This window comes from Dermacentor andersoni, chromosome 5, assembly GCF_023375885.2.
Source record: "Dermacentor andersoni chromosome 5, qqDerAnde1_hic_scaffold, whole genome shotgun sequence".
NCBI classification, from domain to species: Eukaryota; Metazoa; Arthropoda; class Arachnida; order Ixodida; family Ixodidae; genus Dermacentor; species Dermacentor andersoni.
This window is the reverse complement of record NC_092818.1, coordinates 19441756-19585934: the sequence shown is the minus strand read 5'-3', so window position 1 is coordinate 19585934 and position 144179 is coordinate 19441756. Positions and strand designations below refer to the sequence as shown.

At 47.4% G+C, this 144179-nt stretch overlaps 2 protein-coding genes and 1 pseudogene across 2 annotated transcripts; 2 read left to right on the top strand and 1 right to left on the bottom strand.

Annotated features, from left to right (window-relative positions):
- The first annotated feature begins 25691 nt into the window (after positions 1 to 25691).
- On the top strand, positions 25692 to 73131 carry LOC140218435 (uncharacterized; annotated as a pseudogene).
- An 86-nt stretch (positions 73132 to 73217) lies between these two features.
- On the top strand, positions 73218 to 105422 carry LOC126529857 (cytochrome P450 3A8-like). Its single transcript, XM_072288139.1, has 11 exons — positions 73218 to 73314; positions 74627 to 74743; positions 76615 to 76703; positions 79492 to 79637; positions 79755 to 79870; positions 81896 to 82040; positions 83142 to 83275; positions 100646 to 100737; positions 102598 to 102768; positions 103345 to 103516; positions 105048 to 105422. The coding sequence occupies exons 1-11, from the start codon at positions 73246 to 73248 to the stop codon at positions 105129 to 105131; spliced, it is 1335 nt and encodes a 444-aa protein (XP_072144240.1). The 5' UTR covers positions 73218 to 73245; the 3' UTR covers positions 105132 to 105422.
- Positions 105423 to 112065: 6643 nt separating this feature from the next.
- LOC126529854 (disintegrin and metalloproteinase domain-containing protein 10-like) lies at positions 112066 to 141572 on the bottom strand. Its single transcript, XM_055070205.2, has 11 exons — positions 141551 to 141572; positions 140500 to 140647; positions 128489 to 128607; positions 126461 to 126717; positions 124169 to 124561; positions 121215 to 121407; positions 120180 to 120364; positions 118565 to 118745; positions 117588 to 117729; positions 114487 to 114585; positions 112066 to 112360 (listed from the first exon to the last, which is right to left on the bottom strand). The coding sequence occupies exons 1-11, from the start codon at positions 141570 to 141572 to the stop codon at positions 112162 to 112164; spliced, it is 1938 nt and encodes a 645-aa protein (XP_054926180.1). The 3' UTR covers positions 112066 to 112161.
- Positions 141573 to 144179: the final 2607 nt, after the last annotated feature.

Below are 144179 nucleotides of genomic sequence, written 5' to 3'. Positions count from 1 at the left end.
ATGCTGATGGCCTCCAAATAAGACCTATCAAACACGTCATTTGTGACATTACATCTGTGTTAGCTTATATCTATAACTTATGCATAACATCAGGTATTTTTCCTGAAAAAATGAAAATTGCAAAAGTAATTGTGTTATATAAGAAAGGTGACAAGCTTGATTTAAGAAATTGCCTTCTGATATCTATTCGCCCGCAGTTTTCTGAAGGTCTTGAAAAAATCATTTTTAACCAATTAACATCTTTCAGCAATAAAGATAAACTAATAACAGACGCTCAATACGGTTTTCAACGAGGTAAATCAACAGAAATAGCACGTGTAGCACAGAAAGAATATGTACTGCACAACCTCGAAAATAAGTTACTTGTAATTGGTCTATTCATACACTTCACAAAAGCGTTCTACTGCATAAATCATGACCTTCTAATACTTAAGCTTGAAATATATGGCATCAGGGGACTTTCTCTTCAGTCACTAGCATCCTACCTTAGCAATCAACAGCAATATGTGTCTATATACACTAGCATATCATCTACACGACAAATACAAACAGGTGTCCCTCAGGGAAGTATCCGTAGTCCATTTCTGTTTAATATCTACATAAACGACATAGTTCTTATCCATCGAGAAGCAAAATTCATAAACTACGCAGATGATACGAGTGGACTTTTATCAAAAAACTCTTATACAGGCCTCATTGGTACAGCGAACAACCCCTTAACCCATCTCGCAAAATGGAGCCAGGACAACTTTTTAAAAGTAAACTCGAAAAAAACACAAGAAGTAATCTATAAAACAAGAGCTACATGTACTCCATTGACCCACAATATATTTTACAACTCTGAGAAAATAGAGGTTGTTGACATGGTAAAAGTACTTGGCGTATACTTTACCGACAGATTGCAATGGGCCGCTCACCTGGATTTCGTACTCCAGAAACTGAGCCGCATAACAGGTATATTACATCGAAATCGCTACCTTCTACCAACGTCAACTAAATTGACCATTTATAATGCACTATTTGTCTCGCACGTAAATTATTGCCATCTTGTATGGGGCAAGACATCAGCTTCCAATCACTCTAACATACTACTGATGCAAAAAAATAATACGCGCTATCGCAAATGTGCCATACAAGTCGCACACTAAGGGTCTTTTCACCAAGCACAACAAAACAAAAAGTCGTCATCTCAACAAACAAACACTCGTACGCACCTACTACTTTCAGGTAAAAAATAGAAGCAACTTAATAATAAACATAGCAAACTCAAAAGAAAATATACCCACATATGAGATGCGCAGCCATGAAAAATCGCTCATACCCTTTTCGAGAATAAATTATGGCCATCAAATGGTCGCAAATACCTTGCCACAGCTACTAAATTCTTACCTAGAAGCCGACATTGACATCCATGCCTTGACACCATCGGAGCTCATTTATCTGGCGAAAACTACGATTTAAATCACCATGGTTCAGTAAAACCACACGTATTCAGAGTGAAAGAAATGTAATTACTCTAATTGATGTAACCCACTGTCCTATATTTTTTTCATTTCTGAAAGTGTTCTTTGCCACCAGTCTTCCAATATGTAAAGGGGGCCAGGGACCACTCCAGCTGCCAACAAGCAGCTTTTACCTTGGCCCCCTCCATTTGCTTGTAAATGGGCCCAAATAAAATGAAATGAAAAATGAAAAATATGGCTGTGACTGAGATGCAGACTTTCAAGCCAAATAATTGACGCTGCTGAGGCATAGTTTGCAATTGGGCGCGGCGGGAGAACCTTACATTTACTTCGGCTCCGTTATGAACTTGTCCTTCAACACGGCAGCCTGAAATTTGCCATGCTAGGATGTCTGTGAATATAATGGTGGCACATAAACCACCCGAACGCCCACAGAGCACCAAATCGTATGTCTGCCATTCTACCAGGCCTTCAGTGCGACAGCTTCGAGGCTCTCAAGGCAAGGCTAAGGAATTTCTGCGGCGCAGCCGTACTGTACGCTGAGCCCTCGAAGTGACTAGGACAATTTATCAGGATGTGTTGCGCACCGAAACGATGACAATTGAAAGGATCGCAACGGCGCAGCAAAGAATTTTCTAACTTTCTCCCGTCAAGAAGGCCTGAGCATGGAAATTGTCAGTGCTAAAGCATACGGATACGTGATGCCATCCACCACAGAAAGACATTGATGACTCCAACGTACTCTGCACAGCGTTTCACTGAGGTTTTACCTTCGACGTGGCCGCTAAAGAAACCAGAAATAAAGCTATGAAGTTGCTGCAAAGCTTATGAGAAGAAAAAAACGCGCGGAGATTGAAAGAGTGACCACGCAGATCGAAGAGTTGCTCTAATCACCATCCGCCAATATATGTTCGCTACAGCATATTCATTCAGCTTTACAGTAAAAAGAGTAAGTTCTTGCCAACACAGATGCGCTGATTTTGTATGCGCTACATATCAACCTATCAGGGAGCGATGTAGAAGAATCTAAGAAATTACAGCTGTAGATTTTTTATGCAAGAGGTGGGTTGCAAATATGATGAGGAAAATGCCGAGCAATTCAGCAGCTGTTTCTAGAAGTCCCTTCATGAGCATGAACAGCCACGAAACGCCGGCGAACGTTACTAAAACCAGAGGAAGCACTCCTAGGAAAATCAGGACGGGTCCATCAGATGAGGCGACTTCAGCGCACGGAATCAGAAAGGATGGTACTGGTTTGAGCTAGTTTGTTACAATTAGTGATCAATGTTATTTGCGCACCACTTCGAACGAGGACTACGGAACGACAGACACAAGCGCAAACTTTCAACTGGTTTGAATGACAGGAAGTCAAGTAGTTTACGACTCGTATATACATACATTAATCTGACGTAACATGATATACATAATAAAATATGCATGTTCAATAAACAAGACAGATTTGCACACGTGCATTCGCACTCCCAAGAAAAATTCTATATACTACTTGTGTTACCCAAGGCAGAGATGTCGATGGCCTGCACATCTACCGCTCCGCTTTCGCAAAATCCGTTAAGATAACTAAGTTCTTTTTATGATAGTCTCAATGAAGCCACACTGACGCACTTTTTCCCAAGGCGATGAATTTTTTCCGCGGCGATTATCTCACGTATCGTCTGATTGATTTGCTTAGCTACAACCTCGCAGTCGCTGAACAACAGCTTGCGACCACAATCCCGACAGTGTAAACTCAGGTGCCCTTGCACCGTCCTGTATACATTATTGTTACGTTCCCGAAGCCTACCATTCAGGCGTCTGCCCGTTTGACCAATGTATTTTTTGCCGCAGTCAAGCGGAATCTCGTACGCAACATTTTCTGCACAATCTACGTGCAGGAAGCAATAAAACGACGGACACCGACCAAAAGAAGTACTAACGGAAGCCGAAACGTCTTTTAGAGGGAACCCTCCCTCCTTTTAGAGGAAACCCTCGCCCCGTCATACACGCGCTCCTTACGTCTCGTTCTGTAGTATATATAAGCTTCCGTGTACATTCCTTCATCCCATTGTGAACAAGGCTTCCGTAGGGAAGCCGAAACGTCTTTCAGATTTAATTCTTTTTAGTACTTCTTTTCGCCGGTGTCTGCCGTTTTATTGCTTCCTGCTTCATCCCGACCAGACGGGCTTCCGTCGAACCCTCGACTTAATCTACGTGCAGGTTCCTGTGGTTCTTTGTAAATGTCACCTTGCTTGTACTGCTTTGCCGCTTTTCTTTACATAGTGACGCTAACGTGTGGGGTGCTGTATAAACCATTTTTACCCTGACATCGCAAAATTCCTTTTGGACGATGTGACACGTTATGAAAATACGGTATTAAAGCCGTCCCTCGAGCCCGACTCATCTCGGTCTCAGATCGCCTCGGTTCGGTAAGTCGCCCACAAGCCGTCTGATAGCTAGCAACAAAGATTCCGCAACAGATACGACATCCCCTGGGTGCCTTGCCTGCTGGAGCCGTCCGACCTGGGCCTCAAAGCGACTTTCCACTACGTGGTGCCAATACTTCCCCGGGAGCCTTTAAGCATGTACTTGCTATCCCCCTTTCCTCCGCATCGAATGGCTCATACAATAGGACAGCAGAGGCTTATTTCCTCGTGGCTCGTATTTCCAACAAGCATGTGAATATGGGAATGATAGCTTTAAGTGCAAGAAAACGATAGATCTAGCTTCAGTTAATCCGGTATTTAAGATCAAAGAACTCAGGCATGACATAAAGAACTCCAGTACCTCAGCTGCATCACATGAACGGTGAACAACCTTTCATCAAGATGGGGCCAGCAGCGGCACCTCTTGCGCCCCGTGAACTGCAGGTATTTATTAACGAAATTGAATGGGGCGCCAACTCAGCTCAAGCAAATACTTTTATTTTTCAATGCTGAATGAATCTCAGATACTAGCTTTAATTTTTCATTTGGCAGTCAGTGACTATAGCATAGTCTGCGGCCTTATTGCTCTAGGCGAGTATGTTGACTTGCACGATCAGCATTTTGTGAGTTTACGCGTTCGTTTCTTCGCGGGTTCACAACATAACTTCTCTTTTACTGCAAATCAGATACCACCTCCGGATTCATCTCCGAAGTGACCTGCAGTGGACGCTGCTTGGTGAGCATGTGGGGTGCTATGAGTGCTATCGGTCTCGGACAACTCGTCAAACTGCCGTCGTCCTTCACAGCGGCTTCCCATAGGGACGTGATTGAGCAACACATGATTCTATACGTTCTAGACGGGCCACTTTAAGATCGTTGTTTGATTGCATGGTCGCAGCCCTATAAAGACGCCGAGGGTCGTTAAGGCGATGCTGGAGGGACGCGGGGTGCCGGTGTTAAATAGGACGCCAAAGGTCGCTGATCTCAATATAATAGAGTACGTTTGGGGAGCCATGAAAGCAAACCTAGCATGAAATCAGACATCTACCCCTTCGTAACAATGCTTGAAGAATGGCAAAGTATTCGACGAGTGGAAAAAGTCGTATGTGGTCGTCATTCCCAAGACAGGAATATCCGCAGACATGCAGAACATGTGGCCGATATCTCACACCTCGTGTGTCGGTAAAGTTATGGAGCACGCTTGTATAAATAGGATCAACGACCATCTGCAGGCCATGAACGCATATGTCAGCTCTATCATAGGCTTCAGACCAGGACTGTCGTCCTACAACGCCATGATTCAAATGAAGGAGCAAGTGATTGACGTACCAGCGTGGGGGGTTCGCGCCATACTCGAGTTCGACTTAAAGAAGGCCTTTGACAGGGCTAAATACTCGACCATCCTAGAGTGATACAAGTAATAATAATCGGGCCAGACTCATGACTCCTGCGATAGAAAGGATGTTCCACATCCGCCACCAAGGTTTGTCAGTGGTGGCGCTGGCTAACACTCGCAAGGTTAGTTCTTGTAGTAACACATAAATACCCAAAAAAGTGGATGGGAAAATGGCGCGGTGATAGCTCAGTTGGTTGGAGCATCGCACGCGTAATGCGAAGACGTGGGATCGTTCCCCACCTGCAGCAAGTTGTTTTTTCATTCACTCTCCTTGCCATTAATTTATCATTCATTTAACTCAATTAGTAAGTATAAGTAACATCCCCTCTGTTGTCCCTGGTGTCTTTGTTGGCTTCTTATGATAACTTACTCCAGAGTATGTTTTGGTTGGTGGTACCACAAAACCTGTTTATGTGAAAATTTATCCCTAGCTTTTCGCAATGTAGCATTTAGACTATAACGAAGAGATTTGAACTTTGTGAAACCATCTGAATCTCGACTTATAAAAATGTTTGGCACGTCTAATTTTTTTTGTGAGCAGTCTGATCCCAAGTTTGCGAGATTTCTTCGGTTTTTGTATAGCTTTGTAAGCAAATGCATATCTGTATACCGAAACAAATCCCTGCAGGAAGAAGGTAAATGCTTAATGTCCTGACTCATAACTGTAAACTGAGTTCCAGCTACGTCTCCTTATTGCATTATAACTCAAGACGATAAGGCAGACATCACTCAAGACGATAAGGATAGGCCCCTTACCTCCTACGACATATTAGCACACTACAACAAACAAAGATAAATACACCCACAACCCCACAAAAAGCTAGATAGATCACAAGAAGTACAATGCATTTGTCTACAAACAATAACCTTTCTAAGCCCAGTGCACCTCAAGCGCATCTACCCCAGGCAATTCCCCGACGCTCGGTGTAGCCTATGTAAACATGAATACGCAGACATAGAACGCATCCTCTGGAAAGGCACATACGCTACAAAGCTCTTTAATCAAAGAAGCCCGGACTTCCTTGAAAAAGATTCCCAATTCCTGGACGTTTAAATAGTATGCACTCCAGGACACGAGTCCCTCCGTGGAAATCAGCGGGCGCACGCTGTAACCCGAGCTCATGCCTCCCGGGCGCCACAAGAGAGGATACGGCCGCATCAATGGAGCCCATAGCTTTACAATACAACGCCAAACTGCCGCACCACAGATGGAACCGACGACAATACCCACCTCCACACAAGGCCCTCTCACAGGAAGACGCCGTAACATGGCGACAATTACAAACCGATACGTCCCCCATTTAAGCAGACTACACGCAATACACTCTACACTACACTCATACAAATGTCCCCTCTGTAATGACTACGCCTCCCTCTATCACACCACATGGGCGTGCCCCAACGTGAAGGCAGTCCCGCAAATACCCAACCCCACACCCGAGCAGTGGGAGGCCGTGCTGACTAGTTGGGACCCTCGTAATTAACAGCAACTGGTGCGGCGGGCCCGGGAGACAGCAAGAGCCCCAGGAGCCCTGGACTAAGGGCGCCTCCCGCACAAGCAGGAAGACACCTGCTTGTCCTTTCTTTTTTTCAATACATATCTTTCCTCCTCCTCCTCCTCTTCCTCCTTGAGAAGCGTTGGCGCGGCGTTCTGGCTAGCTCAGAATTCCAAGACCAAGTATGTGCCATCCCGAAGGGCCGAGAACCAGTTGAAAGGATAAGCCTCACCGCGAGCACCCGGGATGCCTAGGCCAGGCCGGCAATCTGCAGGTTCTCAATAAAGTTTTGGCCAGCCCAGTCCATATGGGCAGGGACCACGCGGACAAGAGATAGACGAAGAAGTGGTACATTGTCTACCTAAACTGTGGCCTGTATACTAGCCAGAGCGTTTGCCATTGACCTTTCAACTGTAAATAGTCGTATATAGGCTTCTACATTGAGCTTCCTCTTTGTAACAATATTGTCGCGTGGTAGTGACGTTAAAGAACACAGTAGCAGTACTGTGAAAGACAAAACTAGCTTTTATTGGGCGAACCTGTGCCCACAAAACAGGCTACACTTAAAGCACAACGATAGCGGCGAACACAGTCGGCGATCGTCGAAAATCTGATCAGCGGGTCAAGCCCGTCGGCTTTTATAGAGCAGTCGTCGAATGTTCCAGACTAATCGTTCGGACCCGCGTGCCTTCCACAAAGTTCTACACTATTCGCGTCAGGTGATGAAACCAGATAACATAAGGTTCGGCGACGACAGACAGCGGATAGAAGCATCGATAACTTTCCAGAAACTTCGGATACATGCAGGCGCGTCCCATGCTGTGCGATTACATTTGTTAGGCGGCGAAACGTGGTTGCCCGATAAAGATAAGTACACGTGTCAATACAAACACGGCAACTGCCGACGACATTTGGCAAGCCGTCAAAGACGAATAGGACTACCTGTGTCAAATAGCTGGTTATATAGACTGACTCTCCTTGACCTCTTTGACTCTCTTCCTCGTCGCATGGCAAGCGTTGTAACTCTGAACGGAGCAATGACACGCTACTGACTTTAGCTCCTTAGCCTAAGCAAATATTTTGCTGGTATATTTATTTTAGTTTATTTATCTAGAAAATATATGCCACGTTTTTGGTACAAGTCTTTGGGCTTGTTAAATAAGGCGTGTTAATAGACCACACGTGATGGAAGTCTATCGCGCTTTGAAATCACCGAAGGACGGCACCGCCGCCACGGCAGTGGTCGCGTTCCAATAGAAACACACATCGGGCAGCTACAGGTGCGGTGCGTGTATCAAGCACATGGTTCTGGCAAGAGCTGCTTGCCATTGATAAATAGTTGTGGCAAACTCGGCAACCTCCCGTTGCATCGACCGCTGGAGGAAGCGCTCCTTCACCGGAGCTACCGATGAGACAGTGGTAAAAAGCTTATTGCTTGACCACCGCTAATTACGTTTGCGCATGCCATGTAGTACGCACGGCTAGCACGGAGATGCGGTTCGGCCAACGCTCGCACGCTCCGTTTACTTTCTGGGTCACCTTGTACTTCGAAGTCTACAGCGGAAATATAGACCACCAAACGGTGTCAGCAAAGGTAAAAATGATTAATTTCTTACTTCACTTCCACCCTAATGTTTCCGTACCGTATGATCGCCAAAACTTGCATCATGCAGTACAACCAGCCTTGTGCCGGCAAGAACGTATTTGCCTTACGTACAGCTAAGCAAAGCGGTGTGACAGCTCCGCAAGACGACGGATCAAGCATTGCTTCAGTGGTCCCTCGAACTTAAGGTGCGTAGAGATATTTTAACGGTGAGAAATGCGCATATCGCTACGTATTTTTCTGCGCAGAAATAAGCATTTCATTTGCAGCGACCGATAACTCGTGTTGTTGGCAAAATTTATCAGCACGCTACCAGAGCGCTGTAAAAAAAAACCACAAAAAGACATGCACGCGTGTGCAAGTGCCAGGTAACGAAGGCCACAGCGGCACAGCGCGATAATTGGAGCGCAATTCGAACGAAAGCGTCAACTGTGTGCAGTCAGTGCAAGCGCTGTGCGGAGAGCATAAGAACGGCTTGCCAAACGAACGCGGTCATGTTGGATTTGTTACAGACTGTCGAGGACGTGGCTTCATATTATTTGGGCTAATGCTAGGGTTTACTAAGGTGTTATGTTGGAAAACTCAACAATACATAACTTCATATTAAGCACTGGCACACTAATTAAATAACAGGAAGCAAATTAACGAAAGTTTCACTTAATATACTATTGAACAGGCTTTGTAAGTTTGCCTCTGCAAACAGGAGACATTCCCCGACAACAGACATCTCGTCCCCATTGGCTCTACGGACATCTTACTGCCCTGGCCCAGTCCAGCTGGTAGTGCATGCTCAGAAATTACTATGATGTTCCAGTCTGCTCCGGTAGGGGGCACCAAGAGCGTCGACATGGCTGCGCTCACGTGCTCCAATGAGCCGTGACGGGAGTTGTACGCACTTTACTAGCAAAACATCTGCTTACTTCAAAACTTAACCTTAATTCTAGAGCTAAAGTTTCAATGCCCAATTTTTGTAAAAATATATCGCCGTCATGGCAAGGACGGGATACTTACGTGGTCGATGCTGAAGTAAAAGGAACACGACAATGAACATTAAGTATAACTTCAGTTGTATTATATATATCAATGCTTCGCTGCCATCACATTTTTGCCAAAAGGTCATTTCTAACTTTAGAAAAAATGATCGCCTACCGAGCGAAATACTACAATGCCCTTCGGTGAGTTGATAATACGTGGCTTATAATAACTGCCAATTATTTTGCTGACATTTACGCGCAGTTGCAGGGGCCTAGTCTATTTTTCACACGCCTACAAGGAGCGCCTGTACATGCGCTTTTGTATGTCCTGTACATTAAACCACCACATGGATCATTACATTCAACTTAAGTAGCAGGAAAAGATGTAAAGAGAAGCGTCTAGTAGACGAGTGTGTAGGAGTGCTGAGAGCCACGCACTCAATTTACCATCATGATCTCTATTTTAGGTAAACTCATCCGAGCAATCACATCGTTTCTAACAAGGATTGCGTTTCAAGGGCATCAGAGTGGTGCCGGTGGCTTAACATTTATGGCTTTCTGATATTAAGGCACGACTTTTGTTTCGGAACGCAGGGGTAACATTTCCACCAAATCAAAATGTGGCAAGTCTCGTTTCCTTAGATTCACATTCAGGTAAACAACCCCAGTGGATGAAATTATTCCCGAGCCCTTAACCACGTCGTCCTTCATGCCCTCAGGGACATAATTTTGTAGCACGAAAATACCGAAAAAGAAAGATTAGCTACGACAAACTGAGCAGAAAAAAAGATGGCGTCACACTCAACCTGTGCTGTTAAGCACACAGCTCGCTTTATATACATATATTGTGCACACCCTCTCGACAGAGCGGGCGGAAAAGACCAAGTCATATTTTATGCGACAGACCTAGCAAATTTATTTGCGCATAACATAACGAAACAGATGTTTCAATAACATAAGCTTGACCACTGATGTCAATGTAATGCGCCTCTACCAGTTCCTGACCGCAGGAAAATGTGCCTCACAGCAGAACAATTTGCACTGCGCAGAAAGATGCTTCGCTTGTATGCTTTCTTAAATTGTTTGGAGTGTTCGCTCATTCGGTTGTTCACACAGCGGCCGGTGCGCCCGACGTAGGTTTCTTTTTTTCATCTTAGCGCCGCCTGGTAGACAATTTCTGTGGAGCACTGCACGTAACATTTTGCGTGCTTGACTTTGCACATTTGCACATCCCATTCGGTGACTCGGGCGCATAGGCGAGCCAGTTTGTTTGTCCCGGAAAACACAACAGGTACTGCGTACCTGTTCCCCTATTTCTTGAGGCTCTGGCTGACTTCGTGATGATGATGCGAACCTGCCTCGTCCACTTTGGGATTATTGCTACGCTTGAACATCTACAGCAACGTTTCTGCCGCCGAGTTGACAACAGAAGGCGCAAATCCGGGAATTTAGGGACTTTCATGTTTGAAATTAGATTGAAGCGCTTGACAGGACAGGACTCTGAACTGAATTTGTTGATGTAAGGAAAAACATTTGTGAAGATGTTACAGTATTCTCGCGCATGCGCAGCAAATCGAGATGAGACACTCATGGCACACAGATTATTTTTAGACACGAAGATCATGTAACTCGTGAAATAGTTTACGCATGCCATATAAGAAAAAGGAGTGAGAAAGAGAGAGAGAGAGCAACTTTATTGAAAATGCCTGCAGAATCGCTTAGGCTCCCTCCACGCAGGGAGGACAAGCTTTTACCGCGACGCGGCCACTACGTCAGTGTCGTGCGTTGTGCTCCACGAGGTCTTGGTAGTGATTGCGTCAGTCAGACAACCATTACGCTGCACGATAGAGAGTATGCGTATCTGGATAGACAACAATTACGATATAATTTTGAGGGGTATGAAGTCTTCGCGCTGGTGCCATGAGTGTCTAATCGTGCTTTGCTACGCATGCACTAGAATACTGCAACATTTTAGAAATGTTTTTGTCCAACAATAAATTCAGTTGAGAGTTGAGTGCCGTCCTATCTACTCTCATATGTGTGTTCACGTCTTATGTGCACTTCGATCTAATTTCAAATATGAACGTTAACCAACTAGCCCAACTGGCCATCTTATTCTTCGCCATCTTAGTGGTAGGGAAACATCTGTTTTCTCGCGTCCCAGGAGTAGCGCCACCAGACATGCTGACCTAAAAACGCGATGTTTAAATCTACGAACTCATTATCTACCGATTACTAACTGGAAGCTCATGTCTAAAAAATAGGCCATTGCTGCGGAGTTTAAAAATATTCAAAGCCTTGCTTATTTCTTCATGGCTAGTTAAAGCATGCTGTTCGTCTTCTCCATCTCTAAAAACATTTAAAACATGTGTGTCTTTAAGGCAGTCGTCAATGGTTATATCCATTTCAGAAAGAAATAATTTTGCCTAATCAGACAGTGCGTCAACGGGAACGCTGTTATATGTTTTCACGTAAGCCAGCACCGACGATTATTCAGAAACATACCGCGATATATTTAGAGGCAGTGTTAAAATTTTGAAAATGTCGAGTACCAGTACTGTCATACAGGGCAGCATAAAAATAGCAAAAAAATTTGTTGCGCGCGCAAAGTATTACACGGAGAAAATGTTAAATACAGGCGATGTGGCCAGGCTCAGGATATATTGTGCCTTTTCTCCGATGACGCACGGTATGAACTTTTGAAGATATCCGTACAATATGGGGTGAGCAGAATTAACCCGTGTGTTCACATGCGATAGGCGATGACTGTGATCGCTGTTAATTGTAATTTGAGCATTGTTTATTGAATAAATGGGTGGATTTTGGGTGCCAGAAAACCAGATTTCATTAAGAGGCACACCGTAGTCCAGGTCTTCAGATTAATTTTGACCATCTGGCGCTCATTAACGAGTAGCCAATGCACGTACATGAGCGTTCTTGGAATCCGCCCCTGTCTGAACGCAGCCACCCTTACGGGAATTGAACCCGCGACGTCGGGCTCAGCAACGCAACGTCATAGACACTGAGTTACCAGGAAGTGTGAGCACTGCTCGCAATTAAGTTCATCGAATAAAGAGTCTTAACTGGCAGTTTTGGCAGTGATTGATTCTTCCCAGCCACTACAACGTGGCAATACTAGTAAGCTTTTCGGCAAGAATATGGGAGTGTCCGTTATGCGGGCTGCAACCAATTCTATTTTGTTTTTTCAATTCACATTGTTCATATGGTCAGGGTTCCCTAGTGCATTTTTGTCTTGGTGTACGGCATCTTGCATCAATTGGTGACAACCAATCACGAACCCTTGCTACGTTGCAAAACTTTTTAATATTACCCGGGTGTTGTTTATATATCCTCAAAACATATATATTCCCAGTCCTCCTATCCTTCTATCATATATATCAATCATCTTCTGTGCACATGTATATATCCTAAAAGCTACCGTTAAAATCTATCGATAAAAGTCTTCAGTCATTAGCAATAAATATTGTCTAAGATTCCTCATTACGACATTATTGTCTACATACCGTAAGTGGCTCCAGATCTGGTGCTCACAAGCTTAACATTTAGAATACTGTCAAGCATGCAAGGAATTCCGCTAGAAAAATTATCTTTATGAGAATTTAGGAATTCGGCTTAAACTGTGCTATAGGCTTTTTTATTGATTTCCTGGGACAATTTTTAGCGAGAGCTCAAAGTAAATACTTGAAAAAACCAGTACCTAAGCATAGCCAAGGAAGTAGTGCCCGCAACAAGAATGACGGATAACCGCAGCTTTTTAAAACATGTGCATGAGCCAATAAGAAAACCAGCAAAGGTGGTACCTGCAGGTTTATAGACTTACTTTCTTTGACCGTCGAGAGGGAACTCACTAATGGGGGAAAAACGGCAATCTGTCACACAACTATACGTTGTTAAACAATCAAATATTCTGTTTTCACAACACATCACAACATTCTGCAAATATTCGTTTCATACAACACAAATTTTCACACACAAGCTAACCAATGAGCACACTGTCGGTGTTGCAAATTTTTGACAGATATCACCGGGGGTAGGCGAGGTTGTAGTTTCCTCCTTCCTCCTTCCTCCGCCTGTTGTTTTATTTGGCGCCTTCCTCGTAATCATGTATAACCAACTCGCCCACCAGCACGTGCTCAGAGGTTGTAGTGACAGCTCGGTTGCTTTTACAATGCTTACTTGCATGTCGGGTAATAATTTCAATCCCATGCCTGCGGCTTAGAAGGCGACATGAGTTTATGGTAGTCGGCCCTTTGCTCTGTTACACATTAGATACGTGTTTGAGTGCTGCAAAGTACAAGAATTTTCGATAACTTACAGCTCTACTGCTCGACTTGGGGCTTCAGTGCACAATTGGCCATTTGAGTGGCAAAGTTAAAAAGAAAGAGAACATTGTAAAACAAAGTACAAAATATGGACTTGGTGCCCGGTAAAATCAGCCATGTGAAGATGCGCAAGTTCAAGGAAGCTTCATGAACTCAAAATTGTCATCCACTCAACAGCAGCACGCTGGTACAAAGAAAACCTATAAATGTTTCTTTTGTGTCATAGAACAGTGCGGAAAACCGTGGAATGGCTTTACTAGTGAACGAATTCGTTCGTCGCCTTGGATCGAGTACGGCACCGATGCGTTCCCGGTGTGGTGGTTTTGTGATCCGAACTAGGTCGGAGGTAAGCGTATCGCAGGGCGAGGCTCAATTATCCAAGAACTGGAAGCGCGGTTACGCTGCACATGACAAATTAGCCTTGCGGAAACTCAAAAGATGAAAGAGTTGCGAAAGGTAAAATTGTGTTCTATCAAATAGTAGAAAAAAAGCTGCCAAGGAATTTCCCACAGCTTTCTATAAAGAAAGCTTTCTGAGAAATCCATCCACATTTATATTGTAGCTTCGACTTATTGCCGAGTCCATGCCACGTTTTTCTTTGTAATGTCCTCTAAGCTCCTTTTGTTGGCGGCAACGAAATATCTGATTGACGGTTGAAACCCGAATGACCTATCTTGAACCTCCACCCTTTCTGCAGAGCCCTCAGCTATATATTTGATGCATTAGTCACCACATTTCGAAAACCTGGATGAAGTTGCTAAATATCCTACAGGAGAGGATTTTACGATGTAATTACAATGCTTAAACTTCAAGCGCAGTAGCTTATTGGTGACATGTCTACAAAGAGTAAGCATTCATTCAAAAAGCAAATCAAAACGTTTGCATCGGAGCTTGCTTACATGATCAGCTTGCTCGCCTGTGCCTGTATCTTCAACGTAACTATAGGTGGTTTTTTCGAACGCTTAGTGTTTCTTTGGAAATTTAATCGGTAATTAATTATATATCACCAGTAGTAACTATCTCCCCTTCTCATGAACATTTGTTCACGCGCCAGTACTCACCACGGCTGCCATATATTATTGCAAGGGCGGTGACGAATTTATTTTTCACGATGTTCTTGGACATGGCAAATCGGTGGGTGCAACATTCGAGTGGATGACAATTTCATTCGGATAGCAGTTATGTGGACACTCCAAGCGCATTTCTGCTGTCGGCGTCGGCGTCGCAGCAAGGTTCTTTATAAAGTCGAAGGGCGATAGCACCGTCGCCGTGCACTATACGCTGTATGTGGGAGCGAAAGCGTGCAATGTGAGCCGACGACAGCGGCTCAGTCTTGCCCACGCGAAAGGGACGAATGCGATGAGTCTTCTATCGAGCACAGTGAAAGGTTTTTTTTGTTTCTTGAGTTGGGAGTGGTGAATTGTTGGGTAAAGTGCAGCGCAGTAACTGTCCCTCATTAGAAGGTATCCCGCGCGCGCGAGTCACCCAACGTTGCGAGGCGCAGGGGGGAGGAGAGGGAGGCGAGCAGCGTTCTCTCTCCGGCGGCAACTGCGCATGTGGCGGCAGTGCACGGCCTCGCAGCCGTATCTTGACAGCGATATGCGGTGGAGACATAGTCTAGGTACGTCGGCGGCTCTGCGCCTGTTGTGTGTCCTCGGTGCTCGCTTTGCGTTGAAGTGACAGACAGCACGAATGTGCTTTCGCTCGCTGCTGCTGCCGCGTTTCCGCACGCCATAGTTTTGACAGCGAGTGTCCGCAGTCACCGAATGTGACGTGTTCATGTTGGGGGAATCGCGGTGCCTTCCCCTGCCTCGTCCCCCAGCTAGCGGGTTGTTTTTAGCTCGATATCCGGGAACCGCTCCCGTAACGGCAACATGGCGGACACGGCTGGCGGGCCTGAGCGCTAGCCGTGTAAAATGCAGAAAGCATTTCACACGGTAGTTGTCCATATAGACAACTCCCGTCTGTCTCAGGCACAGAGAGACAGCGCTGTTTCTGTGTGTTGGTTCTTTTCTACGTCCTTGATCAGTCGTGCTTGCACATTGTATAATTGTTAATTTGGTTAGTAGGTGAATGTTTACAAATTTATACAGCCCATAAAACTACTATCCTTACTTCGTATCGCTATCTACTAATTTTCTATAGCAAACGGGGCTTCGTCTTCGGGGCGAAACTGCGACTTTTTTCATTAGCTGTATTGGGACTTCATGAGGTCCTGCAGCCGTGTTATTAGGGACATTTTCTTCTGCCTACCTCCAGTAAAATTTTCTATCCTAAGTTTTGATCCCTCAGGTTTCTCTATTGTTATTGTTCCTGTTTGAGTCTCAACTACGCTTTCTTTTGCGCCGAAGTTATGTCTAATAATGTCTCGGCGTTAGTATCTATCACAAATTTTAAGGTTAAACGTTGATCGCTGCGAAGGCAATCGTTTTCATGTTCATCTATCGTCACTTGGCCTAGTCGTTCGTAGACCGTTTTTGATACTACGGAATAGTCGATACATGACCGCATGTGTCCGCTTTGCCACGTTTTCTGTCCATGACACTTATTCTGTCTTTTTACTACTGTATCGTTACGTTCATCGTACAGATCTCCCAATAGGGAAGCGTTGTAATCAGTACATCCGTCTAAATCCTCCCAGTGCGCGCATTCATATCTAGTAGTTATAGCACCTAGCTCGATTTTTTCAACTCACCAATATCGCTTCTAATGTCATCAATCATTGTTTTTATTTTGATGTCTGTTATCACTACCAGTCCATGGGTAAGCTAATCCAAGACACGTTTTCTTTTTACTTTCCGTGTGCCGCTAATTTCTAAAGGCTCCTTACATGACGCTTTTACCCTTTACCATTTCATACCTTACATAAGTTTCGATAAAGGTTTGAAGACCAGTAATGATATTTCGCAAGCTTCTTTATTTGTTAGAAAGTGCCAGAGTAAGGAGGCTGAGAATTTTATTCGCAGTAAAATAAAAACGAAAAAAGCAAGCAGTTCACAACTACGTAATGCTGCACCTAAAACAATTATATAGGAATTTGTTAAACGCCATCTGTCGGTGTAGCAGTGGTCTGAACGGCACCAGATAGTAGATTTTACTACGAAGCAGCAAGCGCTCCGTTTCGCTGCCTTTTTATTGAGCACCGACGCTAGCACCATATGCGTGACGTGCTGGTGCCTACATACCGTCGTCTCTAGAAAACACGCAACACATGGAGCTGCACTCGGGGCTCTACACAAGTTTAGCATCATTTCTTTATTGCGATACTAATTCTATGGACACTCACGGCACATATCTGCCGTCACCGTCGCCGTCGCCGTGAAGCTCCGTATTAAGTCCACGGGCGATAATATCGTCGCCGCGCACCGTAGGCTTCATGTGCGAGAGAAAGCTTGCGAGTGTGAGCCGTCGAATGCGGCTCCATCTCGCGTGCGCGGTCGCGTAAGGCGAGCTAGAACATGGCCTCCGAGATTCACCACGGCGCACGCGGGGGTAAATCTCGGAGGCCATGGCCAGAAGCCCGCTCTCGCCTGTCGCGCCAGAGGCTCGGGGTTGAGGTGAGGGAGGGGGGGGCGTTGTTCACCGGCGGCTGCTTCTTACGGCGTCGCCGTGCGGGCGCCATAATTTCAAAGCGATCAGCGACATGGCCAAAGTGCGCGCCCGCGTGGGCCTCATCTTCAAAGCGATCTGCGAGTTTGCAGTATGCGCGTAGTGCCAGTAGCTTCCTATGCGCTGTGCTTTCGACGTTTCGTTCAAGTTGAAGCGAGAAATGCAGGAAAGTCAATTCTCTCGCCGCTGCTTCCGCATTTCCTCACTCCAGCGCTTTGACAGAATGTTTCCGCGGACATCGAGCGAGATGTGTTCATGCATGTTTACCTGTGCGCGCGCGACAACGTGCCCATCAGTGAGCGAATATTTGTAAGTTTGCACAACCGATAACGCTACTATCCTTACTGCTTATAGCTGTCTACTAGTTTGCTATCGTAATCGATGCTTCACCTTTCAGGGGAAACTGGAACTTCTTTACATATTGTGCAGTCCGAGGACCAAGCAGGTGGGCGTACAAGATACAAGAGAGCATAGGGTTCAACAAAATTCTAAGACAAATTCAAATGGCGTGCTTATGACTCAACCAAACCTTCACGCTCTTACAGCACCATCTGAAGCAGGTTGTCCTACTTTTGACAAATTGCCGCAGAACTCAGCTGGCCTCCCAGGTGGCGTAGAGAGTATTGTTGTCTTGCCTGTTTGGCCTACGCGTCCATCTTGCGCCTTGGTTCCCGGAGCCCCCGGAACCATTTTGCTGCTACTGCCGTCTTCGTCAGATGGCTCTGGTCAGTGGCGTAGCCATCAATCTAATTCGGGGGGGGGGGGGGGGGGGTTCTCCATTGACAGCCACCGCTCCTCCCCCTCCTTCAGCTCTCTTGGTCTCTCTCTTTCTATATACGTTGTGCGTGCGTGCGTGCGTGTGTGTGTGTGTGTGTGTGTGTGTGTGTGTGTGTGTGTGTGTGTGTGTGTGTGTGTGTGTGTGTGTGTGTGTGTGTGTGTGTGTGTGTGTGTGTGTGTGTGTGTGTGTGCGTGTGCGTGTGTGCGTGCCGTACACCACGCAGATACAAACTTCTAGCACTCTCCGGACAAGAATTCTTTAAGAGCGAGATGCACGTTTTTGCGTTGCCGAAACAGCTTTGCCTAACTTCTCCCAAACGTTTTCATTGCTAATTCGTGCAGCCACACCACATCAAGTTATGCTATTATCCTTATGCTCTTTTTAAAAGGGATGCTAGTGCTAAAAGCTCAAATTTCATTTACGAATTGATGCATTTATATTATTCATGTCGATGTCCTAGCTGGTACGTGACTTGGAAAAATGAACAGTGCGAAAACCGGGCAAAAAAAAAAAAAGCACCAAGAGAGCGCGTATCGTGCGCCTCTTGTCGGAAGGCCAGACTTGTTGCAGCCCAGGTAACAGCGGAGATAATCGTTTTTCAGCCACAGCTTCTAGTACGGCAACGTACGGAAGAGGGTGGGCACTATTTTGCAAGTCGCCTATCACTCCATTGCGCTTTCGGAGTTGTGGGGTTGCTATATTGTTCTAGATTTAGGAATACGGGAACGAAGGTATGCCCTAGAACTTCGATAGTATAATCTGATGCAACTTTCCCTCAGTTTCGGTGACATGATGTCCGACTTGTCTGAAGAGATGTTTGAAAGTAACTTTTTTTCATGGTGTTGTAGTCATCACGCGAGGCATATTGGTATTTCCTCACACACGGGAATTGATGAGTCACACAATCCAAAGCAGGGATGCTTCCTGTTTAGAAGCCTTTGTGAAGATTATGGCATCCATAGTTTGCAATAACATAAGAGCCAGTAGCTCCGACAGATTTGAAAGTGTCGTATCTTCTGACGCCCGTCTTGACGAGACGTTTAGTTACGATGGGTTCTCTGCAGCAAGCAGCGCGTGTTACAACGGGGTAAGTGAGCATCAGTTTGGCGATTGGCGACGGCCGTCTGGTGTTTAGTGATCGGGTGGTGTCGAGACGCTCTCCCTATGTCTAGAATTATCCGCGAAATTCGTTCTTGGCGCCTTTTATGCGAGTCCCTCCCCTTCCTCATGTACATCACTCCACTCCCCTTCGTACAATTCTCTTCGTTTAGTCACTGACGCACTCCTCAACATTCACCAAATTCTTAAACGGTGCGGCGGCCCCTAACATTCCTGTATTTTTGCTTCAGCGTGGACTTCGAGGCCATTCACCCACCTGCCCTGCCGCCTGTTCGTTGTGGCGGTTTCTTGGCTTCTTTGGCCGTGCTCAGGTGAGCTTTCTCTAGGTCTTTGTTTCTTGCCCTGCTGCTGGCCCTGTTTTCGTCCGTAACAGCATGTAAACTTTAGCCTAACAGCAAGCTCTTCTTAACATACTGAAAATCAGAGACAAAAAAAAGAAGAAAAAATAATACGCGGGCATCACGCACTGTGGGAATCGACGTTAGCGAAGCTTTCTGTACTGTTTCTAGTAATTGGCGATAATTAGCGGTTAAGTTGACGGCCAATGTTTGATTTCTTCAACGTTTAGTGCAACACCAGAATGGTAGTGGTGTTTGATGTAAAACGTTACCTTGCGTGCACCCCTCCGTAGAACACAGAACACATAAGGGGAGGTGTCCGCTTGAGGCGTTGTTGTGCGCCATACTACAGAACCCCTGAGAGGGTTGAGCATATTCATTCCCTGACATGACACATCGCATTGTGGCGAAAATATCAAAATTTTATAGAATTATTTGGCTGTGCGTGCCAAAAGCCAGGGCTTAAAGTCTCCCTACAGTGGAGGGGGAGCCTTCTACGGGTGGCCGCTAGTGTAGTGCGCGCAAACTCACACAGGCTCGTACACATACACACACATATATAATATATATTACTATATATTATTCGAACAATTAGAGAATGTGAACAGCGCCGAAAATGGCAATACAGTTAATAAAATCACTTCTAGCCCTTGTCGCAAGGGTGCCGTTGTGCTACAGCTGACCTTCCGATGGATGCTGAGCCACTCCTTAAAAAATCGAAGGGAGCCCGGGCCTCCCTTGACTTTCAATACTGGCCAAAACAACACGCGGATTATGAGGCGCGTGTTGAGGACTCCGGATTAATCTTGAAACTATGGTATTCCTTAACGTGTCCCTAAATATAAGTGCACGAGCGTTTTTTTTTTTTATTGCGCCCACATCGAAATGCGGCTTCCGCAGTCGGGATCAAACCCGCAACCTCGAGCAATGCCGTAGCCGCAATGCTACCGCGGTTGGCACAATATTGTTGATTTTACGTGTGAACGCTTCCTTGTTTTGCCTAGATCCCATGGTGCGCTGTATTGCGGCTCTCGTTCTGCACGCTTTGCGTAAGTTGACCACTTGAAAAATTTCTATAACTTAAATTTATCCCGTTTGCGCGCAACCGCTGTCGTGCCAAAGCAGCTTTTCCTTGCCTTTTTCCGCCACCTTTTCCCCATCCGCGCCCCCTTTGTATGCAAACTTCGAGCGAAGAGTGGCAAGGCTCGTTTCGCGACTGCGTCGGTTCTACTCTATTCTCTGCCTCCTGTCCCACCTGCTCTCTACCATTCTATGTAGCTTACTCCTGGACTAGCGCGTTAGTAGAAAGGTAGGAGCTGCAATTTCTACAATGCTTTTGCGGGTGGCCAGGCATAACTACAACTATCAAAATGCTAATGTGGCGGCACCCAGGGAGCTCCAAATGGCTTTATGCACATTTGACATGGTGCAAAATATAATAAACGAGTTTCTCGCGTTGCCTTTCTTCTCTGCCGCCCTCTTCTCGTGTATACACACGTTCTGAACCACCCCCTCAAGCGGTGCGCCAGACAGCAACAGCAGCAGCAGCAGTAGCAGCAGCAGCAGTCGGAACGAACTTTCGTTTTGTCAAAAATCGGTTTTCCATTCTTCATTCATGACCTACAATGAACTGGCAGGTGTTTTCCACTGCCATCTTTAAATGGGTTAGAGTACACCAGTAAACGGATTGTATAACATCTTCCGGTTTGCCCCACATAGGAGATTCCACAGGTCAGCGGAAACTCGTGCACCACCTCTGTGCTATATAGAACATAGGTGACTGTGTTTTATGCCAGATCTATCACTCTTGGGTTTATCTGCGTTAGAAAGGGCGCATAAACGCGACAGCTTGTAGGGCGCCGAAAAAAAACACATGGAGACCAAATTTCCCGGCCACACTGTTCATCCTATGCAAAACCTTGTGGACATGTGGCATTTCGTCAAACTTGCGCTTCTCTCTCTTTTCTCCTAACTCAACCCTAGTGTTGGTGGTATGGTAGCGTATGGCCTTCTGCACTTTGCTAAGTGCAAACAGCGCAGTGAACATGCAGAATAGCGACTAATCGCAACGGTTTAGCTTGCCGAGATGGCCCAATCGAAACGCGCCAAGCGTCTAAAGACGCTGTGTTGCCTGCGATAAATTCATAAAGGCTTTATGCGTCACTTGTAGATGCATGCATCAATGTCGTAATGGCTTCAGTAGCGGGCATCTGTGGTATAAGCCTCGTGCTCGAATTCTGCAGTTGGACCATTTTAATAATTTAAATATTAATTACCCAGTACATTGTTGAAAATGACCCACTGAACACCGTCGAAGAGTTCCCTTGCGACGCCACCAGCATGAAGAAAACATTGGAAATGCGAAACCGACAATTGAACTTCCGTACGATCTCATGCAAAATACGTCAAAATTGAATCACTAGGCACCGACGACCTACGCGAAACCATCTGGGCGGTCAGGTGGGAGGAGCCTCAGAAGTTGTTCTCTTCATCACACCATCAAGTGGCTTCTATTGCCGACTTCGTACGGGAGAAGATCCAACAGTCACTCGGAGTACCTCAATCACAGCAGCCTAAAGCAGAAGCGATGACGTAGGCCGCCGTAGCCCACCATCACGTATACCCTCCGCGCCCACGCCAGGGCCCGGTAACGGTGGCGGGCGCAGTTCTGTCGCTCGCCACCGCCACCGCCAGGACGCCACCCGGCGCCCAAGCCGAAATTGCGAGATATAACACCTTTCAATAGGACCTGTCTATCTGTCGGTGCAGAAATCGTACATGACGCAGGAGGTTGACCTTGACCTGAACCTAGATTACTCGTACACTAGGTGCCCAAAGTGCCTACGCTCAGAACTGAACCATCGGTACACAGACTCAACGTCTACTGCGCGACGTTAATTTCGCAGACATCTTCACTAGGGCACTCAAAATGGCTGGACCTCCCCTTGTGATTGTCGGGGACTTGAATACCCCATGCAGGTTGTGGGGATACAAGAAAGAAGAGGCCAAAGGACGCAAGTTAGGAGGACCTATGTCCACACTGGAAATCACCTTGCATACAGAGGCAGCCTACCCCACCAACATTGGAATCTCAGTCACCAGAAACACGCGTACCGACTTGACCATAACCAAAGATACACGACACGTTGAATTGGCCAACATGAATGACACATTAGGACATAGCCACTGCATCATCAAGACTGTAGTGCATACAAAATCCCTAAAACAACCACTCACACAGGCGAAACCCCCCAACTGGCATGCTTTTTGCATGTCCCCTTTCCCAAACCTCTTCTTACAGGAGTTTTCGTCCTGGGCGTGGGACATTACCGCCACCGTACGCTCTTATGAGAAACACATCAACACAACAGAAGACATGCCGGCAGTGGTCAACTACCTTCTCCACATCTGGAAGACACGCAGGGATCTCACAAAACGATGGTAAAGAGAGAAACATAATCGTACCATTAGCAAACGAATTCAGGACATTACACAAGAAGCGGCAGGGTACGCCTCGCACTTGGCAGACTCTAATTGGGTCGACAGATGAATATGGCCGCACGAGAAATGTCGCAGAAAAATACGTCGCGCCTTTTCCGTAGTCTGATTCACCCCACACAAGCACGGGGGAAAACACAACAGCAACTCCACAGAGCCCTTCAAAACTTCTAAGGGAACACAACACAGCTATCGGAGACACTTAGGGACAAGTATCCCTGCCAACAGCAGGACCCGCGTGGCCCAAACTACCTTTATGTGGGAGAGCGAATCCGGAACTGGATGCACCATTCCAGCTGCATGACCCCAAAGCGGCTCTTTCAGAAAGGAAGACAGGGACAGCTCCTGGTAGGGACCCCATCACCGTTAATATTTTCGCAAACCTACCAAGTTCTGTATCCATACACCTCCTCAAATACATCACCTCCATCTGGCAAGGGCAAACTACCCCTCTAATAGAGTGGGAAATTGCCCTTGTCACCTTCATCCCAAAATCAGGCAAACCCATCAACACGGACAATCTCAGTACTGTATCATTGACTTCATGCGTGGGGAAACTCACGGAGACAGTGGTATCGGATCGGCTTTCGGAGTACATGGAAAACAAGGTCTTCGCGGCCACAATATTTTGCTTCAGGCCACACAAATTGGCACCGGATGTCCTATTGTACTTGCACAGCACAGGGAGGTCCTGGAACCCATAGTCATACCTCACAATCACCCCATTGTACTTGCTCTCGATCTCAAAGCTGCTTTTAACAATGTGAACCCCAATGTCATATTGGAACACCTGAGTCTCCCAAACTGTGGCCCCAATACCTTCAATTAAATTACGCTTTCTTACGGGCAGATCAGCACCGATTCGTTTAGAAACCGAAGAATATGGACACAGTCACGTGACCACAAGGCGCACAACACAAGGCATGGTACTGTCGCCCCTGCTATTCACATAGCGATGATGCACTTCCCCCCTCGATTGGCGAACGTTAGAGGCGCACAGTATACATTGTACGCCAGTGACATCACCACCTGGGCAACCCAGGGAAAGCTGCACTATATGGAGGAAACCCTGCAGGTAGCGGCTGGCGTGGCTGGCATGCTGCACGCTGTGGCCTCTAGTGTGCACCCACCAAATCGGAGTTTGTCAACATTAGGACATCGGCTAAACACAAAAATTTCCTATCCCTATCTGCCGGACCTATCAAAAAGGCACCGGAGATCAAATTCCAGGATAATACATCCATCAGCAATTCTGGGCGGACACAACGCTGGACAAACTCCCCAAGATTGGAGACAAGGTGGGCCGTACGATGCGCCACGTCTCCAACAAGAATGGGAGCTTAAGGGGCAAAGATGCCTTACGATTGGCACGTGCTCTCGTCATTCGAAGAACAGTTTACTCGGTGCCCTACGTGCACCTGCACTAACAGGAAAATGAACACATAAACTTCCGAATGCGGAAACTGATAAAGAGCACTTGACCTTCCTATAGCCACCTCGAACACTCGCCTTACGGCACAAGGGATAGTCAGCACCTACTAGGAAATCAAGGAAGCTCACCTTACAAATCAGTACACACGATTAGCCCAAACATGCTGTTGTCAGGCACTGCTAGACAGGCTACATCTACAACATGACGTACAGGTACAGGAGAGTGTGGGCGTACCTGAACTATGACACCGGGCTCCCTTAGTTCACCCTCTCCCCTCAGAAATGGATAGAGAAGTACATGACGGCCGACGAGCGGCGCGGATGCATTCCCTCGAGCGCCATTATGGCGGACAAGACGGCGTATAATACGTTGACACTGCTGGCCCAAACCGCAGGGGGTGGTACATGGCTGCAATAGTTCACGAACCAGGACATGTGGACCGGCTCACCTTCAGAGCTCCTGGACCAACACAAGTGGAGAAAGTGGCCATTGCCCTGGCTGCTTCTAATACTTCTTCTAAACATGTCATTACGGACTCGCGAGGGTCGTGCTATAACTATGCGACCGGATAGATCACACCTCTGGCAGAAAGAATATTCCGATGGAGCATGAAAAAAGGAGATCCTTTGAAAAAAACATACTGTCTGGACTCGTACCCAGGGTCTAAGGGGTATGAGACCGCGAATGCGGCGTCCTGAGTACTCATCTCCCGGTTACCTCCCACAGGCTCCATGTACCAGGAAGAGGGCCAACTCCTCACCAGATTTGGCAAATTCCATAATACTATAAAGATAGTCGTCACCGATATCCTATGCTGGATAAGGGGCTCGGCAGGGCGAACGAATGCATGTTCCTGATACCGTTCACAAACAGGATGTTAAGCGCGGCTATTATGAAACCCTTCGACCCCATGGGACAGGAACGACGACGAAGAAGAAGCGCTCGTCCCTAGTCAGAGATCGGCTCCGTGATTGCTAGCCAATTACGCAGTGCTAATTACCTCGAACCAAAGTTTTGCTTGTATTAATGTGTCCGTGAAGGCGAGTGGCATCGACCGATACTAGCTGACCCCAGAGGTGCGTTTTTCTTTGCCAAATTTCGTGACTACATCTACTGCCGCCGTGCGAAAGATTGCTAGCCTTAGGCGTGTTCCGCGGACACTCGGCCCAACACCGTCGAACCGACAGCGCCCTCTCAAACAACAATGATCGTGGACAACCACATGTGCGTTCAAGTTCAAGGAAAAGAGATATCACCCGAGGAATACCACAGCGACGCCGGATGGACGCTCGCGGGGGAACGCATGTCGAGGCTGCGCCAGCGGACCCCCGCCAGCGGCAAGCCCGACGGACCCGGCGGGAGTCAAACAAGCACGAGGTCGAAATTCTACAAGAACGTCAGAGCCTCGGCGATCAAGGCAGCACGCATGCCAGCCATGCCACTAGAAGAAAGCAAGATAGTTGTTAGACCCAGAGGGGGACTGGACATCGTCAAGACCGGCACCACCACCGTCGCTGCGGCCATACTCGCTGCGGCCAAGATCACGAGCGAGGAAAGCGCCGCGGACACCATCTGTCCCAACACACAACAGAACATCATGGTCCTAAGTACACCGAACGAAGACAACGCGGCAAGGTACGCTAAAATCCAGGAAATATCTATTCAAGGCAAACCCTACGAGGTCAGCGCATATCGCACGGCACCTCACGACACCGTAGAGGGCGTCATCAGAGGCATCCCCATCGACGCTAGCGCCGAAGAGCTCGACAGAAACATCGTCAACGAGAGGAACCCGCTAGCAGTGGCCGCAAAATGGATTGGAAGCACGACCACTGTGATTGTGGTGTTCCAGGGGCCCAAGGTACCGAACTTCGTCCGATACGGAGTCACCCTGATACCGTGCCCCCTCTACAAGAAACAAATCGACGTCTGCCAGCAGTGCGGCCGAGTGGGACACCGCAAGGACGTGTGCCCGACCCCCACAATCAAGACGTGCCTGGCCTGCGGACTCGCGAACCCTACAGAAGACCCTCGCTGTACCCCAAAATGTCAGTTGTGCGGAGACGAACACCCGACCGGAGACCGAACGTGCAAGGCGAAATACAAGATCCCCTACGTAGTGCGCAAGCGACAATGGGAGCGCCGACAGGCCGAACACCAGCTGCTGTCGGAGAGCGATTTCCCGCCACTCGACAAGCCGGCAGATGCGCGAAAGTCAAGGACCCCATCGGAAAACCGCGCGCCCAAATCCGGAGACAGCAGCTGCTGCAAGAGAAGCCTCAGCAGGAAAACATCACCATCACGTGAGCGAGTGAGCTGGGTCGACGCAGCGAAAGGAAACAATATATGGAACGCGCAGAAAATCACCGAAACCACGAAGAAATAAGATATGAATAAGGTGCGGGAGGCAAATGAGATCCTAAGACAAGAAAACGCGGCGTTGTGAGCGACCATCAACAACCTCACGAAACAGATCGCCGAGATCCGTCAGTTGCTGCTATGCAACAACGAGCCTCTAGAGAGACCCACGCGAAGCACAAGCAAGACCGAGGAAACGAAAACGAACATCCAGGAGAAAGCCATAGAGGAACCGGCACCGAAGAAGCGAGGCGTCGAGGCCACGCGCACGCAAACAGGAAACGATCGCATCGAAAGCCTCGAAGCGATATTCGAAGCGACATTCAGCAAGCTCGAACAGCTAATCACGACAAACATCGCAGCAGTGACAGCACTGAAACAAACAATGGAGACCTACCAAGCCGTGAACAGGAACAGAGTCGCCTGCATCGAAAGGACCCTACAGCCGATGGTAAGCCACCCGACGTTTGCGCCCCTCTTCACGCAACATCCACCCAACCAGGGAGCCCCGTACACGCCAACGCAATCATGGCCGCCAACGCAACACCAGCAGCAGCAGGTGTAACCGCGTGGCAGTGGAACTGTCGCGGATTCGGAAGGAAGAAGGCAGTCATCCAACAGCACATCGTAGATGCCGCGCGCAAGCCAGACGTTATACTACTACAATAAACACTAACCGACAACCGTCCCTCCCCGGCTACAGAGTGCACAAGGGACCGCCCGACGGCAGAGGCCTGTGCACCCTGGTCAGGAAGGGACTTACGTTCGTCGAACATGAGCTGCAAAGCAATATCAAGATCGAGCACACACTCACCGAAATCATCCCGGGCAAAAAGTGAAAAGGAAGCATATTTCTGCCCAACGTCTACAGCAACCCATCTCAGAGAAAACAGAGATTCAAGACATTACTGCACAGAGCCAGCACCGCAGCGGGCCGCAACACGCTGATTGCGTGCGGAGACTTCAACGCGATGAACCCTGCCTGGGGCTACAACAAGTACACAGCAAAGGGCCGCGACCTGTACCAAGACGCCACGGAACTCGACTACACCCTCATCACGGACCCGACACATCCGACGAGAATTGGTAACTCCGTGTCCCGGGACACCACTCCGGACCTCACGTTCGTCAAGAAAGACATCCGGGGCGCGATCACCTGGAGAAACAAGGGGATCGACCTAGGCAGCGACCACACCATCGTGGAATCGGCATACCAGAACACAACGACACCAGCATCAAAACGCACAGATGGATAGACTGGGATGCCTTTCGAGACGCCAGAAGCCAGAAGAGCGACGGTGACGACGAGATCGAAGACATCGACTCGTGGACGGCCGCAATCACCAAGAGCGTACGCGACGCGATCAAAGAGATTGAAACGGGCGCGGAGATCGACAAAGTAGACAGCCGGCTTGCGCATCTCATCGAGGCCAAACAGACGATACTCAATCGCTAGAAGAAACAGCGGCTTAACCGCAGATTGAGAAAGAAGGTGGCGGAGCTGAACCGAGCGATCGAGAATCACTGCCGCGCTCTCTGCACGCAACAGTGGAACGAGATCTGCAACGCGGCAGACGGGCAGATGCATAGCGGGAAGACGTGGAACCTACTGCGGCACCTGCTCGACGAAGCCAAGACCAAGTCGCACCAAAGGGACAGACTCGCCAGGCTCGTACATCGGGCGGTCTCAGCACACGGCGTCGACGAAGTCACCAGGCGCATTAACGACAAATACCTGCCGACTACACCTACCGAACAACACGCGCCGTACAGCGGCCTGCCTAACGCGAAGCTCGATCGTGACATCGACGTCGAGGAGGTACGCGCGGCCCTGCACGACCTCAACAGCTGGTGGGCAGCCGGCCCGGACCTCGTCACGAACAAGGCGCTCAAGAACCTCGATGACGGCTCGATTGAAAAGCTCGCAAAATACTACAAGTGCTGGAGAGCGGGCGCGCTGCCAAAGCTGTGGAAGACAGCCAAGACCATCCTGATCCCCAAGCCGGGGAAACCGCCGGACACGGATAACCTCCGGCCCATCTCGCTCACCTCCTGCGTGGGCAAGGTGCTGGAGCACGTCCTGCTTAACAGGTGACAAGACTACCTGGAACGAGAAGGGCTGTACCCGGCCACTTTGATCGGCTTCAGACAGCACCTCAGCACGCAGGACGCGATGCTGCAGCTCAAACACCAAATCATCGATGATGGCGGCAGCACCCGCGACAACAAAGCCATCCTAGGGCTCGACCTGCAGAGCGCCTTCGATAAGGTGAAACACTCGGCGATTCTGTCCCAAGTCTCCAAGCTCAACATGGGAGAAAGCTCCTACAACTACATCAAGGACTTCCTCACGGACAGGACCGTCGAGCTACGAGCAGGCGACCTACAGACGAAAGAAAAGAAGAAGCTCGGGAGCACCGGCACACCGCAGGGATCGGTCATTTCGCCGATGCTGTTCAACCTGGTAATGATCGGAGTGGCCGAAAAGCTCGGGCGCATCGAAGACGTCAGGCACACCATCTACGCGGACGATATCACGATATGGGTGACCGGTGGCCGAGACGCCCACATCGAGGGCGCGCTGCAAGCCGCCGTCGACGCAATAGAAGACCAGCTGGAAGGCACCGGACTGAGATGTTCGCCGAGCAAATCGGAGCTTCTCATACTCCCACCTACCAAAAACAGCAGAGGCAAGACCAGACAACGCGAAAACGAAAAAATCAGAATCGAGGTATGCATGTATGGAAGGCATTTCAATTTGGTAAGTGACTACCATGCCTTGTGTTGCCTGGCGGACATAAAGGATCCTTCAGATTGCCTAGCACAATGTAGTCTAAGACTCAAGGAATCCGGCATCACCGTGGTGTATAAGTCTGGAAGGATGCATTCTGACGCCGACTGCCTCTCGCGCGCTCCTGTTGACCTCCCACCGCAAGGCGAACTAGACGACGACGGCTTCCGAGGAACAATAATCGCAGACGATTTCGCCGAGCAACAGCGAGCAGACCCGGAGTTACGAAGCCTTGTGGAGTACTTAGAACACAAGACCAACAATGTCCCTAGAGTCTTTCGGCGTCGACTATCATCGCGTTCTTTACACAACGACGTCTTCGTAAAAAAGAACTCCCCAGTCCGCACCAACTACCACCTCGTCGTGCCCTCAGCACTCCGCCCAGATGTCCTGCACGACGACAGCACAACCGGGCACCTCAGGTATTCCCGCACGCTTGCAAGAATACAAGAGAACTGCTATTGACCACGCCTGACCGCCAACTTCGCCCATTATGCAAAGACATGCCGTGGCTGCCAGCGACGCAAGACACCACCGACAAAGCCAGTAGGATTACTACAGCTGATCGAGCCTCCTTGCCGACCATTTTAGCAAATAGGAACGGATTGGCTCGGACCCTTCCCGACGTCAACATACTGAAGTAAGTGAATCGTCGTGGCGATGGACTATCTCACCCTCTTCGCTGAAAAGAAAGCTGTGCGAAGCTTCGAAATTCTTGGTCGAAAACATCCTGCTGCGACATGGTGCCCCAAAAGTCCTCATCGCCGACACAGGAACGGCCTTTACATCACAGCTCATACAAGCCATTCTACAATACAGCCGGACAAGCCGCAAGAGGACAACTGCCTACCATGGTCTTATGGAGCGGCTTAACAAGACCCCCGCTGACATGCTAGCAATGTAGGTGGATGCAGAGGACAATGCGTGGGATGCCGTCACGCTGTACGTAACTTCGCTTATAACACAGTAGTGCAAGAGACAACGCAGTTCACACAATTCAAGCTAGTTTACGGAAGGAACCCGACGACGATTTTCGACGCCATGCGGCCGAACTTCACCGACGAAGAGAATGCCGATGTTGCCGCCTATCTCTAGTGCACCGAAAAAGCCCGACAGCTTGCCCACCTGAGCATAAAGAACCAGCAGAGGACCGACAGCCGGCACTACAATGTTCGACGACGCTACACTCTGGAATGCTTACACGCTTAAGGATGTTTTCTTGTCGTCCTAACACCCTTACCGCTAGGGCCTTACGAAAATTTATGGAGGTCGACAACGGAGTTCTAACTCGACGTGCAATTTTATAATATGCAGTTGAAAACTATGTAATTCTTCTGGCCGCCTTGAACGCACAGAAATATCGGACAGGTGAGTTTCATATCTCTCCCTGTGAAATTCTCTTGTCCGATATTTCAGTGCGCCCAATGCCGTCAGAATGATTATATAGTTCTCAACTACGTTTTTAGTTATTTCTGGTTAGACCTCCGTTGTCGGCATCTATAGATTGTTCTAAGGCCCTAAGGGTGAGGGTGTTACCAGTGCGACAAAAATTAGCCCTAATTGGGTATACGCGTTTTTACCGTGTATACATGGAATACTAGCTCGGTGACCGTGTTTGGGTATGGATTCCGATACGCTGACGAGGACTCAGCGAGAAACTGTTATCATGCTATTTCGGACTTTACGAAATCATCTGACGTATTCGCGCACTGGAGTGTGAGGTCAATGCCAGACGGCATTTTGCAATCACAGCGGCACCGCGCGCGAGCTGAAGTAGTCAGCGTGGTACGTCTTAAGCCTTTCTGCGCCCGCTGACGAACTCAGGGACTTTTTTTCTTTGTCGCCCTTCTTTCTTTATTAGGCGAGGTTTCATTTTCACTTTCGTATCTGTAAGGTCGGGACGGTGCTTTTTAAAAGGCGGGGGGGGGGGGGGGGGGGGCATTGACACGTGTACTTATTTATCTTTTTCTCGGGGTTTGCATTTCACCTATACTAACAATTTTGTAGCAATTGCTACGATTCGGTGGATGTCTCATGTCCACTTTATTAACTACTTCTCTCCTCCTTGCGGGTTTCCACAGTACTATTAGGTTTCTTCGAGTTGTTGTTAAGTTTGACTTTGCCCTGCCTGCTGCTGCCCGCCTGGTTAGCTAAGATGATATAGCGGCTGCGCCGTAAAGGTGGTGGTCCCGGGTTCAAATCGCGGACAAGGACAAAATTTTTCTTAAACTGCGAGGCTTTTGTTTCGAAGAGACCGTGTGGGTTTCCTTTGTAGCAATTGCTATGATTGGGTGGATGTCTCATTTCTACTTTATTATTTCTCTCCACCTTGCGGGCTTCCGCAGAACTATTACGTCAAAATGTCTTTAGTTGGCGTTTCTGCCGACGTGAGGATGCTAACTGTTATAGGATTATTTAGCAATTAGATGCCTTCATCTGAGTTTAAAATGTGCACTCTAGCGTCACAATTTCAGAAATCATGGCAATTTTTACTTACCTTCACTGAGCGATTCCTTTTCTGAAAAATAAAGAATACACGCTGATTATTAGGTATCCACATCACAAACCAGGAGGGCTACTCGCTTGGTCTCGCTTTCACTGAAAACAGCGGGGGGCGTATTGCTTTGCTATTCAGCCACAATATACAGGATTTTTTTTTTTTTTGAGAATGCATATCTTTCATAAAAAGGTTATCAGCGCAGCGGACGTGCCGTGCTTGCGGAGAAGTTGCTAGGTGAGGTGGGCTTATTTTGCCAGTAATAACGTGAGCTTCTGAAGGCGAATTAACACAAATGTATTAATTACTTGTTTTATTAGTGCCTTAGGGATATTTCTTTAAATGGCGAATGTGAAGGCAGTCTTCACTTTATTTCCTAAAGGACCCTCGTGTGAGGGTATTACATAAGAGGGGGGACACATATAGATTAAGAACAGAATGCAGAAAAGAAATTGAACTAATTATGCAAACAAAAATTATTATGGTGATTCACATTTTAATGCACCGCCATTTTTTTTTATCTTGAAAGTCACACGGAAACTGAGATATTTATCAATAAATTCCAATGGTAAATCCCGGCACTATCGAAACCGAGCGCCGTGGGAGCGCAAGAAAAAAGAAAGGCGCCGCCACTATCATATTAGGCCGAAACGCCACATGACGATAAGCGGGAGGAAGCTTAAAACCGAATGTCTCGGCCAGTCGCTGCAACTACTGATACGGCACGCTTTCCCGGGCACGTATGTGCGGCACTGTGAAACACAACCTAAATAGCACAAGGCCTGTTCGCTCCCACCCATAACGTCATGCTACTGGCGCGACTGCTTGATGGGTAGGGTATGCTCCCGAGTAAAGGCCAGAATACATGGAGCGAACTTTCACGACGAAGTTCGGGCGGCAGAAAATCTGCCGCGGCGCGACGCCGTATGTTCGTCGGGCTGCGCTACATGGAGCGAAGACAGGCCGGCCGCCGCCGGCGAGTCGCTGCGTTGTTATCAGTGTGGCTAGACGAGGCAAATGCGCTGTACTGGAATACATGACAAAAAAAAACACTTTAACGACAATTATTATCGCTTTTCAATTACGGAACACTCTAAAAACGCTTAAAATTTTGTTTAGAAATGATTTCTAGTCTTTTTTATGTGTTTGAGACATTCATGTGCCGATGTAGTTTAAGAAAAGCGGCGATGCTATGCGTTCTGGCAACACTGGGCGGGTAAACAACTTTTGGCTCCTCCGACTCCGCGGCTCTGTTCTGTGGCTCAACGCGCGCGCGGCCGAAGCAAGCAGACCTCAAAGTAGCGCACGTGAGCTTGTCTAACCTTGGCTGTTATTAACTTGTTAAATTCCAGCCGCGCCGCTTTGGATGCCATGAATACGAAAAGTGGGAGACCGGCGTGAACGATAGAGCGGGATCGGGATACACGGACAAGCGGGAAAGCCTAGCCGGAAGTCAGGGCGGATAGTGAGACCTGATTGGCTCGCTTTGGGGCGCCGCTCGTTTGCCGCTTCCGGTATCGTCGCCGCCCGACGAACTTTTCTGCGCCGGCTGGATCGGCGGCGAACGACGTTTTCTCCGCCGCCGCGCGTCGCGCGTACGCCGCCGGGCGTCGAACGCCGACTATTCGTCGCATATTCGCTCCATGTATTCTGGCCTTAATAAGGCTGCGGTGATTTTGGTGTGACCGCTTCCGTCAAGCCAGCCTTCGCAATGAAAATTTCAAGCCAGTAGCGTGACGTCATGGATCCGAATGAACGGGTCCTGTGCTGTCTAGGTGGCGTTGCAATCTGTAGGGTCCTCACCCCGCAATTTACAGGGCGTTGCCTTCTGACGCGCAGCGGGATGCGCTCCGTCTCGATATTATCTGAATTGAGCTTTGGAATTTGAGGAATATCTCCAGTGAGGTGCGATTATCAAGATTTCTGAAAGGTGGGTGTGCATAATATGCCACGGCATCCAAATTTTCCATTTAGCAACTGCTCTAAGGCATTAATAGAACGTGAATTAACGAATCTTTGTTATTAGTCTTCTCAAGATCATGCTATTAGCGGCAACGTATGTCCTCATCGCCTAGAAGCTCGTCTGCAAGGACGCCATGTTAGCTGCCCCCATAACATTTTCATAAAAATCTGTATGGTTAGAAAAAACGCCCTGTATATTTGTTAACATCCGCGCTTCTATTACCCCTTAAACCGTTTATCGCAACGACAGTGTTCCTTCAATTCCCACGAGAACGACTAAATGTGCACAACGCTCCGGCGTACCTCTGAAATTTGTCTCAACATAGCTAAGTCTCGAGACGAAAATTCACGGACGATTACGACACTCCCTAATGCAAAATTTAAGCGCAGCTCTATACATGTTTTCATTTCGCGATATATTGGCTGGCGCGTGCAATCCGTCTTGTGCGGCACATTGTAAACGGATCAAAGTGTGGCGCGACTGCCTTGCTAACGGGAGATCGCGAGAGGCAGCGCGTGGGTGAGGCGTCGGTGCGATTTACAACCGCCTTAGAAGCATTTTGGTGCCAGCTAGTTGGTACGGGTTATTCATTTTAAATAGCGCCAAAAAACGTACGGACAAGGAAGAGCACAAGACCAGCGCCGCCACAGACAGACCTCCGGTCATGCAGCGCTCTGTTTTCATATATGGTATCGGTGGACGCGCTCGCCGCATAGGATCGGTGAACAGACGCCGGCGCCGGCGCGCTACTCTGGCACCATCTCATAGAAGTTGTCGTCGCAGAGTCCGTGTTTAGCGGCACTAATGTTGAATTCCAATGGCAGATCCAGATCAAGTTTTTCTGCTCTGTATGGAGCAATCCTATTCCAATGGCAGAATGGGAGCGTGAGCTGTGTGTTCCAATGGCAGATTGGGACCAGCCGGTGATCCCGGATTGCTCCGTGGAGCAAAAATATTTGCTCCGCCGAAATCGGCAGATTTGACCGGAAGTCCTCGTGACGTATTTCCTTCACCCACCTCTGCTTCCTGTCACGGTCTCCTGTTTCCGGTCGTGGGTAGCTATCGACGACATGGGAAACGTGGACGCAGCTTCGCGTCGTGCGATTTTGTTCGTGCTCCTAGACAACTCCAACTCGGACTACAATTTCCAAGTCGAGTGATGATTCTTCTGACACGGACAGTGAAATGGGGTGGTGGGTTGCGCTTCCAAGCGCTTGTTCCTTTCTCTATTCTAGCGCCCTCTCACTTGATTTTCCTGCACTAAGTGCCCCCGTGGGAGCGCACGCATTCCCTTCGCAGACATAAGTTTTTCTTCTAGCGCTTTGGCCAAAACCTCCTTCTCCGCTTTCCTTCTCACGCTCTATTCGCTATCGCCGTCTTTCATCCCCCGCTCTGCTCCGCGTTTGCTGTTTCCTCCTTCGCTGTGCTCGTCCGCTCGGTTACGCCGAGGCATGCCGACGAGGGACGCCAATGCTGAATGCAGGAGCGAGCGCCTAAGAGCTGCGCTCTAACATTACGGCATAAACCATCCTTGACAATTATCTTAGTCAATGGGAAGCACTTCTCCCCTGCACATGGCGCCAAGCCCGAACTCACTCACGTCCTCCAAGAGAAGCGCTTGCTCGAGGGCGGCCACATTCGCGGGTCGCGACACCCTGATGACGTATGTTTGGAACCAGAGGCGGCCGCACAAACTACTGGCCGCACCAATATCGTCTCCGACGAAAATGCTTTTGCAAGTGCGCGTATGCCTCCCGTAAGTAGCGATTCTACAAGCACCGCTGCTTAATAGCGACCTGTTCAGCAGCCGCTGGCTTGGTGTGCCACTGTTCGTCGGCAGCACATCCATCTTGACAATCACAGTAACATACTGACGATTGTACATTGTGCTATGTTTTCCCGCTGGCTGCCGTGCAACGCCTAACCAGTTACAAGTTTATCACTCGTAGCAAATACGACGCACTTTCTCTGAACTTTCTCGAATGTCGTCGCCGATTCGATAGCGAAATAATACTGGGTTAATCAGATTCCGTCCGCGACGTGAATAAGGGTGATCATTTTGTAAAGTACACGACCACCAGCGATTCTGCTAGAAGGTGCTGAGAGTCATGAATAAATAGCCGACGTGTGTGGCCCACAGATTAGGTTTTGGCGATTGACAACTGTACTCACTGCTATCGTCGTTTGTGTGTTTGCTTTTCTGTGCAAAGATTCAACCACAAAACAGTTAATTCCTTAACTGGTGTTTCTCGCGGTTCTAATTTTTACCGTGATGACAGCGTGACAAATGGTGGAAATGCTTTTGCGTTTATTTTTCGGAAGAACCCACAGAGCAGTGAACAAATTCCGAAGCATGAAGAATTTCTGTTGGAGGCCACGATAATCAAGAAGATGCTGAAAATGTGCACTAGACAATTTAGTGGCCGCTTGATGCATGACTCTGCGAACATTTAAGCACTAAGCTCCAATGACCTGCCGGATACACTAAAACATGTTCCGCACAAAGAACTACGAAGCTGTTTCCAGTGCCTCAGCAGCAGGTTATTCAGTTTCTGACGTTGTCCCCTAACATATTCAGCAGTCTCTAGGAGCTCTAGAACGGCAACCGGAACCACTTCTGCCCCAGCCGGAAGGGGTGACTTACGCCGCCGCTGTCGCCCGCTTCCCGTTCCCCACCCGTGCCCGCATCAGGGCCCTGTAACGCCGTAAGTTAGTCGCCAGCTGAACCCGCAGCCACCACACCCACCAATCGCCTCGTGCAACTTTCAAAGCAAGAGGGACGTTTGGTGCCCCACCCACCACCGCGCGATCTGCTACAACTACGGATACGTTGGTTACACCTTCCGCTGAGTAATGCAAGTCCTGAAATTGAATGCTTCGTTTATGAGGCATTAATGGGGCCAATTTTTCAGTATGGAGAAATCATATGCGATGCCTATACGAAAAGGAATTGTTTAAGAATTGATACTATACAACGGCTCCATGTAAGTTTATACATAATAAATACTGGCATTTCCACTCTACGACTGAGCTTATAACCACGTCCACCTTCTCCGGCTTAAAAAAGAAGGACTGTGTATGAAAAGCTAGAACCTTTGTTTCGTATAATTTAAAGGCAACTAAAAGTATGCTAAATCAAAGTATATTGAAATAAAATCTGGGTAATTAGAGGCGCTACCAGAGCATCTATATTCGTCCTTCCGGATCTCGCAATGCTTTCTTTAAGTATACTTTTTTTTTATTTTGCCTGCAATCAGTGAATGGAACAGGTTTCCCAAGGCCATTGTTTCGTCTCTATATATAAAGTCAGTTTTAAAGAATCTAAATGACAAAGTGTTCCACAACACTGTATAGTGGCATGGCATCATAGTTTTCTTTGCCTTTGTAAATTGCTATTTGCTTCTTCAATAAATATTTCTTTTTCTCGTGCAGATGTTGTTTATGCCTTGCTCTTTGGGTTATGTGAGTGCCTTAAGCTTCAGAGTGCTTACCAGCATAAATACATAATAAAGGTCGCAGTTTCGCCCGAAATGAGTATCATCGATTGCGATAGCAAATTAGTAGGCAGTTCTACGGAGTAAAAAAATTAAATTTATTGGTCGTAAAAGCTTGCGAACGTTCGCTTATTAACTAAATTACTAAGCCCCGTAACACCCGTGCATAAGTGCGCATAAACACATAAATACAAACACGGAAACTCTCTGTCAGAATGCTGGAGTCGGGAAGCGTGGCAGCAGCTTCGAGTGAATTGACCTTTGTGCTGTCTGTCGCTTCAACGCGAGCTAAACGTAGAAAGTACAGCGCGTACGAAACTGCCGGCATTCGGCGTGGCGTACTTCGTCCACATCGCAGATCACTTGGAAGTGAAGCCCGCGCGCACTTTGGCCATGTCGTAGACCGCGTTAAAGATACGGCGGCTGCGCCGTGATCACCAGCCTCCGAGGCAGAACGCCTCCCCCTGCGTCTTACGCTTCTCCCCCCCCCCCTCCCCCCTCTCCATGCTTTGCGCGCGCGAGACTGCGTCGCGATCGTCGGCTGACCCTAGCAGGCTTTCACTCGCACATAGAGCGTATGGCGCACGGCGAAGATAGCATCGTGTTTGGACTACATACCAAACATCACGGCGACGGTGGAAATGCGCTTCGAGTGTTCATGTAACTGCTATCGCCATAAAATGAAAAATTCAGAGTGACACGTTCTCTACGCGGAACGCTCCATTTGCTCGCATTCGGAGTCTGTCTTTCCCTAAGCAAAACAATCTGGAACAATGTAGTTACTGAAGTTCAGAGTCAAACGTTCCCTAGGCTGAACACTCAGGAACACTGTAGTTAGTCGCGTTCAGAGTTGGGCGTTCCCTCCGGAGCGATGTAGTTATTAGCATTGGAGCCAAACGTACCCTACGCGGAACACTCAAGAACAGTTTAGTTACTCGCATTCGATGTCAGAGGTTGCCTACACGGAACACTCAAAAACTGTGGGCTACGCGCATTCGGAGCCAGTCGTTCCCTACGCGGAACACTCAAGAACAATTCCTTTACTCGAATTTGATGTCAGACGTTGCCTACGCGGAACACTCAAGAACAAAGGGTTACTCGCATTCGGAGCCAGACACTTTTACGCGGAACACTCGAGAACAATTTAGTTACTCGTATTCGATGTCAGACACTACGGGGAACATTCAAAAACAAAGGATTACTCGCATTCGGAAAGAGATGTTCCCTCCGTGAGACACTCACCACTACCCTTAATGCCTTGCACGCTGCAAAACATTTGATATACGGGTCTTCTTTATTTGCCTCACACCGTCGCTATCGCCTAAACGTGCGCTGTGAATAGAAGCTGCTTTTCTCCTGTTTCACACATATGAATGAGCCTAGCTTAGTCACCATGGATACAGACCTGAACGATCCACTGATTGCAAGCGCTGTTGTACTTTTCGCAGCGTCGCCAGGCGCTAGAAGCGTCGCCAAGTGACAGTGCTAGAAGATTCCTGGTGCATATAATGCCGGCTTGGTGCGAATGTGCGAGTCGGCCTGTCCTCGATATGACCGGATCAAACAATTTCAAGGCTACAAAGGTTTAAGCAAACAGTTTCCTAAACAGTAATTGACCGTGGTTAGAGAAAGTAATTGCTTAGTCTGTTTGGAAACGCGGGACCGATGTCGTTTACTGTTTTATCATAAGCTCAGCAAAAAACTTCGCACTCACCGCTCATGGTGGTTTCGTTTCGTTTTCCTTCACTGACGGTACATACCCACTGCCCGGGGGTCGGACAAAGTTCGGATGATATTAGGAAAGAAGTTAAATAATCACCCAAATCAACCAAACGTTATGAAAAAAAGGCATTAATATAAAGTACGCTTTATTTCGTTTTATTTATATTCGGCATCCCACAGTGACTGCGCGGTATACCGGGTGTCCCTCGTACTTGAGCAAAATGTTTAAATATGCAAGTGCCACGTACCTGGACAGAACGAAGGTAATGTTGTTTGTCACTGCCTAGAGCAAGTGAGCTGTGCTTTATATTTGGCCTATTTACCTAATCAGTTATAGTGATTTATTATACTCATCAAATAATATATTCCCAGCAATAGTGTCAATGAGAAAATTGCTGACCATCCTTCAAAATTCTCGATCCAGCTTTATGTAGCTCAGTGCATGCTACATAAGCTTTTCCTAGCCAGAAAGGAAACCTGTAAAATACAGAAAAGTGCCTCTCAACTTGTTCTAGGCTTTCCACCAGACACAGTTCATATATTAAACTAAATTTGGTTTTCAAGGTAACAGAAAATGGGCAACGTTCGACGCACACATGAACCGCACACTTGGTAGCTTGGTAATACAATTCTTTCATGCAATAGAAAATATTTCGGTTACGGGGAAAGTCAGACTTTAGGTGGATAAATATGTATGTGTGGATGTTCTGCGTGGATTTCGATATTTATTTACGTGGGTGTCCGTGATAGTATACCAAAACTTGAACATGCAGTGGACGCCTTCTTTGTCTCCGATGTAGTGCAAGGACATTAGGAGAGGATTTGGATACTCGAGAAAGGAGTACCTATGACTAGGTTGTTGTAAAATTTAGTTGCGTATACCATTTGTTGACCTTTCCCAAGGAGGCAAAATTGTATTCGACTTGTTCCTTTCACTTGAAGCGCCAATAACGGCGCATTTGACTCGGCAAAAAACTTTGCACTTAACGCTCATGGTGGTTTCACTGCGTTTTCTTTCACTGACGGTACATACCTACCGCGCGGGGTCGGCCGCGCTGTTGGTGTGTTAGAAGGGTAATCGTACACATCCTACATTGAGGATGTGCTAGCTAGCTTTGTGCAAACGTGTCAACGCCACCATGACCCAAATCTACCGCATACGACATATTATTAAAGGCACAAACACCGTCGCCTTTAGCGCACTCGCCACGAAAAATCCTGCCAAGACGTAAGAACTTGCCAGCGCCTAGGCGAACTTCAATCGCTACGGCTATGCACGGATAACACAGACCTTCGTTTGCCTTCAGCAGTAGAAGTGCACACGATCGTACGTGACATCGTGCGGGAGGAATTTCACAGGCGGTGCTCTTTCTCTGTGCCAGAACTTGGCGTCGCCCCTTCTCCGACCGACTTACGCGAGATAATCAAGCAAGAGATCGCCTCTGCGTCGCGTCTAACGTGCTCCGACGGCCCCTGCGCTCGACAGGTTCCAACATACGCCGACGTCGCGGCGTTCCCTCCGGCCACCGCGGCCCCTATACAAACGTACCACTATGTCCCTGTGGATTCGTTGTCGCCACCAGTGCGTGCACAGTCCTACCTCTCCGCTTCGCTTCGTGATGGGCCCATTTGCTACTACTGTGGCTACGCGGCCATATTTTCCGGTTCTCTCGACGGCGTCAACAAGATGAGCAACGTGGTTATACATCTGAAGAGCGAACAGGCGTCCGTCCAGCAACTGGCTACCAGAGAATCTATACCACTCTTCATTTCACCGATCCCCCTCTCCTTCGTACCCTACCAACACGCCTCTGAATTCTCGAGAATCTCGCCGCAGGTCGCCTTCCCCACGTCGTCGTTCCGTATCACCTCTCCGACCGGCTTCTCATGTCTCCAACGCTCACTCGGAAAACTCTCCAATGCACTTTTAGGGGGCGAAACTGCATCCGCCGGACAGCCTAGGATTCCTCCAGAGCGACCGTCGAACTTGTGGTCAGTGGTTGCGGAAGGTGCGCCCGTCGAAGCACTCATTGACACAGGTGCCGCCATTTCGATTATTCCATCAGACTTTTGTTCCCGCCTCCAGAAAGTGATGACGCCCTATTGCGGCCCGTCTATTCGGGCAGCGACCGACGCCGTTCTTCGTCCCATCGCGCATTGTACAGTTCGAGTATTCATTGACGAAATTCTTCATCACATTGTTTTTTCTGTGTTTCCCGAGGGTTCCCACGAAGTTATTTTAAGAGTGGATTTCTTGTCTTCAGCGTCCGCTGCTATCCCTTGTCGTGAAGGACTCGTACACCTGAATGCCACCGGTTACTCTCTTCCTGATTATGAAGAACGCATGCGCCTCGTCATCTCATCCGGTTACGTTCTTTGGCCATCAAGAGAAGAAACTATAAGTGTAATTTCCGGTGAATTACGAGATGGCGACGTTCTCATTCTTCCCTACAGAATTCTTATTACTCCTGGCCTTGTTAGCTTCTCTCATGGCTCTGCATTCCTCAGCGCGTTAAACCAAACTACCGAACCTCGACTACTACCCGGTGAATCAAGTGTCGCTTGCGCTGTTGGTATACAGTCTAATGCAGTTGTTGCCTTTTCGACTGTGCTACCAGACTCAACGTCGTCGCTACTCACTGGCTCTTCTACACAACTCTCGGCAACCATAAGCCTTGATCTGACCCCTGCCCAGATTCGCGATCTGCTCGCACTATTAGAATTAGAGTTCCTTGTTCGACATCACTGCGCCAGCTCTCGTATGACGGCTAATGCAACTGATCGCATGCACACTGACAGCTCGAGCAATTTTCACCGGCGGCCATATTGTGTGTCACATAAGGAGCGCGAAATCAAGGAAAATGTACCGGACATGCTTCGACGGAATATAGCACGACCTTCCTCCAGTTGTTCTAGTGCAGGAGAAAGACTGTTCAATGCGTTTTTGTGTCGGTTACCGTGCCCTGAACAAAATCACGTGCAACGAGGTTTACCCTTTGCCCCAGATCGACGATGCACTAGATTCTTTACAGTGTGTCGATTATTTTTCTAATACTGATCTTAGATCCGCCTACTGGCAAATACCGGTGTCTGAGTCCGGCAAGGAGAAAACCGCTTTTGCCACCCTAGAGGGGCTATACGAGTTTATTGTGAGGCCTTTTGCGCTCTGCAATGCGGCTGCCAGCTTCGAACGCATTATAGATAATGTCCTGCGCGGTTTATAATTGAAGACCTGCCTTTGCTATCTCATCTACATCGTAGTGTTTTCAACCACCTTCCCAGAACACCTGCAGCGTCTTGAACAAGTGCTAACCTGCATCGCGAACGCTGGCGTACAGCTCAACACGAAAAAATGTACATAAACGCGCCCTTCCTTAGGTCCGCCGATTGTGAAAGTGCCTTTTTGAAGCTCAAGCATGCCCTGACGTCCGACCCTGTACTGTGCCACTTTGACCAAAGTGCGGCTACTATCATTCACACTGACTGCAGCAGTCATGGTCTCCTGCAACGTGACACCACCTTGCGTGGGCGAGTCGTTGCTTATGCCAGTCGGACGCTGACCGTTGCTGAAAAAAATTACACCATCTCCGAACAAGAGAGACACTGTTATTTGGGCAATGCAAAAGTTTCGGCCATACCTCCACGGCCGTCACTTTACAGTCGTCACCAACCATAACGCACTATGTTGGCTATGGTCGCTAAAGAACCTATCGGGTCGCCTTGGTCGCTGGGTAATCCGTTTACAGGATTATAATTTCGATGCTACCTACAGGTCTGCCAAGATGTACCAAGACACAGATGTACTATCTCGTTGCCCTTTGCAGAACAATAATGACTCAGCATTGCCTAATCGTACTGATGTACAGCTCGAGCCCACTTCATCACCCCTGTCCGTCTCAACGCTCGATTGGCTGAAACCTAATCACGAATCTGTCCTTGTTTCCCGCCGACGTGCCGACCCATAGTGCCACACTATGCTCGATCGCATACAAAGCTCTGTTTCACCTCCGTATGCCCGACTTCGTCGACAACTTCAACAATACAAGCTTCACGATGGCGCTTTGCATCGCTATATTTATTACGCCGATGGCAACAAATGGGTACCCGTCATACCATGTTCTCTACAACGTGAGGTGCTTGAAGCCTTTCATGATGATCCGACGGCAGGTCACCTCGGATGCCACAAGACATACGACCGAATGCGAAGTTGGTGCTCTTGGCCTGGCCTCTCTTCTGCCGTAGCCATGGACGTCGCATCATGCGCTCTTTGTCAACGCCGCAAACGAGCTACGACTCCTCCTTCTGGTCTTTTGCAACCTCTGCCTTGTCCTGCTTCGCCTTTCGAGGTCATCGGAATAGACCTGTACGGTCCTCTTCACGAGACTTCCAATGGCGATCGCTGGATTGTTACGGCCGTAGACCATCTCACACGCTACGCCGAGACGGCGCGTATACTATCTGCGAGTGCCGCTGAAGTCGCCGATTTCTTTCTGCGCAACATCCGCTTACGTCACGAACCTCCGCGCGTTCTCCTCAGCGACCACGGCAAAGCCTTCCTCTCGCCTCTTCTTCCCGATGTTCTGCACACTTCAAACACCGTTTGCAAGACCACTTCGAGATACCACCTGCAGACCAACGGCCTGACTGAGCGTTTTCATTGTACTCTATTAGATATGATTGCAATGTATATGAACCCCGACCATACCAACTGAGATGCAATCGTGCCGTTTGTGACATTTGCTTACAATACGGCTGCACAACACACCACCGCATTTTCCTCATTTTTTCCTCGTCTATGGCCGCTCACCTAGTTTCGTCCTGGACGTCTCGTTCTTTACGGCTCCCGTGTCCTCTGCAACACCTTTCTCCGAACAATTTTTGTCTCGCCTTGAAGACGGCCATCATTGAGGCCGCATTAACGCCTACATCAGTCAGGATGTGCAGAAACGTCCCTACGACTCGACTCACCATGTTGTCACTTTTTCCGCTGGTGACGAAGTTCTTCTATGTACTCCTGTGCGCGTTCCCGGTTTATGGGGACAATTCGTTTTCCACTTCAGACCCGAAATCACAGTATCCATGAGGTGTTAGAACGTAGCAGGGGCAGGACACAAGCCGAAACGCAAGACCTTAAATTCGTATAGGCCATCTGGCGTCACGAAACAGTTTTTCCACGGTTTCTCGGGTCTACTTCGATTTGCCAATATCCGCTTTTTAAGTCTATTGAATAGAAGTAACGTGCCTGTCGAAGCCGGTTGAGTGAATCGTCTATACGGGGAAGCGGCTACACATCTTTCTTTGCCACCTGATTTACCTTTCGGTAGTCCACACAGAAACGCAAGCTGCCGTCTTTTTTCTTAACCAGAACTACAGTAGATGCCCAGGGACTCGTTGATGGTTGGATCACGTCATCTTCAAGCATTTTTGTCCCTTGTTGTTGTATGACTTCACGTTCTCTGGGAGCCACACGCAATGGATTTTGGTGAATTGGTCTTGCCGTATCTTCTGTAATTATTCGGTGCTTCGTTAGAGGCGCCCGACCGACGCTGGACATCGACGCAAAGCAGTCGTTGAACTTGGCCAATAGCGTACGAAGCCGCTCTCGTTCGCGCTGCGACGAAGCAGTGCTAACGTCAAGTACAGAAGCTGGATCTTCACAAGGGGCTTCTTCGAGTAGGGAACAGCAGCCACGAACATCCGCAACGCCGTCAAAATAAGCCCCAGCCGTTCCCTTGGGAAGGTGCCGTCGCTCTGTGTTAAAATTTGTTAGCAACAGGTTCGTGCGCCCGTCGGTGACATTCAGGATTCCTCGTGCGACCGAGATACCGTGAGTAAAGAACAACGTGGTTATTTGGTCGGCAACTCCTTCGCAACGAAACGATATGTCACATGCTACCATAACAAGAGCCCATGATCGAGGGGGGGTGAAGACGTCGTCTTTTGTTAGACGAAAGGAGTTGTGTTGCGGCGATAAGCAATGGACTAAACCGGAGCTCTTATAAAACGTCACCATGAGGTCCGGGATGTTAATTACGGCGCCATATTCTTTTAAGAAGTCCATTCCAATAATCAAATCTTTGCAGCATACAGGAAGGACGATGAAAGCGGCCTCCAAAGAAGAATCCCCGATGTTAACTCTAGCAGTACATCTTCCAGTAGGCATCAGTAATTGGCCGCCAGCCGTCCTTATGTCACGTCCCGTCCATGGTATCTTTACTTTCTTCAGGCGAAGGACGAGTTCCTGACTCCTTATAGAGAAGTCGGCACCAGGGTCGACTAATGCTGTCACCGGCTGCCTATCCATGAAAAAAACAATATCGGTGCTCACAATTTCTTCAGTCTTTATCGGCTTCACGTCGTTCTGCAGCGAGAATGTTGAGGGCTTATTAGTGTCTTGCGGCGGGCCTGCAACCTTGCCCCCAGAGGTCGCCGCCTTCAGTTTCCCTGACGGGGGCTGGGCGACCTTCGTCCTCGGAGGTCCGCAGAAGTACGTCCAGTAGACGAAGCCATCTGACCAGGAGGGGTTGGAGAGCGCGACCGACGGCCGAAATCGGATCGATCATTGCTCATGGATTCATAACTCGGGTGCGCTATTGGAGGTTCCTGAAAAACAGCGTCGTCGCGGCGTAGCACGGCGTCGTCATTTGCACGTCAACCATAGGACCACGGACGATGAGGTCAGAATGATGTGTCGCGATGCCAGCAATGACTCGAAATGTGGCCGGCGTCTCCGCAGTGAAAACAGAGTGGGCGCCTATCGACGGTGCGCCATACGTCGGTTCTCCGAAATTGCGGCCGTCCCGTAATGTCGTTTTGCGGTGGTGACCAAGATGTGGCGAAGGACGGCTGGCGGTATGACTGAAGCGGCATAACGGCTGCGCGCTTCGAAGCCTCCTCTTGCGGCGGTGACCAAGGAGCGGCTGTCGGAGGCTGGTCGTACGGCGATGTGATTGCAATTGGACATCGGACAGCGGCGGCGCAGCTCAGGGGTCGCTGGTGGTCTTGAAGATCGGTTACCGGGAACGCCTGCCGGATTTCATCACGCACCACTTCGGCGATGGACGCTACGAGTCTATCTAGTGTCGGTGTCAGAATCTTTTGAATTTCCTCTCTGATGAGCTCTCTGACCAACTCACGCAAGGAGTTCTGATACTCGGCATTCAATGCGGCGGCATTGATTGTAGTGCTGGTGGACAGTCGATCGTAGTGCCTGAATCTTTGATGAAGAGCCCACTCAATAGCCGTAGCCTCTTTCATAAAGTCAGCGACAGTGACTGGCGGATTGCGCACAAGCCCCGCGAACAACTGCTTTTTTACACCTCGCATGAGGCAGCGTAACTTCCTATCTTCGGTCATGTTCGGGTCGGCTCTACGAAAGAGGCGGGCCATGTCCTCGGCGAACATTGTGACGAACTCATTAGGTTGTGGCACCAGTAGCTCCATCATTTGCTGGGCGCGGTCCCGTCGGAAGGAACTCGCAAAAGCACCCGTGATCTGCCGAAAGTCATGCCTGCTCATGAGGCTACCTTCGCGGTTCTCGAACCAAGTACGGCCACTGTCGTCAAGGGCGAAATAGACGTGGGAGAGCTTTTGCTGCTCAGTCCACTGATTAATCTGTGCTACGCGTTCATACTTGTCAAGCCAGTCTTCAACGTCTTCGAAGATTGCACCGCGATAGCGATCGGGAACCATCGGATGCAGAACGGTTACCTGTTGTGGACTGGGAAACCGGCTGCTTTGGGGTGCTTCTGGTGGACTGGTTTCGCCCATTGCGAGATGTGTGCAGCTCCTGGAGGAAGGGGGTCGAAGAGCGGAGAACTACGGGGCAAGGCCTAGTAGTCGAAGACTAAAGCGATGCATGTGTGTCGTAACTGTTGACTGCGTCCAGGCTAGATGAATGACTCCCGGAAGGACTCCGACACATCAGACGCGGTCAGTACCCAGCAGCTCCACCAGTGTCACGGTGCAACGTGGACAGAACACAGGGAGACGTTCTTCAAGAACAGGACAATCTGTTGAAAAACCAACAGAGCAGAGACACGTCTTCTTCCTCATCGCCCAATCTCACTGAACCACTAGACAGAGTCCGTTAGTGCTCCCATCGTCGTCGTCGTCGCCTACATGGAATACACGCGTCAATATAAAAACAAATTCCCCTGTCATAGTAGTCGGTATAGCACGAAAGATAACCCTGTGTTCACAGAAGCTGTTGCATGTTTGATTCGTAAACTAACGGTCCACTGCAGCAAACAAAAAGCGCACGATTTGCGGGCCGGGGACCATGTTGCACGTCTGCGTTACGCGCGGCGTCCTGTTGGCAGCGGCGTCCTTCAGCTGAGTCACTTTGGCAAAGGTACGAGGATTTTCATCCGGCCCCGTAGTGTCTTCGGCAGGCAGTTAAGTTGCGACGCGCTCAGCTTCATGAATGCGAGTAGCCGAGTTCCCAGTGACCGCTGCGGACCAAACCGCCGGACCAAATCGAGATTGGCCCGTCCACGTCGTTGCCGTTCTGCGCCGCTTAGCGCAGCAGTTTCCTTAGTACCATCGCAAGCGAAGCAGTAGGCGACGAGTCAGCACTGCAGATGCATGTTGAAGCTGTGCTGCGTAGGCAACGAGGCGTCACAGGCCAATCGGACATGAAATACAAACCATGTGCGGAAACTTCGTCGTAAACTCAGCAAGCGATCCGCACGACCCACACAAAGCTACACCGCGTTGGAACCTCCGCTGCGCTGAGAATAACGAAACGCTCACTGTCAGCACTCGTTGCACGTCTCCTAGATGGCGGTGCCATCCCTGTTAACAGATACCATGTTTTACGCGTTCGCGTGGATGGCCCATCCTTTACAGGACGTTGATGGTGGACCCGTATATCAAACAATTTCGTATTAAAAACGTTACAGTGACGTTTTACTTAAGCACCTTAAGCAACTACAACACCTATCCCATAATTTGATTGGATACAGGCATCACTTATCTACTCAAGACATTCTGCTGCAGCTCCACGAATGAATCACAAAGCAAACAAGCACCGCTCAACCTAAAGCCATTGTTGCTATTGACCCCAAGAAAGCTATTGAACCTGTTAACCATGATTCTATGCTGCAAGAACTCGAAGCTACTGGCCGCGGGACCAATGTTTATCATTAGTTCACTTCAGTTCAGTTTATTATTCTTTAAGTACAATGAATTGGTAAGAGGCAATATACAGACGAGGGTCCCAAAGTCAAAGACTGCAGCGGGACCCTCGGTTAATAATAACAATATAGAGATGTAGATTATATCAGGAACTTCTTAAGGATTACACCTACCCTCTATGTGTAAGCGACACCACTTTACAAGAGGGGAGCCCACCCTGTAGTCTGGCCCATCTGCAGAGAGGTATCCTGCAGGGTTCAGTGGTCTCACTCATAATCTTTAATCTTGCTATGTGCGTGGTCTATAGAGCTCTACGAGACATTGCCGCCATGAAATTGTGATATACGCAGATGTTGCCAAAAACTCTGAGTTGCTACTGGCCCACCAGAAAAGATGGCAATCGCCCACCGTACTAATTGTAAATGACGGCCCATGGATTTCGCAACGGAACTGTATTAAAATAATCGGTCTCTATATTCATAAAGATGTGGGTCCTGCTGCGATAGTGTAGCACCTGCTCAGGCAAGGAGAATAGGTGCTACGCATGATGCGTAGTCTCCAACCGAACCAATGCAGTGAAGGAGGCTCATATGCTTGAACAACGAAACTTTCTAATTATATCGCGCCGGCAGTGCCACCTGTCCTATACCAATCTCCGTAAGCAAGATATCAATCGCCTTGGTACGCTCATCCATAAGGCGACAAAGCTGGCCATTGGTATTCCGTTTAATGCCAGCACTAAGCTCCTCTTTGACATGAGTTGCCATAGCACGGTGGCGAAACTAGACAGTATTTATCCCCGTCACCAAGAACTACGTTTACAGCACACATATCAAGGCACGCACATCATTCATAGCATCGGTCATCATCCAGAAGCTTCGCCTATTTTGGACACGCGCACGTTACCCAAAAAAACACTAACTCCTAACCATAGTTCCACTACTACACCACATGAATCCAGAAAGAGACAAGCAAAGGCGATGCCAGTGAGTTGCATACTTCAAGAGGTGCACGGCAAGACACCCCGACGGCTTTTACTTTTACGGTAATGCTAGCTTTGGGGTACGGGGCTCCGCTATAGCGGTCGTAAATAACAACCTCCCAACTATAAAGACGGAGGTACTCCCAGAGACAGATCCGACCTTAGTGGAGCTCACAGTGATCGCTCTCGCGATCAAACATATGCCCCCTAGCAATTCGGCCGACCCAAGAATCATATTTACCGACTCCATGGTGGTTTCCAGGACATTGTTGCCCAACGATCTCCTGGCCCATGTTTCTGCACTTATGCAAAAGTACCTACTGGGTCCTTTAAAAATCATCTGGATATCTGGTCATGACAGGATGCCAGCAACTGAACGAGCTAATCAGCTCGCCTGCAAGACTTTGAACCAGGCGCCCGACATTCCGCGACCAGCGCAGACTAGAAGGTGGGCTCCCCTGCTTGTGCGGACTTGTCAAGAGGCAAGATGCAAGTTCCCCAAGCTCAGCAAAGCCCTGTCCGATGAACACGGTGTTCTCATTCGTCAGACCCAGACTTAAAAACACTCCCTACGCCAGCGCGAATGCACCTCCTCCTCGGCCTCTCACCAGAAGAGACTGCCCCCCCCCCCCCCCCTTGCGGCAAACGCGCAAACACATCCCATATCCTCTGGTCTTGTGGACCACCCCCCCTCCACTGGCTGTACCTACAAATATTTCACTTAAACACCACGCCGACAGAAGCCACCAGTGCCAAAGACCAACGGTAGCTTGCGGCGTTTATCAGTGTTGCACTGAAAAGTGCCGCAACCAAGGCTCTGAACTGAGGGCCTTTTCACCACACCACCCAACGTGAAATAAAGCTCTTTTTTTCCCTCTCGTGCGATATGTGAGGAGAGAAAAACTGTGCTCTGTGTCGACCGCCTCACTGCGCGAGGCTTCTCGGAAAGTGAGTTCTCGAGCGGTCGCATGAGCACGTTCTTTACCCGGCAGTGACGCATGGCCAGTGGTACAGAGCAAGTGACGAGTGTTTGTGGGAGATGTGTGCTGTTAATTTGGACGCACGCAAAAGAATACAGTCCACAGCTTTTGGAATACCACGTCCTGTCATGAAATCCCTGCTTGCCGCTCGCGAATCGGTGATTATGTAATAGGTTTCCCCTGGGAGAGTCAAGATGTGTTAGATGACGAGGGTAACCGCCAGGATCTCGCCCGAGTCGGTAAATGAAAACTGAGCGGATATAGAGACAGCACTCAGGACTTCGTGGGTGCCGTCGGCCATCACCGCTGTATGCCCTTTTACTGTACAAGCCGTGTCCGTGTAGCTCTGTTCTCCTGAAGTTCGCCAAGAGGGCGAGCGAGGTATTGCACCCATGCCCGCCATCGAGAGAAATTGTGCTCGGAATTGATGTTACGCGGTATGGGATGTACCCGAAGTATCCTATTGATCCTGGCTGGTATGGGAGTCCCTTGCATGTCCGGGGTTTCGGGGTGAAGCGGGTGGCCAAGGCGGGTGAGCAGTTGTCTACCCGTCGAAATGGGGAGAAGACGCTGGCCCTGGCTAAGCAATTAGACCTCGAGCAGGTTGACGCTGATTCAACCCGAGCGTGACATTGGTGGCTTTGCGGATTAGCGTGTCCAGGTGGTCGCATTGTACCCGCGTTAGCCGGAGAAAAGAGAGAGGATTACTTAAGGGGCAAAAAACGCATGCGTCTACTAATCGAAGCATGTCCCTTTCGTTAAATGGAAGCTGAAGAGTCTGTCGAATTCAATAAGACGCTCATATACGGATGCGGGAACCTTATAAACCATGTAGGTAAAATTTGGGGGTTTTTTTCAATTAGGAGCGACGGAATCGTCGGTTGAAATTGCGCTGTAGCTCCGCCCCCCGTCGACTGCCGCGCGCTGCTGCTGACGCTGACGATGCGAGCGGAGACCGGAAACCGCGGTGTTGTAACGTCAACTCTAGTGTTTCGTTCCTTCGCAGCGTCCGCGACCGTGCCTGACCGCGCTTGTTTCTGCATGCGTGCCATCGTAATCTGCTTCGATCGACCCTGCATTCCTTTGTTGGTGCGTCTGCGTGTATGTAGAGTGGTATTCAACGTGCGTGGTAGTCAACGTGAGTGGTAATTAACGTGAGTGGTAGTCAACGTGGTAGTCAACAGATGACGGTCACTACACGTACTGCATGAACCGGGAAGCTTTTCACGCGTTTAAACCGCCTTTGTACACTGCCGACAGCTTTGGACAGCGCACAAATGCCGACGATCGCATCCCCGCTTACGTCCCACGAGGAGGCATGCAGGAACACAACACTACAGTTGTTTGACCGGAAACGAGCTCACTAGATCTGCGAAAGATCGGCGAGATCACTAGATCACTTTGCAAAAAACATACTCACCAAAGAGCATTTCCAACACGAGGAGATCCCAAGACTTTGCTTTCGTTCGCGTCGAAAGCACTGCTCGCACCAGCATCGTTTGCTTCTTCGAGAGGCCGGCTCTTCGCAATCGGCTCGTACATGTAGGGAGTAACGCCGAACTCCTCAGAAAAACGCAGTCTCTCTAAATTTTCCATTACCGTCTCAGAAAAACAGCACCAAACTACCTGGCACCGCGCTTCATGTGTAGCGGCAGCGGTCGGTTACTAGTGTTGACGTCACGAGGCGCCCGACCAATCACAGGGGGAAACGAGACGCGCGACCTGGGGGTGTCCGCTGCTGCACTTTTCGTCGAAATAAAATATATTTGCGCTTTCTTTCGCTCAATTTCAATACGATATTCGAATTCGGAGGGTTGAAAACCATTATGTACAGATGTTCACTCATTTTTTCTGGAAAACCTTTCAGCTTCCCTTTAAGTCCGGAGCGTCGATTGCTAACGCGACGGAGATGCGGTACGTTTCTGGTGTTTCTGGTATTTGTGAGAAATAAACACCTTGGTACAACGCAAATTTACCAAGCGGACAACTAGTGCAGGGCGTGCAGAAGGAGAGCCGCATTAAAGTACACCGTACGGTTTAGGCGACACTACGGAAGCTTTCATACGTCAAATCAACACTTTTATGCCCGCCGCGGTAGCTTTGGGGCCGTGGCATTCGTTGAGGTAAAGGGTTTAATCCCGACCGCGGGAGCCACATTTCAGTGGGAGCGAAATAAAAAAAAAAGCGCTCGTGCACTTAGATTCAGTGACACGTGAAAGAACGCCACGATCTCAAAATTCATCCGCAGTCCGCCACTATGGCGTGCCTCATAATCCCAAGATTATGAGGCACGAAACGAGCGCCATAGTGGCACGCCATAGTCAGCCACTATGGCGTGCCTCATAATCTAATTGTTATTTTGGAAAGTAAACCTCCAAAATTTAATTAAAGGTTAACACTTCTGCTACAATGCGATATGCCGTGTGAAGCAATGAATATGGTCAACCTTCTTGGAGGTTATGAAGTATGACGCACAACAACGCCTCAAACAAATGCTCCGTCTGCGTTCTGTGTACAACACAAGACAAACAGCAGTGGTGCACACAACGTAACGTTCGACATCCACTCACCACTTTCGCGTTGGAATAATTAAGCATTCGCCGTTAACAACGCTGTCAATTATCGTCGTCAATCAAAGGAAATAGCACCGAAAGCTTCGGTTGCGTCGATTTCCACAGTGCATGGGATCGCCATAATTTTTTCTTGATCATGTGCATTTATAGCGGTGCTCAGGAAAATAAGCTTCAGTTAGTTGAGCGCTGCGTCTGTTCATTTTCTTGTCCCCATCTAATACGCTGAAAAATCCTGAATAATAGACAACTTACTATCCAAACTATTAACCTTGGTGTTTCTTGGCCTTGCCTCAACAATATTGAACCACACTGAACGCACTCTTTTTGAGTGCTTTGTTATATTTGTAGCAGTAAGGTTCTTCCGCTATCACAAAATCTTCAGACGTTTCCAGGCCTCCATGTAAAAGCTTAATTGAAGGTTTTACCTTCCAATACAAATTCTCCGTATACCATTTCGTAGCACTGAGGAAACGCAATCAACACGGCTTTTAGCATTGCCTTGTTTTCCGGCCCTCATTTTTGGTCACGGCGCATCGCTCTTTTTCACTTTCTTCTCCGCCACCTCAGAATTAATGTATTCGAGAAATTATTTCTCTTTGCCTCTGACGGCTCGGTACAAGGATTTATTCCTGCCGTCTTAATAGCGAACTTTAAACTTCTGCACCAATTGTGATAAACAGTTCAGGGATAATTTATCTCCTTGCCATTAAAATATGTTCTAAATTTGAACACACGAACATGAAGAAAATTATAGCTGTCATATTGAAGAATTAGGTGTGTCAGTTTAGGAAATCTGTCATTTCAAAAACAATGAAGATATACTAATTATTTACGATTGGATACCTTCTAGAGGGTTTATAGTGCAAGATAAGATCAGTCGCGTATTTTTTATGTCATTTTGTGTAAAGATACCATCACTCTAAAGACGAAGTTAATGTTTTTTTGTTTTGTAGTCAATAAATGTCGGACATCAGATAATTCTTCGTGTTCGAAAATATTGAGGCATTTCAAATGTACAACATTTTGTTCGTGAAAAAAAAATGTTGTCCAGAAACAACCTTGTAAGCAGATTTTGGCGAAGCAGTGTAGAAGCGACAGTTTTCCTAAAGGTTTTGTTCGGCCAAAAAGTGCAAACTGAGAAAAGCAGCTCGAACATTTCAAAACACGCTGTCTTATCTTCATACCAAAAATTATCGCAAGACCAATTCGAACCTGCTATGCGGCAATTGCTTCAAGTCGTCTTTGCTTTTTACAGCGAAGCTGTATATGGCTAACGAATCCGTCCGCCCGTCGGTTTGCTATACAGCGAAAACTCCTCCGTCGCAATCCCATGCCCATGCGCAAAAAAAAAAAAGAAAAGGGCAACAGAGGCGCCAGATTGACTGCGCCAGTGACCTAGTGTGCCAGCCTAGTGACGACGTTCTTCTCCGTTGCTGCCGAGCGCGCGCAGCAGTTTCTCTCCGGCTCCGAAATCGGTAGGCCACACGTCATATGTACTCCTGAGGAGCAGGCAGCTTTCGCAGAAGCGGGAAGCGTTCTTACAATTGCTAGAAGGTACAGCGGGGCGTGGCGCTTTTGACGGCGCTCGACGTTTCTGCGCAGGCGCGAGTAAGTGTGGGTGCGAGAGAGAATATCTGGGGGCCTTTGCTCCTAGAATAAGTGAGTCTGCCTAGGCACAGCGGAGGAGGTTTCTTAACGCGTGTTATATGCGTTTGCCCCCTAGGCATGCCAAGATTGTGGAGTGCGGTCCGGTTTGTTTACGCTCCGCCGCTGGCTGCCCGCGCGGTGAGGCTGTGGCCACGGACGCCCTATTTGGTTGTCGCTGTGTCTGAACGGGCAAGGTTTTGACTGGTGTTCTGTGAGTCGTGGGTCGCTTTTTATTCGCGACGATAGATTGCATTTTTACAAGCACTGCTCCTGGAGGGCACATGTAACCGACAAACGGAGGCCTCAGGAGAGCACCTGAGGATGTAATAAAGTAGGCGGCGCAGGATCTCCGCGGCACCCAAGTGGTAGCGAGGGGATCAAAGCTGGAAGCAGGACGGCCCGTGAGTTGGGGCCGTGGAGGCCGAAGCGTGCCAGGGGGTGCTCGCTTAAAGAATTACTTGTACGGTATCGCGGACAGCCGATCTTATACACCCCTGGCACGCACAGGCCTCTGCGAGCCCCAACCTACGGAGCAGTCCGGGTTCTAGCTTTGATGTCCCCGTTGCCGCTTTGGTGTCCTGGGGGCGCCACCAATACTGCAAAATAATGACGCGTTGTTTTCATTCGTAAAAAACACGATTGAATAAATATGATTGCGTCGAGCCGCCAACTTGCGATGCTAAGTTCAGCACTACCGCGCCCCGTGACTTCTGCCGGCACGCCTAAGGACAAGCGCATACAACACGCGCTAAGAAACACCTCCGTAGTGCCTAGGCAGAGTCGTATATTCAAGGAGCAAAAGTCCCCACATTTCCTCTCTCGCACCCGCTCTTACTCGCGCATGCGCGCAAACGTCCGTCGTCTCCGCTAGCAATTGGAAATACGCAACCGGGAAAGAGCTCGTCTACGCCGTGCCGATGCTGCAGCCCGGGCACAAGAACGGGCACGTGCAGCCGAGCGCAAGCAGCAACTGCGTACCCAGTATCCGGCAGCCTACCGAGCCGTCGTTTAATGAACCGTCAGGATTAACCCAGTGATAAACATCGGGGCCGCACGTTTCAACTTCGCTGGTTGACCATCCGTGCGGAGTGCTTGCGGGGTTTCTTTTTTTTTTTTTCAGTTTTAGAACATTGCAGCGCCCTTGTCTGCCCTCGTAGACGAGGGTGGTACAGCCACAATTGTGCGTTCCTTTTTTTTAGTTTTTACTTTGCGGTCTGCTGTACTCTAGATCGAAGGTCTCCCATGATTTTAAAAACCGCAGAAAATAAACTTTCTAAGGCCAGCATTTACTCTAAGGCAAGCATTTACTCGGCCGCGTCTTGAATACAGCATTCATCGGCGCTCTCAACGGCGAGCATGCGTCACTTTCAGTAGAAGAAAATTTACTTTCTACGGTGCAGATCGCACCCAAACTTTCTAATGAGATTTTTCATACGTGTATTAATCCAGAATAAATAAAATTAGAAAGTGTGTTTTTCTGGCGAAAATCACGGTTCAAGCCCCGCCACACCGTAAGTCTTCAAATCACTGCAACATTATTCTTGCCACAACTTTTCCATAGCAGTGGCAGTTCCGACGCCATCTTGGCACAACCGTGTCATTTCCAAATTTTTGATTTCATGTATGGGGGTTTTGGCGCAAGGGGCAGATGTGGCCAAAGAGCTCCATGCACATGGTGGTGGGTTTCAAGCAATCGTTTATGAAATGGAGAGGTATATTTTACATGGTGGATGTAGCTGTAATTGCGTAAATTGCGTAAATATGTGAATTGTTGGAAATTGCGTAAAATATCTAAGTTTGAAAACAATAACCATGACCAGAGGTTTGAACCATGGCCATAAATTATTTGTTACGCAAGGATGATTTATTTATTTATTTATTTATTTATTTATTTATTTATTTATTTATGTTACCCTCAGGGTACAGAGTAGATTCCAGAGGGGAAGGGCAATTCACAACAATGAAAAAGAACACAAAGCACGTTTCATACATGAATATATAACAGTAGAGGAAAAATGATTTAGAATCCTAACAATTGTCTTGCAGCTTTATAAGACCGTTGATGAACAATAATATTAGGCAGAAAACAAAAACAGGATACTAAAATCAGTTAATCGACAAAACACAAATGCGGTAAATAGGTAATCAGCGTTGTAAGGACATATTGAAATTGAATGGAATCAGTGATGCGTGTCAATGATGCGGGTGGAGAATTCCATTCTTCACAAGTTCTTGGAAAATACGATTGTGCACATGTTTCGGCGTTGCAATGGGCCACTGAGACTTTTTGTAGGTGATTTCGGCGATGAGAAATAAAGGGGGCTCGTTGAACCCATCGGGAGCGAAGATTAGAGTAATCGTAGAAAATCCTATGGCGCAGACGAATGCGGGTGTGCTTTCGGCATGTAGCTAGTGGGATAAGATTTAAAGACGTCTTCATTTAGGTGACACTAGCCGAACGATGATAGTCAGCCAAGATAAAAAGAGCTGCACGATTCTGCAGCTTCCAGCTTGAGTGCTAGTGTGACCTAAATGCCCCTTCAAAGATAAACTTACAACCTTTCACGAAATTACGTCACATTAGAGACACAGCAAAAGAAAATTCCCTCCCCCCAGCCCGAAACTGAACCGGGCTCAGGCTGTTACTTTCAGGCTTTTACAGACGAGATCGTACCTCACCCCGAGAGCGCTTAGTTGGATAGACCCGAACTTTCCGCAATCGTGCTCCAAATGCGGTCACGCGTGCTGTTCCTTCGACCATATGCTCTGGCTGTGCCCGTACAACGCGGGCTCCGACTTTCATAACAAGTCCAAGTGGGACGTCTTGCTGAAGAACTCGGATTTCCCAAACCAACTACAGGCCGTCCAGAGGGCCCGCGACGTCGCGGAGAGTCACCATCTCCCTGTCCCGTCGTGGGCGGAGCCACCAACTTGATCAGGGAGCCTTCGGTTCCCCCCAATCAAGTTCCTCAGGACACTCTAATAAAGTTCTTGTCACTGTCACTGTCACCAGTTTTATTTCAGGCACAGCAATGGTTGATGCCAGAGGCATTTCGGTTATCTTGAAAGTAAATTGAATTTCAAGTTAAGAAAATACAGCTTATCAGTGCAGCACCAATGTGTTTAAATATTCATTTTTTCCTAAAACTATTAACGATTGCAGTGAGCCCCCCAACAAAGTGATGGCAGCGTCTAGTATTGAAAATGCTGTTGGTAGCCATATTCTTTCAATGTTCTTTTATTTATTTCTGAACTACTGTGTGAGCTGTTTTTTTTTTAATTTTTGCTTCTCTCGAAATTATTGTACTCTTTCTTAGTTTGTCTTACGCTCTTGCGCATTTAAGTGCTTAACCAATGTTCCATTTACTGATATATCCTTTTGATATTGAACATTTTCCATTGTTACCCCCTGTATTTTAACCCCCTAAAATAACGCGGCACCGGCGATGTAGGTATACCGAATAAATAAATTAGTCTATCAATTTCCCGTTCATTTCGTTATGACTGATGTTTTGTTGCGAGTTTGCCCTTTTGTCCTTGTAGCCACGAAGGTTTCATGCATGGTGCCGAGCCAGGTGCCGGGAGAAAGAACGATTCCGAGCGACGGTTAAGATATGAGAAAAAGGATTATATTCAGAAAAACGCACATGATTCAGTTTTACAAACACGGCTCCAGCTATCAGAGCATACTACATGTTAGAGTCCTTGCATGCCCGAGCGTCGTTCACAGCAGTCCAGATCCGCTTTTTATGCCGTTTATTTCCCTCTTTCCCTCGTCGAGGGAATTCACCGGCCAATCACAAACGCCGAACCCCCCACTTGTCTTCAACGTGGCGCACCTGTCCGCAACGTAGCACCCCTGCTTCCAACGAGGCACAATACGAGGCAACCGCGCGGCAAACCGTGAACCGGCGGTCAACGCCTCTCCCCGGCAGCTCTTGACAATGACTTTGTCATAAATCAGTGGCTTCTTCGTGTTGCTCAGGAGCGGGCGACGTTGTTGTCTTGAAGTGAGCTGTCTTTTCTGGGCGCTCGAAAAGTCGAGGATCTGGACCATGACTGCCTGTCGGTAAGACTCAAGTGACGCTGATTGGGGCTGCCTTTAGTGAACGATGAGGCGTGATCAGCGTCCGTGAGAGCCTTATGTCTGCGAGTGAAGCATCCTTTGTTCTGAGGGATCGTCACGTGCAACACCCTGCGTCGTACTTTCATTCTAACCTAATTCTTGGATCACCATGTTTTTCGAGTTTATTGGAGAGACGAAGAGAGAAGCTCTTTATTAGAAAGCAGAGATTTTGGCCAGCATAAATCTATACAACCGCTGATATGTTACTCTGAATAGGGAGGGGCAAGGAAAATAAAGCCGTTTATTTGAAAATTGCTTAAAGCAGTATATCATCATGGGGCTTTCCAGACCACAAGCGCATCCGTCAGCCTCGCTAATCCCCCTTTTTCATTTTCCTGTGCTGCCCTTTCTCGCACGCCGCTGGAAACGTTTTCGAAAGGTGCTGGTGCTTTCGCCGGTTGATTTGTTTACCTGCGCCAACGTTGAGTGCGCGTCAATTGTGTGTTTCGTGGATCGCGAATTATTATTAATGGCTTCTCCGGGGCTGAATGTCCTTCCTGGAAACCATGAAGCACTCAATAACTTCTGGATGAACAGGCCTGAGTGCGCTGTTGTGCTAACAGTGCGGCCGAGCAATTCACGCTGAGTTCCGTCTACCGACGAAGCTGGCTTGGGAGTTTGTTGTTGCCGATTTCTGCACTTGGAGGTCGCTTTTTGTATTCTTTCTACACATGTTTTAGAGATTTCGCGTATTCAAAAAGTCTTCGAGTGCAGCCTTCTGCGTCGGATTTAACAAAGCGGTGCGTTTGTTTACATCGACATCTACAGACGCAGATCGCTGTTAGCATCAAATACTGTGGAAAAAGGTCGCTTATATGAAATAATGTCAAAACGTAACAAAACATACATATGTCCGCACACGTTCCGTGTTGCTCCACCCCGAAACGAGTCAATATGAGCGGCCGAACCACTTAAACAACGGCAACTGTGATCGAAATAACATATTACGTGCTGTTAATTTATTTCTGATTCTCTCTTTTCTTTAACTCCATAATACTTACAGTTTGCGCGTGCCATAAGACATTATTAGGGAAAAATGTGCTCGCATAAATTAAGTGCTCATTTAGAGGCCGCGTTGTTCCTTCGCGAAAACGCGGATAACATCACTGACACCGTTGGTATATAGATGAGTGAGACGGTCGTTTGTGCTGCTGCATACCGAAGCAGAGGTAAACAGTACATCTGTGGAATTGAGAAATGTGTCAGCATAACAACACGTACAGACCCACCCATCTACGCCGCGAATGCGACCGCGGCAGCCTACGGGTACGCTGACGTACAGATGCTGGCACAGCGCCGTGTCGCCGCTTGCCGCTTATTGTGTAGGCGCCGTGCGAAGTGAAGTGTAGTTGATTTCTCATCGCTAAGGACAGAACTGAACTACAAAAGCAGATTCATTCGTTCTAACTGCCTACATTTCAGTTCAAGTCCGCCGGTAGCTGGTGCACGAGCAGGACGGCACCAGGCTTAAACTTCGCTGAACAGGATCAACATTGCCTCAAACTTCCTGTGCACGACTTGAGAGGGTTGAAGCTTGTGTATTTTACCTTCGTAGGCACATTCTGACTCATTTCGAGCACTATTAATCACATATGCAAACGAAATGCGTCACGATACCACGTTGTCAGCTCGATAGCCGATCGCAAAGGGTTCGGTCGAACGATATGGTCGGCACACGGATTTTATCGGTGGCGTTGACAAGTCCGTCGCAGTGCGACAACTAGCGCTGCGTCGTTGTCGGCCTGGTATGATAAAATGCTTTCAGTGACGCACTGTACTGAATAGTTGGTCAATCACTGACGTGAGCGTCTTGTCGATCCCACATTGACCCAGTGTTACCGCGCGCTTCAGACGAGCACATGAAGTCAGGCACGCGCTGCCACCACCAGCAAGTGAGGAACGTCGCCGCAAGAATATTTCGTCAGAACGTGATGTTTTTAAGTGCCGCCCAAGTGTAACTCGCGAGTTTTTCGTTAACTTTGCTAGCCACCAATGAAAGGCGGCAACTGCCTGGCTCACGGTGTAGCCCGACCACTCGGACGAAGTCCTGGCCGCTTTCTGTTTTAAAGTGAAGTTGCAGTCTTACGCTACGCACGTTTTTGGTATCGTAATGACGTCCAGCTACCAGTTGAGTTTCAACGCGGTACCTGGCAGGAGTGCTTATAGTGGCGTGCGTTCGAGCGCTTACCTATTTTTTTTTTTTTCGGGGACTTTCCGGCGCCCGGCGACGCGCGTTACCTTTCAAAACGTTTCGCGACTAATCCGCTAGGGCAGGGCGCAGGCGCCGTCGCGCCATGGACAAGGCGGATTAAGCGCCAAGTGCGCTGTTTCTACGGCTGCATTGACACTGTGGTGGCTACAGCAAGGGCGATCCAAATAGGTCGCGAAGCTTCGGGCGAAAAGCGGTTCAGTGCAAATTGCCACGACATCAGCAATGGTGGTTATAGGAGCAGCGATTGAAGCGCGACTATTTTTGGATGGAACACACAAAGGGAAAAAAATATGCGTTTTTTTTTTTTAATTCAAGCGAGGCACAGACACATTCATTCAACGAAAATAAAACTCCTGGTCAATTTTATACATTTGTTACGAGTAAGGAAAATAGGCGCTTATTTAATTTTAATATTATTAATAAATACTTTTCTTTCAGCGCCCATCGTTGCAGGTGGCGTTGACGCCAGTGGGGGGAAACTCCCCGGTTTTGGTGGCAGAGGTAATTGGCGCGATCTCTGTATTGGACGAACCCGAAAATCCGTTTCCCTTGAATGGCCTCGTAGATCGTCCCGCGCACGCGCGCCGATCCTGGTGGCCGAGCCCTTCCCCCCCAAACTCCTCTCCAATCACCCTCCTTCGTTACCCTTTCGCAACTCCCTCACCTTTCACTGTCTCCGCGCGCACGCCGTGCGGCCCCGCTGGCCCGGCGCCAGCTCAGCCCGCTGCATGACGTTTCATGTTTCGTTATCTGCTGTTATCGCGAAGCGTGCGCTGCTGTGCTGGCTGTGCGTTCACCGGCGTGGATAATTTCGTCAGTTTCGTGGCCCTCGGTAGCTGAGTGCTTGTGCTCCGCGATGTTTCGCCCATTTTACGACTCGTACCGCTCTTGCTTCGTGCAGTGGTGCACAAATACCTCAAAAACAAGCCCTGCAAGGTTGTTCAGGGTGCCTAAAGACAACAGGTGAGCGCTGACACCCAAGGACATCAGAAGGTGCATGTACACAAACACAGCCCTGTCCATTTGTGTGCGCCATGAGGCTCCGGGCGTCGTTGCGCCTTGATTATGCTACACTTGCCTCTTCCTGGTAGAGAAAGCTGACAAATAGATGTTCCTCCTCATTGTCACTTGGTCTATGACGTGTTTTTCCGTGCCAAGTCTCATTCTGCAGCTTCAGTAACTTGCCCAGCTTTCCATACCGCCCTCAATGCTTTTTCTTTGTGTCACGTTCTACCAACGTACTAACAGCTGAAAAATTTCTGTTCGTGTTTGTGTACTATGTCTGTAACCGCCGATGGGAAAACCGCGGGAACAACCTTCATGTGTAGGCATGATACGCTTTTTTTTTCTTCTGCACAGCATGAGCATTGCAAGTGTCCTACATGCAGATTTTTGCAGTTCGTGTTTATTATACAAACGGTGCCCAGTTGATACGACTTAGCGCCTTAACTGACGTAATCTTATTGCTAAGCATTGCATTCGTGTCGAAAGAAAAGTCGTGTTGTTGGCTTATTTTACCTGGTCTTTGATTGAGGAATAAGCCTTTCTGCGAGTGTTTTCTATGTGCTGCTGCAAAATCCGACTACCTTCTGTTCCCCTTGCCACCGTTACTCAAGTTGTGGCCAAGTGCACAATAATTAGATAATGTGTATTTCAGTCTTTAGTACAATGTTATTTTTGCTCTGCCATGTCTTTTTCAATTTGTTCAGCAGTAATGAACATGTCACGCATTTCATATGCTTTCGCGCAGGTTTATAGGTAAGCTCCTTTTTTTGGTATGGCTCTCAAAAAAACAATGTTAGCATTTATTCTATTTTTTAGGTATTTTGCGTGTGCTTGTTTTTGCCATTACCAGTGAATTTTCCCTTTTTATAGTTGTCATGATTATGTCATACATGTCGTCCACTTTTGTGCAATATCTTAGAGTATACATCAGAAGCTCGTCTACATATCGGTCTTGAGGACGTTATATAAAAATCTAGTTTTTTTATGTGTGTCTACATGAAACGGCCTTCGCGTTTTCTAGCGCTTTCTTTTGTTATTTCACCGTCTGTGAACTTTTGTGTTTAGTACTCTTGTATATGTCATGCACCTTTCACTTTTGCTCGTTTTTTGAGCGTGTATCACACCACGTTATAAGAAAAATCTGTTTAAGGAAACGAAGTCAATAAAGCGAGACCAAAGATCTGTTGTGTTGGAAGTGGATTTTTTTTTATGTCCCGGCACATGCTGGTAAAATATAAGTATGGGCAAGACTGCGTGCGTGCCAACGCATAGCCCACGGCGCACCACGCGCCAGCTCGCAAGCAATGCCAATGCGCGGCGTAGCGCGCGCATTGCTTGCGAGCTGGCGCGTGGTGCGCCGTAGCACGCGCGCGATAAAAAAAAAAGAAAACGCGCCTCCTACAGGTAAAAATTTAAAAAAAAGTAAGCGGCGCGCGTGGCATGGGGGAAAGGGGAATGTGGGCGGAGCGGGCCGGCAAAATAAGAAAAAAAGAAAACAGAAACCGTTTGGGAGAGGAGGCGCCGCGCGGCTGCTCTAAAACCCCTTGATAATTTGAAAGTAGCGACACTCCTCCTCACGGCGCTTTCCTCCTCGATTCTCCTCGCCCGCCGGCTGCGCACGGCGCGCTTTTCCTCCTGGGCTCCCGCGGACGGGCCGCAGTATTCTATGGAGGCGTGTTATTTTGGGCCAGTTGCGCGCCCCACTGGAGTTGAAAATTTTGAGAAATGCTAGTAGCAGCATCGATAATGCTGGAGGCAACGTGTATGAGGAGGTTGGTTTTTTCTTAGAGCCGTATGAACGGGGCATACCGATGTAAAGGGAGCTTTGGGGCGAGTTCTATACTCCAGACAATTTTTCTGCCACATGATCGGATGCTTTACTTCGTGCGTCTGATCTGGTATTGCTTGTGACACATCCCTTTGTGTGTGGCTTATTAAGCGAATGCCTTAGACCTCTGTTTCAAGGTCCCGTTGTGAGCTACAGAAAATATCACGTGACCGAAGGAAGGCGGGCAGCGAACCAAAGCATGTGGAGCCGCGCATAGATGATTAATGATTAGCAAAGTAATGATTTATTAGTGATTGGATTAAGATGAATTCGAGTGTATTAAGGAGGGTTAAGGTGGATTAAAGTTGATGAAAGTGGATTAAGATGCATAAAGGAGGACAAGGTAGGATTAAGTTCGATGAAGGTGGATTAGCGTGGATGAAGGTGCGTTGAGATGCATTAAGGAAGATTATAGTGGATTAGGGTGGATTAAAGTGCATGAAGGATGAGGGTGGATTAAGGTGCATTAAGGAGGATTATGGTGGGCTAAAGTGAATGAAGGAGGATTAGGGTGTCTAAGGTAGATGAATGTGGATTTAGGTGAATTGAGGACGATTATAGTGGATAAAAGTGAATGAGGAAGCAGTAGGGTTGATTAAGGAGGGTTAGAGTAGAAAAAGGTCGATGAAGGTGGATTAGGGTGCATTAAGAAGGACTTTCGTGGATTATGGTGGATTAAAGTGAATGAAGGTGGATTAAGGTCGATGAATGTGGATTCGGTGGATTAATGTCAGTTAGGAGCATTAAGGTAGACTAATCGGTCTTAGTATGATGATAAATACTCAATGAACCCTAATTCACCTTAGTCCACCCTAATCCACCTTAATGCTCCTTAATCCACCTTAATACAACCTAATCAACCTACATCGCCCCTAATGCACCTTAGCTTACCATATATGGTCTTAAACCTCCTTTATCAACACTAATCCATCCTAATCCGCCGTTATCATCCACCATCCACCTTAATCCTTATTCATGCACCTTAATCCAACTTAATCCTGCTTAATAGTCCCAATCTACCTTAATACACCCCAATCCACCTCTATCAAACCTAATCCAGCTCCATGATCCCTAATCCACCTTAATCTACCCTAATCCGTCATAATCGATCTTAATCCTCCTATAGCAACCCTTATTCACCTTAAAAATCATTTGCTTAAAATCATGTAATGTTAATATCATTAATCGACCTTAATATTACTTTATCCACCTTAATCCTCCCTAATCCTAGTTCGTGCATCCTAATCGGTCTTAATACCCTTTCATCAACCCTTCACCTAAACCCACCATAATCCGCCTTAATCCTCCTCCAGCCACCTTAATCTTTATTCATGCATCTTAATCCTTCTTAAGGCACTCTAATCCACCTTAATCTTCTTTACACTCTAATCAACATTATTCCTCCCTAATCCACATTATGTCAATCACTAATGATTCATTAATTAACTTGGGTAATCATTCTCTTATACAGGGGTGGACATGATTTGGGTCACCTCTGGCCTTCCTTGGGTCACGTGATACTTCCAGTTTATAACGCGACCTTGAAACATAGAGATCTAAAGGCTTTCGCCTTAAAATTTACAAAAAAAAACTCAATGTTGACTAGCTAACGCTCATCACCTGCAATGCCACGGGTATACTTGCCACTAATTTTTTCAAGGCGCAAAGCAGAATCTATAATGCTGCACTTCCGACTGAATAACAACAGTTAGCGACGTGCGAGGGGAATATTAAGCATACTGAGGACAACCGCAACAAAAACGCTGGTGAGCAGGCCGGAAGAACGAAAAAAAAAATACAGCATTACGGGATGCTTTGCTACGAGCTATAAGAAACACACAGCAGCTCGCAAACAACGCTGTTCTTTGTCGGAACAAAGTTCTTTCGGCCAATGTCATGCAGCCACTTATTCCTGCGCAAGCCGCCACGCTTTCCTTCACGCTTTCAGAAAACGGCATAACCACCTTCTTGCGGCAGTTATATGAGCAACAGCCCGGCATAGCGCTAGCCCATAGAGCAGGAAACACGGCGTACAATGTTCGCTACGCCGAGCTAAAGCGCCGAGCCAGCCGTGCTCAGGAGGAAAATGGCGCGAACGAAAAAGAAAAACACAAGCAAAACTCAATATCCGCGCGTTTCCAAGGGCAACGGCAGGGAGACCAATCGTCGCGCAGAAAAACGGGGAGAAAACTGGTTACCGCGGGGGTAACGCGCCAAGGGCGAGGAGGAGGCGAGGAGGTCGCGCGGCGGCGGCAAAGTTCAAAGAGTGTCGCTACTTTCAAATTATCAAGGGACTTTAGGCTGCTCTTCCTGTTGCCATGAAAACGTAAACAATCGTGTGCGCCGCCATTTTGCTTCTGCGTCGTCCATTGGTTAGCGCCATGGTTAGGGCCTAACTGAAGGGGACCTTGGCGCTAGCGTCGAAAGAGCGTCTGCTCGAAAACAACCAATGGCAGCCATGCGGAGATTCCCCCCCTCCCCTGTTGACGCCGCTATCACTCGCAATGCAATGCAGGTCTTAAAATGTGCAGAAAAGCGCGGTCGTAAAGTTCACCTGTTAAAATACGTCCGCCTAATACGTTGTACTGTTTTGCTTGTCGACGTTTGTCTGAATTTGGGGACGCGGGTAGCTTCATCGTTTCTTAACGGATTCAATCAAAAGTAGAGAGTTACGACCGCCATATAATTGCTTAGTTGTTTTCGTGCGACTGCGCTGGCCGACGCGCTTGGTGTCCGACGATAGGACCAGCACTTTACACCTAAAGCTTTCGTCGGCCTCCAAATAAAGCATTTTTCGTGCAGGGGTGCGATTTCGACAACCGTACGGCTGGCCTTTTCCTGCATCGCTTTCCGCGGTGAAAGCTCAAAACGCCCATCAAGTCGAATGGTGGGGCATTCGAATATATAGCTCTAATGGCAGGCCAGCAAAACAAATTTCGGCCTTCGAAAACAAAATGACGTCACTTCTCTTTTTAACGGATATGGCGTCACATTATTTTTTCTTCCGCCGGAAGTGTTCCCTCCTCATACAGATGACGCTCAGCCTCATGAACCGCCGATGAACCCCCATGTTTTGAACGTATGGGCTTCTATGGAAGCTTCGCTACCAGGTATTTGCCTTGGCTACAGTGTCAATGCCGCCGCATAAACAGCGCGACGTACACGGAGGTAGCTCGGAGGAAAAAAAGGTTTCCCGCGCGGGGCAACTCACAGGGACGACAGAAGCGGTCAGCTACTGGTGCGGGTGAAGGCTTTGGGTAGCAGTCATTTCCCCACCTCGCCCGCCCCCCCCCCCCCCCCCCCCTGTTATTTTTTTTTCTTCACTGAGCTGCCTGCGTGGCCACCTATCTGCCGCGGCAGTGTGGAGAGGGCAAGTCGGCCTTCCCCCACTCGATTCCTGCGCCTCGTTCTCCAGAAAGCCTTATCCTGCATGGCTGCTTCTTCTCCCACCCTTTACACCTCAGTCCCCCTTTTCTTGTTCCCTAATTGTTGGTCGTTTCTTCAGGGGAAGGGAGGAGGCACTTGGTGTAAAGCACATGGCTGACTGGGGCTCCTAGTTTCACTTTTACCGGCATATTATCTATACTTTTCGTTCTTTCGAACTATTATAGTTTGCTTAAGAAGCGTGCGTCGGCGCTTACCATTAAGACGCACTTCCAAGCTGCACGCCTTCCAACATGAAATGTGAATGAGCACGAAACTCTTGTAAAGTTTACAATAGCTCCGAAAGCCCGCTATGAAGGAAGGTGAAAACCAGCGAAAAGCACTACGTCTACTTGCAAGACGAAAGGACGACGCTGGAACTAACAACTGAATTCTTATTACGGGAAATATATATAACAAATACATAACCTTCTTCATTCCTCCGGCACAGGCTCGAAAGCCATTACAAACGGAACAGTTAGGGTTCTCGCGTTTGATTTGTGACCGTCGTTTGGCGCAAGTTGCATGAATAATTGTGTATGTACAAACTACGCAGCCCAATAGATGTACCGATAAAAATAAAATTCAGCATCATTACCTACGAGTTTCCCTTTGCCATTTGATATTTAATCATTTACCGGGCCCTTGTAACGTTGCTTTTGAGCATTATTTTTTTTTCTGTCTTTTAGCATAATATTTATCTAGATGATGCCTCAACTGCTATGACAGTGAGGACAACCAACGTGCGATGGTGGTTTCTGGCAGTGGATGCAATAAGATGAGCCGAAATTATGGGCTTTTTTCTGCCAAAACCACTTGGTGATTATGAGGCATGCCGTAGTGGAGGACTCCGTAAATTTTGACCACCTGGGGGTCCGTAACGTGCACCTAAATCTAAGTGCACGGGTGTTTTCGCGCTTCTCCCCCATTCAAATGCGGCCGCCGTGGCCGGGATTCGATCCCGCGACCTCGTGCTGAGCAGCCCAACACCATAGCCACCGAGCGAGCAACCATGGTGGGTATGAGGTGAGCTGTTCACTGCGATTGGTTGCACTGCGCTTTCTGATAGTTGACCGCTTAAAGAACGAATGTGCGAAGTTTTACAGTCTTCACTGAAAGTAAGCACAATAAATATTGACGCAGGACAAACGATGGAAGCACTGACGACCACTTCAAGCCTATTTCTCTTGAGCACGCATATCCTCTTGCCCTGGACCGAGCGCCACTAAGCCCAACATTTTTCTTTCTCTGTTTACTTCTATATTCGCTGTGAAATCGAGGGTTTGACGAAAACTTGTCTGGTCGGGAATGATTATGATAAAGATCTGCGGACACCGACCACTAAACTAAAACCTAAAAGCCAAAAAAAGAAATCTGACTCTTCGGCTGCAGTACGGGAGCCTTGATCTCAATGGCTACATGTGAAGTTATTATGAAATATTTAGTTTCTAAAAACGTGCGTGAGCACTCGGAAGTATGTCGTCATTGCGATTGAGCGTCTGCGCAGTATAGTGACTGCGCAATGATTCCTGATGGAGGCGTGCCATTCGCTTGCTCTCACCGCGTTATCCCGGTCAATGACATGGCCATACGTTTCAGCATGCTAAGCGATAGCATTTGCCGAATAATTTCTTTTCATGACTTCATAGCAACGCTGCTTAAGGTCTTCTGTCTAAGCAGGCTGTATGCGCCACATTTTTTTTAGATACATATTCCATGCAAACTTTACCAGTGACCACTGAGACTCGTTTCTGCTCGTTATACGACTCGTTTCTTTTAGAGCAAGTCGTTCTTTTTTTTTAGTTTTAATACTGGTGTCATTTAGCCATATTTGGCCCTTGCGCCACAAAACACCACATTCATCATCATTCAGAGTTTTAATTCCGTGGTCGGTGTCTGCTTTTCTTTACCACTCTGTCTGAAATGAAATTTAAGCGACGTGACTTCGCAAGCTGCACATACTTCATCATAATTACAAGTAACCAGCTGAAATCACGGAGTCCTTATTTCTCACTGACCCGCGCGCAGCGTCGTGGTAACGTCGGTGTTCTTAATCGGCCTCCAAACGACGCCACTAAAAATCCCGGCCACCGACGCTTTTGGCACACTCATTGGTAGTGCTTCTTTATAGAAACATTTAAGTTTGTTTCCTTGGCGTGAACTTAATAATTCTTATTTTCTATTGCATTTAAGACCGCAAAAAATGTTGCTTAACATAGAAATGATGTAGTTAAAATAATCTCGCAGAAACTCTTTCAAGGCAATTCCTGACGCTCTCAGAACGCATCTTGTATGAACACCTTTGTTAATGAACCTGCCAATGAACTTCATGGCCCAGGTTGGGAATCTCGAAATCACAAATATCCAGTTACCCAAATGGGAACTTGAGGAACCAATTGGACTCACCACTTTGCTTCGCCAATCCAACTGGACAATTAAATTGGTTTATACAAATCAAATAGGTTTTCACTTAAACCATTAGAAATCCAAGTGGAGTCAAATGGTAGCACTTGAAAAACCGAAGGAGGTGCAAAGTTCAATATATTCAAAATGCCAGCTTCATTTTATGATGCCTCATTGCTACCGATGCGAGATCTGGGTTGCCTGCACGTTGCTTCATTCCATTCATTTATTTAGAAATTGCATCATGTTGCAACCGTGCTTGAAAGAACAGCGTCGCAATCAAGCATGGCACACGCGTACGTGCTGCCGCCCATGTCCTCACATTTTGCAGTTGCACTTCATTACAACTGCGCTGCATATCAGGCTACACAAGCACAAATCCAGTTCTCAGTTCGAGTGATCGCTGCGGTCATAGACACCAGGGTGCTATGCTTGAAGAAATCAAGAAAACTAACAAAACACGCAAATTAGTTTCATGCGTCTTGTAGGGCACTTTTCCTTCGTATCACACCCCCCGTAGAGTGCCTACGCCGCCCAGAATACGTGCTTTTCAAACTTTCTGTACAGGTGGCTTTGCATCACTGAAGCTGTGTGCGTGTGTGTGTGTGTGTGTGTGCGTGCGCGCGCGCATTTATTGGCGGATATGTGCAAAATTCTGCATTATCTCGCACTAATGAACAGTATCTGTACTACGCATTCGCAATAATTACGAAAGTGAATAAACAACACGATTTAAATAAAGACGGAAGCGTAAATTGGTGTATTTTCGACAGAATTGTCGTGCTTGTGTTCCGCAAGCGTAAATAGCAAAGGTGGGATGTCTCCGTGTCTCCACGCCTTTAGTGGTTTTCATATTCTTGCGTGTCGAAAGACATACATTGACACGTGTCGCCAAGATGATGCAAGGGCGCAATGGCTACACATAAACAGGGTGCCCCCACTCCGCACCCTCGCCACTGAAAGCTCTGCGTCCATCCGGGGTCGTTTACTCAGTCGACCTTGATTGTTGAAATGATTATTGGAATGGCCTTGAAATGATTATCCTTGCAGACCACTCAGTCATATAACCACGGTACGGAACACGCGACTGGGAGCGTGTTTTGGAGATCGCCGTGGAATGCTTGCGTTCACCGATCCAGCGTGCAGGTGACAGTAGTTCTATATGAGACCGAGAAAGGTTATCCTGACGCAAACTTGCGTCAACCTCGTCGTAGACGTCAACACACGCCCCCCTCTCTCGTTTCTTCCTCGCCTCTCGGCGCCAAGATCGCTGTCTCGCTTTTCGGCAGTGGCGATACAAGAAAACCCGTTTTGAAGCGGTGCGCCGTGTGCTGTTGGCAGTTGTGCGGAACACGCGCATAGCGAGAGTAGCATCTTCCTCGCTTCGGCTGTGCTCGCTTCCGAATCGAGTGCCCAGGTGCGCGAGCTGCTGACTCGCGCCTACACTCGACCTCACACCCCAAAGGACGCTACGATGGAACTGGTTGCTCTGCCGGCCTGGCTGTTGCTTGCGGCAACCGCCGTCATTCTGCTTTATCTGTAAGTCACTTCCGGCTCTGCCTTCGCCCTTATGCCGCTGTTGTCGTGTTTGTGGTTGTGATTGTTGATTTCGTCACTTCAGTTGCTTTCTTATTAATCTTGTTGCACAGATTTGCACACTCTACACGTTGCACTGATGCATTGGGGGCGATAATATTGGTGATGCAGCTCCTCTCTTTACAATCATACTATCGTCCAGCAATTTGTGTTGCGTATGCTTGCACTGAATGTTTCGTATGCATTTTAACGAGGATGTTCGCTTCTTATAAAATGAGGAATGAGTGACGCCAATTAATGCACATTGTGCACAAAAACAGATTAAATGTTCAATTCAAAGATGTCTGAAGTGCTGCTCGCCCATACACGTGAAACTTCTACGTGACTTGTCAGGTATGCGGCAAGGAACCGAAATTACTGGAAGAAACAGAATATCGCTCAAGAAGCCTTTTCCTTGGTTATCGGCCCAACGATTCGAATATTTTTCAAGGTGAGCTGGATGTCATTCATACTTTCCTATAGGCGAGTGCGTGCTTCCGTACGAGTTCCTGATGCTGCGGTGCCGTGCCAGTCACTCCTGATAGTTTTGGCGGAAAGTGATTTCTTTAAAATGCATTTGCACAGCAATAGCGCAGATGTGGCGAAATGGTGCACTGATTGCTTGTAATACATTGACCGTCTACACAGCAGTTACACTGAAAGAGACTGCGTACTGTATACTGGCCGTTTCACTTGAACCAAACCTTAAAGATATGCTAATTTTACGTAGCTGGACAGAACCATGATAATGGTGTCTGCTGTCACTTGGAGATACTCAGACTATTTTTTTTTGCGCTTCGCCTAATTAGATAACAGTCTTAATTAATCAACTTATCAATTATATTTAGTTTAAAAGTGTGAATGTGAAAATTGTGGAACGACATGAGAAACTCCCGATGCAGCTTTTGTTGCTCAATACGTGCTACATAAAAGTGCTTTTCCGAGCGTGAAAGCCGTCCGCGAATGAACACAACCGCGAATACTCGCCTCGAGCAGCCAGTCGCGCGCCAATTTTAACAATAAAATTCAAACAGCGCTAGACTACAAGACCCGAAAGAGGAGGAGACAAACACAGCGCTGATCCTCTTTCGGGTCCTGTCGTCTAGCGCAGTTTGAATTTTATTGTTACCATGGGACACCAACTCCTTTTTTTTTTTTTTAATTATGGGGTTTTACGTGCCAAAACCACTTTCTGATTATGAGGCACGCCGTAGTGGAGGACTCCGGAAATTTCGACCACCTGGGGTTCTCTAACGTGCACCTAAACCACGGGTGTTTTCGCCCCCATCGAAATGCGGCCGCCGTGGCCGGGATTCGATCCCGCGACCTCGTGCTCAGTAGCCTAACACCATAGCCACTGAGAAACTGCGGCGGGTCACCAACTCCTGTTTCGGGTCCTGTCGTCTAGCGCTGTTTGAATTTTATTGTTACCATAGAACACCAACTCGCCCAATCCGCTGCCCTTCTGCAGCCAATATTAAGTTGATTCGCAGGGAACGTTTGCGACATCGTTGTATGTTTCGAGGGCAGCGTAATCGAGAACCTCAACAGAAGGAAATGCTGCAGGTTAACCTGTGAACTGTGACCGCCGCATAAAAAAAAAACATAAGGACACAGGCACCAAACGCACGATATGATATCCTACAGTCGTATGTGATCGTGTGGGTATTAGCCGATATAGAGGTGTTATCGTAAACGGAAGATTTCGATTTTATATACGGCTGGTGGTTACGCTAGCTTAGGGGTTGGATGTTAGGAAAAGTGTCTTAGCAAAATTTTCAAAACTTGTTAATTGAAATGGATGAAACAGATCCACTTGTACTCGCAACTACTGTTCCGTCACTTGCCCCCTCTCCCCTTTCCCCTACCCCTTTTGATCTTGCTGCAGCCTCTCCACGACATAGATGATCAGCGCTACAAGAAGTTTGGCAGAGTTTTCGGGTAAGTGCTATAATTTCTTTTAATATCTTGCCTTATATGTGTAAGGAAGAACCGACATCTCGCTTGCGTCTTGCCTCTTGACATCTGCAGGACCTACGAAGGAGGGAAACCGACTCTGATGGTTGGTGAGCCAGAACTCGTGAAGCAGATGCTTGTCAAAGACTTTCCACTGCTTTGCAACAGACGGGTAAGCTAAAACAAATGCGTATACATGCCCAAATAAGAAAAAAAAAATATGTCACCACAGACGGTTCGTAATTCCGCGTAAATCACCAATTACGTGGCACTTAGGCACCTAAACGCGGCCAGTGCATAGGTGTACACGCTTGATAGCAACAAAAAAAGGAGTGATATGGAATGTTAGTGAGGTTTCCGGGCACAGAAATATGATACACACGAAAGAGCTCTAAAGGAAAGAAAGAAGATGGCACCACACTATCCCCCATTGTACTTCAAACTAAAATAAAAACAGAGCAGATATAAGGACAGCTCCTCTTCAGTCGCGTGTTATGAGGGATTGTTCTTAAACAGGTGTAAGTTGCACATACTTAATCTAAGGCGCTGTAGACATTATCGAAAAAGAAATTCAAGGTACCAGGATGATGCGTTGCTTGTTTTCTAATTAGTCCTCATAGTTACAGAGCAATGAAACTTAGGTTTCGTTTACAGTTAGTCATATCGTGTCTTTCATTACAGAGCAATGAAATTTAGGATTCGTTTACAGTCAGTCATATCGTGTCTTTCATTACAGAAAAATTGAATCACCAGCCCAAAAGACATGCACGAGTTAAGTACTGGCTGCAGGCATTACAAGAAAGGAAACTCTATTGTTTCGTCATCGCTGGTGGAACATACCGTCAGACATGCCGGTCTCCTTGGCAAAATAGCGAAATAGAGAGTTCAGTATGCCAGGGCTTAACTTATTGACAGTCCGATGTCACTTGTTTATTACCATGCCTCCCCCACTAGACGGAATTGGTGAAAGAAAACGTGTACCTCGTGAACCAAAGGATTAAAACCGACATATTTCCATTTACACCAAGCTATATGCATGCGCGCTATTTTTGAATCATGCTTTGGTTAATTCTCTTCATTTACACCATAATGGTAGAAGCTGAACGCCTATTCGTCGCAGGAGTACAGCGCCTTTATATGCAAGACCGATCGCCAAGAAATAAAACGCTGACATATATGTTTTTTTATATCCTCTCTTCACTTTGAGGAAATTGACAAGTCATTCGACGCAGGAATTTTCTTTTTTATATACATACAGCATGTGCGAATGTTTCATACAGCCTGCCTGCCATCATAAGCAGTGCTAATGTCTGCCTGCGATTAGGGGCACAGCTTGTTGATTGCAGCGTCCCTTCAAACGGATGCCACACTATTTTTGCCAAATGTTAATGCTCTCGTATTATACGCTAGCCGCAGTGCAACCGTAATTACTGTAGGTATTGTTGCGCTTCCTCGTACTTCATCTGCACCCTTAATTACCACAGCCGCTGCAATTTTTCGACCCGATTCTGGACAACATGATGACCATTGCTCCCGTGGAACGATGGAGAAAGATAAGACCTTCAGCAAGTCCGGCATTCACCACTGGAAAACTCCGCAGGGTAAGAAAGGTGTATGTGCGAGCACGCGAGTAAGCACTCTGTCGCAGCAACCCCACTCACCCCCACCGCTTGTTTTTTCGCTACCCAACCTCCTTCTTCATTTGCAACCGAAGCGCTGGTGCGTTTGATTTGGCTCTTGCAGACACATTAAAACATTTGAAAGAAACTGTAAGTTAGTTTAGACTTAGTAAGTATTCTTTCAAAGCTTCATTTACGTTCATTTCGCGGTTACAGGTCGATTATGAGAAGAGAACATGATGGTAGTAAAAGTTACATTTGTCTTTAATTTCGTTACGAAACTCCAACGCTGGTATGTCAGTGTGGCATCACGCATTTCAAAAATATTTGCTCATATACGAGGCGCTGAGGCGCGGTAAAGTTCTCCAGGCTTGCAAAGTTCAGTCTTTGGGTCTTTCAGAATACAATGTAGTCATTTTTATTGATAAAAAAAAGAAATCAACTTGTTTGGAGCAGACGCCGTCAAAATCGACGATATCACAGCGAGCAGGTATATGGAAAAACGAAGGTAGCGTCCACCTCCTTCCATTCGTTTGTATTATTATTAGTAGCATTAATTGGTACAGCTCAAGTTGTTTTTCTTTTTAGTGTCTTTCTATAGAGCGAACTCCCACAGCCAGTGAAATATGGCGGAAAGGCACGCGTAAGCAAGTTTTTACCAAGACGGCGCGACAGTGGTGTTTTTGTGGAAACTGCCATAATGAATTTAGACTTCTCACTGCCCCAGACAAATAAAGAGGTGACGAGAGGAAATTGGATAGGCATGCTAATCAGAATGGCATCTGCCTTGTCATTCAGAAGAGGGGTCGGCGAAATAGAGTGCTCAAAGGAACAGCAAGGCACATTCGCCAGATGCGCGTGCACCCAGGAAAGGAAATTATACGGCACCACATCACATCGAATTCGCCGTGCTGTGATATACCAACCCCTTTCCCATCACGTGGACGCCACCTATTCCCATTTTAAGTAAAACATTGTCACAAAGTGCGCTAACAATTTCCCCATATCTATGCCGAAACAGCAGATCCCAATATGTCTTTGAGACACACGCCCGAAGCTTGGCTGTACGTTGCGGGCGCATTACTTTGGCCGTACTTCAGCATTTTTATTTTCTTTTGTGTCATGCTTGTCTTAGGAACGCACGTAGCTATAGCGCACGCTCGTATGCTAGCAGGTTTCCGCGCGCCTGGGCAGTGTCGCAGCAGGGCTGCGCAATTGCGCCCGTTGAACAAGTGTGTGGGCCTAGCCACCTATATTTACTGGTGCGGGGTGACTTCGGTCCGTATGCCGTGAACATTGCGAGAAACAGAAGCGAGGTATATGCGTATCTTACATATATAGCAAAAAACACGAGCGTTGGCTATCACTGGGCGCTCGTGTCACGTGCTTCCTCGGCACTGACTTTCTCGTTGTCGCTGCATCGGTCCTAATACTATCCCGTGCGAACACTCTACAAGGGGTTCGATGAGGTCACGAGTTTCATTAAAATTTGTTTGGCCGCCGCTCGGGAGCTCCCGTGAAGCCATCACGCTTCACTCTCGAAGTTTTCTTATGTATGTTTTTTTAATATTATCAGTATTATTTGCATCGGCTACGAGTTAAAGGCCACTTGTCCCTCCCTGTGTCCGTTCTTTCTTGTCAAAATACGTACAGGCCTTGAGGGGTGAGCGATCTCTATGGCTGGTGGTATTGCGGTAATAACAACAGTGGATAACATGCTTTCTGCTCGCACCTACCCTTTGAAGCGAAAAGAAAGGGCAAACTGTACCCACTTCGATGGTTGTGTATGATTTCGTTTCCAACGTTCAAAAAACAATATCTTCTATGGCTAACGCAAACCGAATGCGTTCCAGATGAATGAACTAATCCAAGCGTGTGCCGAGATAACGCCGGAGCACCTCAAGAACGCTGCTCAGCAGAAAAAAGACATTGATGTCAAGCAGTAAGTGTTTCTTGAAGTTCAAATATCGCTTAAGTTTTGAAAATTGCTCTCTCTATTGGGTCCCCTGTTACGTGAAACCTAGTGGTTGCTTACTAGCTGCAACCATGTAAAGCAATATGTAGAAGGTGCCATGTTGGTAAGTTAATCGTGAGTGCCACAAAACAAAAATGGAACTGGTGGACACGCAATGGCAGCAAATGTTGCACAACTGCCCACATGTATCGGGCATACCGAAAGCGCACAAGCCTACAGAACATGTTTTACGTTTTACTGCAGCGCGTTCTGGATACCTAACTAGACGTCCACTTGTCATTACTAGCGTATCAGCTAATTAGTCCCGGTTGAGTCATGTACTCACTTGCCTTGTGAAGATTGTCATTTCCAACTTCGTTATTTTGTGGACCTTTCGAATGAAAGAGCGATAGCGTCACTTTTCCGAGAACGCAATGCCAAAAAGCAAACCTACAAGCAAAACAAAAATAATAATTACGTTTCCTTACTTACGTTTGTTTTGTTTTTGTTTTTCGGGGAAGCTGGAGGGCAACAGCATTGGAGTGCAACTCTTGAATACTCTGTTTCTTTTCATCTGTAAAATTACAAGACTTTCTTTAACGAAAGCGGGAACTGAGAACATCAGCTGAGGGTTGCTACTGCAAAGCTTCAGAACGTGACGTCACGCACATGCGGTGGAGCTGCCGTCGCACTAAACGCAAGCAAAGAGAAGCCTACCGACTTTATTGGCGGCAATATTCTATAAGGCAAGATGAATAGACGTGGCCCAGTTTTAAACGTCTCCTTCGCAAGAAGTGTAACTGTAAGGGACAAGCAGTGAAGAAGAAAATTGTCGAAACACTCGCCTGGCTATAGTTCTGTCAGTACAATTTCTATTTGTTAGGACATGATGCTTCCCTGCAACAATGTTTCGAAGATATGCTTCTGTTAGTACAATGTCTATTGACAACCATGACCCTTACCTATAACAATGTTTCGAAAATATGGCTCTGTTAGTACAATGTCTATTTACGACCATGATGCTTACCTATAAGAATGCTTCAAAACTACCCCTAATTTAGTCGGACCCGAAGACAGCTCAAGGACATTAGCACTTTTCAAGTCAGTTCTTATAACCAACTGGTATGCTATTGTGTGGTGCAACACGAAGCGGGACAAGGCACACATGAAAACAAGAACAAGCGTTTTCCCCTATGTCCCGTTTCCTGCTTCGAACGACTGCACCACTCAACCTCATGGAAAACCGACTAGCCCAAACTATAATCCTTCTAAAGTGTGTTACTACCGTAAAAAACATTTTCCCTTTCTTTTATATACTATGGTTGGGTACTGAAAGCAATATTTCCACGTACGCGTAGAAAGCAATCGGCTCTTCAGGTCTCCTGTCGTAAAAGGACGCTCTTTTATCTTCCTCTCTCTTTCTCTCGCTCATTTCCTTATTTTATTTATTTATTTTTTAGCCTTGACACAACAACGAAGATGTAACGTCATGTGGTATGTCGACGTGTTAATTCCACATCCCGAATTTTCACTTCGTATCACACTATTCGAAACTCACCTCAGTGGCGCTCTTAGTCGCCTGCGACAACGGTCTAGACCAACTTGGTGTGAATTTTCACGATACCTGACGGAATAAATATGAGTAATACCCCTCACACAGGGGCAAACTAAAGTCATTTGAAGATAACACGTTTCTTCTACGCAGAAAGACCCCTTATCAGGAGTTTCGCCGCTGACACCTGGTACAGTGTCGTCTCCTTTACATGTCTTGAGTAACACTCTAAAGCACATGCGCTGCTTCTTTAAACTGAGACAGACAAAATGCGAAAAAAATACGGTGTATATTGTGAAATCGCGTTACTGCTAACTATAATCTTGCTTTAGCGCGCATTTAGGCGTAAGTTCTTGCGGAAGCGTCGGCGCTGTCCCTCATAACCGAGTAGACGAACACAGCGAGAGATGAAAGCGAACGCAGAGTGCAGCGGGAGGTCAAAGACGGCGATCGTGAAGAGAGCGCGAGGAGTAAAGTGGAGGAGGAGGGAATCAGGAAAGCGTGAGAAGAAAAGCGTCGCACGTGCCTCGCAAGACGGGCTTTGCGGCGACGATGGCTACGAGATGGCACGGGAGTAGCGCGCGTCGTCTGTATAAAAACAAAGCGCTGCGTGAGCGGAGGTCTGTCTGCGGCGGCTGCTATGAATCGCACCCATCCGTCACCCACGCGCTGCACCTCGCGATCTCCCGACTAGTGAAGCAGTCGCACCACATTTCGCTCCGTTTGCAATGTGCCGCACCAGACCGATTGTCCGCGCCAGTCAATCTATACGAAATGAAAGCGCTCAAATTTCCCATTAGAGAATATCGTAATCATCGGTTAATGATTTACAAGCACTAAAATCATTAACAAGGCACCAAATGAGGTTTCTGAAGTTTTGTGTTGTTGAAGAGCTGCGCAATAGGCTACCCTTTTAGGTCCATGAAGAAGTTCAGATATCTCCCCTTCTGCAAGGGACCTTCACGGAAAAGGAGATATCCCTGTTTTGTATCACTTTGTGTGAACCCTTTTACGGTAGGTGGCCCTCGTCAAAAGGTATTTGGAGTACCCGTGTGTGAGCGGTATAAAGCACTATCACACAGTTTCACATGCATCCGACTTTATATGCGGAAATAATATTTCACGTAACCACGTCAGAGGTTATTTGAACGAAAAATATTTAATGCAGTCTCCACTATATGTACAAAAGATTTCAAGGGGTTAAAATGTTGTGTTGTCCTGCAGGTTTTATGGTCACTATGCTCTGGATGTCATCGCGAAATGCGCTTTCGGCACGAAGTTGGACTCTCACACCGACGCCACTAACGAATTTGTGACGAAAGCAAGGAAAGCATTCTCTAGCGGAGTTACCCTGCCTCTGCTGATGCTGTGTATGAATATAATTCCGTTTTTAATATTTTTAAAGACGACTTTGTCGTTTTTAAAACCATAACCGCCAAATGAATCTCGTAAAGTTTAATCATATGTGTACGTACGTGTCGTTGCAGTTCTCTTCCCTGGCTTAATGAAGGCTTTGAAAGTGAAGGCATTAAACTCGGAAATTTTTCAATACTTCAAGGACGTTTCCGTGAACATCATCCAAAAGAGAAAGGATGAGCATCACGTAAGCAAGACCTGCTTGTAAATTTCGATGCTCAAATCACTTTGAACAACGAAAGTATTGTAGGCAGGACTGGGCAAAGGTACTTCGTAATTGTGTTATGATAAGTTACAAGATACTCAGGAAACAAGTATTTTAGTTACAGATACGAGATACTACCACAATTATTGTATCCGATACGATACTTTCCATTTGTACCTTAAGACACTTCGATACATACGTATATTTCTTAATACAGATCTATATGATGTAGCAGCAAACGCGTATTCACAAAAATGCATGCTTGGAAATTTCTTAACTCTGACCAGCCTTGTTTGATTTTAATGAAATGTATATTAGTATCTCAAAACTTTTGTCTTTCTTGCTCAAAGTACAATACTTTTATGGCGAAACAGTTTATTGGGGTTGATTTGCCTGCTTAACATGAAACCTCTTTATACGGTGCGCTGTCGGCGGTTTTTGCTTGTCGCTTTTGTAGTTGATGCGAGTCGCTGGTCTGCTTGCCGAGAGGCTAGGGGGTCGCCATCTAATTACAAGAACGTGAATAAGAAGTCTCTGCACGATGGCACAAGCACAGCTGTGGAGTTTTACCTTGTCCGTAAACGTATTACCATTTACGCAATACTGTATAACCGGACAGGTGTACAGCAGCAACAACGCTGGTAGCGACATTTCTTATGACACATCGTGTATACAGAGAGCACATAAAGCGGAAGTGACCTTTCATGTATTACTTGTCCGCTGGCGTAAAGCGTTCGTTAGCGACATATCCACTAACGTGCAAACCTTTTACGATTTTCTTCGACAAGAAAACTTGTGTAGCCCAAAAAGATTTTAAATGACGTAGTTCAAAAAATGGATTTTGGTGCTTGCGAGCAACAATCACGTACACAGAATAGCCGTCTTATGCGCAAGTCTCCCGACAGCCGCGCCATCCGTGCTTTGGTTGAAAGAGCCGAACTTACATCCACGAAATCCTTCAAATCGCTGATTTGTGAAAGCCACTGAACGCAAGGCAACCCCATTCTTGCCCTCTTCAGACTTCATAACTTCGATAAAAGAAACATCGATAACGACACTACAGCGGCATCAGAATTTGCAAGCAAGACGCCGCACGCATTGGCGTACGCAGCACAGTAGTGTGGCTGCAAGCAGTTGTCGTGGTACTCTCGCAACTAAAAACAAAAAAATATAAGAAAACGAAAGGTCGGCTCCGCGCATTCGTTCGCGCGCCTGTTTTGGTCGAGACGGCGCGAGTGCCACCACGTGACCCTGCTTCACGAATCGGGACGCGCACACCTCATCCGCTGCCCTCACTGGAGGGCTCTGGCGGAAAGATAAAATGATGTCGCTGCCTTTAGATTTATTTGGGTGGCTTAGTGGCCGCTGTGTAAGCTTCAAAAGCGGAGTTCTACCAACTTTTATAGTTTTTCACGGTGAAGTTGCGATAGCCAGTATCTTGTATCCTAAGATAAACGATACATTCATTCATGTATCGGAAATACAGATACGGATACCTACCTATCTTGCCAGATCTATCATGATACGTATACAAAATGCGCACAGAGTATCGACGATAGTATCTAAGGTACACGTATCTTCGATACTGCCCATCACTTATTCTAGGACAACTTAAATGTTTTTCAAAACCTGTAACGGACTCCGCAAGCTATATGGGATGGAAATGGATAGGATAAATTAACAGCACGTGGTCAGCGAGACAACGTTGGTCGCAAGTATGGTTAACAGAATCGTCTGTGTGCGTAAACGCAGACCGCGGAACAAGACATGTGGCGTGCGTGTTTATCTGTGCGTGCTATAAATATCGATGCCAAACGGCCAGTTTCACGCAAGTAAATAGTATTGCAACACGCTTTAGTTTTTGCAGGACATTTGCAGATGTTGGAAAACCGATGAACGTGCCGATACCATATAGCTTGCGACCAGGTACATTTTCAGCGCTATTATAGCGCTTCAACTGAAATCACGCCCCGTTTTAGTATTTATTTATTTTATTTATTTATTTAGCGCCAGGAAGACTTTCTGCAACTCATGGTGGATGCTCAGGAGGGCGCCCTTCACGAAACTGCCGAGTCTACACCCGGTAAGGAGGCCGCAGAAATCTTCAATCCAAATTCTGAGGCCAAGAACGACATCACTTTCATTTCTAAGGGTAAGTACAGCAGGAGGAAGCGTGGCCCACAATTTTTGCCAAATGTGCGAAATGTTACGGAGTTACAAGCCATTTCATTTTTGTTTGCTTCCGGGGGTATGAGCCATTGATGAGTCACTGCTTGTAGCCTCTGCCTCAAGGGGGTATGAGCCATCGCTATGCCCCGCACCGCTGCCGGGATCATTCATTCATTCACAAAACTTTATTAGTGTCCTGAAGCCCGGTCTTCTCAGACCGAGGCGGGCCGCGTCCACGTCGGCACCGCCAGGCCGAGCCTTATGGCGTCATCGTGGACCCTCTGGACAGCGGTCCACCATAAAATCGAATCTATAAAATCGAAGATGCTAATCATGGGCAAGCGGCAGGTCAATATCCAGCTTCTGGTCAACAACATCCCGGTCCCAAGGGTGGACAAGATCAGTATACTGGGTATGTGGATACAACAAAATGGGACAAACACCGAAACGAGAAACAGACTAGAAGCCCCGACCAACCAAACTTGCAGGCTTCTCAAGAGGATAGCAAACAAAAATGCGGGGATGAAGGAGGCGAACCTACTTAGGCTTGTCCACTCTTTCATCATTAGCCGAATCACCTACGCTATCCCGTACTTGAAGACAACTAAAGCAGAGAGAGACAAGGTAGACATCCTCATCAGGAAAGGTGTCAAAACAGCCCTAGGTTTAGCACCGTGCACATCAACCGAGACGATCCTCAGCCTAGGAGTGTCAAACACCCTAGAGGAAATGTGCGAGGCGAAACTCATGGCACAATATGTCAGATTAACTAGCAGCAAAACGAGCAGATCCATCCTTAGGAAACTGGGCTACCAGAGCCCAGAATCGCGAGAGGGGATAACCACCATCCCCAAAGAAATTACCAACAGGTTAAGAATACCCCTCCTCCCAAGAAACATGCACCCCATACACAACGAGAAACGCAGGAGAAGCAGAGTCCAAAGACTCAAAAGCTCCCTCCTCCAAAAACAAGGGGTAGTGTACACCGATGCGGCAGAGTACCCAGAAGGGCATTACGCTGCAGTAGCAGCGAGCGACAAAGGCGAGCTAATCTCGAGCTGTAGCGTGAGATACTCTTCACCAGAGGAGGCAGAGATGGCGGCGAGTGCCCTGACAATCACAAACCCATCAACCAGAATAATTATCACCGATTCTAAAACTGCAATTAATGCCTATGACACCTTCAAGGTGTCCAAAGAGGCCGGCAAAATTCTCCAGGTACGCAAGGAGAACGTACCCAACGACCTAATTAGAATAATTTGGGCGCCCGCCCATAGGGGACTCACAGGGAACGAGATCGCCAACGAGGTCGCCCGAGGACTCACACACCGGGCCCAAGCCCAGGCAGACTACTCCCTGTCTAAAAAGCGAGAGCTAACTACATACAGAGAAATTCTAGAACAATATAGAATGGGCAGGAGAACCCTCCCTACCCCCCATAGATCTCTCACAAAGAAGGAAGAAGTAATCTGGCAAAAACTGCAGACGTGTACCTTCCCAAACCCGTATATCCTACACAAATGGCATCCTGAGGTGCACTCTCCAAAATGCAAAAACTGTGAAGGCATAGCGACCCTAAATCACATGCTCTGGGCTTGTCCAGCACTAAACAGTCTATATGGAAATAAAGAGTCATGGGAATCCTCCCTCCATAGCCAGGAAGAATAAGCCCAAAAACTAGTCATCGGTCAAGCCCAGGAACTAATTCCGGCCGATGTCTAGGGGGGAGGTAGACGGTGAAAGGGAGAGCTGCGTCTCGCCCCGATCACCCTTACTTCCTGATGGGTGCAAATAAAGTGCTTTCTCTCTCTCTCTTTATCGGGCTCCGTGTCGAAAAATATCCCTTGTCGGTGAAGGCATCAACGGGGCCCCGATACCGATATCGCGTTCCTCTCTTAAAGGCGAAGCTTAAGCGCACTATAAGTTTTTTCCGGTGCCGGATTTCCTCATGGCGGTTCAGTGCACTTGAAATGCAAAACCAATGAAAAAAGTGCTGAATAGTAGTTAATTTATTTTTTGATTGCGTTCTTCTACGTAAACGTTTGTCATCCATCGACTGTATTCGTGCCCGTACTGGAGTGATTGTGCACTTTCTTGGACGAAAATGCTCCGAAATAAATATGCTTTGCCAGCCTTCATAGAGCAATGGATGCATAAAATAAGAGAGGAATCAGTAGTTTGCTATTGTCATGAAAACGAGCCCCTTTTTTCATTCTGTTTTACCATGGCTGCTCCGTCTATATATATATATATATATATATATATATATATATATATATATATATATATATATATATATATATATATATATATATATATATATATACACCAGGGTTCTACTAGGACACCTAAATACCCAAGAAAAGTGGATGAGCAAACAGCATCGCGGTAGCTCCATTGGTAGAGCATCGCACGCGAAATGCGAAGGTTGTGGGTTCGGTTCCCACCTGCGGCAAGTTGTTTTTTCATCCACTTTGATTTCCATTAATGCATCGTTTCTTTACTTCATTTATTAAGCACAAGTAATTTCCCCTATGTTGTCCTCGGTGTCAGTGTCGTTTGTTGGCTTCTCATGATATGACTTTTTATATATGTCGGAGCGGTTTTTTTTTTTCTCGAAGTTCAGCACGCAGGACCCGAAGTAAGATATGCACGAACTTTTTGGAAGGCGTGTTTAATTAACGTTTGTGGCTGGTGGACCAGCCTTCATCAGAGTACAGTACATCATAGTATACATGAACATTTTATACACAGCCTTAAAACACCATATTAGGAGTAGAGGCCGCACCATCTGAGCTGAATAAAACTTACACAGCGCATCATAAATCATTCTCAATCACAGGCATATTGGAATACAGAATAAAATGAAATGCAGATGTGTTCAGGATACAAGGTACAAACAGCGTTCTCAGGTAAATGCGAGCTGTTACCGTGATTCTGCGTAGGGAATACAAAACTACGTACAATGCACATGCACAGGCGTGATGACAGCACATGGCATCTCTAAGTGCAACCTCGAATTATCTAGAATAGAGGCGTTAAGCATGTGACTCCAAGCCACATACGTTAAAAAACCACATGCGCAATATGAAAACAAAAATAATACACAAGAAGCAAAAATAAATAAAATTACAAAAATATATATTGTTCTGTAGTGACCAAGGAAAGACGACGACGCAGGAAGCCAGGGCAGGAATGAATGTGCTTTATTCGAGAGCGCCTCTGCTTTTATAGCATTGACGGTCCTACGTCACAGGCATGTGCTGAACTGATAACTGATACCAAATTCTTGCCTTCTTAGTGAACAAAAAGTCATTTTAATTATTACCTGCTCTTCTTCCTGAAGTCTTCTGTAGTGTATGTCTCAGGAGGGTTTCGCACACGGGTGCTTCGACGCAATACAACTGGTGATGTCTGGTTGCCTGTAAGGGTAGGCTCCTCCCCTGCTGTGCAGTTAGAGGCGGTCTCGATGCGCCTTGGACACCCTCTTTCTGCAACTGCTGGTGGTTCTTGTGGTGGTCTTGGTAACAGGGCTCGGGGGGTCTGCTCGTGGGCGGAGTCCCTTGGCTGTAATGAGGTCACCCGAGTAGGATCTCTCCTTGGACAAAGTTGCACAGCGCTTCCACGCTGCGGGGATCTGGAAAAGACCTCTTGAGAAGACAAGTCTTAAGAAGCGCACCTTGGCTCTTCCAATCCTCCTAGACCGATCCCTCCATCATTCACATGACCGGTTAGTGCGGTCGCATTATTGGTGGCTTCAGTCAATATACTGGTTTTTCTTTGCCGCAGGTGATCAACATGAGTCAATTGCAGTCGCCCTTGAACCTTACTCATGTACGTGACTAGGCTTACAACTTGTTCAACAGTACCTTCTTGCCACGATACAGGCTCACCACGTCTGGTTTTCACGTAGACTTCATCACTCACGGAGAATAGGAAGGACTCTGCGGATCCTCTTTGGTCGTTCCGATGTTCCGTGTTTCGTCTCAGGCGCTCCGCCATGTCTCCTGCAAAACTTGGTTTGAGAAGAGACAATGTGATTCGCGGCAAGCGCTTGAGAAAAACTTCAGCAGGCGCCCGCAAAGTCACCGAGTGCGGGGTGTTCCTATAGAAGAAAAAAGATTTTTTCAGGCGGCCCTGTACTGTACTTTTCACTCCAGCATTTTCATCCCTGAGAACCTGTTTTAGGAGAGCTTCTCTTGTCATTCGTACGAGCCTTTCTGCGGCTCCATTCGAAGCTGCATGATACGGAGGTGTCCTTGTGTGTTTGATACCCCGGTGCCTCATGAACTCGACAAATTCGTCCGAGGTGAATTGCGCGCCGTTGTCAGTAACAATTTCTTCGGGGTAGCCGTAGGCTGCGAACACTGTGTCCGGTTTTCCCAAGGTTCTAGCGGCTATCGTCGATGACATGACGAACACTTCAATCCATTTACAATACGCGTCTACCAGAACTAACAGATTTACACTGTCTTTTACAGCGTAATCAGCGTGAATCCTTTCCCATACTTTTGTTGGATACCTCCATGGTTGCAGAGGCCCTGCCGACTTTGCATGACAAGTGCTTTGACAAACTTGACACTTGTGAACAGTTTCTTCTAAGTCTTTGTCGAGGGAAGGCCACCACACGTATGCCCGTGCCAGCATTTTCATACGAGTCATCCCTGGGTGAGCTTCGTGCAACAACGAGAGCACAAGTGCTTGCAGGGTTTTTGGCACGATCACCCGATTGTTCAAAGTCACGCACCCTTTCTCTGCAGACAGTTCATCTCTGCGTATGAAAAATGGTCGCATCTCTTCAAAGTATTGCCCTGGCCATCCCAAAAGAACGTAGCTTAAAACGCATTTTAAAATGGGGTCTCGCTTCGTCTCTCGAGCGACTACCTTAGCTGTTAGCGGGGTTGCGTCAAAAACAGCCAAACACTCCGGCTCGTTGCTGCCTGAAGCTGTCGAGAGTGGTAGCCGTGACAGCGCGTCTGCGACTTCCATCTTCTTGCCGTTCCTGAACTTGAGATCGTACTGATACGCTGTTAGCGCCAGTGCCCATCTCTGCATTCGTGCAGCTGCTCAAGATGGCAGCGGTTTATCACACCCAAGAAGCCCGATAAGCGGCTAATGGTCGGTGTATAGGCTTAATTTGCGCCCATACAAGTAACGATGAAACCGTCGCAAACCAAACATGAGCGCGAGCGCCTCTTTTTCCCCTTGAGCACAGTTCCGATCGGTGCTTGTTAAAGTGCGAGACGCGAATGCGATAGGCTGTTCCGTTCCGTCTGGCATTTCGTGGAAAATCACAGCTCCCAAGCCGTAAGCGGAAGAATCGCAGCTAAGTCCGAGTGGCTTTGTGACGTCGTAGAAGGCTAATACTTCACTGTTCAAAATCATTTCCTTAGTTGTTTCGAAAGCCTTCTTCCACTGCTGCGTCCATTTCCACTTGTGATCTTTTTGAAGAAGCTCATCAAGAGGGGCTACCACAGTTGCCAAATTCCGCAGAGACTTGCTATAGAAGTTTAGAAGACCCAAGTAAGCCCTCAGTTCTGTGATGTTGCTGGGCTCTGGGGCATCTCGTACTGCTTTTATCTTTTCAGCCGTGGGATATGTGCCCTCTTTCGAAACCTTGTGGCCTAAGTAGACAACTGAATCACGAAAAGAAACTTGCATTTTTCCTCTTTCAGCATTATGTCGTGCTCGCTAAATCTCTTGAGAACTCTTGTGGTAGTTTTGTAGCAATCTTCTGCACTGTTGCCCGTGAGGATGTCGTCTATATAGCACCTGACGTTGGGAATTCCTTGTAGAACTGTATCCATCATCGCCTGAAATATAGCTGGTGCGCTTTCAATTCAAAATGGAAGCCTTTGAAATTCGTACAAGCCTTGATGTGTATTTATCGTGAGCAGTGGCTTACAGTCTTCACTGAGAGGCACTTGCTGGTACGCAGAGGACAAGTCCAGCACACAAAATACCCTACCGCCGGCTAGCATCGAGTATAAATCCTCAGGTAGCGGGAGCGGGTAACAATCGGTCTTTAGCACTTGATTGATTGTTACTTTGTAGTCACCGCAAATTCTGATTCCGCAACCGCGCTTTGGAACCGGTACGATGGGAGTCGCCCACTTGCTGGTGGTAACTTTTCTTAAGATGCCCTGACTTTCCAACTTCCGAAGTTCTTCGCCGACTGCTTCTTTAGTAGCGAAAGGCATAGACCTGGCTTTGCAAAATGCAGGCGTACAATTTGGTTCTATGGCTATTTTGGCTTCGAAATTACAAACTACTCCCGGTGTTGTGCGGAAAACTTCCGGAAATATTTCGCGCAGAAAATTGACATCAGTGTTTTCTGTAATAGCACTGACGCTTTTCCAGTCAAGTTGCAAACTTTCTAGCCAATCCCGGCCTAGAAATGTAGGCATAGCCTTAGCCTGGTGCTCTACTATATGCAATGGAAGCTCAGCTCTGCAGCCGTTATGCTCAACGGTTACGGTCGCCTTTCCTCGCAGCTTTACAGGCTCACCTGTATACGTCTTCAAAACTGACCTTGTTGGCTTGCATTCAGTCCGCGGAAACGATTCTTTGAAAACACTTTCAGGCATCAACGTGACAGCTGCATCCGTATCCAAAAGCATAGAAACTGGCTTCCCTTCAATCTGCACGGAAACTTTCTATCCTCACTTTCCATCTATTGCGTATAGTACGACATGAAATGTCTGGGAATCCTCCGCTTCTTCGTCCGTCGCTTCAGCATAGTTCGCTGGACTACTTTTTCGCTCTGGGCACATCGTTTGTAGGTGCCCAGTCTTCGCACATGAGCGGCACTTCGCGTTGCGGTACCAGCACCTGTCTGAACCGTGCCCTTTTCTGCAGCGATAACAAATGTTCTGCTTGTGCCCATTTTCTTTTTTACGCCCCGACGGCCTGGCTGTTGTTTCCACTTTCCCTCGAACCACATTTACGTCGGTCGAGCGTTCGGCCTGGCACTGCAGCTCCTTTGTTTGCCTTTCAGCAAGTTCTTTTTCGAGTGCAATCTTGCACGCCTTTTCAAAGTTTAAGTCTCCCGTTGCGAACAAAATCGTTTGAGTCTCTTGGTCGCGCAATCCTGCCACTAGTCGATTCCTTAAGACATCATTTAGAAACACCTTGAACTCGCAATTACGCGCCAGATGTTTAAGCTCCGTCATGAAGTCTTTGACGCATTCTCCTTCCTGCTGCGTGTGCTTGTTGAACTTGCAACGCTCGGCTATTACTGCATACACATGGCTGAAGTGTTGTTCTAGTACCCTCTCTATTTCTGAGAAGGTCTTGTCAGTAGGACTGTCAGGAACTAAACTTTTCTACAGCTCCCCGTACACTGCGCTGCCTACTACGTTCAAGGACAACGTCAACTTCTTTGTCTCCGGAACCTCGTTAAGTGCCACAAAATTTTCAAACCTCTCGAAATACGACTTGATATCGTCGTTTCTTGGGTTAAACTTTCGCATGCTTCCAAAACGTTGCGAAGCTACAGGGATTGCCATTTTGAAACGCTTGCCTTCTGACGGTGGCTCGGCAGTTCATCCCGCTGCAACAGCTGCGCCGGTAATTGGTTCAGAATCGTAGCGTCATCCCATCTTCGTCGCCAATCGTTCTGTCGTGGCCAAGGAAAGACGACAACGCAGGAAGCCAGGGCAGGAACGAATGTGCTTTATTCGACAGCGCCTCTGCTTTTACAGCATTGACGGTCCTACGTCATAGGCATGTGCTGAACTGATAACTGAAACCATATACAGATATATATATATATATATATATATATATATATATATATATATATATATATATATATATATATATATATATATATATATATATATTGCTTTAAAGGCAGGCCAGTTAGTTTTTCTTTGCTTTCACATATTCCCAAGGAGACAGTTTTAAATTTATGTATCACGTAGGATTCGAGAAGTTTTCGCACTCATGGCTGCTGCCAAATGCAGATTCGAGTATCGTTACTTTGAGATTGTTAAATGAGTGACCCGGCATGTTAACATGTTTCTAGAGTGGTACGTTTGGTTGGGATTTGGCATGCGATCTGTGATTGTTAAAACAGGTCTTGAAAGGTGTTTCAGCCTAGCCTTTGTATTGCATGTGGTAGGTACCGCAGTCGAGCAAGTACACAAGTATGAACATGAATTGGTTGGCTGTGCGCGTGGCAGTCAATGTAGATGTTCATCATCATCATCATCATCATCATCATCATCATCATCATCATCATCATCATCATCATCATCATCAGCCTGGTTACGCCCCCTGCAGGGCAAAGGCCTCTCCCATACTTCTCAAACAACCCCGGTCATGTACTAATTGTGGCCATGTTGTCCCTGCATGGCCGCAATTAGTACATGACCGGGGTTGTTGGAGAAGTATGGGAGAGGCCTTTGCCCTGCAGTGGGCGTAACCAGGCTGATGATGATGATGATGTCCCTGCAAACCTCTTAATCTCATCCGCCCACCTTACTTTCTGCCGCCCTCTGCTACGCTTTCCTTCCCTTGGAATCCATTCCGTAACTCTTAATGACCATCGGTTATCTTCCCTCCTCATTACGTGTCCTGCCCATGCCCATTTCTTTTTCTTGATTTCAATTAAGATATCATCAACTCGCGTTTGTTCCCTCACCCAATCGGCTCTTTTCTTATCCCTTAACGTTACACCTATCATTCTTCTTTCCATAGCTCGTTGCGTCGTCCTCAATTTGAGTAGAACTCTTTTCGTAAGCCTCCAGGTTTCTGCCCCGTACGTGAGTACTGGTAAGACACAGCTGTTATAAACTTTTCTCTTGAGGGATAATGGCAACCTGCTGTTCATGATCTGAGAATGCCTGCCAAACGCACCCCAGCCCATTCTTATTCTTCTGATTATTTCCGTCTCATGATCCGGATCCGCAGTCACTACCTGTCCTAAGTAGATGTATTCCCTTACCACTTCCAGTGCCTCACTACCTATTGTAAACTGCTGTTCCCTTCCGAGACTGTTAAACATTACTTTAGTTTTCTGCAGATTAATTTTTAGACCCACCCTTCGGCTTTGCCTCTCCAGGTCAGTGAGCATGCATTGCAGTTGGTCCCCTCAGTTACTAAGCAAGACAATATCATCAGCGAATCGCAAGTTACTAAGGTATTCTCCATTAACTCTTATCCCCAATTCTTCCCAATCCAGGTCTCTGAATACCTCCTGTAAACACGCTGTGAATAGCATCGGAGAGATCGTATCTCCCTGCCTGACGCCTTTCTTTATTGGGATTTTGCTGCTTTCTTTATGGAGGACTACGGTGGATGTGGAGCCGCTATAGATATCTTTCAGTATTTTTACATACGGCTCGTCTACACCCTGATTCCGCAATGCCTCCATGACTGCTGAGGTTTCGACTAAATCAAACGCTTTCTCGTAATCAATGAAAGCTATATATAAAGGTTGGTTATATTCCGCACATTTTTCTATCACCTGATTGATAGTGTGAATATGGTCTATTGTTGAGTAGCCTTTACGGAATCCTGCCTGGTCCTTTGGTTGACGGAAGTCTAAGGTGTTCCTGATTCTATTTGCAATTACCTTAGTAAATACTTTGTAGGCAACGGACAGTAAACTGATCGGTCTATAATTTTTCAAGTCTTTCGCGTCCCCTTTCTTATGGATTAGGATTATGTTAGCGTTTTTCCAAGATTCCGGTACGCTCGATGTCCTGAGGCATTGCGTATACAGGGTGGCCAGTTTCTCTAGAACAATCTGCCCACCATCCTTCAACAAATCTGCTGTTACGTGATCCTCCCCAGCTGCCTTCCCCCTTTGCATAGCTCCCAAGGCTTTCTTTACTTCTTCCGGTGTTACCTGTGGGATTTCGAATTCCTCTAGACTATTCTCTCTTCCATTATCGTCGTGGGTGCCACTGGTACTGTACAAATCTCTATAGAACTCCTCAGCAACTTGAACTATCTCATCCATATTAGTAATGATATTGCCGGCTTTGTCTCTTAACGCATACATCTGATTCTTGCCAATTCCTAGTTTCTTCTTCACTGCTTTTAGGCTTCCTCCGTTCCTGAGAGCATGTTCAATTCTATCCATATTATACTTCCTTATGTCAGCTGTCTTACGCTTGTTGATTAACTTCGAAAGTTCTGCCAGTTCTATTCTAGCTGTAGGGTTAGAGGCTCTCATAGATTGGCGTTTCTTGATCAGATCTTTCGTCTCCTGCGATAGCTTACTGGTATCCTGTCTAACGGAGTTACCACCCACTTCTATTGCACACTCCTTAATGATGCCCACAAGACTGCCGTTCATTGCTTCAACACTAAGGTCCTCTTTCTGAGTTAAAGCCGAATACCTGTTCTGTAGCTTGATCTGGAATCTAGATGTTATATGACAGCAGACTTTGTAACGCGGTTTATTGCAGTGGCTGCAACCGGTCTAGGTTATAAATGGCAATTTATACATATATATATATATATATATATATATATATATATATATATATATATATATATATACAAATCTAGTACGTCAGTCATTACTATATAAATATCTAAGCGTTAATCTTAGACCGAGCTTTTCCTGGGCGTTTCACGTCACAACCATACGCTAAAGCGCTTCTGAATCTATTCGCTATATTCGTCGCAACTTGCGTAACTGCCCGTCTGAAATCCGTAAATTAGCATTCCTATCACCTGCACGCCCCCAGCTTGAGTTCGCGTCCCCTATATGGTCTCCCTACCATGAATACTTAATCCACATATCAGAAGCCATGCAAAACCGGGCGGGTCGAATCACTTCCCGCAATCACAACCACCAACCAAGCATTACTCAAATAAAACTCGACCTTTACCTTCAATCACCAAGTAACCAACGTGACATAGATCTCCTGTCCTCACTCCATAGATACGTTCACCAAATGCAGCCATGAAACTTGCCACTGGAACGCGCGTCTTGCAGATCACGGCGACTTAATAATGATTTAAGCCTCACTCGCAGTTATGGGAACAGTGGCGTATCTAACTTCTCGCCTTTACCACAAAGCAATTAGGTTGTGGAATTCGCTTCCTGACAGCACTGTCGCGCAAAGGAGCGAAGATAAATTCAGACAATTACTGAACTAGCAGTTTTAATCATAACAAACATATTCATCTGCACATATTTCATGTCTTATAATAGGTGCCATATATGTGCGATGTCTCTTTCTTTTTTCAATGCGCCGTTCCGTATGCCGAGTTGAATTGTCTCTTTCTCTGGGCATTATTATTCATTCGCATTTTTTTTTCAATTGTTGTTTCAATTTTGTTATTTGTGTTATGTGCTTGCGCTGGGTGCGTTATGTTGCGCGAGGGATGCGCCGCTTTTTATGTTACCGTCAACTGCACTCTTCATTTCTTTCCTGACAACTCTTTGTATTGCCTTACCGTTTTTATTTGTAACACAGTTCTTCAAGCGCGTTATCATTGTAAACATTATTAGCTCTCACATTTTTAGCTCTCATTTATCGGTTTTCTGTTGTCATTTGCTGAGCGACGCCTCCCTTACTCAAGATCCCGTTGGGTCCTGTAAGGTGCTCTGAAATAAATAAATAAATAAATAAATAAATAAATAAATAAATAAATAAATAAAAGGTTCACTTTCATGATACCGTTTTTGTTTGCGACACTCTTATTTGTAATTAAGTAATCGTCGGCAACAGTGACTTTAGCATACGCCGGATCAAGATGGTTGAACTTCATTGACAGCAAACGAAGTGTTTTGGTAGTTTTCCTTGCGGGTGGCCTCCTGCATTTCCATTTTCCTGCACATTTATTCATACCACACGCGACGGTATCAAACTTAGAGAAGCCCGCGAATCCTTCCTTATCTATAAGTTTGATACCGTCGCGTGTGGTATGAATGAATGTGCAGGAAAATTGAGTTGCCTGTCTTTGTAGCCCGTCACTTGTCCCTCCTTCTACTAGTACGTCGCTATTCCCCTTTTTCTGTGTCTGTGTTTGCTTGATAACATAGCACATATTGAGCACATTGAGCACGTTTTGCTGTCACGTGGCGATTGGTTTTTTACAATTCATCTCGATGCGTTTGTATGCTTTGTATTTTAGATTATATGTTTGCAATCGCCATCGGTCTATACACGTGTCAGCTATCCTTTGAACGATTCGGATGCATTTTGTTCGCCCATTTTATTCGTTTTTTATGTAAGCGTATCTTCTCTATCAAAATTTGAACAAAATTCAGATTCAAGCAACGTGACTCTCAGTTTATCAAATGAGTGGTCAGGAAGATGCACCTGTCTTGAGATTGGCAGGTTGGGCAACGTGTTAGCGTGGGATTTATTATTGTTAAAGCGGTGTCTGAAAGGCCCTTCTGTTTGTCCGATGTACCGTTTTTTGCAGAGTGTACATTCAAGCATGTATATTACGTTTTTTTTGTGTCGCAGTCGAAATCGCCTTTGCTTCTTAAACAAAAGTTTGAAGACGTACTAGTAACCTGTTGCGATGTGACCATGTAGGGGCATACTTTACATCGCGGTTTTCGACAAGGATGGCATCTGATGGCATCAGGGCAATCAGTCTTAGATGATGATGCTAGTATATCTCGAATATTTCTAGCTTTACGGTATACTGCTTTAGGCGGATCAGAGAATATGTTTTTGAGGCGTTCACTTTGCATTAGAATATTGTGGTGTTTCTTTAATACATGCGAAACACTTGAGACTGACGCAGTGTGGGTTAGGACAAGATTTGTCTGGGGTGAGGGAGTCGGTTTGTTCTTAATGCAAAGAAGCGTCCTTCGGTCATGCACGTCTGCGCGTTTTATTGCATCGTCAATTAATTGTGATGGGTAATTTTGTTTGGCTAAAGCGTTTTTTAGGGTACCGCAATTCTTTTCAAACTCTGATTGCTCAGAACAAATTCTTTTGAAACGTAAGGCTTGGCTATAAGGAATGCTAGTCTTGCAATGTTTAACGTGACTGCTATCGAAGTGCAAATATTGACATCTATCTGTCGGCTTTTTGTATAGGGCAGTAGATAGTTTATCATTTAGCACTGAAACGCTGACGTCAAGGAAGTTAATAGTAGATGCAGAATACGTGTGAGAAAATGAAATGGATGGATGGGCATTGTTAAAGTCAGATATGAAAGAAAGCAGTTCCTGTTCCCCATGAGGCCAAATCAGAAAAACATCGTCAATGTAACGTTTGTAATAAAAAGGTTTTAACGTCCTGGTTAGCAAAAATTTATCTTCTAGCTGACCCATAAATATATTGGCGTAGTTTGGGCCAATTCGCGTACCCATAGACGTCCCACTAACTTGCACAAAGTGCTGTCCTTCAAATTCGATTTATTTAGTTCTAAAATAAGGGCTAGCAAAGTTGCCAATGTGTCGCTATCGATGAGTTTCTCGGGTGATACACATTCGTAGCAATTGACGACTGCCATGATGCCATCAGAATGTGGAATGTTAGTATACAAAGATGCTACATCAAGTGTAACCAAAGAGAACCTTGAGGAATAATGAGATCGATTATATCCGACAGGAAGTGGGTAGTGTCTCTTACGTAAGAGGCAAACGTAGCTGGGATATTACTAATCAGGGAATCTACGTAGCTGGACAAATTTTCTGTGACTGTACCTATACCAGAAATGATGGGACGACCTGGGTTGTTTATCGTATGTATTTTAGGTAAAAGGTAAAAACGACCAGCAACAGGACTTAGTGGAATTAGAGAATGAACCGCATTGTGAGGCACCTTTTTCTTCTTGACGAGATCTAGCACTGTGCCTTTGATCAGAGATCTATATTGCTCAGTGGGGTCATGATCAAGGCGTTTATAAAACGTCGCGTCTGCTAGCTGTCTGTGGGCCTCTGCGGTGCAATCGAACTTGTTCATTATGACAACGGCACCACCTTTGTCAGCAGGCTTAATGACGATGTCATTGCGAGATGACAGAGTATTTAGTGCTTTCATTTCATTGGTGGAGAAGTTACGGCGAAAGGGTGTTTCGTTTTGATACAGTTGCAGAACGTCTCGTTGTACTGCTTTGATATACATGTCCAAAAATCTATCGCGCTGTGTAGGAGGGACCCAGTGCTTGCCAGATGGTAACGCTTATTTTGAATCGCTGGAATTGGAGCGGTCATGGAAGCATTCGCGCAAGCGTAAGTTACGGGCGAAATTACCTAAATCTTTCAGTAGTTGAAATTCATTATGTCCACCTGTTGCTGGACAAAAATTAAGACCACGACGTAGAACACTGCACTCCTCAGCTGTTAGCAGAATGCCCGAAATATTAACAATATTATTCTGCTCCTGATGGGCAAGCCTACTAACAGAGGATGACGAAGAAGTGCCGGAGTGTACTTCTAGAGGTTTGGTTTGAAAAGGGGCAGAGTTGAATACCTTGTCCTGGCTTCCAGAAGGGCACACAACACCGTCACTTTACGTACACAATTTCTATGCATAACTGGCTCAGAGCGGAGCGAGGCAAACTCAACGCTCTCATCCGCAAAGTGGTCAAGAGGGCTCTCGGGCTACCCATCAGGACCCATACCGAGGATCTCCTTAGGCTGGGGGTGCATAACATTGCCGAGGAGATTGCCGAAGCCCAAGAACGCGCGCAACTCACTCGCTTGAGCACCACAGCGGCAGGTAGACACATCCTCGAAGAGCTGGGTTACCAACCTGCGGGATTCCCGATGGTCAGTACCCCGATCCCCAGGTGCATTCGAGACAAGTTCGAAGTGGCCCCTGTGCCCCGAAACGTCCATCTCGTCCTTAACGAGGGCAGACGCAAGGCCAGAGCAGCAGCCATCCTCAAACAGATCAAGCAACGAGACATTAGAGCAGGCTTCGTCGACGCCGCGGAGTACAGCGATGGGAAGACCTTTGCCATCGTTGTGGTCGACTCCAGCGGCAAGATTTTCAACTGCGCCTCCATTCGCACTTCAGACCCCGGTGTCGCCGAGCAAGCCGCCATCGCCCTCGCCCTGCTAGACGGTCGTGGATCCGAGATATATAGCGATTCCAAAACAGCAGTTAGGGCTTTTCAGAAGGGTTGCATCGCCAAGCAAGCTGCTCGTCTTCTTAGCAGCTCGAGTCGAGATGCTCTCACGCATCATTCAATCCACTGGTTTCCAGCTCACGTAGGGTCGGTCGAGGGTGCTCCCCCGAACCTCAATGAGTCTGCTCACGAGGCTGCGCGTGACCTCACCGACCGCGCTTCCTCTACAAGAAGCACCGACTCCCCTCCTCCCTACGGCCACAGGGACGATCCCGCTACTCACAACGAGATTATTAAATTCTTCTACATGTCTAGAAGGGTCTTTCCACCCCCTCACCCCAAGTTGAATAGGGCGCAAGCCGTTTCGCTTAGGCTTCTGCAGACCAGTACGTATCCGTGTCTGTCCGTTCTCCACGAGGCTTACCCGGACGTGTATCGCGACGACGCCTGCCCCTCCTGCGGGCAGACCTCCACTCTAGCGCACATGCTGTGGGAGTGTGGGTCGACATACCCCAAGTTCATCAAGGAGGAGTGGGGCTCGCTTTTGCGTAGCCCCGCTCTAGAAAAGCAAATCCTGGCCGTCCAGCGTGCCCGCGACCGGGCCGGTGGGCTAGACCTGCCGGTCCCGACGTGGGACTAGCCGGGTGCGCGACGAGTTCGCGTCCTCGCCGGACCTACAATAAAGTTTATTCACTCACCGTCACGGGACAGTTTCTTTGCTTTCAATGCATAGATTTCATTCCGTTTTTTGGTTGCGAATGCCTCTAATGCGGCGGATTGGCTAGAGGACAAGTTTAAGCTCGCAGCAATTCGACTTTCTTGGTTCATGAATTTCTGACTGGAAGACAGATAGTGATCTAACACGACACGGGTGAGTTGTAGTGAAGCATTTGTTAGTATGTTATCCGCTTCATACACCGCTTCATACGCTCGTCTGCTTCACTGTACATATATATATATATATATATATATATATATATATATATATATATATATATATATATAAACGAGAAGAGAGGGGGTTAACCGAGGGGCCCGATTTTTATTAGTCATATCATGAGAAGCCAACAAACACTGACACCAAGGACAACATAGGGGAAATTACTTGTGCTTAATAAATGGAATGAAGAAACGATAAATTAATGGAAATTAAAGTGGATGAAAAAACAACTTGCCGCAGGTGGGAACCGAACCCACAACCTTCGCATTTCGCGTGCGATGCTCTACCAATTGAGCTACCGCGGCGATGTTTCCCCATCCACTTTCTTGAGTATTTATGTGTACTGGTAGAAACCTGGGAGTGTTAGCCAGCGCCACCACTCACAGACGTTGGCGGCGGACGTGGAACGTCCTTGTTGCCGCAGGCGTCACGAGAACGTGATCTTTTTGGGTGAAGGCAACCGGTCAATAAACCCACATATGCTACCTGAAGGCATCAATGTTGCCGGATTCGAGACCCTCGTATGTAATAAACGAGAAGAGAGGGGGTTAACCGAGGGGCCCGATTTTTATTAGTCATATCATGAGAAGCCAACAAACACTGACACCAAGGACAACATAGGGGAAATTACTTGTGCTTAATAAATGGAATGAAGAAACGATAAATTAATGGAAATTAAAGTGGATGAAAAAACAACTTGCCGCAGGTGGGAACCGAACCCACAACCTTCGCATTTCGCGTGCGATGCTCTACCAATTGAGCTACCGCGGCGCTGTTTCCCCATCCACTTTCTTGAGTATTTATGTGTACTGGTAGAACCCTGGGAGTGTTAGCCAGCGCCACCACTCACAGACCTTGGCGGCGGACGTGGAACGTCCTTGTTGCCGCAGGCGTCACGAGAACGTGATCTTTTTGGGTGAAGGCAACCGGTCAATAAACCCACATATGCTACCTGAAGGCATCAATGTTGCCGGATTCGAGACCCTCGTATGTAATAAACGAGAAGAGAGGGGGTTAACCGAGGGGCCCGATTTTTATTAGTCATATCATGAGAAGCCAACAAACACTGACACCAAGGACAACATAGGGGAAATTACTTGTGCTTAATAAATGGAATGAAGAAACGATAAATTAATGGAAATTAAAGTGGATGAAAAAAACAAACAAGTGGATGAAAAGCCAACAAACACTGACACCAAGGACAACATAGGGGAAATTACTTGTGCTTAATAAATGCAATAAAGAAATGATAAATTAATGGAAATTAAAGTGGATGAAAAAACAACTTGCCGCAGGTGGGAACCGAACCCACAACCTTCGCATTTCGCACATCTGACTCAATATATATATATATATATATATATATATATATATATATATATATATATATATATATATATATATATCGCTCTTTCAACGAGACATCGGAACTAGCACTTCTTGCACTGATAATATATGATAATTCTTCCTCTAAGGGTCCAGGGATTATTATGGCGATAGCCGTAAAAGGTTAACAAATTGGTTCAAAGTCTGCATTCTAAAGACACCACCGCGGAATAGGCGCCGACAGAGGGCGGATGACATAGGCGCCGACAACGCATGGGTACCTTTGTTGTCAACCTTTTCTGCCTTGATCTGTCTCATGCTGGAGCACTCGGGAGAAATCATAAACAATCAGCGTAAAATTAAAACTGCGTGTTTTTTAATAAAGCAGGTTATAAAGCATTTAAAACGCCCACTTATTTGGTATTACTCGTGCGCAGTCATTACCGATGTCTAAACGCGCAAGTATTCCTATGCTTACCCAACGAGAAGACTGTTCGTCCGTCCCGTACGACGATCGCTTTCAAGATAGCACCCGCAGCAGCGAGCGAATTCACCTTCGTGCTGCCTCACGCTTCAACACGAGCTACGCGGCTAGAACAGCTAGAACTCTGAACACACGAAGCTGTCAGCACTCGCTGCACTGAGCCCCCATCGCAGATCGCTTTCGATATTGTGGCCCGCGCGTCTTTAACTCAGCCGCGACAACACAGAACGCACGTGGCTTTCGTAGTCGGCGCTCTCAGTCGGCATCGGAGATTGCTTTCAATATACGGCGCTCCAGAATAAAAACAGGAAAAGCGCAACACAGGACAAGCGAGTAACGAGCGCAGGACAGAGCGCTGCCTGCGATGAACGATGCTCGCGCCAGACGCAGCCGCCGCCGGAACGTGGTTGATCACGGTTCATAATGGTTCGGCGACCATGGATGCGTTATCGCTGAAGCCGTTATCGCTGAAGAGCGATAACGGCTTCTAATGCTCGGAACGTCATCAGCGCACCTGGCGCCGCCACCCGCAGTAGTTTGTCTGCGTCATCAATTCACCTTGCACCGCTGTCGGCAACAGCTCGCGTCACCGCAGCGCTGTAGTTTGTACCACCTGCGCCAAGTTTCAATACATTGATAATGACATCCGGCTGCGTCAAACTGAGAAAGTGGCGTAACGCTTTTGGCAATACGTAGCAGCTCCCAGGGGTGTTACTGCGTAACTTTTTCTTGGTTTACTGCTGTCTTTTAAGTATTTAATTTCACTTAGGTATTGTGCCAAAAAGAATACATCCTTATCAAATGCGTAACCGACTTCTATATATGTATGCAGGGAAAGGAGCCAAGCCTTGATGTTGTTTCCAAGCTGCCATATTTGCATTGCGTTGTGTCGGAGGTCTTGAGAACGTACCCACCAGAATCACGGTAAGTTCAACAGCTGCACCATTAACAAAAATGTCGCAGTTTAGCCCGAAAGGCGAAGCATGGATTGCCATAGCAAATTAGTGGACAGCTATACCAAGTAAAGATAGTAGTTTTATCAGCCGTATAAACTTGTGTACATAGGCACACTAACTAAATTAACAAGCATCGTGTCCGCACAAGCAAACATGAGCACATCTGACTCGATGACCACGGAAACTCGCTGTCAAGAATTCCTGGCTCTTGCGTAATCGAGAGCAGATGTAAGCATGAAATGGCAACCGGCAAAGCAGATCGGTTGGAGAGGATACTAGCCACAATCCTAAAATGGGTATAGTGCATGTTCGCAACGGCACATTACATCACACCGCATCACGCAAAACTGGGCACCGGTCCATATGGCCGCTGCCCAGCTGTAGGAAGAAAACCGGTTGAAGGCCGCACGACATGCAGCGAAAGACGCCGAGGAGGCAGAGCACACTGGCAAGCTAGAATAAGAATGAATTAAATTATGGGGTTGTACGGGCCAGAACCACGATTTATTATGAAGCACGTCGTAGTGGGGGACTCCGGATTGATTTTGACCGCCAGAGAATCTTAAACGTTGCCCCAATGCGCGGGACACGGGTGTTGTTGCATTTCACCTGCATCGAAATGCGGCCACCGCGGTCGGGATTTGATGCCGCGACCTCGGGCTTAGCCGCGCAACGCAGTAACCGCTAAGCCGCCGCGGCGGGTAGTAGCGCCTGAACGCGTAACGCAGCGTGGCGCCTGCTGCGGCGCAACACCTGCGGCAAACCAACAGACCATGGTCCATGAGTTCCGCGCCGCGGGTCTTGTTGAGCGCTGAACGCACTGGCTTTCAGCGCTTAGTGCCAAAAGATGACAGTGAAGTGTACGGTGTCCTGTATCTGCCTTTTTATTGGAAATGGCAAATCAAGCTTCAGCCTAATTACCAGAAGTTCCAGTTTGAACGATATTGTGAAAAAAAAACATTAGGAAGAACTCAGAAGAAATATTTTTTCTAACTTGTTTCGGCAGTAACTAGCGTACGTAATACGGTCCTGTAGAAAGGGTTGGGGCGAGGAGCCACATTTCTTTTAAATTTGGCTCGTTGTCCGGATGATTTCATTGTGTTCTCGCAACTTGCCCGGATAGCGGATCTGACTTTTGGCTCAAGGTCACTTGAAGGTCGCTGACGACGGGAGCTACAAGTATTTCATGCGTAAGACGCTGCCGTGAGGAAACGCGGCTGGGGCAGCAAGCGAAGCGACATTCGTGCTGTGTTTCACTTCAACGCAAAGTGAGCGCCGAAAGCACGGCACGCACAAAGCTACGAGCCACCGACGCACCTGGCTGGACTCTTCGCCCAACGCAGATCGCCCTCAGAGTACGGCCGCGCAGCCGCCGCATGCACAGCCGGAGTAGAACGCCGCCCCTTCTTCACCCTCTCCCCGGTGCCTCGCAACGTGGAGTGCCTCGCGCACGACGGAAGACGGCGCGCTCTCGCGCGGGCGAGGTTGAGGCGCGATCGTCGGCTCCCCTGGCCAAGCCTTCACTCGCACATAGAGCTTACTTTATACGGAACCTCACGGCGACGGCGGAAGTAGGCTGGGAATGTCCATGTAATTGCTATCGGAATAAAAGTAAGACATGCATATACTCATATACCGGAATCTGATAAACAACTTAGGTAGTCCGAGAACACGGTAGAAGAAAATATTTCTCTGGCAAGTTTTACCATCTTGGCAGCATGCATATCAATTCCAGCTTGTTAACACACTGCGCCTCTAAAAGATTGTGAGCTCTAATGCAAACGTGTTCGAAGCCGCTAAGGAGTCGGTAGAGGATAGATATCCATAGAGTGCAATATTTGCAAATTATTTTTGTCCTCGAGAGGTCGGCGCACGAGGACTACGTTCTCGGTGATACGGGGATCCGGGTACCCAAGGGATGTGTCATAGGAGTACCGGTGTATTCTATGCATCACGACCCAGAGTTTTTCCCCAATCCAGAGATGTTCGACCCCGACAGGTGAGGAGGACTACTTGCGCATGCCATCTTCAGTCGTTGTTGTATAATGCATTAAATATTTAATCTAAAATATCACAATAGCGAAGTGTTATGATTCAACGCGAAGTCTTGCATTTGACGCAAAAGAACACGGCAATATATGGAATGCGTATACTTTAGCCGCGTAGATTTACCTGGTTTAATGAACCACATCCATATCTAGTTTCAGTGTCATCGAACATTTTTGCGCGTACGATGCCGCAGATCGAGTCACTGCTGTGTAAAGTATCAGTCAATTTAGCTTTATTACGTGCTTATTATCCCCAATAATGGTGTTTCGCGTTTAACGAAGCTGCTCAGTGGGCTGCGGGGCCCCTTAGTGTGTGCCCCGGAATAATTTATAGCGCCTGGAAAAGTTTGACTTGTGCCTAAGTAGGACATGAGCATTTTTGCATTCCACGCCCAACGCAATGCAGACTGTTTATAAACGGACGTGCGACCTCGTGCTTCGCTGCTGAAGTCAGTAGACTGGCTCGAGAGGTTATCTTCCCCGATGTCCTTAAATTTGGCCTAATTGTTATCATTTTTTGCATGTAGGTTCAGTGAAGAAAACGTCGGTTCCATACGGCCATACTCGTACCTGCCTTTCGGAGCACGACCTCGAAACTGCATAGGCATTCGCTTCGCCTTGCACGCCATGCACGCCATCAAATTGTCTCTTCTGCATTCCATACATAGCGTGCAGCTTGTGCTCACGGAGAAAACAGAGGTGAGTGCTGACGGACCAAATATCTTAATTGGGCGATTATTATGAGCCGTTTTCATCATTTGCGGTTATGTGTGCACCTTGGCAGAAATCTAACGATGAGTTCATACAGTTTGCGGGCTGTGTATTATAACTGCCAGTCAGGCCTTCAAAGGTCCCTCCACTTTGATCATTACAAAGAGGCAAGCACGGTGCGTATAGATCACGCGCTGACGATCGTGTAGGCAAAATATTGCGGCTAGGTGCGCTCCTGTAGGCAACTGAAAAATCAGCCGAAAGTCGCTCTTTTCCCCACCGCATTCAGTCTTCCCAATAGCAAAGATGGCATCGCGGGTTGCATATTACGTCATGCGTTTCCGCCTGCAGTTCACAAATACCAAGCAGCAACGCTAAGAACACAGTCATTTTCGTGATACGTGGGGCGCTGCGCGCGAAAAAGAGAACCTAGATAAATAGGGAAACAAAGTATAGGCGGCACTTTATGACAAACGTGACAAAGGGAAAGAGCGTCGAACAACCTCACTTTGGTCGAAATGCGGACGAGTGTTCGAGTACTATCAATTTAACTTTATCGACTTTGGAGTTTCGTGTAGTCGCCTTGCATTTGCAGTTGTGAACCTCTCTTCCTTCAGATTCCAGAGATGTTGGCCGCTTCTCTTAAAGCGAACAGCTTTCTCTGGCTCTCTCGCCCGTTCCCGAGGTTGATTGTTGGAGTTCCACTACCGGCGCAAAGGAACCAATGCAAAGAGCGCGGCGCTCATCCAACCGAGTTGCAGAACGCTTTCGTCGCTGAACGCAAGCTTTATAGACGCTTTTTGTCCACGCTATGGCAGCAGTGCATTTGTGAGATCAGAAAACTTCTGGCTATGCATATTTTACAGTCGAGTTAGCCAAGAAAAAGCAAGTATTTTGCCGCATAGCATACTGCAAACACATATTATTGATGTGTTCAGATATACAGAACGTGCGCTATGCGTTGAGGTATGGGTTCTTTTTTTTTTTTCTTTTTGCACTTAACAATATATAATTTCACCTATCGAACACTGCAACTCTACAGGAAAGCTGGTGCCAGCTGGAGAGTTCTATAAACTTTGAGGCTATTGCAACTTGTGTTGTTCCAGAGGGCTTTACCGGAAGTCTCCTCGGAAGTCGGTCTGTAAGCATTAAAAGGGCCTATAGCTTTTTGAGACATGCTGCGTTGGGGCGTCTGAACGTTTACATGTGGCAGCCGTCGTCTTCGCCGGCGCTCGCTCCGCTAGAGACAACACCTATCTGATGAATCGGCTTATAAGTGTACCCACCTACACTATCACTACAAATGTGCCGGTTAACGGCTCTGTACGCTACGGAATTACTCGATCAAACAACAAACGCTACAAACATGCCCACTGCAACATATATGCGCTTTCAATCGCACCACTCGTCTAAATGAACGAATAGCTTTCCAGAGGCGTTCGCCTGTTCTCCTACATTGGCAATCACCGTCGATGGTTTTCGCACATTTCATTTTTTTTTTCTCTTTCGTCATCTGCAGGTGCCCCTCAAGTTCCTCCCAGGCGTCGGCATTATGAATGCTAAGAATGTCACCGTGGGCATCAGGGAGAGGCCGGGGCGGTGACGCTGGACGAATGTGTTGTGCGCGAAATATTTGAACGAAAAAACCAGTCAGAAATCGTTCAAGTATGTACCAACTGACCCAGATTTCAACCCTTCCGCGAAATATTGGCAGCAACGCGAAGCGTCACCCGCTTTTACAGTGTCTTGATGCCCGTACATGGCCTATCAAAAGAAAACTTCCGCGTACATAAAAGTTGCGCTTTATTTCCTTTAGCAGCTGGCGCAGCTTGGAATAAACTTCTTTGTACAGAGTCTTTTTGCTGGAGCATATAAAATCCTGTAACCGTTTCAACACCTCGTATGAATGCTCTTTACGCAGTAGGGAAGCAAAACGCATGACCACGGGACACAACACTAAACAGAATTCGAAAAGAGAACGGCAACCACAAAGGAGGAATTACGAATTATAAACGCAACATATGTATACGCTGAAAAATGCGAAACTGTGTAAAAGGACGCATTTTTATCCCTTTTTGAACAAATTTGAGCATGTCATAATGGAGGCACAGTAAATCGCACGTTTTTCTCGTGTCTTTCGTATTTTTTTTTTTCGTTAGTGCAACTTTAACGGGTTTGTCGGCGTTTCTGTAGCTGACGAATGTGTATAAGTGAGAGCATGGCTAAAGTGAGAAACTTAAAACACATGCGAAATGCGTCAAGACAGCAACTGGGGAACTAGTAGGCGATCATAAATTTTCATGGCAGAAAATGCGCTATTTGCGTCTCGCGCATTAACTAGACTTCGGTAGGTCCTGTGATTACAGTCTAAATCTTAAAAGAGTTGTCAGGAGATATGTGTCAAATACTAGCCAAACTTCTTGACATTGTTGCATGGTGTCGTCACATGTTTAATGCGCCAGTCTTTTTTTCATTGGTGCAATATGCGGAAACCACCACGTGATATGCTTGATTGATTGATTGATTGATTGATTGATTGATTGATTGATTGATTGATTGATTGATTGATTGATTGATTGATTGATTGATTGATTGATTGATTGATTGATTGATTGATTGATTGATTGGAGCTACTCGAGGCAGATCAGGCAAGCAGGCCCTCTGAAAATGTTGTGCGCTGTTCCTTCGAGATTGAAATAGATTTTCATAGAGCACAATCCAGAGTGCATGTTGCGGCTGATGGCGGTGCTTTTGTTTATGGTATAGGAAGACTTAGGAGCTAGCAATTACAAGAACGTCTGCCTTTCGTAAATGCCATTTCGACAGTGTAGATGACCTAACAGTAAGGACGACTATTCAGCGCCATATGGGCAGTTCTGCTTTTTATAACTGCTGTAGGTGTAACTGACAGTGAGTGTTGCCATTTCAGTGAATTTGTCGCTAGATTTAGCGACTCCTCTGTATGGCGACAAATTTTTCTGTGTAATGACCCGATGCTTTTCTTTAGCGACGTGACAGAACAACTGGTGGCATTTTAGAGACTCCGTAGTTAGGAAAGTTTATTCAAAAATCGTCTTCTAAAAGGCACTTTATTATTCAAAAGCTACACGTAAGCAGCTCAAGTCGGGTGTGCGACGCATGGACTCTGTGACCATGAAGAAGCAACAGTCGCGTTCACATCGGTGGTCTTAAACTGTGCTTCACTGCATGGTGACCTTCACGAGATTTACAATGTGCTCACAAAAATCCTTTGTTGTTGTTGTGTTCTTTTTATTTACGAAACCAATATTAATGGATGTTAATTAACGCTTCGTGTTCAGCACTTTCACTAAATTCGTTTGCCTGGTGGACATCTGCAATAGTAGCAGTCACTGTAAAGATGAGATTTATAACACAGCAAGAGCAGCAATAAGAAGACAGATTGACTGTCTGAAGGGGTAGATATTGGAACAGCTGGACTCTTTCACGCGAGACTGGGGACACCGCTTCCCTATCTTATGGCTTTTAGACGAACCAATACTTTCTGGTAAATCAAGGAACGGGGGCGTAGCACATCTGCAAAGGGTCAAATAATTGTGATCGCCGTGTCAACATTCGTCGATGTGCATGCCGCAGAATTTCGCTTTTCTTCAAGGAGCGCCGAGAACTAGACAATTTGCAGGGATCTTGTGGATAAAGTGCCTTCGCGCGCTAGGAAAATCAGCATCAGTTTAAATCGTACTACAATTGTAACCTCAGAATCTCAAGGTAAACAATGAATTTCAGCTGTCATTTTCTGTTGTTCGGCAAGTATAACATAAGCAAACTAAAGTGATTAAGTAATGTAAGTAAAGTAAAGGCTATAATATAGTATAGTATATAATATAAATAAAGTATATAATATAAGTAAAGGCCCACTACACATTGCTGGCCAATTAACTGTCGCTTCCTCACTCACATGAACCCTAGACAAACGTGACACGTTTCGATAAATGGTTTACGCCACATTAGCTTATATTAAAGTGCTTCAAATGTTTACTCAAAATTTGCTCAAAAGCTTTAGATAGAAATTTAGCGACCTTCCAGCAAAATTTTGGCACATTGGAGACGCGTCAAAAGTTTATGGCAACACTGGTAACTGAGATGATCGATTAAAATGAAAATCGATAGTTTATATAAGCCAGTCATTCAACGGCTATGTGTGTCACGAATTAGTGAGGCTCAACCTTAAATCTCGACACGAGAAATTAGCTTTCGGAAACTCATAAATATTTCTACCCAGCCGCCGCGGACAACGACCGCTCGTGATGTCACCCTACTGACCTTTTAAAGCCAACCCGCCGATGATGGCAACACCACCTTTAACACAGATATGGCCACCTACCGAAACGTTGGCCAGCCTTTTGAAGTACTCGATCTACTTCGATCTTCCAGTGTTATATCCCGGCCACGGCGGCCGCATTTCGATGGGGGTAGAATGGGAAAACACACGTGTACTTAGATTTAGGCGAACTTTAAGGAACCCCTGGCGATCCAAAATCCTGAAGTCCCCAAGCACGGTGTGCTTTATAATCAGATGGTTGTTTGAGCATATAAAACCCCATAAATAAATTTTTTCCAGTGTTACGTAAATTGCGACAACATCGATTCTACGGAATCACCGAGGTGGAGGCTGTATCTATCTATTTCGACAATGTTGACTGTAGAATGATTCCCAATGACAGTCGCGCTATAGTGCAACTAGCTCGCTGCGTGTGGGGTCGTCGCCGGTGCATCAGCCGCAAATGCACCGAAAGTTGTACCTTGATCAGGATCATGCGCTTCGAAAAGAATACATTCAGCTGCAGTGATGGACTGAACGACGTGCTCCAAGCCGGACACTTCTGATCAAGTTTAGTACATCAAATGTTTTGAACGACTAAGCAGCTAATTGTGGGCACCACTAAATATAAACGCGCAAAAGTGACACGGCCATTATACCAATTTTGACACCTCGTGTGCAGTTGCGTGCAGTACACCATCGTTTTTCCAGCAAATCTAGGGTGCGTAGCGGTATTTCCCCAGGTTTGCACACTTACTGCTCACGTGCTTTGTTGCCACGGTTTTTCCTGCAAAAATTCATTTACAAGAAGTTCCATCTCAATAAAATAATATCGCTAATGTTTACGCACAAACGAAGGTAAGTCACAAAGGCTAGATGACTTGTAACATGCAGCCACCGATGATGCTCCGAGGTCTTCGTTGATGCCTGTCTTGCGTACAGTTACAAATTGTTCCGTCTACGCGTGGTAGTATAAAATTTCTGCGAACAGTGTTCAAAATCACTCCTTGTAAGAAAGCAAGCTGGACATCTCGTGCACTAAAGCTTAAGAAAACCAAAATACTCTTAGCTGTGGTTTGAACGGTGACCGCATTCCGGCTTGTGACCGGAATGGAAACAAAGTGGGGCTGCGCGCGCGTACGTCTGCAATCAAACAAAGCAGTGAACGTCACAGGCCAGCAAAGTCCCTGAAGAAGTCCAGCGGGTGGTGGATGCTGTCGCTGATCTTGCGATAGGGCATCAAGAGCGGGTTGCTACTGGGCATGTGTACCGCGCACACGCGGATGACGGCCACCGCCACTGCGCTGCCCATCGCCAGGCACAGGAAGGTCAGGTACCAGTACTTCTGCACGAGTGTACCAGACGTTCACAGGATGCTCTTAGAAAGTGTCTAAGATGACACATTAAACAATATATGCAAAAATTTACCTAATGTTTTCATTAATTCCAAAAATGTATCTGAGCAGAATACAAAATGTTAAGAAAAATATGTCGTTACTTTCAAGATGCTTTCAGCATACAAGGCATTGCACAAATGAAACAAAGTTCTGCATCATTGAAGCGCTTTATATTTTTTAACTGAGCAATAGGGTATAATGACTGAACTCTTTCGTTTCCCCTCAGAAAGCCGCTGACTTCTTTTTAATTTGCGTTAGCCAGCCTTTCCACATTTTTTTTTAAATATCGCCGCGAACGCTAGAATAACTATACGTTTAAAAATTGAACTGCCGTTAAAGTGGGTTGGAAAGTACCTTAAGAAAGCTTACTAACTACAAATAAGCAAGTATTTAAGCTACACTAGTAAATGCTGCTTTTCAAAATCATTTCTGAAATACGAATGTACTCAGTAAAATATTTAAGATACAGTTATTTGGTCAATAGTATTTGAGATATCTATGAGCCTTACCTGTACTAAGAATGTCTGCAGTGCTTCACAATTAAACTCCACTTTACACAAGAAATCATATGCGCCAGCACTCACAAAGAAAAACAGTGAACCTCTTCGGGGCCCCACGAATTAAACGAGACATCCAGATCGCAGCTACGCGCGAGCACTTCTTCACGCACGTACTAGGAATTTATTCAAAGTCTTATGACAGAAACGCCAACTTTCACTATGTGCACTTGGTCAGACAGTCGCCTTGATTTTAGGTACGATACCTGCGCATCTCACGCGTTCTTTTAAGACGTTAAGCCACACAAATTCTTTCATTCCTTTCTTTTTTATTTCTGAAGTAGTTCCAGCATGGGGGGGGGGGGGTGCCACTAACCTCGTTTAGCCAAATTTCAATGAAGATGCTCGCACATCATTATTTTCCTCATCACCGTCTCATTATTATTATTGTCGTCGTCGCCAGCCACAACAACAACGAGATATAGTGGAGACAGAGCATCTGGTTGAAGTGCGTTTCTGAAAGCGAGGACGGCATCTGAGATCGGGGGGCGGCGGGCAGCGCGTTGCGCGACCGCAGAGGCCACAGTTCGGGGGCAAGTAAGCAGGAACAAAGCGCATACCGCCAGGGCATCGACGAAGTCGGGCGGGCCGAACGTAAGCCATCTCAGCCTGGCGAGCGAGCTTTGGGCGTCTATGAAGCGACAGCGCCGAAAGGCATCGCAGTAGCCGCGCAGGCCATCGCAGGCAGCGCCGGGTTCCATGCGCCGGTGGCAGAAGTCCTTCATGCGCTCGAATTTGCACGCCTCGAGGCACTCGCTGCCGGGCACTGCGAAAGGCGCCCGATGGTCGCCCGGTGTAGCCAGCGGCAACGTATTGCAGAGCACGCGTGCGCGCATTATGAAGTCGTCATTTCATCTATTCTCCTATCACCAAACTTAAGAAGTTCCGAACTCGCGTCTAGCCTCTTCTAAAAAGAAAACCAAACAAGGAAATAAGGAAAAGAAAAAAAAGGAAGAAAGGATATTCTGCTAGTAAAGCTACCCTCTCACATTTGTCCGATTTCCTTTATGAAGTACTCGATAAGCTAAAAACTGTTGTTTTTTTGCACAATAAGCACTGCTGTCAACGTATGCTTGACTGCTTGTTTGTTTGCTTGACAGATTGTTTAATCGGTCTGTTCACGGCGTCACCACGAGGAAAACGCTAGGAGTGGAGCAGTACGCGAAAGCGCGTGCAGCAGGTGTTCACATTCAGCTATCGCAGTCACGCTACATTGACCACAACCTAACCTGGCTCACAAGACAGATGGGGGCTCGTCGACCTGGAAAAGTGTAGCGTCGGCGCTGCTGGGACATGTTTCAGTGCTTGGTATTTGCGCGCGTTGAATCAGTGCCTCGATATGCGATTTCGTCCTACCCTATCACGTCCAGTCAAATCATTTCCTCTCCTAGCACTATACGAGTCGAGTTACTCTACAACGAACGCCTTTACAACGAAATGACCTGTATAACGAAGGAATGATCCTGTCGCGGTTCTATTGTTATGGTCGCGCACCGCGCAGCTCACAACGAAGTGACCTGCATAATTTTTTTTTTCGCATGCCCCAAGCACGTTCTTATGAAGGCGTTCGACTGTATGTGTCGTCTTATATTTTAGTACCAACTTTTATTACGTCCCTTACATTGTCATGCCATTATCTGTCACTGGAAGTAAGTATCTGGCACTGGAAGTGGTAAGGGAATACATCTACTTAGGACAGGTAGTGACTGCGGATCCGAATCATGAGACTGAAGTAATCAGAAGAATAAGAATGGGCTGGGGTGCGTTTGGCAGGCATTCTCAGATCATGAACAGCTGGTTGCCATTATCCCTCAAGAGAAAAGTATATGACAGCTGTGTCTTACCAGTACTCACGTACGGGGCAGACACCTGGAGGCTTACGAAAAGGGTTCTACTGAAATTGAGAACGACGCAACGAGCTATGGAAAGAAGAATGATAGGTGTAACGTTAAGGGATAAGAAAAGAGCAGATTAGGTGAAGGAACAAACGCGAGTTAATGATATCTTAGTTGAAATCAAGAAAAAGAAATGGGCATGGGCAGGACATGTAATGAGGAGGGAAGATAACCGATGGTCATTAACTGTTACGGACTGGATCCCAAGGGAAGGGAAGCGTAGCAGAGGGCGGCAGAAGGTTAGGTGGGCGGATGAGATTAGGAAGTTTGCAGGGACAACATGGCCACAATTAGTACATGACCGGGGCAGTTGGAGAAGTATGGGAGAGGCCTTTGCCCTGCAGGGGGCGTAACCAGGCCCATGATGATGATGATGGTCGTGATGATGATATCTGTCACGCGCATGCGCAGCCGCAACCACGAGCGCACAAACACGCACGCGTTCATGCCAGCGGCTATCACATCGGCTGGTGAACAAGCGCCATCACTCACGGTCCTCCTGGCAAGCGATGAGGCACATCTGTTCGGGCGTGCGGCCGGGGCCGGTGAGGAAGCACTGGTTCAAGTTGTACTGGCGGCAGACAGAGTGCTGGCACTCTCCGGCCTCGCAGAGCTGCGTGCCTCGGTTGCACAACGTCCCATCGGGCTTCCAAGCCGACGGAGGACACTCGCTGTTCATGCCACTGTCGGGAAGCTTCTGTCAAGGCGCGTACGCAAGTTTTTTCTGACTATGAAAATGAAGGCAGACATCTTTTCCTTCCCAGTGCGCTTCTACAATGCCGTTGGCCTATTTCTGTCTTCCAAACGCAACACCAGCGCTTACATCGGCACTTTTTGTGCGTCGGTGCCCAGAAAACGTCGTGGTAGACATCGGTGTTCTCCATTTGTGCCATGATTGTCAGCATTGGTCGCCACGTGAATAAGACGTGATGCGAATACAGCATTTACATATTATAGTGCTTTAGCCGCAAACGTATGTTCACAACAAATACGATAAGTCAGGATGTCAACGCGAAATTCCGTTCTGTTCGCTTAGCTGTGTTGAGGCAGAGATTCACAGATTAGGAGACCCCCCTCCTCTTAACTTTCCGGGTATTCTCAACAACCAGAAGCTGATTGCTGTTTGCTCAATACTCTACCGTGCGTCCCCGCTAACGCTAGCGAAGCTGTTAAAAAAAAAACATTGTATAAAACCTACGGGGTTCGTTCACGAGAGGTTTGACGACCGAACAGTGTAGGTGTTATTTCGCACTGTGTTTTTCTGTTCCTTTTTTTATATATATAACAGCTTGGCTAACCTTAGCTGGGGTACCCTATTGAGACACACACATTGCCTACCTGGGTCTAGGGCACCTAAGATTTATATAGACGATAGCTTAGCTTGCTTTCACTATAGCAAATCAGCAGCTATTTTATCCAAAAGGCAGTACTAATCCGTTTACGGTTCTCAAAAACATGAGAACGTAAAACTGATCAGTGCAATAAGTAATTAGGTCCAGTACCTGGCTGACATACGTGCATTGCATTCGCGTTGTTATATTTGAAAGCCCAAAATTTCGGACAGTTCACAAGTGTAGTTTCTGATTCTGCAGGTAATTGAAGCCTCCATGAAAAATATTACGTTTGAAGTCCGACTCGATGCGTCACGACCGGCTCGCAAGAAACAGGCATTTTTGACCGCCATTGCTGCTTAACCGGATGTGACACAACTGAGCACTTTGAGAATCATCGCGGCTACTCGGTATGGCTACCGATATTAGGCGCGGCTGCCCGCGCTGCGCTGAAGATTTCGGAGGCAACGTGCTGGGATTTATGTTGTATTCGATAACCACCAAGTGCAAGCTTCGCCCGCTGAGCTCGTAATAATAGAAACATTTATTGTTTTATAAAAGATTGTTTCGATTGCGTACCTATACTTATTTATAATCAGTTTAGCCAAAGTAAAATATTGTTCCAGTTGGCCTTTAAATGAGGTCCAAGAATCTAAAGTGCTGTGTACATAGAAGACGCTGATGAAACAGAAACACTCGGTGTGATCAAATCCCCTGCTAATCCACCGAGATGCAAAGTTTTTACATATACTGATATGGTACGTCTTGCCATAGCTGATTACTGTTACCACAAAGTGTGATGAAAGTTAAAATTAAATTCTAGAGTTTTTTTTTACCTGCCAAAACAACGACCTAATTATGGGTCACATCGTAGTGGAGGACTCCGGATAACTTTGTCCACCTGGGCTTCTAAATTCACGATACACGAGCATCTTTGCACTCCGCCCCCATCTATATGCGGTCGCCGCGGCCCGGATACAACCCCGTGACCTCGCACTCGATCAGTAGCGCAACCCCATATAGTCACCTACTTACGGCGGCGATTTCTAATTGGCACGAAACATAGTGCCACGCCAGAAGGAACGCTCTGTCTGTGTGTGTGTGTGTGTGTGTGTGTGTGTGTGTGTGTGTGTGTGTGTGTGTGTGTGTGTGTGTGTGTGTGTGTGTGTGTGTGCGTGCGTGCGTGCGTGCGTGCGTGCGTGTGTGCGTGTGTGTGTGTGTGTGTGTGTGTGTGTGTGTGTGTGTGTGTGTATGTGTGTGTGTGTGTGTGTGTGTGTGTGTGTGTGTGTGTGTGTGTGTGTGTGTGTGTGTGTGTGTGTGTGTGTGTGTCGTACCTATTTATCTACATGTCCCGTTGAGGCGATTAATCGCAACTGAACACGACTGGCGAAGAAGCCCACATGCTCGTCTCGTCGCCCTCATCGGTGCGTTATGCACGCTTCCTCGAGGATAAACTGTTTCTCCTCATGCAAGGATACTCGCAGAAAGTCGCGTACTGGCACTCATCTTCTGGTCGGCAGGGTTGCGTGGTGTTATGAATGGCACAGTTCTCGCTGCAGCAGGCACCGTTGGTCGGGCTGAAACAGTTGCGTGGGATGTAGTGGTCATATTTGTAGGGCACCTTCATTTTCTTATTGCAGAGGTAGACGAATATCAACTTTCGCCAATACAAATAAAATACGAATAGCGAGTGTCGAATATCGAATATTCAAGCACAGATGCATATATTTACTCAGGAAATATTTATTTAGGTATAAGTATGCGCCACTCCTGTCTGACTAGACTCAAGAAGACTTATCAGGGACAAAGGATAACCTTCAAGCATAATATCACTAATCAGAATCAAAATCAGAATCTGTTTATTCTGATGTGTCAAATGTCACTAAAACGAACTGCGCAAATACTCTCTCAACAACTTTATAGCCTCGTTGCAAACGAACTTGTCAAGAAGAATGGCGGCATGCTGTACGACTGGACTTCCAATTATCCTAAATAAATGGCGGTCGAAAAAGATCAAAAGTTGTGTAGAAAGAAAGAAAAGAAGTTGTAGGACTTGTGTGCTTCAGACACCTCTATAAGGACTGCTTGCAAGGAAAACATAAGCTGTAGCGTAAAAAAGTCGCACTTTCGCCCGAAAGGTGCAGCATCGATTGCGATAGCAAATTAGTACGCAGCTATACGAAGTAAGAATAATATTATCGGCCGTGCAAACATGTCAACATTCGCTTACTAACTAAATTCACAAGCACGGCGTCTCGCGCACTCAGGTAAACATGAACACATGTCGTCCTATGACCGCGGCAAGTTGCTGTCGAAACGCTGAAGTGAAGAAGCGCCACAGCGGCCGAATCGATCTTCGTGCTGCCTCTCACTTAAACGCGAATGGAAATAACTTTATTTTGAATCCGGCAAATTTGACGACCCGGGCTTAGGTCTCCCATGAGGGGACTTCGAGGCCTTGCCTCGTCGCCGCCTCTCGGGCTTGCTGGACAGCCCACTCTTGTGTCTTGAGGTTGGAGCTGCGCAGAGCGGCGGCCCACATCGACGCGAACAAAACGTTTAGTTAAACGCGAAAAAAACGTCGAAAACACAGCGCATACGAAGCTACCGGCACTGGATGCACTCTGCTCACGTTGCAAATCGCTTTCAAGATATGGTGGCCGCGCGGTCGCGCCGTAATCAGTAGCCGCCTAAAACCCTTTAAAATTCGTAAAGTAGTGACACTCTCCTCCTCCGCTTTCACTCCTCCTTGTTTCTCCTCTCTTTCACGCTCCCTCCTCGACCGTGGCGCCGCCTACACTGCTCGAGCGTAGCAACGGCGCCAACATGCGCTCCTCGCCACTCCGTAGACGCTTCTCGAGCAAAAATGGCGCTGATGCGCGGCGCGAGGGCCCACGTGACGCTATTAGGCCAATAGCGACGCGGCTACGGCCTCGACCAGAGCGCGCGAGGAGGAGGCGGCATTCTTCAAAGCGTGGCAGTACTTTGCGAAGTTTAAGGGGCTTTAGCAGCCGCCGGAGTATAACGCTCCCCCTCCCCCCACTTCCCTCGCGCCACCCCCGTGCCTCACGCGCTACAGGAGTGGGCACGCTTCCGCCCCGCCTTCCTCCCTGGCGTGCCCGAGATTGAGCCTCGGTCGTTGGCTGACCACCGCACGCTTTCACTTGAACACACAGCGTATGGCGCGCGGCGAAGATGTTATCGTGCTTGGACTTTATACGGAACCTAGCGGCGAAGGCAACGACGACGGCAGAAATTAGCTTGGAGTGTTCATATAGTTCATATAAAAACAACCCTGCTACGTGACTAGTTTGCCACTAACACTAAATGACAAACTACAAGAAAAAGTCATAGTTTGCCATGTAGGTTGCCGCCGGGAAGCAGAAAACAAAGCTTGCATTACTGATTTTGTTTCTGCATTGCTCCGAAAACTTTCATCGTTGTTCCGCGCCTCATAAGTTGCGATGCTTTCTTCAGCAGACAGAGAACAGAAACCAGACTAACATTCGGCTGTGGCAAAGTGTGCAGTTAGTTTCGAATATACGAAAATACAAGATATGTTCTTTTCGTGTACTGATACGAATAGTTAGTCTGTAGTATTCTATTCGTATTCGAAACTTCGAGTACTTGTGCATCCCTACTTTATTGGGAAAGCTAACATACGGCGCCGGAAGCGTCGGTGCGGAATCGAGCCACTGCTAACATTGCATTTTTAAAGAAACATCAGCACAATTTGTTGGATTTGTTAGTGGGGTTACCTTATTGAGAAAAAGAAATGCACGTATGCCCCATCGTTTAGTTTTCCATATAACTAGCTAGAACTTGTCCGGTATTAAATTTTGGAGTGGCACATCCACCGACGATGCTAGTAAACGAATCGGACTGTAGTAAGGGTGATGGACGCACGTTACATAGTTGTCCTTATAGAAAGAAAACTCGCTAATATGTGTTGTCAAAAAATTTATAAGCTCTTCTGAAAAGTATCAAACGTGTGCACTAAACAGGAAAAGGCATAAGCAACTGCACATCACAGAATACCGAAAAAATTAATACCCGAACAAGGTTACACGCCAGAGTGATCATTTCAAAACATCTTTCAGACTAATCTAGAAACAGGAAAAGAAAACTTGGTAAAACACACATAATGATGTTCGAAAGAATACTTGAACATTTTGCACAAAAGCAATTCCGCAGCAAATATTTTTTGTCAGTGTATAAAGGGCTGTGTCCTCAAATGGCATTATTATTAAACTTGATCCCCGATTATTCAATTCATTTTTAGATGAGACAGTGGGAAAAACCCGTTGTACGTTGTGGCACGAGAAGCGCAATTTTTGATTCCTATTTGTAAGCGCAAATATTATTGCCTCTAATTTTTTGATGACAGTAACCTAACATCAGTATCAGTGATTCACTATAATCTGTGAACAATACCATTGCTACAGCTAGCCTGCACACCACTCAAGACACAAAAATGTTATTTTCTAGACTTTACAAAGGTTAAAACTTGTACAATGCATGCCTCGGTATTGTTTAAATAACGAGAGGAGAGTGATACAAGTGTGATGAATTTTCTCACCTGCACTTGGCGCCAGCACGCAGAGTGCAACGCTTGGGATGCTTGCGCGGATAGCAGCACCTGTCGAGACAGTTGTCGTCACCGCAATCGCATTCCTCTGTTTCTTCACGGATCATGTTGCCGCAGAACGGAGCCGTTGGTTCTGGACACAACGAAAATAAGCACAATGGAAAGCTGACTACAAAGAACAATTGCTTTGACTTTGTTCTGTCGCTTCTATATGAAAATGCATGAACACGCAGGCATGCAAACTAGGACCTGCGGGCAATATATTGCAGGACATGTTGGTGGGCCAGACGGCGCTTGCTGAAGGACACGATGCAGCACGAAGACACAGCCATAAAGAAAGAAAGATAGACACAGAATACAGAGACAGACAGACAGACAGACATATCGCCTGTGGGGTGTGTCGATGTGTTCATCTACGTTAGGTGCATTAGCGGTGGGCAAGGAGAAAATTTAATGAATGAGATTTATGTGATGTGGATTAATTACTGAAACTAAAAACGGCGACACATGCTTTGGCCCATGGTACACACAGAAGTATCAAGGAAACGTTAGGTCATAAGATATACAACAGGACAGATGCGGCTAGCACCACAAGGTCGTAGATACATTTTTCCTTTCAGTGATGTCTTCTAATCCACTGTTGGACCAAGGTACTCAGCTCTCTCGAGTGTCATGTCTTCTAACGTAAGGTGTACTAGCGTCTTTATTTCGGATCGTTGGATTGTGAGAGATGCATAACCAGCATTGTTGCAAGTTCGAAGAACTTGGCTTGCGCCACTGCACGAACTGGTGTAACTTGCCGCTTTTTCCCTGAACGTATTACATGAATAGCAAAAGCTTGAACCTTGGGAGAACATCTGTGCCTCTTCGATATCATGAACTAGTGCGAGAATTAACAGGGCGGTTTGCGTTTGTAGGACACGTTTTTGAAGGCGGATGAAGCATATCTTCTAAAGAGCACGACTCACCCTGAAAGCAATTCGGGCGCGTCCCTTCACCCGTGAACATCTCGTCGAGGACGATGGAAATGTTGGCCACGCTGCAGGGCGAAAACTTGCGGTTGTTTGGCGCGCTGCCAGTCTGCGCGTTGGCGAACATGACGTAGTTGCCGTCGGTGCCGCCCGGAACACACTCCGCGGGAAAGTCATGCTAGGAGGAGGACGTTAATTGCTTGCGAAAAAAAAAACCACAACATGCGAAACCTTTTTATAGAAGAAAGCGTGCACGCGTGCTCCCCTTTTAGCAGTAATATTGAACGAGAACTTGCGTAGATTATGTGCTCGGTGTCATGTCGGCGCCCCTACCATGTAATCTCCCCCTATCCAAGTGCGAATGTCCTAGTGGCAACTTCAGTGCCATGGCATCCTGCTCCTCAGCGTGACTATCAAGCTTATTCAGTAGTCTACGTCGCAACCCACGCCTTTTCGAGCACTTCGCTTTTAGTCCGCCCCCCCAATGATCCCAAAGTTGCGCTTGACGGACACTTCGTGCAAGTTTGATGACCTTGTTATGGGGTGTATGACATAACTCAGTACGCACTTTTGCAAACCGTCGCTTTGGTTCTCCATCGTCTTCTGCGAGTTCTTCCATGCGACGCTAGCGACGAGTGCTCAGCCGCCCCTTCGCACTAGCGCGGCGCCATTCGGATTTCCCGGCATGCATGAACCGATACAAAGATGGCTTCGCCAGCTTGAGTTCCATTCACAATAAAGGCGTCTCCACAGTACTATTTCCGTCTATAGCCTAGTAGTCATGTATATGCGCTCAAACTATGGGATAGTATTAAGGACGGCTAGCGTATAACAAAAACGCGCGAGTAAAATTGAGTAAACTTGAGCGCCGCCGCATTGGAAAATCTGCGCGAAGGTTCTTCCCACAAGCTTGTATTCACGCCTGGAGCATCGTGTATGACGTCGTCGCCGCTGCCTTCGAACACATGCGCTTTACCTGCTTTGCCCACAGCCGCACTGCGTGCAACGTCAGTGCTTGCGGGGCGCTGGCGTAAGCGCGGACATCAGTGCCATCTCATGCGGACACGTCTTAGTGTAACGGACTCGCTGACTTACGCAAACGGTGACCTGGTTTTTTACATAACTCATAAGCCTAAGTGGAGTGAAAGAAGTGGCAAGGAGACGCATAGTCCGGTAGAAATCTCCAGGTCTATATACTCGGACTTGACAGTGGGTTGACTAGACGGGAAACGCATTATACAGGGCTTCGAACACGTAATGCAGGAAACGCATAAAATGTGTATTAAGCATGACGACAACGGGAGTCAAATGATCTATGTCCTATCACGCGATAGTATCGCTGTTGTCCAGGTCCAAATGCGCACGAATTATTATTTTCTTCTAGTAGTAAACACGGGCGTAAGGCATTTCATCCGGGATTAGAGTACGATAATCGCGCAACGTAAAATGGGCGTGCTGACGCCGAGCCACTGGACATTAACTGTACGTCGTTAACACGTTCTATGTGGTTGCCGCTTAACCTTTAACAAACGAACGGTTGTCGACATGTACGTAGCCTGTAAAACCAAAATTCATATGCGTGTAAGGGTGTCCTTGTGCGATGCACACTCACGGGCGACCCGAAGTTGTGTCCCAGCTCGTGCGCGAATGTTATCTCGGTGACGCGCTGGGGAACGCGGCCGTTGTGGTTCTGGAAAGTGATGATACCAGTGTTGAGGCTCGCAAAGGCGGAGCGCCGCATGCCCCCTTCGCCCTCCCCAGTACGCTGGTAGGGCTCGCAGATGCCGCCAGGGTAGCCTGCGTCAAAACGGAGAGGCGATCATTTCGAGCTGTGTTCAACACGACTCATGCGAACACTGATCCTGTCGGTGCAGCCGTATACAGCTCGACAGTTTCGCGAAACCGAAGCCATCACCGCTCCTCCTCACGTGCGAGCCGCGGCTTTCTCTCTCACTCAGAAAAAGGGGGTTGGGGGCAGCTAAATCACCAAATGAACAAATAAATTCAGGCAATTTCTTCGTTATATTTATTCCACCAAGCACTTGGTCGCAAGTTGATGCATTCAAGCAAGTTCTTGGGCATTAACTTGCTCAGTTCATGCAGGCAAAAGCCGAGCGCCTTACCGCCAAGTTAGTATTGGCCTTCCTCTCGATTTTCTTGTTTTCTGTTCTGTTCGCTGGCACTCCCCAGCTCATGTTCTGCTTATCAGATTCTGGGGCTGAAGTACCAAACACTGTGCTGGTAGCAGGCGTTTGTCATTGGTTGGCCACCTTTGCTAATGATATGTTCGCAATAACAATTGCTTGTTGTCTTTCCGAAGTCCTCCAGTGCACGAACAGCTTTCAGATGGCATGCTCTTATTGAAAAAGTAAACAAATATGTAACGCATGCAGGTTATTCTATATAGACTTCAAATTTCAAATGCGGATTTTCACGTATTTGACAGCTGTCGCTCCATGGACACGCGCGGTACTCGATACATTGCTCCGGTCGCTCGTTCGGTTCGTCGGTACTGCGCCAAAACGCCCAGCTAGATCCGTAGCAGGTACTACAGTCAAGTAACGCTACAGTTTTCCAGTGCAGCTCCCTTGCTTCTTTAGTTTTACAGTTTTGTCTGAGCGCAGCATAGCGAACTTCCCGCGCTCACCGCCGCCTTCAGCCATGTAGGCTACGCCAAGAAGTCCACCGGGAAAATTGCGGTGCGTCCACAGGTACGAGGCACAGTAGGCGCTGTAGTCAGAAAGCGACAGCTTAGCCAGCAGGTGAATGGCGTCCAGGTTTTCCCAGCAGAACGGATTCGTACGTTGGCGCTGGCCCTCGCAAGCGGAGGAGTCGTTGATCTGCGGTATGTCCATGTTGTGGACAGAAGCACAGCGATGCGGCTTAATGAGAAAATTTGATACCTTGCTCGGGGCAAGCCGTAAGACGGCAGCAATGAAAGTAGTTGCAAAAGCTTCCACTTCATTTCTCGAGCCCATGGCAAAAGGGATAATTAAGTAAGATCACAATGCTATTCTACGCCAATGCGGCTTCTTTAGAACTTTGCTGTGCTTGTATTGCCCATATTGCGGAAACTGTTACCAGAAAAGTATCGATCGCGACTTTAAGTACTCATTACAGGGCGTCAGTGGTGCATGTCGCTTTTTATACAAATACAACAGGGTAGAATACGGCAGAACACTGTTAACATTATCAAAAAAAAAAACGTGGCGAACAAAATATTACAGTAGCGAGAGACTGTACACGACAAGCTCCTCCGACTCCTATCGCACGACGGTTGTGTGTTGTTTTATCGGCACATAACAAGAGGAAGTGCGAATAGGAATGCAAATATGGAGCAGCGCTAATTATATAGCAGAAAAGAAAACCATGCGTAAAATAAAGCGTCTAAGAAAGCAAGAACCAACGACGTCACTGTCGTAGGGCGCGGCATCAAATCCTGGCCGCGGCGGTCGCATTTCAATGGGGGCGAAAGGCAAACTCGCCCTTGTACCGTGCATTGGGTGCACGTTATAGAACCCTAGGTGGTGTTGTGCCATTACCACCAGCCCGGATTCCGAATCTACAAGATGCAGAATTTATCCTGCGAGCGCCCTTTGGACAAACCCGGGGCTGCGCCGAAAGGCACAGCGCCCTAATTCTCCCTTGACAAGTCAAGATGCTGAGCCGTCAGGCAGCGGTGTCCTGCGGAGAAGTGTCGGCGAGCAACATGTTTAAACGTGCCACCAAGTGCCAGACAGCCCGGCGCCGTACCTCCCTTTGCCGGGAGGTCACCGCGCCCGCCAACTTTGAACGGGGTGGCCAGCGCGGTCGCTGGTTTGACCTCTCGGACGACCGTCGAGTGCTGGCTTTGTATTGGGCCGTTTGAGTGACAATGGTTTCTCGGGGCTTATAAGCCGCGACGCGCCGTCTGGAAAACCGGATCCGCCGACCCACCGGGAGCAGAGTGCCGCTCTCGACTGGAGTGAGATGTGTCACGCGTTTTCGCCGGACGTCGCCGTGCGGGAACAGTCGCGTTTGCTGTGAGCTCTCGGCCCCAGTACCGATCCATTCATGTCCTGTATAATGACCTGTATATAGTGTATAAAGTCCCTTTTGTTATTCTCACCGACGCCCGACTCGGAGTCTTCGCTACCAACGCTCTGTCACGAAACGGGTGACGAGCGCTACGGGACCACCTCAAAGTCGGAATAGCGGTGGCAGCGGTGCAAAGTCGTAACAGTGGCCAAAATTAATTCGGAGTCGCCCACTGACGATATAATTATGAGGCACGCCGTATACGGCGTGCATCATAATCATATCGTGAATTTGGCACCCAAACCCCCGAATTTAATATTTTCCGTTGTTGTAAAATTGGACCATGTTGTGTTTTTGTGTTCAGACAACATATAAAATATTGCCTTAATTATATACCTGCTATATCTGCCTCAAAGTATTCGTGAGTGCTGAGCGCGAACGACAAACGTTGACGAAACAACTTAGATGGAGAAGAGCGGGCTACGAATTGAAATTTTGTCATCAGTGCGCCGAATTTGTACAAGGGAGTGAAAGAGGTATCTGAAACAAGAACTAGTGAAGGCGGATGCAATTAAAAGAAGCAAATGAGTAGCAAACAAAAAGGACGAACAACGCAGAAAGACAAGAGATTCAGAAGGCGGTGTCAAGTGGCATCACAACCGCCTTCAGTATATGCGTCTTCCTAAAAACTAAAGCTCTTTAGTCGTACTGTAAGCAGGCAGTCGTACTGTGACAAGGCCACGGATGGCCTGTTCGCGCAAGCGCTTTGTTCTCGTGCCATTTGTCACGCTCCAGTTGTGATGCGGGTCCGATCGTCAGTCAGTCACCGCACGTTTATTCGCGACAACTCAGCACCCCCCCTCAGCGTCTATAGGTCACACTGTCACGATTTAATAAACGTTAGTTTCAGAATCAAGTGATATCAAGTTCTATCGTGGCTAAGGCCGTATGCATTCATATATTAACAACGCTGACTGTTCCCATCGTAGCGCTTTTTCCCCCGGTTACATTCGAGATTGATTAATTGGTGTGGTTTAAGTTCCCAAGGCAACACTGTGACGATGGGAGACACCGTAGTGGAGAGCTCTGGATTAAATTTGGGCGCCTTGAGTTCGTTAGCGTGCACCTAACAGTTTTCTTTTGTTTTTATTTTTATTTTTTGCACTCCGCCACCACGCAAATGCGGCCGCCGAGGCCAGTAATCGAACCCGCGATTTCGTGCTCAGCAGCAGAAGGCCATAGCCGCTGAGCCACAGCGGCGGGCCTGGTTACACACGAGCGTAAGCCCTCGTCCTCCTCGGTAAAACCAATGTCACGTGTGAAGCGGGCTTCTCCGTACGGACACTTACTGCAGAGGAGCCACTTCGGGTAAAAACATTCTTGTTTTGTTTTCAGAGAGCCGGCATCGTTTGCAACGTTGAGTGAGACACAACTTTCCCAGAGATACGAAATGTTCCGACGTCATCGGAGACAGCGTTAGCAGGTTCCACTCTGCTAAGAACTGAATAAGCTCCATAGCTTGATGCTTCTAGTCTCGGGTAATTAGGTGTCGTCATGGCCAGGAGAAGGTCGATAGTTAGATACCTGGACGTGCTGCACGGCGAACGAAATGCCTGTGATGCCCAGGAAGTTGGTGGCGCCGAAAATCTCGGAGGCTGAGGCCGCGTGCGAAGCAACCATAGCCGTGACGGTGTCGTAAGCACGGACCACGTCGCCTTCAACGTCCTGAAGCACGGCTTCGAAGAGCAGATGGTCAACGTTGATCTGTAGGTGACACACGCGCTTCAACGGCTGGTACGGCAATCCGCGGCGGCGTTCAGCGACGCCTGCGCTCAGAGCTGTGCGCTTCTGCAGTAGCTTAGGCCGATTCGCCGAAGGCCACTTGTGAGTGACAGATCCACGCGTCACGTCAGACTCGGTGCTGAGCTGCTGTGCAGAAGTCCGCAGCGAGCGTTTTAAGCGATGGCGTCCGGTTGCCTGCCAATGTAAGAGGAGCGACAGATCACTTTCTCACTGGTCTAAATTTGAAAATCATTTTCAAAGAGTGAAGACCTCGTCACGGTTCTCAAAAGAGGTGATAGACTGGTGCATCTAGTTTGCTACATTCAAGTGGAATGTGTGTCGCCCCAAATCTTATTTCGCGACTAACGAAATTCCTCTTCGAATTCGGCGCAGGCAAGACATATTCGTTTGTTAGATACCTGGAGAAACAAACATCGATATGGTTGGCCACCATTCTCTCAAAGGCGATTCAGCGCACGTTGATTCAAGCAAGGGTTGGACGACCTCCGATTTGAAGAGCCACTTGTTCCCGTTTACGACTGACCGTAGTCATGCCGAGGCACAACGTCTAGCTAAATGAGAGCGCTCCGTGGTAAGTGGTAGGCAATGGTAGGCACCTATTTCTGCAGTGTTGAAGCGTGGAGGAGGACAGCAACACGGATTCAGATGACCCACTCTCATAATAGGCTTTTGTTGAATAGATTGATGAGAAGACTCCTGAAACGCTTTCACGTCAGCTGGCCAAGTTTAATGACACCGTACACTTTGTGAAATGGAAACGTGCAGGGATTGCGCATTTGAGCATTATTTCTTAGTCTGCTACCCTGTCATTTAAACATTTACAACATTTCACGCGGTTAGCAATGCTTAAAACACATTTAGTTTCAACTGGCAACATTGCGAGTGGACAGCGCGTGGTATGAAAAAATGTCGCTATTTGGCCCAAAAGGCGAAGCATCGATTGCGATAGCAAATTAATAGACAGCTACATGGATAGTAGTTTTATCGGCCGTGTAAACTTGTAAACATTGGCTCACTAACTAAATTAAAAAGCACGGTGTCACGGGTGCACTCGCAAACACGAGCACATCTTCCTTACTGACCGCGAAAACTCGCTGTCAAAAGGCCGAAGTGAGGAAGCGCAGCAGCATCAGCGAGCAAATTGACCTTCGTGCTGTCTCTCAGTTCAACGCATACTAAGCGGCGAAAACACAGCGCACACGAAGCTATCAGTACTGGATGAACTCTGTCGCCCATCGCAGATTCGCTTTGAAGATGAAGCCCCCGCACGGCCGCGCCATGCAGAGCAGTCACTGTAGTGGAACCCCCTTTCCTTCACCCCGCTGCCTTTCGCACGCGTCAGAACACGGCGCGCTTACCCCCCGCTTTCCTCCTTTGCGCGCGCGAGATTCAGCCACCATCGTCGGTTCACCTTCAAACGTTTTCACTCGCTCATAAAGCATACGGCGCGCGGCAACGATGTTATCGCCCTCGGTCTTTATGCGGAACACCAGGCCGATGGCAAAAGTGAGCCTGCAGTGTATATATAATTTCTATCGCAATAAGAGCTAGAAAGACACAAACAACACCGCAGTTTTATCGTACACGGGGCGGATGGCTAAAAAACGAGAAAGAAATAAAGAGAATATATAGGAAATTTCTCAGTATTAATGAACCAAAGATTGTTCTCCAAGAGCAACAAATTGAAGGCTTCTTTACACGAATGCGACCAGTCTATAGACTAGCTCCTCCTACTAGTATTATGCAATATTTTTCCTATGAATGATGCCAACAAGTCCGATGACTCTTTATGTTGGCAGTCATGTTGGGAAGTATAAAACCCGCTCAAATCGTCAGCAAACAAAAGGCATTAATGCTTATGTGGAGTAGCGGCTAACGGTCCACTGTCGCAAAGCGTCTAAGAGCTCGTTTACTAGACTAACAGTGGAAAAAACGAAAAGCGCTGTACCGAGTCTCGCATAATCTGTCCGTACGCTTGAATGATGCCATCCCCACTTCCGAAATAACGTACTCATCTGCACAGTAATACACGCGTTGTGCCATATATCACTCGATCACGAACCAATGGTGTACCTTTGAAGAAGCCTCGCGATGCTGATGCAAGTTGGCATGCGTGTCGGTTTGGCCGAGGTCTTCCACGCCACAGAAGGCGCTGTTTCCCATAGTGACGTCACGGGCCGAGTAGATCACCGAGTGGAACGGCCCCGGTTTAGAGACCGCCAGGAACCGAGTGGCGCGCTCAACGTAGAATTCCTCATCGGTGGACAGCACAATACGGCCGGTGAACACGCCGTCAATGACGGCTCCTATGACGCGGCTGTTGTCTGCGCCTGAGAGTGGAAAACACACATCGGCTGAGGGATTCTTCGCTTCAGCTCTGCTTAGTTTTGTGCGGTACGGACATGAATTCGGCACCCTTATACCACACGGAAATAACATGTATCCCCATGTGGAAACAGGCATGCTCGCGTGCGTTGGCACCAGATACTTCCTTTTATATCATATTGACCGCAAATAAAGACGGGCACAGCGGAAGAGAACACAAAAGCGACACGGGCGGCCGCCCGTGTCGTTTGTGTGTTCACTTCCGCTGTCCCCGTTTTTATTTGCGGTCAATACGATATGCAGTAAACACCAACCAGGCCAAACTGAAGTTGTTCTGTACGTTCCTTATCCCTACTCTGTCAGATTGTACTTACTCGCCGATAATCTTGCCGATGCTTGGTACCATGAGGTAGCATACAATGTTTTATTGGCCAGTTGCTTGGTCCTAAGCTCACGTACTACGTCACACCGGTAATTAAAGTGATGTTCCAGATCTGCGCGGCCGTGGTATGTGTGCAGCGTTAACACTCTCAGGTTCGATATTGCACACTTGCAATATACACAAGAAAGTGTGTGGGAGAATGCGCGCCACCGTAGCTTAATTTGTAAAGCAACGCGCACGTTATGCGGATAATGTTCAGCTGCCACCAACGGCAAATTGTCTTTCCGTCTACTTTTATTATCCTCCCTTATGCTTTCTCTGGATTCACTCTCTGTTATGTTCGAGTGGTTGTAACTAACAAAGGATAGTTTCTCGGTCCCACTTTCTCTACACACATAACCCCACGAAGAAAAACAAGTAGAACCGAGGAACTCTATCTTTTGGTAGCTATACATTCGGATATATATATATATATATTCGGTATCAATGTATATATATATATTAGCAAATGTTTTGCTGTTGCGTGTGAACGGTCTGCTGACTGTCGCGTCACATATGGACCGCAACGCTAAGCATAAAATGCCGCATATAGAGCCGAACAACAAACTAACATGTCGTCACGGACGGTCAGGAAAGCTGCATAACGAGTATTTTCAATGAGTGTTGCATTGTTCGGTTGCATTAGCCACTTATAGCACTCTTTAGGAGACGCTGGATGACAACGACATTCATCTTGCAGTTCATGCGCGGTACGCCACCTAAATACCTTCCCCTTCCTCCCCCTCCCCCCCCCCCCCCCCAGCATTCCCCATTGCTCTCTTTCCATGCCCGCATAGAAGTACATAAGCAAGCCTGGAGTTTGAAACTCAACTATAGAAATGGTATGATGTCGTTAGATCGGCTAGAACATTATAACTGCTCTATTGCGACTATCGCGAAGGGAGAAAAGCACACAAAAAAGCACGTGGCGTTGACAGTGTAAAGAACATATGTGAGAATTTTACATATGGACATCGAAGAGAGATTCATATGAAACCTCAAGTTCCTTGTTTTGCCACTTGGTTGTGACCAGAAGTGCTCATCAACAAGTTGTAATCTACGGGTCACTCAAACGGTTAGACTGAAGGAGTAGTCTGTCACAGAGCTGCGTGGGCCAAGACAGGCTACTCTTTTGGTATGTGCTTTTACGAGCTGGAACGCTCGTAACCAAGCTGTGATCAGCGAACCATATAAACGAGTATACCGAATAAGTAGCCTGCCATGGGCCTGTTTCATGACAGACAGATTCTTCCGTACTCCGTCTGTGACCTAAAACGCTCACAGCCAAGATATAATCTACCGACCACATAGAGGGGTTTACCGAATGAATAGTCCGTCATGGACCTCGCACTCACCCACCACGTAGCCAGAATAGATGTGGTCGAGGTCGGCGTCGGTGGCGCCACGTCTCGTGACTAAGACGAAGTCATCCGAGAAAGAGGAGCGGTCACGTGCAAGGCGCAATCTAAACTCTCTGAAACAGAAAGGGGAAGCCGCTTAAAGTGGACCCTAAGCATTGCGACGAGAGCACGGCAAAAACTACATTTTTGTTTTGGCAACCATGAAGTTTTTTGAGAGTGATTTTAGCCGCAATATTAGCTCAATGCAAGAAGAAAAAGAAAACGTTTCCGAGACCCGCGAAATTGCCTATTTAGGTTAATCGGAAATGCTCATAATCTTGCTCGAAACACGGGAGCGTGGCTTTTTGGCGACACATTGTCAGAGGTGGCAGGCGCCAGGACACGCACTCAAACACACGCATATATATATATATATATATATATGTATATATATATATATTGTTACGTGTGGAAAGACACAGACGAGAGATGCTATTTACACGCTATTTACACTGGAGCCAGGCAGCCAGGCTGACACTCGCTCGTGCCGAGGGCACCGACCAACTTCTTCGTCGTTCTCGCGGCTGCTCGTCTCTCGCGGAATCATATCGTAATATTACCCCCCGGCGGCAAAAGCACCGTCACGGTGCTGTTAAATATCCAAGGGGCATGGAGAGTTGTAGGGCTTGAGTCGGGGAACGTGGACAATGTCACTGGTTGTCACAGCGGAGGAAGTCGTGGGCGTGGCTAGAACGATTTCATAGGTGACATCGGTCACTTTGCGTATCACGCGATATGGGCCTGTGTAACAGAAAAGCAGTTTTTCACAAAGGCCGACTTTACGCGATGGGGACCAAAGCAACACGAGGGCTCCGGGCACAAAATGGGCATCACGGTGACGGAGGTCGTAGCGTTGTTTCTGCTTGTCTTGAGACACTTGTAGACGAGCGCGCGCAAGTTGGCGAGCATGGTCAGCATGGGCGATTGCATCACGGACATAATCGCTAGTTGAAGCTGTGGCGGACGGAAGCACAGTGTCCAGTGGTAGCGTCGGTTCGCGGCCATACAAGAGGTAAAATGGGGAAAAGCCAGCAGTTTCGAGACGGGAAGAGTTATATGCAAAGGTAATGTAAGGTAGAGCCAGGTCCCAGTCACGGTGGTCGTCTGAAACGTATTTGGATAACATGTCTGTAAGGGTGCGGTTCAAACGCTCAGTGAGGCCGTTCGTTTGGGGGTGGTAGGAGGTGGTAAATTTATGCTGTATTGAGCAGGCACTCATGATGTCGTCAATGACTTTGGCCAAAAAGGTGCGGCCGCGGTCTGTAAGCAATTGACGCGGAGCACCATGCATCAATATAATATCATGTAGCCGGAAGTCCGCAACATCAGTTGCACAACTGGTCGGAAGAGCACAGGTTACGGCGTAGCGGGTCGCGTAGTCCACCGCGACTGCAACCCACTTGTTTCCTGATGTAGATTCCGGAAATGGGCCTAGAAGGTCCAAGCCGATACGATGGAAGGGCTCGGCAGGGATGTCGAGCGGCTGCAGGTAACCAGCGGGGAGCTGGCAAGGCTTCTTGCGTCGTTGGCAAAGTTCACAAGCGGCGACGTAACGTCGTACGGAACGGGCAAGGCACGGTCAGAAAAAACGGCGACGTACACAGTCATAGGTTCGAGATACGCCGAGGCGTCCTGCCGTTGGTGCGTCGTGAAGCTCTTCTAGAACGGTGGAGCGGAGGTGTTTAGGTACTACAAGCAGGAACTCAGAGCCGTCTGGATGAAGGTTACGACGGTACAGAGTACCGTCGCGGAGGACGAAGAGGCGTAGAGTAGCATCGACCGGAGAGTGTTCAAAACGGTCGATGAGTGCTCTGATGTAGGCGTCACGGCGTTGCTCGTCGGCGAAATGAAGCAGCTGAGATACCGAGAATACGCAAGAAGCACTGGCAATATTGGAGGAGTCAGAGTCGTCAACAGGGTAACGCGACAAACTGTCAGCGTCTTGGTGCAGGCGGCCAGACTTGTACACCACGGAATATGAAAATTCCTGTAGTCTCAAAGCCCATCGACCAAGCCGGCCTGTAGGATCTTTTAGCGATGAGAGCCAGCAAAGAGCATGATGGTAAGTGACGACTGAAAAAGGGCGACCGTAAAGGTAAGGACGGAACTTTGCAACCGCCCAGACAACAGCAAGGCATTCGCGTTCCGTAATGGAATAGTTGCGCTCCGATGGTGCTAGGAGGCGGCTCGCATAAGCAATAACGCGATCCTTGCCACGCTGACGCTGGGCTAAGACGGCACCTACGCCATGACCGCTGGCATCTGTACGTAATTCTGTAGGGGCATCAGGGTCGAAGTGGGCGAGAATGGGTGGTGAGGTTAGAAGAGCGACGAGACGAGAGAAGGCGGCGGCTTCTGCAGTACCCCACGAGAATTGTACGCCTTTCTTCAAAAGATTAGTTAGGGGCCTAGCAATTGTCGCAAAATCTGGAACAAAACGACGAAAGTACGAGCCCAGCCCTACAAAACTTCGAACGTCTGCGGCTGTCTTCGGAACCGGAAACTCTCGGACAGCGCGAGTTTTGTCGGGGTCAGGCTGTACTCGGGAAGCGTCAACTAGATGGCCCAGAAGAGGAATTTGTCGGTGGCCAAAACGACATTTCGATGAGTTAAGTTGCAGCTTCGCCTTTCGAAATACATCAAGTATAGTTGTGAGACGCTCAAGGTGAGTGTCGAACGTTGGCGAGAAGACGATGACGTCGTCGAGGTAGCAGAGGCATGTGGACCATTTGAAACCTTGGAGCAAGGAGTCCATCATACGCTCAAAGGTGGCAGGGGCGTCGCATAATCCAAACGGCATTACTTTAAATTGGTATAGGCCATCAGGTATGATGAACGCGGTTTTTTCTTTGTCCATATCGTCAACAGCAATCTGCCAATATCCCGAACGAAGATCAATAGACGAGAACTATCTGGAACCGTGCAGGCAATCAAGGGCGTCGTCTATACGTGGGAGCGGGTAGACGTCCTTTTTTGTAATGCTGTTCAGGTGACGGTAATCAACACAGAAGCGCCACGTGCCGTCCATCTTCTTAACCAACACCACAGGTGACGCCCAGGGACTCGATGAAGGCTCAATGATGTTTTTATCGAGCATTTTGTTCACTTCATCTTGAATTACTCGGCGTTCCGACACAGAAACTCGATACGGTCGTCGGTGAATAGGCACAGCATCGCCAGTAAGAATGCGATGCTTGACCGCGAGCGTCTGGCCTAAAGGGCGATCGTCAAAGTCGAAAATATTGCTGTAGGACGATAATACTTCGCAAAGGTCTTCAGCCTGCGTAGAGGACAGGTCCGTCGCAACCATTTTCTTTATGTTGGGATCGACGCCCGAGGCTGGCGCGGTGGGCATGCTAAGGTCGCGAGAACCATCGGTCGATAACGCTGCCACGTATTGGTCGCCGAGACAATCAATGGTGGCAAGGCAAATACCTTGCGGTAGAATTTGCTTTGCCAATCCAAAGTTACTGACAGGCATGCGAGTGTGGTTCGCAGTAATAGTAACGATACTGTGAGGCACGGTGACGTCATACTGTATTGGGATGTCGGGCAGAGGAGTGACGAGGTACTCGCCATCGGGAACTGGTGGGAAAGACAACACTTCAATGTAGGCTATGGACTTTGGCGGCAGGCGAAGAAAGCCGGCGGAGCGTAAGCGGCAGTGGGGTGCGTCAGAAGGTTCTGCGAGCATCGGCAACTCGAGGCGAAGGGTACTGGAAGAGCAGTCAATTAGGGCAGAATGGGCGGAGAGAAAATCGAGGCCGAGAATAAGGTCGTGGGGGCAATGAGCAATAACAGTGAAGAGGACAGGAGTGTGGCGGCCGGCGATGCTGACACGTGCCGTACACATGCCGATGATAGGCACAGTACCGTCATCCGCAACGCGGACGACGCGTGCCGACGCTGGGGTGAGGAGCTTGTTCAGTCGTCGTCGGAAGGCAGCACTCATAATAGAAAGATGTGCTCCTGTATCGATGAGTGCCGTGACAGGATAGCCGTCAACGTCAACGTCAAGAAGGTTTCGGTTAGTAGGTAACGTGAGCAGAGGATTTGAGGGCAGGGTCGACAACGCAGCTTCACCTCCAGAAGCTGCTGTGTCTAATTTTCCGGCTGGGTGCGGGAGGCGATAGGCGGCGAAGAAAAGCGGCGGGGTTGGGGCGAACGAGACTGGTGGCGTCGAGGTGAGGGCGAGCGGCTGTAGCGAAGGTTCGGAGCAGGAACATCAGCAGTAGTAGGTTCATGGCGGGTGGCAGAGGGTACAGAAGGTCCAAAGGTGCGGGAATAAGTGGGGGCGTAAGTCCGAGGAGGTGGTGGCCATCGGTTGCGGCAGTGACGGGCGACGTGGCCGATACGACAGCAGTGGAAGCAGATCGGCCTGTCATCAGGTGTACGCCATTCGGACGGGTTGCGGCGAGATGTGGCAGAAAAGGACTGCCGGGGACGAGGAGGGCCGCTAGATAACTGGGGAACGCTGGGTCGAGACGTGGAACACACGGTGTTCAGACCCATGTTTTCAAATTCCTGTCTGACGACAGCCTGAATCATCGCAATGGTGGTTGCTGGCGGATCGGGATGCGGCGTGGAGAAGGCTGGCAAAGAGGCGGCCTCGAATTCGCGGCGAACAATGCGGGTGACGTCGTCACAGGTGGTGGTCTGACGTGGTCGACCCTCACATGTTGACGTAGCAGCAGTGTTGGGTAGGCGCGCAATGTGGTTTGAGATACGGTGGCTCTTAGCCTGTTCAAGGCGACGGCATTCTTTTATAATGGCATCGATAGTCGACACTTTGCCGAAAACAAGCAAATTGAAAGCGTCGTCGGCGATGCCTTTTAGCACATGTGCCACTTTATCTCCCTCGGACACATGATCGTCAGCTTTACGGCATAGAGCCAAGACGTCGAGGATGTAGGAAACGTATGGCTCTGTAGGTGACTGAACACGAGATGCAAGAGCCTTTCTCGCGGCAGCCTTGCGCGCAATGGGGTCGCCGAACAGTTCCCGCAGTTTTTCTTTGAAACTGTCCCAACTGGTTATTTCGTCATCATGTGTTTGGTGCCACACGCATGGGGTGCCGCCGAGATAAAAGATGACATTGGCGAGCATAATCGTTGGGTCCCACCTGTTATTAGCGCTGGCATGTTCATAGAGCTTGATCCAGTCGTCGACATCCTGTCCCTCCAGGCCAGAGAACACACCTGGGTCCCGATGTGGGGCAACCGTGACGACTGGAGCAGTCGGACAAGCCGAAGCCGTTGCGGAGGCGGGTTCGTCACCGGGAGGCATGGTGAAAATCTCGGTGTGCCGACCACTTCGGAGTTCCGTGGTGAGGACGGGGATCGCTGACCTCCACCAGAAATGTTACGTGTGGAAAGACACAGACGAGAGATGCTATTTAGACGCTATTTACACTGGAGCCAGGCAGCCAGGCTGACACTCGCTCGTGCCGAGGGCACCGACCAACTTCTTCGTCGTTCTCGCGGCTGCTCGTCTCTCACGGAATCATATCGCAATAATATATATATATATATATATATATATATATATATATATATCAGTGGCGTGGCCAGAAATTTCGTTCGGGGGGGGGGGAGGGGCTCACTTTACAGCTTGGCCTCCTCCTTATACAATTTTTTGAGGGATCAAATACATTAAACATCAATAATAAATGCGTTCCCATTTCCAAAGATGCTGCAAACGAATTCTTGAACGCTATGCACTTTAAGACAAGTAAAATATTGCTACACGCGTGTCGTACATGTTTGTTTGAACGAGGCGCGTGGGCGCCATCACTCCAGAAAAGTCGTGGAAGAAGGAACTGGGCTCGCGCTGTGAATCTAACCGGTCAGCGCTGCAACCGTTGTTGTAAATATAACCTCTAAATAGTTGCTCGTCTTACTGACTCGTCCTTCGCGTAACATTATGTATTTTTTCACAAAAGAATATACTCGTATGTCTCAAAAATTGCGCCCTAATTAACAGATATCAATGCTTCCATGTTTTCTGTACATTCAATAAGTAAGGCAAATATCACACGAACTTTAGAACTATATCTGTTTGAAATCAGCAAACCAGTGCATGCCGCTGATATGAAAAATGTAAAGGCCATGAAATGAACCAGTTGAGGACAAATAATTTTTTAAAACTTTGTTAGCCTCCCTGCCTTTCTATCACTTGCATCTCTCCCTCTCTCTCTCTCTCTCTGTCATTGAAGAACCTTGTTTACATTTTTCTGCATTGCAACGACCTGAGAAAAATCTCAATGGCGCTGTCCTTTGTTAGATTGTATTGCGCAAGAGCAGCTGTCACTGGTCGTGTATTATCAGTAATTGCTCCGAAATTATAGTCGCAACAGGGAGCACATAAAAAGGAGGAGTTCTGCAAAATATACAAGGGCGAGTCAAATGAAAGTGAGCCAATGCGAATATATGACAAACTGAGTACTTTATTTAAAAGTAGTCTCCATGAGCATTTAAACATTTGTTCCACTGACTAACGAGTCGCGTGATTCCGCTCTCATAAAACTCTTGGGCTGCTGCTTCAAAAAGTCTGTAACTGACTCTTTCACGTCATCGTCCGACACGAATCTGGTTCCGTTGAGGTGTTTTTTGAAACGCTCCAAAATGTGGAAGTCGCAAGGCGACAGGTGTGGGCTGTACGGCGGATGTTGCAGCGTTTCCCATTTGAAGTTTGCCAGTTTTGTATTAACCACATCAGCGACGTGGGGTCGGGCATTTTCGTGGAGCAAGATGACCCCATTTCTCAATTTTCCACGTCGTTTGTTCTTTATTGCGACACGCAACCGATCCGACGTTTCACAATATCGGAAATGATTGATAGTCTTTCCAGGTTTAACAAATCGATTGATAATGGCCCCTGACGATCGAAAAAAGAAGTCAACAGCGCCGGTAGAAATGACGGCCTTCGCTTTTCTTGGGGGTGGTGAATTCAGATGTTTCCACTGTACCATTAGCCGCCGTGTTTCAGGCTCGTAGTAGCGACAAGATGATTCGTCCCCGGTCACAATTGCAGACGAAAAGTCGTCACCCTCATTGTGATGCCGCATTAGATGAGTCAAAGCAGCACCGAACCTCTGGCGCTGCTTTGACGGTAGTTCAAAGTGTTGGGCATTCATTGCGCACACAAGAGCCGATAACCGAGATATTCATGAATTATGGTGTGACCCGAACCGTGACTGATGTTCACACGCCCTGCCAATTCATCTATGCTTATCCTCCGTTCTTATCTAACAAGCCTTTCGGATTGTGTTGGGGGTCATTGCACGGTGGCTTTGGCCCGGTCTTGGATCGTCTTTGTAACTTTCACGTCCTTCTTTGAACCGTTTGCTCCAACACTTCACAGTGGCCAATGAAATGCAATGTTCACCGTACACGGCAGCCATACGGCGACTAATTACTTTTTGGGAAACGTCTTCATCTGTCAAAAACCTCACGACACCACGCTGTTCAACTTTTGGAGTGTCCATTATGTCACACAACCATGTTCACCCAGGAAAGTCATGGGGTGCGTCTGTGAGTGCAATGCTCCAACTCTATAGCGCACTGTTCCTGGGTCTCCTACGCTACAACTTACCTGTACTAGGTGGGACCGGTAAGACCAACCTGCGAGCGCTCCAGATTGTACAAGCTCAAGCTCTCCGAATTTGTCTAGGCCTTGCCAGGTGTGCATCAACGGCAGCAACAATAGCCATCACGCATGACCACCCCATCAATACGTATATTCATGTCGACTCCTTAAGGATGCACATCAGGCACTCCGCTCGACTTCCATCAGATCATGTCACCTCCCTTCCTGCCGCTCGATCTCTTTCAGCGTTTAGCAGAATTATTGCCGCCAACAATAGACGTTTACCGTCAAACCTCACACCTGCAGCACGACCATCTCTACCGCTGTGGTGCCTGCATCAACTCCAGGCCCTTCTTGTCTTTCCAGGCATCAAAAAGAAAACGGAGATGTCATCTTTCGCCCTTAAAGAAGCCATGCTTTCATTCCTACATGACAAACACAACGAACGCACCCACTTTTGCACGGACGGTTCTGTCTTCTCTAAACGTTCAGCTGGAGCAGTGGTACTTCACGCTCAATCTGTCACCATCAACTTCAAGACGTCTCACGTTACATCATCGACGGCTGCAAACCTCGCAGCTATCTGGACTGCGCTGGAGTTTATTGATCCCAAATCACCATATTCATGGTCCATCTTTTGTGATTCAAAGGCAGCTCTCCAGTGTCTGCTGTCCCCTTTCAACCATGGACCTATTGTGCAATTAGTCGCAAACATCCGACTACTCCCCCATTACGCAATCGACAAGGTACACAACATCATCTACCAGTGGATACCGAGTCAATGCGGAATTTCAGGAAATGACAGTGCGGATGACGCTGCCCGGTCGGCCCACGATGGTGCCCAGATTATACCCATACCGCTGTCAAGAACAGATGCAGCCACAAGTCCGCTCCCTCGCATGCGAACTTGCGCAAACTCTCTGGAACACCAGTGAATTCACGAACGCACGTCTTCACAGATTGGATCCAAGTTTGCAACTCCGTCTTCCACCAGGCTTGCCTCGAGCGGAAGCAACACTTCTTTGCCACCTATGGCTCGGCGTGGCATTCACGAACTCCTATTCCTTCCGCATTGGAATGGCCAACAGCCTGCTTGCGACACCTGCGGCTGCGAAGAGACGATCGCGCACCTCGTCTGTGACTGTCCACGTTACAATGTGCCAAGAAAAGTGCTCGTGACCGCGCTCAAAAAACTGGACAATCGTCCCTTCACAGAAGTTCTAGGACACTAGTCCACACGGGTTTCGGCACTCAAGGCCGTAAGGGCTTTGCCTAAGTTTTTAAGGGCATGTGAATTGCGCGACCGCCTTTGACTAATGTTGCGCGTAAGGTCGCGTTACTGCGTGAATTTTTCTTGTTTTTTTTTCTCTCTTCCTTCTCTTTTTCTTCTTTTTACCCCTTTCCCCAGCACAGGGTAGCCAGCCGGTATTTACACTGTCTAACCTCCCTGTCTTTCTTTCCCTTTTGTCTCTCTCTCTCACCCATTAAAGAACCTTGATCCTTACACCTGCGTGTCACTTTTGTAAATAAGAGATGCCTCTGCGCCCCGTGCATGCCTCACAGATAATGAACTGAACCATTATTGCGCATGGTGGGTTCGCTCACTTTCATTTGACTTGCCTTCATACATTAGAAATGCGAAGATACAAGAGAATGTACAAATCCGAAGATGAAGCTTGATAAAGGCCAAGAAAGTGACACTGGAAGCAAAGTTCACTGCACATATACACGAAACCTCGCAACAAGATATTTAATTATACGTATAAGTCTCCAACAAATCTGCATATCTAAGAAAATGTCACTATATATGATGCGTCAAACAAGGCAAATAAACATGTCACGCAACCACAGATTCACAGATCACAGCCCCCACTCCCTCCACTCCCCCGATGTATCGCGCGCGACGGAAGGTGGCGCGCTTCATCGCCGCTATTCTCCCTTCCGCACAGAACACTGGGCCACCATCGTCGGCTCACCATCGTCGGCTAAGCGTAAGCCCCCCTTACGCTTTCACTGACACATACAGCATGCGGCGCATGGTCATGATCTTACCGCCCCTGGACTTTATACGAAACATGAGTGCGACGGCGACGGCAGGAATGGGCCTGGAGTGTCCATATAACTGCTATCGCAACAATATAATAAGCCTATCCGGTAACTGAAGCGTTCCGTGGCCCATTGCTTTCCTGAAGAAGCAATAAAATCGAACTTTTACCATGCGACAATCCGCTGTGCCGTAACAATGTCTTTTATTTTCTTTTGTTGGGCGGGGGGCGCCGAAAATGAAATAACGCAATTGAAAGCATGTTGGCTACAATCGAATGCTTACTTTGGGCCCCTAGTATGGCTACCGAAGGAATATCGAAGAAAACGTGAGACGCTTAGTCCACAGAGAACCATACGCACACTGCTCGGTATTCTACACCGGCGAGACAAAATTTTCCGGAGAGGTTGCGCTCAAGTGAACGCGCTGCAATTCGTCGAGTCCCCGTAGTAATGGCAAAGAGCGATCATGCATTGTCTCTTTTTCTCGTCTGAAAGCGTGCAAAACTCTGCCAGGCAAAAAGCCACTCGGCCAGAAAAAACTAACGTGCATCGAATTGCGCCGCGCGGTGCTCGATGCAGCACGAGAAAAACGCATGCGCTCTGGCGGGTTCGGCAGCCCGCGGGTAGCGAGAATAAAAAAGAAAAAGAAGAGGCACAATGTGTCCTCTCGCAGAGAAGCCCAAGTAGAAAAATAAATAAGAACGTAGTTACCTTCGCTGCCTTTAGTGTCTTGACATGGATGCTTTGGCGCAGGTGGAAAAGAAAAGTTGATATTCGTTTCTGTGACATGACCGCCCAAATAAACCACCACTACGCTTCCTCTCATCGGACCTCGCTGCGTGCTTTGTGAACTTGTCTGATAGTGTGTTGATTTTGCTTGTCTCTTTGTATGGTGCGTTGTACGACTTTAGAAAAGTCAATGCACCTTTGGCGTCAAATGTTTATAACAATATTAAGCCCACATACTTCCGGAATTGAAAATCTAAAGCACAACTTTCGAAATGTCAATGCATTTTTCGCATCATAAGTTTCAGAACTTTATACCCATAAAGTTTCAGAATTGAAATTCAAGCGCTCCCTAGATCCCGCGGCCTTCGTGAGATGCCGCGACGAACCCGCTGGCCATCCAAACGCCTTTGAAACTTTATGCTCAGATGGAGCTCCTTGGGGGGGGGAGGGGGTTACGATATATGACTCCCGGTGCATGGGCGGTGCCCCGAAATCCAGCCCAATTCGCAAAGTTCGCGTTAAAGCGTCTTTTCGAGCGTAAAAATGACATTCTAGACAAAATGATTTCCAGCGGTGGGGGTTGTTTTGGTCGGCGGCGCATGACAGCACGAAAAAATTTCGGGTGGGGGGGGGGGCTGAAGCCCCATAAGCCCCCCCCCTGGCTACGCCCCTGATTACATATATATATATATATATATATATACATGCATATATATATATATGTGTGTGTGTGTGTGTGTGTGTGTGTGTGTGTATCATAAGAAGCCAAGAGACACGAAGGACAACAAAGGGGAAATTGCTTTTACTTACTAATTGAATTGAAGAGATCACAAATTAATTGAAATGAAAGAGTGAAACTGACCGCAGGGGGGATACGAACCCACGTCCTCGCATTACGCATGCGATGCTCTTAGCAGTTGAGCTACCGCGGCGCCATTTTCCCATCCACTTTGTTTTACGACAAGAAAAAGCCCTGGGAGCGTTGGCCAGCGCCACCACTCGCATACGTAGACGGCGGATGTGGAACGTCCTTTCTGCCGCAGGCGTCACGAGTACGTGAGCTATTTCGGTGACGGCAACTGGTCAATAAACCCGCGCATGCTACCTGAAGGCATCAATTCTGCCAGATTAAATATATATACATATACGCGGTGCACAAAAGGTGTTAAGAGTGTTTCCATACTAAATTAATAAATTATTAGCTATGAGCTGATCAGCAGCATGTGGGCATGTGTCACACAAGCGCAGCCCATAATATCGATTGCTGCAAAACGAGGACTGCTACTGCAGCCAGCAAAGTGGACGATTCCACCCATTTTCAGGAACCCCCTGATGCCGTAGTAATACCGCTGCGGAGGCCCCATTTACAGAATCCGTAAATTGCTTCTCGATTACAAAAATTAATGCCTTCTAGACGTGTTGCAAACCTGAATGCGCGACTGTTTGGCGATGCTTCTTCGGTAATGGCGTCACGAAGCAAGAGGTGCGTATAACTGACATGCAAAATTTTTTAGCTCTCCTCCGATAAACTGCAGTTGGTGACATGTTGACAGTGAAGAACTCCCCGTTAAAGCTGCCACGTCAATATCAAGAAAGTCAGTTACCTCTTGTGAGCTCTAAAGGTGAACTCCACGCTGTGGGTGTCACGGTGCTCCCTGGACGCAGAACGCTTACAGCGAGCCTTTCCTGTGACGTTGACAGGCTGATACGAAAGTGGCTCGTAGTAGCGCACAAACGGGTTCAGCGGCTGAGCTGCAAGCGGCGAAAAGGACAAACGTCTTAAATCATCTTGTAACCATATTGGCACAGGCACGAGAATCGATTGTGCGAATTTTAATCGCGAAGGTAACGAATGGGAATGGGTAGCAATTTTTAATCGCTAAAGAAACGATTAATATACGTGGACATGGGAAAAGAATTCAACGCTAAATATCGGAGGTGGTTGTGGACCGCAACCAACAGCCGTACAAGCAGTTTGCAACGCGAAACTGCGGACCTGTTCACGGCTCTCGTGGCATTTATATCTGTAAGCTAGGCGGGGTACTCGACTTTTAATCCCTGCAAAAAGAGATTTACAGATAACCACAACTTTGCTTTCGCTGCTCCTTGCGGAGACTTACAGATTAATTTTGACTAATTGCCAGCAGACTCTTCGGAAATTATATACTTCTTTGTGCAGTTACGCGATAACTAAAGCAGCTGTTGTCCACACGCAACGCAGTGATGAAAAGTGCGGACACAAAACCTCGAAATATCGATCTTTGCCGCACGCTCCCGAACGCTCCCGCTCCCGATCCTTGACTGCATTGCAGGCACACAAACCGAGATCTCCCTCAAAACGACCAGGTTTTCTGCCTGAGAAATTGTATACATACGTCCTTATTGATTACAGTCGGTATACCTGCCTTGTAACTCAGTGGCTATGGCGGTACGCTGCTCGAGGACGCGGGTTCGATCCTGGCCGCCGCGGCCACATACCGATGGGGGCCAAATGCAAAAAAAAAAAGCGTTCATGTGTCATGCAGGGGGCGCAGCGCGCTTTACAGAACACGGGGCGGTCAAAATCAATACGGAGTCCCCCAGTACGGCAAGCCTCAATCATAGCGTGGTTGTGACACGTAAAACCCCAGCACTCTACACGTCATGCCAACTCACCGGTGCATATCTCGAGCGCCATGTCGGCCAATGTGACCAGTACGACGTAAAGGACCCTCAGCTTGGTCATAAATCGCAACAACGGTTTTCTTGTTCTTGCCCTTGTTCCTTAGTGAACAAGAAGAAGAACCTTGGACGCACAGAAAACGCTTCTTCTTCTTCTGCTTCAATTCTTATGGTTCATACCTACACTGGTGCTAACGACGATGTTACAGCTTGCATAATTAATGTTGCCGTACAGTTGACGAAATAGAACCGTTCTGCCCTAAACTACGCAGGCAAACAATCGATTTCATGTAACGTAATGAGTGGATAAAAAAACTGTGGGGGGCACATAAGCAGTACTTATATGTAATTGCGAGAGCACTGCTTCTCACTAAGTGTGTCCGTGAGTTTAACGTTACGGCGAAACGTTGCCGAGCTTAGCATGTTTCCAAGTGTAATGTTGCTGCTTATGAATGAATGAATGAATGAATGAATGAATGAATGAATGAATGAATGAATGAATGAATGAATGAGTGCTTTATTTAGACAATACATTGTCTGGGATGTAGGGGCTAAAGGAAGATGCAACTGCCTGACAAAGGCCCCCCTGCCCGTACATTGCTCAGGGGGTGGAACATCATGAGAATACAGTGGAACAATGTAGAAACAAGAAAAAGAACAAAATGTATGCGGCAAGCAATCACGTATACAAAGAAGTAAGATTGTTACACTTTATACATAATATATCATCAGTAATGCACGAGAACATGGAAATATTTAAACAAACAAATAATACGTATGTGTGTTACAAAACATTATATAGCAAATAGGAGAAAAAATGTAAGAGAAAAAACGACTAAAATAAAAAGAAAAGTTATCAAGACCGCAAGGACAGTTAAGTACCATTAAGAACTTAGCACAAGATAATTCCTAACCTTTTTCTTTAGACTGTAAGCAGATCTGTATTCCTGAATCATAGTAGGTCGGATGAGTCGGATGAATCATAGTAGTAGTAAGATGAGGTCGCTACAACCGAAAACGACAATCCGGCCATATTGCGATCTGTACGTTGAGTTTTACTTGCAGAGTCCTAATTAGTGTTTCACGCACATTGCGTTGGCCGAGCAATGACAGCACTTTTTCGAGTGACACTACCGCGTTGACACTAAATTTCTTCATCGGATTCGTAGGCAAACTCTACCTCATACTTTAGGGAGGGGGGGGGGGGGATGTCGTAGTAGATGTAGAGCCTAGACGTTAGGGGCACATACCTACTTTGGGGGATCAGCCAAGAACCGGGTAGTTCCATATGACAATAGGAAAAAAGAATTAAAATAACTGTAAACAAAGTTGAATAATTACACGGGAAGTAATAGATAGATTCTAGCCCACGATTTTAATAGAGCATAGGAATAAATGAAAACAAAAATACAGCTAATGTAAGGGATTTTGAAGCAATATCACATAACCTTAAGTTCTGATTTTATAGCTGAAATCTCTTGACCCCGCAATAAAATCCTGGATGGCATCGTCAGCCTTGATGTCGCTTTTTCTGAGTCCACAGTAATTTTTTACCATTTAAGTGTAATCTAAGACCGTGGAACAGCGTTTCTAATGTGTTCTTTTTTTCAATTCAGGATATCTTTGAAATAATGGGGTTTTACGTGCCAAAACCACTTTCTGATTATGTGGCACGCCATAGTGGAAGAGTCCGGAAATTTTGGCCACCTGGGGTTCCTTAACGTGCACCTAAATCTAAGTACACGGGTGTTTTCGCATTTCGCCCCCACCGAAATGCGGCCGCCATGGCCGGGATTCAATGCCGCGATCTCGTGCTTAGCAGCCGAATGCCATAGCAACTAAGCAACCACGGCGGGTAAGTGCTGAATATCTGTAGCGTTCGTTAAAGAAAGGGCCATCCTCCGACGGGTGCCTAAAGCGTCTTGTATCTTATTCGTCACCGTCGTCCATGGGCTCCGACCCCCTATATATCTGTAGAAATGACATTGCCTTTTTCTCTTGAATATGGGCATCAATATATATATACCTTGTGTAATAATCCACATGGACGCAGCAGCAGCTTTTGCAAGATTTGCTTATTGCTCGAAAAGCACAAGTTGATGTAGGCATGATGCGCTGCTTATCGGCACACTTGCGAGGAGTTCAGAAAAAGACGGACATGTGCAGTGGATGCACTGTTGAGTTATTTCACGCTGTTGTCACATTCCTTCCCCTCTAGTAGTCAATGCCACAACGGGGCACAGGTCGGTGTTCACGGGTAGACCGGCGGCATGCTTGCGAAGTTTCTGGCACGGGCGATCTTGGCACTGTAGTTTGTGTTGGTGGAAACTTGAAGTAGGGGCTGGAGTGATTGGCCTGCGGTAGAGTCTCTCATGCTCTCCGCATGTGGTTACGATAACGTCGGTGCACAGAAATGTCCGAAGTCAGTACTTCACACATGGCGTGGCCTAAGCGCCTCAGCACTCGTGCGGCTAGCCACTTCGCACCATGAGAGAAGTTCCGTACGTATACGGGATCACCGTGTTTGAATTTCTTCCAGGGTGGCTGCTTAGTACACTTGTAGTCGTCAACGTCGGGCTGCAGTGTAGATAAGGCAGAATGGAGACTCCTGCCCAGCATGAGT

Excerpts from the sequence above, each read along its gene's own strand:
- LOC126529857 (XM_072288139.1), top strand. The coding sequence starts at position 73,246 with ATGGTTGGTGAGCCAGAACTCGTGAAGCAGATGCTTGTCAAAGACTTT. Across the intron at positions 79,871-81,895 it reads AGAGAAAGGATGAGCATCAC|CGCCAGGAAGACTTTCTGCA; the intron begins GTAAGCAAGACC and ends TTATTTATTTAG. Across the intron at positions 100,738-102,597 it reads ACGTACCCACCAGAATCACG|AGTGCAATATTTGCAAATTA; the intron begins GTAAGTTCAACA and ends AGATATCCATAG.
- LOC126529854 (XM_055070205.2), bottom strand. The coding sequence starts at position 141,572 with ATGGCGCTCGAGATATGCACCG. Across the intron at positions 128,608-140,499 it reads ACCTTTAGAGCTCACAAGAG|AGAGTTTAGATTGCGCCTTG; the intron begins GTAACTGACTTT and ends TTTCTGTTTCAG. Across the intron at positions 114,586-117,587 it reads CGTGCTGGCGCCAAGTGCAG|CCCGACCAACGGTGCCTGCT; the intron begins GTGAGAAAATTC and ends CAACTGTTTCAG.